At 37.1% G+C, this 144,179-nt stretch overlaps 7 protein-coding genes across 7 annotated transcripts in view; 3 read left to right on the top strand and 4 right to left on the bottom strand.

The window, feature by feature from the left end:
* The window catches only part of LOC149830602 (ATP sulfurylase 1, chloroplastic-like), a 4,880-nt gene extending 4,669 nt beyond the window's left edge, over positions 1 to 211 (bottom strand). The window contains exon 1 of the mRNA XM_090016627.1: positions 1 to 211. This exon is cut by the window's left edge and continues 318 nt beyond it. Coding sequence (XP_089872753.1) covers positions 1 to 206 — 206 coding nt within the window. The 5' untranslated portion in view covers positions 207 to 211.
* Positions 212 to 11,741: 11,530 nt separating this feature from the next.
* On the bottom strand, positions 11,742 to 12,173 carry LOC149830601 (uncharacterized). The gene has a single exon (XM_090015493.1). The coding sequence runs from the start codon at positions 12,171 to 12,173 to the stop codon at positions 11,742 to 11,744; it is 432 nt and encodes a 143-aa protein (XP_089871619.1).
* Positions 12,174 to 17,225: 5,052 nt separating this feature from the next.
* LOC149830600 (putative indole-3-pyruvate monooxygenase YUCCA4) lies at positions 17,226 to 23,308 on the top strand. The gene is made up of 6 exons (XM_090015491.1): positions 17,226 to 17,339; positions 19,106 to 19,142; positions 20,674 to 21,272; positions 22,229 to 22,477; positions 22,834 to 22,956; positions 23,093 to 23,308. The coding sequence occupies exons 1-6, from the start codon at positions 17,226 to 17,228 to the stop codon at positions 23,306 to 23,308; spliced, it is 1,338 nt and encodes a 445-aa protein (XP_089871617.1).
* Positions 23,309 to 37,222: 13,914 nt separating this feature from the next.
* LOC149830599 (calmodulin-1-like) lies at positions 37,223 to 43,474 on the bottom strand. Its single transcript, XM_090015876.1, has 4 exons — positions 43,324 to 43,474; positions 39,494 to 39,630; positions 37,624 to 37,704; positions 37,223 to 37,511 (listed from the first exon to the last, which is right to left on the bottom strand). The coding sequence occupies exons 1-4, from the start codon at positions 43,394 to 43,396 to the stop codon at positions 37,377 to 37,379; spliced, it is 426 nt and encodes a 141-aa protein (XP_089872002.1). The 5' UTR covers positions 43,397 to 43,474; the 3' UTR covers positions 37,223 to 37,376.
* A 6,647-nt stretch (positions 43,475 to 50,121) lies between these two features.
* LPXB (lipid-A-disaccharide synthase B) lies at positions 50,122 to 56,419 on the top strand. The gene is made up of 8 exons (XM_090015490.1): positions 50,122 to 50,360; positions 51,078 to 51,177; positions 51,261 to 51,366; positions 51,491 to 51,714; positions 53,255 to 53,330; positions 53,486 to 53,721; positions 53,896 to 54,122; positions 56,061 to 56,419. The coding sequence occupies exons 1-8, from the start codon at positions 50,122 to 50,124 to the stop codon at positions 56,242 to 56,244; spliced, it is 1,392 nt and encodes a 463-aa protein (XP_089871616.1). The 3' UTR covers positions 56,245 to 56,419.
* Positions 56,420 to 67,253: 10,834 nt separating this feature from the next.
* On the top strand, positions 67,254 to 94,170 carry LOC149830597 (uncharacterized). The gene is made up of 14 exons (XM_090016626.1): positions 67,254 to 67,452; positions 86,557 to 86,678; positions 86,800 to 86,854; positions 87,031 to 87,119; positions 87,249 to 87,273; positions 89,270 to 89,308; positions 89,381 to 89,498; positions 89,716 to 89,876; positions 89,949 to 90,315; positions 90,435 to 90,556; positions 91,514 to 91,742; positions 91,880 to 92,257; positions 92,333 to 92,413; positions 93,587 to 94,170. The coding sequence occupies exons 2-14, from the start codon at positions 86,601 to 86,603 to the stop codon at positions 93,969 to 93,971; spliced, it is 2,127 nt and encodes a 708-aa protein (XP_089872752.1). The 5' UTR covers positions 67,254 to 67,452; positions 86,557 to 86,600; the 3' UTR covers positions 93,972 to 94,170.
* A 4,376-nt stretch (positions 94,171 to 98,546) lies between these two features.
* On the bottom strand, positions 98,547 to 103,114 carry LOC149830596 (protein LIKE EARLY STARVATION, chloroplastic-like). The gene is made up of 4 exons (XM_090015875.1): positions 102,343 to 103,114; positions 100,907 to 101,586; positions 99,854 to 100,050; positions 98,547 to 99,141 (listed from the first exon to the last, which is right to left on the bottom strand). The coding sequence occupies exons 1-4, from the start codon at positions 102,875 to 102,877 to the stop codon at positions 98,763 to 98,765; spliced, it is 1,791 nt and encodes a 596-aa protein (XP_089872001.1). The 5' UTR covers positions 102,878 to 103,114; the 3' UTR covers positions 98,547 to 98,762.
* Between the last annotated feature and the right edge of the window lie 41,065 nt (positions 103,115 to 144,179).

Below are 144,179 nucleotides of genomic sequence, written 5' to 3'. Positions count from 1 at the left end.
ATGAGGTCGACGAGGCGCCCGCCGTCCGGCTCGATCAATCCGCACCGAACCGGACGGAATTTCCGCAGTTTTCGGCCGGAGTTGGGGGAGAAATCGATTCCCAGATCGAAATTGATCGATCTGGGGAACTTGGCGACAGTTTTTCGGTTTTGGGTAGTCGCATTCCGGTGGGAAATGGCCGGGGATCCGGCAAGGATGGCCGCCATGGACGCCGAAGTTGGGGAGAAGGAAGCAGAGCAGAGGTATTTATAGGTGAAGTGACGGCGGATTTTGCCCCTAGAATTCATAAAATGACGAAAATTTCCCCATAATTTTTTAATGACGATTGTGTCCTTGACGGCTGGGAACAGTATTTTCATGAAGGGTATCCGATTGTGGAAAAAGGGGTTGATCTCGACTCGGGAATCGGAACAGTACCATTCGGATCGTGGCATAGTGACTCGGAAAGAGTAGGTGGGCTAAGATTGGTTTGGACCTGGTTCAGATCGAGCCAAGGTTGGCCTAGTTGAGTAAGACTTGGTTGCTCGAGACTTTTTGACTCGGTGAGTTGGCTAAGAAATGGCAATTGGTTTTTAAGGGTTATAATGGATCGGACATGGTCCAAGCCACCGCCAACCCGAATTTAAAATTTAAGCAGTAAGTTCAGATCCGAACCTGAAATGGATCTGAAGAAGTAGATTTAAATCCAGATCCGATATGAAATAATGGATCAGATTCGGATCAGAGCTCAAACCTATGTGTTTCCATTTGCAGTACCCCTATTTGTAGCCAGACAATGACACAAATCAGACCAAGATCCCAATTTTCGTGGAAGTAAAACGTTATTTAACGTGTCATTGTCAAGTGTCAATGATGGGCCTAGCTGATAAATAGAAACTTCAATTCAATTGTTTACGATATATTGTTAAATATTTTAAAAGACGTTAAAATGTGGTAAAACAAGCTTATATTAAATCTTGAGTGCTTTCCTCTTCATCTCTATTTATCTCTCTCTTTTCTTTGAGAAGTTATATATTTCACGTTAATTTTAATTGTTTCTAACTCAGGAAAACAATTTTTCTTAATTTCAACTTGTTTTTCTAGAACACTGAATTGAAACTAGTTGAATTGTCACAATCATTAAAAATAAAAACTAGTTTGGCCAACTTTCCCTAGTATAACTCCAACAACTTGCAAGATTACTAGAAAATGTGAACTTGGTTGACAATAACTTTATATTAATATAAACCAAATTGGTCGAGACTAGACAATATCACCATAAAATCACAATAATATCCTGATATGTCCAAAATATGTGAACTTGGTTGACAAGAAACTGCATATTAGCATAAACCATGTTGGTGTACATGTTATCCAAACATAAAATCACGATAATATTAACATATAAAATATAAAATAGGTGAGATTTTGAAAAATCTTTCGATATTGTGGAGATTTTTCCTTTGTTTTTTTTTTTAAAGAAGGGAAAAACTCCGTTGTGAAAACCCTCAAGTCTTCCGTGGCCACCAGGCAGTACACTCAGCTTGGACTGGGAATGTCAATGAATCAGATTTTATCCAATTGGATTATGTTTAGTTGCATTTGATAAGCCAAAACAATATTATATTATAATCAGATTCCAATATAGTTTTGATTTTTTGCTACCAAATTGGAGAAATATCTCAATCTGTTTACACTTAAAAAAGCAGATTTGGTATGAGCTTGTCACTGTCTGAATTTGAATCCATTCAACCAACATTCAATTAGTCGAAGATAGTGTTTGCAGCTTCCGATCCGAACCCGAACCATTTACATTCCTTGCTTCGGCCTCACAAGAAAGGACGTTTCACCATCGCTGTCAAGCTCGTGCTGTCCTGTCAACTTGGTATAGTTCACAAGTTGCCCTTGATGTGAACAGCCTTAATTCAGGTGAATCGGCCGATACCCTTACAAGCGAATCATTCTGAATCAGCCAAAAAACAATTAAAAAATATTAAGTCTCAATCAGAACGTGACACATGTTAAAGTTATTAAAATAATATTGAAAATAATTTAAGTATTTTTTTTATTTATTAAAAATAATTGATTCAGTGGTGAAGCTTATCGATTTTCTGCCAGATTGGTTTTGTTTCAGAATTTAATGGTATGATTTTGTAGTCCATCTGTAATCTGGATAGGGTCTGCTTAACCCCATCTTGCCAATCCAAAAAAACAAAAAAATCTTGCCAGTATTTGTCATTATCTTTTCTGACTCAGACCGAGTCTTCAGTGATTCGGCGAGTCAGAAACGCCAAAGATATGAATGTGAAAAGAGAGTTGTTTTTCTCCAAAATAACAGATACGCCCTTAGGTTAGGTAAAAAATGTACTTGATGATACGGCAGTTATATTCTGAAAGGTTAAGGGCATGCATGACATTTTCTTCTTTCCTGTACCTAGATGGTAGGAGCAATGAATCTGGTCATGTTTTGTTTCGAGGAGTCCAATGTCAGGATCTACCTTTGGCTTTTAGGTCAAGGACAAAAATATATACGTTGACTCAGAATTTAGGGTCTTCTAAACACAAAAGGAATAAATAGCACAACGCAAAAAAAAAAAAAAAACTGGTTTTGAAATAAAGGAGCCAATGGGTTGGGTTGGACATAGATGGGTACTAACTTGGATCGAAACCTGTTGGTCCAATCAAACTTAGCTTAGGCAAGACTAACTTCAGGGTGTTTGGCCCCAACACCAAAAAATTAGAGACTTTTTTTTTTAAAGGCAATCTGGGGTTAAGCGGACCCCTACCAGTTATACAATGACACCGTTGGGATTCGAACTTGCAATGTCCCAATGGTGGCGTGCCTCAGTTGGTAAAAAACAAAAATCAGGTTTTAGTAGGCCTAACCCTAAAGCTCTCAAGTTGCACGGTGAGCACTAAGCAAAGCAAATTGCTCAAGAAAAGAGAGGAAAAGGAAAAGAAGAAAACGATATCAACTAATTTTATCTGAAGGAGAAAAAGCAGATGAATGTTGCAAGGAGGCAGCGCTTAGTGTTGGACCTCCGGATGCCTTTGATATCAAGATGAACTACATCAAAAACATGTACGAATGATATGCCCCTCACTTGGATGGGTTTCACTTTTTTTTTTCTCTCGACGTTGTTCACAATGAGCTTGTTCATTTGTTTGATGGGTGTTGTTCATTTTTAGGATGGACGACGTCCAAGGCAGCTTTGATGGCATTACCGTCGTTGCTTCTAACTTGACCTATGACGAAAAAAACATGGCCACCAACCAATGAAAAAAAGGACATGAACTCTCTCTCTCTCTCTCTTTATATATATCCAGTTACTAAAAATATGGGTATTTTTAACAATTTATTTTTTGCAAATCGAACCATGTAGATGTGTTCGGCATGATAAATTTGCTAGAAATCAATTAGTGCATCGTGTATTTTAATAAAAATATATAATTTTTAAATGCTTGAATATTTATAAAGATTATAAGTCATTGATATTAAAACCTTAAAAAAAATCTTATTTATGCATCGTATTCAGATGATTCAACAACTGGTCCTTATAAAACTAAGCATACAGTTAGATTTAATAGAAAAGAATAAAAAAATCATGAAAATTGCAGTTCACACAATAGTTCTCGTACTTTTAGTTCTCATGCTCTTTTGACTATATATATAAGCAGTGCCCTAGCTAGGATTCATGGGAGGGGGGGGGGGGCAAACAGGGGTGTAGCAAAAAAAAATGGTGTGATAGTAGGAGGTTCGGGGGCAGTGCCCCCGAAAAAAATTTTTTGAGATAAAATAAAAAATGGCTACAATTATTAATAAAAATCTATTTCATATGGACAAATCAAACTATTTGTTGCAGTCAGGACTGAGCTAGGACTGGGCTAAAAAAATGAATAAAAATCTATTTCATATGGAATCAGGGTTGGGCTAGGACTGGGCTTTTAAAAAAAAAAAAAATTAACTGTTTCGGGAGGCAGCCCCCCCACCACAGCTCCGCCTCTGTATATATAAGTAATGAATTTAGTGGTATCTGGTAATTACTATAATGACACTTTAATGCATCTTATTCCTTAAGTAACTCCACTTAATTGTTTATACTTTTTAAAAAAATCTTGCATTAAATATGTAAATATCGTGATCACTAAAAAATCATGATATTTACATTAATTAAAAATAACTCAATATTTTTGCAAAAATCATAATATTTTAATGTTTTGGTGAACTAAGATCTTCCTTTTCATGACATTTTTAAAACATCGCTGATATTTGTCACAATGGGGTTAACCCTTATGAGATTCGAACCCAAGACCCTGTGGTTAAGATAGCCTAACTATCCAATTATCTCATTTGACCCCCAACTCATAAAGAACTTTTGTGCAATTGACTTGTAAGAAAAGTTGAAAATATAAAAAATTCATTTTGTGCTTGACATTAATAAGCTATATGCCTATGGGCTGTTGATGCAAAGTGCAGGTGATAATGTTGGCTATGGATAAGTAAGGCAGGGTGGTAGTGGGCCCCACCTAGAGTTTTTTGTTATAAAACTCGATTTTTACTGTGAGATGGAGAAGGATAAAGACAGAGAGAGGAGGGGAGGCAAGCGGGAGATCGTGATCCAGCAACCAAAAGTCACATCTCGTTTTGTCCTTTACAGTCATTCTTTCTTCATTATTTAAAAAAAAATAGCAAGACAAGGAGTCGATCTCCCTGTCTCAACCACCATGCCGACACTTGACCAACTCAGTCTTATTTAGCCTAGACCGAGTTAGGCCAAGGAGTGGAGGTGTGTCTCAACCAAATTCGGGTCTAACTCGGTCTAAACAGGCCTAGACTAAGCTCGGCCAAGGCAGGGGTGAGACAAAGCGGCAGTCCTCTCTGACTGAGCATACTGGAAGTAGGCCAGGCAGGTCACCCTGACCAAACCCAGTCTGGTGATGTTGGGACAGAGAGTCGAGATGGCCAACACCCAACCGACTCAGTCTGGATAAACCTTGATCGAGCATGGCTAGGTTTGAGTTAAAGAGAGACATAGAGTTGCACTCTCTGTCTCAATATGGCTTGGTGCCAGACTGACTCGATCTGGGCTCGCCCAGACCGATCCAGATCACTGGCACTAGAAGAGACAGAGAGGTCGACGCTTTGTCTCACTGGCCGACTTGGTCTGGTTAAAACAAGATCGAGTCTGGTCATTTTGGGAGTGAAACAGAGAGTGAAAGCTCTTTGTCTCAACTTATTGGCAAACCAACTCGATCTAGTTAAAACCAAACCGAGTCTGGTCATTTCGAGGGAGCGAGACAGTGCACTGTCTCAGTCTATCGAAAGATCGACTTTGGTCTAGGTAAAACCAGACCGAGTCTGGTCATTTTGGGGGTGACTCTCTGTCTCAACCGTATCGTAGACCAAGTTTGGTCAGTTCAGAGGTGAGACAGAGAGTGAAGGCTCTTTGTCTCAGTCCATACACATACCGACTTGGTCTAAAGGGAACCAGACTGAGTCTGGTCCAATGAGAGAATGATTTTTCTCTCTATCTCGGTATGATATAAAACTCAAATGACTTGGTCTGGGTCTGGACCAAACCGAGTCAGTCGGATACCCCTGTCTAAGAGCAACCTAGACGAGGGCAGGTGGGTCCCCACCTAGACTGGTTCGGTCTGGGTGAGACCTGGACAATGCGTTGGTTAAATATAAATAATAAGAATAAGAATATGCAATATATATATATATATATATATATATATATATATATATATATATATATATATATATATATATATATATTTGTAAGAATATATATAAGAGAAAATTGAGACATTGGTTGTCTCGATTTCTAATACTGAACCAGATCTGGGTTTGGGTCCAGTTGGACTAAACCCAAAATGAATCTAATTGGATCCAAATCCAAAAATTAGATTAGATTTGGATCTGTTTGGTATCAAACCCAGAATGAACTAGGTTTGGATCTATTGTATCAGATATGGACCCAGTATGAGAAATAGAGACTGGATCTCTATCTGATTTGCATCCACATTAGAGTAGATTTGGATTTGGATTCGAGTTGAAAAATCTGAAACTGAAGTAGGAAAGTCTAGTTTGGATTAAACCTAGACCAGGTTAAGTCTAAGTTAGGTTCAGTTTAGGGACTAAGCCCAGATCAGGCTGAGTCTGAGTTAGGTTCAATGAATTAAAAATTTTGTCAAAAAAAAATTAGAGCATGAAAGGGTAGGGTTAGAGTTTGAACCCCTTAACCTCTCATGAGAAGCAAACTACTCCTTACGAGTGGGCAAACTTTGGCTAGTTGATCAAATAGTGCAAACAAAATACATATATACTTGATTTGGGTTGGATATATAGGATTTAGATCCGGGTCAGATCTGATTCAAAATTTGATAATCAGAACAAGAGGGTCGTTTGGATCTCTCGAGAATGTTGTTATATGGATCTCAACTCATTTGAGATATAAAAAGACTGTTTTGCCCTTGTTATGCCCATTTAGTAAATCGAGCATAACTTTTCACTCTGATATTGGATTCGATGATTTTTGGACCCCTGAACTCTCTTCGAGAATGATCCATTAGCATAGGGCAAGATGGCAAGCTATGACAGTTTGAGATAAGAGTTTGGCAAGGAGGCTTAGGGATATTTTTATAATTTTGCACAAATAGGGACTTTAATGAGGTTTTTAGTAATTGCTTGGGATTTCTGCTCATTTCATATCAAGATTTATAGAAAGACTAAGGTCGATCTTTAGTTTGAGATTTGAGTGATCCAAGGTAAGTGAACATTTGCATAGATAAATAAGATACAATCTTGTTCGTAAATATATCTTATTATGTGATTCTATATGTTTTGTAAGTATGTGAATTATTTCATGCATATGAATAGATCAACTGAATTGCATGCTTAGGAATCTATATGGTTGATGTTTCAATAAGATGCATGAGGATTATGGTATTGTGGTACACATTACATACTTATTTTCAGTACTTGATCATGTCATGTGAATGTCAGCGGATGATATAACTCGTATCGTTAATATACTTATTATGGAAATAAGAATAATATTTTAACACATATAATATGTTATGGAAAATGAAATGCTAAGATTTGATAATGGAAAGTAAAGTTCTAGGGTTCTAAGAATACAATTTATTCTAATGATGTCATGCATATACCTTGGGAGGGTTATTATAAGTGTCGTGACATGATGAATTGATATTATGCCTCTGTGATGGATTGTTATCTCTAAAACTAATGCATGCATTTATGATTACATGTTGAACATTAGTTAATGAACATACAATTGATATTGTACAATACATTAACGTTGTAAAAAAAAAATGAACAATGCACCTAGGGTAATAATACAGAGAATGATAAAGAACTCTGCTATGAAGGACATGGTCTAGGGCTTTGTTTGAGGTGTGTACTGATGCAACTTTTTCAATAAAGCATTTTAAAACAATATTTTTAAAAAAATTGTTTGTGCAAACTATGCATCAAATAATAAAAACCAATTTACACTTGTGGTGAAGTCCGAGTCGATCTCAGGGAACGAGAAGATACTTTGTATTCAAGCACACAACTAACTACTCTTTATTGCCAAAAAAAAAAATTAATTAATTGAGTAAATAAGGAGAGAGTGCATCCCTCTACGGAGGACTTTAAACAAATGAATAAGCAGCCTTATTATAAACCCAATTAAATGAATAAAACAAAACCTAATCTAAAAATAAAAGAAAAGGTCTTCAGTGTTTCAGGTCTTTAGTTCTTCCCTTGAGCTTTGGTTTTCTTATTTCTTTACTTGTTTAAGTTCTTAGAGGAGCTCTGAGGGGCCTTTTGAGGGGACCTTTTAGGGACTCAGAGGGCTCTTTGGGGGTACAAAAAGGGGCTCAACGCACGTCTAAATGCTCTCCGGTAAAAATTAAAACACAGGATACAAAAATGAGAAAGAAAACTATGAGAAAATCAAAGGTTAGTATGAAGAAAAATCACAAAAACATGAATATAACTATTAGTAACAAACTAACTAAACATGTAACTAACATGAACAAACTAAACACTAAATGGAAAAATAGTAAAACTAACTAACTAACAAGAAGGCAACTAACTCATAACATCTAAGAATTATTTTAACTAGAAAAAAAACACAAGAAACTAGACTAATCAAAAATCAAGAATTAACTAAACTATCTATTAACAAATAATTAATTAACAAGATTACGAAATGAGCTAACAAATTAACTATATTAAAATAAGAAGAAACTAACTACAAGAATATTGATTAACAAATAACCTATACTAACTCAGTTGTACGGTATTGACAAAATGAAACAAGAATAATAGCTAACCTAACATAATGTCTAACCTAAAAAATAAATGACATATTATACTAACATAAGCTACACCACACCCAACGTTAACTTAACTAAAACACACAACATCAAAACTTAATTTTTAAAATCAATGCACAACGTGAATACCTAGTATATAAAATAAATTAACGTTACTACCTACAACTAATTTATGCGAACCTAAGCTACACACCTTAACGAAAACCCATTTTTTGAAGTAACACTCCATTCGGTTACCACAATAATTCTAATCTAAACAATAAGTTACCAGCTACAAAATAAAATCAAATACTATTTAATTAAGAAGGGATGACAAAAATCAGCAAGCTACATTATTTGGCTGAACAAACTAACTAACCTAATAAAAAAATGCCACTCTTATGTTACCGATTTTCCTAATCTAGTAAGTGATTTGACCAAAAAAATAATCTAATATTCTGATGAAAGCTTAATGTCAGCTATGGAATCAGTAAATAACTTACTCAAAATTGAACGTAAACCTAAAAATTCAGATCTACTTGACGTAAAAAAATATTTCTACAAAACGTGGCAAGAATCTAAATCGGCTGATAAAGAAAAGATTATTTAAGTGATCTAAAAGAAACACCGAATGTAAAAATGTGATGCAGACTAACTCTAACCTAAGACTTGTCAAAAATCAAGAAAAGATACGAAAACCCTATGTTAGAGCTATCAATCTACCAAGATTAATATTATTCTATGCATAAATCAAGAAAACGGTTAAATGACTAGATTAAGCAAAATTTTTCTTTTCTTTTTATTATTTTTTTCTTTTTATTATTTTTCAGATGCTGAATCTAAAACTAATCTCACTAAATATGCAAATGATGCAATGACATGATTTATGAGATGCAAAAACTAAAACTACGATGAAACGAGAAAAAAAAAAGTAAACTGTACGATATGCTTTTGACGAAAGGATTGAGAAGAAGATGGTCTTTTCTGCTGCAATCAAATGAACTTCACTCTCTCTCTGACAGAGGGGATGCGAGGAACCGGCGACGATGAGGTTTAGAAGAAAGATTGAAAGCATAAGAAGCAAGAATAATGAGGTATGCAACCGGTCGATCAAAAACGGGAAAGAAAAGAAGAAAGGGAGGCAGAGAGGAGAGAGAGAGAGGGGGGCACAAACTACAGAGCTAGAAAAACAGCTTCTCTTGGCTGGAAAGGAAGTATTTATAATAAAAATTAGGTCAAAACATGATTTCTATAGGAGTCCAAAAAAACTCAAAAATTTCAAAATAAGTCTTCCTCAAAAAAGTGTTTTTCAAAAGAGTTTTTTCCTAAACTAATTAAAATTAGTAACTACTCTCCTAATCTAATTAAGCTACAAATTAAAAACTCCTAAATTATATAAAATACTGAAAAATGCAGGGCAAATTTTGAATTTGGCAATTTTTTGATATTTTTAATTTCAATGCGGTTTCTCAAAACTAATGATAAAAATAGATTTTTAATATGATTTTATCATGGATCATGCATAAATAGAGATGAATAAAATGTGAATATTATGTATGATCAAATTCTCCCATGCTTATCATTTGTTAGTCCTCGAGCAAACTGAAGCAAAAAGAAAAAATACTAAACTACTCAAAATAAAAGCTTAACTCACTTTTGTAGGAATCACAGTTGCATTTAGCACATGCAACAAGCCCTTTAAACCCATGAGCTACCTCAGTGGATGAGTAAGGTCTCGTGAGGGTTTGCATTGATGCTACCCACAAACATCTCTGACATGTATGCATAAAAATTTTAAGTCACAAAGCATTAGGCAAATGAGGAGTTTGTTTTCACAAATATTTCATGTCATTACATTTTTAAACATGATTAGAGTCTTTTACAGGCCACCACAGAATAAAATATTTTCTTTTACTTTTCTAAATATTATAATTATTTATGCTTTATTCTCAAAAAATTAAATATGTACATATTATTTACTAATCCTCACTCATATGTTTTCTACACAGGTTTTCTCAATATTTGCTTCAAAGCAATGAACTTTTTTTTATGCTCTTTTCTTTTTCTTTTTCTTTTTCTTTTTCTTTTTCTTTTTCTTTTTCTTTTTCTTTTTCTTTTAATTTTCACATTTTTTCTTTCTTTTTGTTGAGTACTATATCGAATTTCTAGTTTTTGTGACTCGTGTAATGAGCTTTGGGTCAGTGAATCCAAGGCCAGACGACCTTAGGGCACCAGATATAAAGTATCCCTCAGTCTTACTTGCTCAAGTCACTAGACCTTCAATTTTATAGTTTTACGTATAGTCTGCTTCTTTGTCATGTTCAATGTCAACATCCATTAGGCTCTCTATAAAGTCTATGTAACGGGCTTTCAAACCAGTGGCTCCCAAATCAGATGGCTTTAGGGCACCAGGTGAAAACACCCCTCAGGCTTTACTTGCTCGAACAAAATAAGCCACCAATATCAACTTAGACAAAAAAGTGATTTCCTTTGTTATCCTTTTTGACATAGAACTCAAACACTTCAACTTGTGTCTCACCCCAGCTACTGAAGAATACGAAGACATCAAACAACTAAACATATGCTCTTTTTCACTTTTGAGTTCTTATTCTCAATGTTGTTCATTTGCTTAGTTTTCAAAAATAAAATTGTGCATATTCATACTTATGATTCAAAATAAACTCTAACATTTATATATCATTTCTTTGAAATCCACATAAAAATAATATTTTTCTAGATCAATGTCAGAAAAAAAAATTTATGGCTTAAAAATTCTCTAAAAATATTAGATTTTGTAAAGCATTCATATAAGTTTAAACTTATTCCTTAAAAGCTTAATTTTTATGAGTTGACATCAAGTGCAGGTACAAAGACAAAAAAATTTAGGTGTGCAAACTACACCCTCCCCCATGCTTGAATGACATTGTCCTCAGTGGCACTCTCTCATGCTTGCGTGAAACTGAGTGAATGCATATGGCATATGAATGGCGCTGCAGAGGTTTCATTTGTCTCATAGTTTGCAACTTATAAATATATACCAAAAATACAATGCATACATGCTCTATAATTTGCGCTCATGAAAGAAGAAAACTACCTAAAAACAGAAAATGACTAAGACTACTAATAGTACATTACAAATATGGGTTGCCTCCCATAAAGGGCTAAGTTTTACGTCCTCAGCCAGACGGATCTCTGGTGACCCTTCATCGTCCATGAGATTAATGGATGTGAAGTCATGCTCAATCAGGGGTTCTAAGGAAAATAGTGTCATCTGTGACACTGCGCACTATGTTTCCTTCAACTCTATCCCTCTGGACCCTATGATGACTCTTGAGACTAGCAGGACGAACGAGATTAGTCTTCATATGGAGGCTATTCTCAAAGGATAGAGAGTCATAAACTGAACAACTAGCAAGATACGCATTCAACTATGGATTGAATTGCTTCCTTATGGCGTCTATCACTTTGAAGCAGTCATCATGTCTTATCGATATATTGGTAGGATCAAAGATGTGTAAGCGCAAATGCTTGTTGCCAAAAGAAACCTCTATCTCTCTAGTTCGATAATCTATACGAGCATGGGCAGTTGCCAAGAATGGTCTACCTAGAATGATGAAGATCTGGCAAGCGACATCGGTGCCTTTCATGTCCAGAACAAGAAAATCGACAGGGAAGTAGAAGTCCTCGACCTTAACTAATACATCTTCCAAGAGTCCTCGTGAATGCTTGGTAGACCTGTCAGCCAACTGCAAAACAGTCGTCGTAGGCTTCAACTCCCTAATTTCAAAAGTATCATAAAGAGAACCCGATAATATGTTCACGCTTGCCCCAAGATCGAGCAATACACACTCGATATTCATGTTCCCTATGACACACGAGATGATCGGTGCCCCAGAATTCTTGAGCTTGGGTGGAGCTTGGTGCCGAAACACGAACTCACCTACTCAGTCAAGAAGATCGTCTTGGGCAACGACCTCAATTTTTTCTTCTACGTGCAAAGTTCTTTGAGGAACTTTACATAGGCAGGCACCTGTTAGATGGCATCAAATAGGAGAATGTTTATGTGAACCTACTTGAACATGTCAAGCATCTCGTACATGTGCACCTTCTGCTTGCCAAAATCATGTAGTTTAGAAAACGCCTCAGAAAAAGGGGCTTTAGGGATATACGAAAAAGAAAGTATAGGCCGTGGGCCCTGTCTACTTTCTTTGGGCCTGGTGGAGGAGATCTACTGGTTAGTAGGTGTGGCAGTGGGCTCGTTAGTCGACTCCTGAGTAGGGTGAAATGCCTTCCCACTTCGAAGGGTCATAACAAAGTTGGCTTGCTCTTGGTGGGATTTTGTAAGGTGCAAATTGTGATACATGGGTTCCTTACCCTTCGGGTTGAAGACTGACTGATTCGAGAGGCTTCCCTCACTTCGCCTATTCAAGGTCCCAGCCAACTGTCACATCTGAGTCTCTAGCTTCGCTATCGACTGCATGTGAGAATTAAGGTTGGCCTTAATGTCAAAAAAGGCCTTGAGCAGCTTCTCTTGAAAAGATGGGCTCTTGAGGAGAAGGCAAGCTAAGCTCGAGAGGGGCCTGAGAGAATGTGGGTCGCGGGTAACCTTGTGGGAGGTTACCTTGTCTATGTTGTGTTTGGGGAGGCATGTGAGGTGGCTCTTATGGATTTCTCCACGTAAAGTTGGGGTGATTTTGTCATCCTAGGTTATAGGTGGATGCATAAGGATCGTGCACCGGTCTGGCGAAACCTTGGACAACATTCACTTGCTTCTGAATGAATTGAGGATATAGTGGTGTTGTTAGACACTCAAAAACCAAGTGTGCAGGGCAAGCGCATAGCTCACACACTTTTCCAACTTGATTTAGTGAAGCTGGGTTGGCCAGTAATTGATCTATTTTCCTGATCAACTGGTCTACTTTGATTTGCAAATCAAGTCCTTACCCAACTTTGAAAATCCCTCCCTTCTTAGGACCACTAGGAACAGGTGTGGTCCTATTAAGTCGCGAGGATAGGGCATGGTGCATGGCATTTTCGCTTAATGTATCAAATAAGGTCCATGATTCATCCTCACTCTTGAGCATGAACGTGCCCCCACACGAAGAGTCAATCATTTGCCTGTCCTTCTCGGCCAGGCCATCGTAAAAGTATTGTATCAGTTGCCAACAGGGCACCTGGTGGTGGGGGCACTTTCGAATAAGATCTTTCATCCTCTCGCAGGTCTCATAGAACTGTTCTCTCTCAATATGAGAGAAATTGGTAATGGCTTTATGAAACTGGTTTGTCATACCAATTGAAAAATACTTCTTGAGGAACTCATGATGCATGTGTTACTAAGTGATAATCTTAACTGTATTGAGAGCCTTCAGCCAGTACTTGGCTTTGTCTTTAAGGAAGAATGGGAACAACGTCAACCTCAACGCATCATCCTCAAAATTATTGATTGCACCGTAGAGCAGATGTCGAGGAACTCGTTGAGATGACGGTAGGGGTCTTCGTTGTTTAGGCTATATAAAGATGGTAGCATTTATATAATGTTGACCTTTATCTTAAATTGGGGCACTCCTACAACGGGTCTGGCAATGTAGGAGGCAAGAGTGTATTCATTAAGAATGAAATACTCTCTCAGAGAACGGGTCAACTGTTGATCCTGAACCATGAGGCCGAATCAATGGATTTTTCTAATGAGGGACTCGGGGTCCTCGACTATCTTAGCAAGCTCGGGGTCAAGCGAGTGTCGCCCTTGCAAGCATCTGAGGGTAGACCAGTGCAACAATCATCCTAAGTAAAAGGCTTTCTACCTACCTAATGTGCAGTGTGGTCAAACCACAAAGCAGGTAAAAGAAAAATAACTAGAAAGCAGGAAATAAACAAGCACCACACACTTGCACCTACAGATATTTTACGAAAAGTAAGCTATGAGCACGGTACCAATCATGCGCAATCACCACTAAGGGTATCCTAATAGGTGGGTCATGCAAGAAAGGTAAGTTGATATCTACGGTGTGCAAACACGTGGTTTTAAACCTAAATACTAAAAAAAATAAAACATCCTAAATAATAAGCAGGGAAAGAAAACTAAACAGTCCTAAGTAAAGAACAGAAAGAAAACTAGTAACCTAACAAAACACGAACAATGGTAAATTTTCAATATAAAAATGATAAAAATAGTATTTTACCGAGTATGGGCTATGTCTGGTTCATGTAGTTCTTATCGAGTCCAGGTATGGTTTCTCTTATGGTGGGTCTGATTAGACTCAGGTTTGGACCCGATACAATACCCAAAAATCGGGGACAGGTCTGGTTCCACCTGGGTCCGAACCAAATCCTACCCGTTGACACCCCTAAGCTTAACCCAGCAGAGTTAAGTACTTACATTATCCCTGCTTTAATGAATAACTTCTTGTTTTTTTTCTAGGTTTGAAAGATATTCAAAAAAAAGATCCCACACGTCATGATTCTAGAGCTCTATCTTAAGTATTAGTTGAGAGACTACAACTTTAAATGATTAATAGCCCATTTGCTTATGGGAAAATGACACATTTTTCATGTGAAAAGAGATTATTTTCATGTAGGAGTTAGGGTGAAAACTTACTATGGCCTACGTTATACTTTCTTGTATCAAAAAATGATCGTATTGTACAAAAAATATGTATTTTTTGAAATGCTCTGTATTTTTTGCTATTCTTTCCATGTTCGAAATCGTAAATACCCAACTTCACTATGACCTTTTTAACCCTTGCATGTGCAAAACTGGCGAAGTTCGGGCAATATATCACTCTGCTCCTCGGATAACACAAACTTTGACTTAAGAGGAGTTATGCACATTTTTTCTTGCAAACATCACGAAGGTCGCATAAAATTATGTGTGAACTTTGTGTTAATCTTGAACTTCAAAACATTGCACATATGTCATAAAGTTCGTATATAATTTTATATGAACCTTGTTTTACTCTCAAACTTAGGAATATCTCACAAACCTAACGAAGTTTGCACATATGTCATGAAGTTTGCATAAAATTATGTGTGAACTCCGTGAGTATAAAAATTGAATCACCGCAACCCAAAAAACTTTCACATAAATTTTTAGGGTTATTTGTGGTCTCTAACCAGGGGTCCCCAACCAGTGGTCTCCAACTTGCTTTCTGGTAATGACTTTTTCGGTGACTATTCCGGTGGGATTTCATCCTTCAGTATTCTGGAATCATCGATGGTGATTTTTTTTTATAAGCACATATTTAACTACTAAACTAGTTATTTTTTTTAAACACTATTTAACAGCTGAAACATGATTTGTATGATTATATTTCATGTTGTGGATGTTTATATGTATATATTTATTTGTGTTTGGTTTTTGTTGTGGTCTTTTTTGTGTGTTTCCTTCTGTTTACCATTTAAGGTTTACTATGTTTATAGTTTATATATATTGTGTATATGGATGTTTTTTTCTCACATGCTAGTTTCTGAAGATAAATGATATATGTTGTGTGGTTGTTATAATCACCTAATGATGGCCTATGAAAATGTTAAATTATACTACTGTAGCATTGATCACCCTACTTAGAGATCTATATTGGTCTTTAAAAATAGTAACTTTAAGGAATCTGTAGCTTTGATATCTCTTAAAATCAGATGTGCAGAAGAGTCAATTAGCCTCCGACATAAGCGAGATGTCAAATTAGATGGCTAACATTTATGGATAGACGTCTCGGACGATGATGACGTAGAATTCATGTTATTTAGTTAGGATATTTACTTAGTTGCTCGCAAAATAGAAGAAAAAGTTGTTGATGTAGGGGTTGAACAAGAAGCAGTTGATGAATGGAATTATGAAAATCCTTTAGAGAACATGCATCTATCTATCGAGCTCAATCCTTTGGAGAACGTGCATCTTCGACGTGTAGGCAATGAAGAACAAACAATTGATATTATGCACAATCAAAGAATCATTGCAGAGGATGGAGAACCACGTCAGCAAGCCATTGTCAGTGATAAAGGTAGGTACAAGTTTTAATTTATGCTTGAGATACATGCATACTTATTGTCATTTTGCATATATGGTTAGTCTTAAATATTGGAAATGCAAAAATGTTGAATGTGTGGATGGGTTGAAAATGATAGATACAATGAATCTTGACTTAGTTTGTGCAATCGAAAAGTCAATTAGTGGTAGCAATGAAGAATCAGATGATATTAATGATGATGACTATATCATATCGATGAGAGAGGACGAAGATAGTGATGACATGGGACAAATAATGGCGGGTGAAAGCGATGCATGAATGACATTTATGAAGTTGAAGCCTTGGTATGCCATAACAGTTATATGCACATTTGTTGGGCATAAGAACTCTTATGTTTTTAGACTAATGATATGTTGAATAGGTTCTCGTTCAATGAATTCTCATACAATGAAAAGTAATTAAAAATTATTGAAATAGATATATCTCATTTATATGAGCAATTGTGTAACAAACCACTTAATGATTGTGAACAATTATAGTGGCTAACAACAAGCTCAAACAATCAAAAAACTGCTATAAACAAAAGGTTTAATTATCTTCAACATTGACACGAGTTTCTAAAAAATCATGTGAAAAAAAATAACTATAAAATAAAATTTTTGAAGAGCTGCGATAACCGATTGTCGTATGCACAAAACTGAACCCGCAGAATACAATTGTTTTCCCTTGGAAGATTCATTACACAAAGGTGCGTAGAATAATATTCTTTTAAGTGAAGAAGTGTCAAAGTGTGCATACTAAGTGCACAGAACAGGATCACTGGGTAACCTTGTAGTGAAAAAAGTATCTTCTAAGTATATTTCAGATATTATTCACAAACGCATGCATGATAACCTAAAGATAACTCTAAGAGAAATCATGAATGATATCAGTCACATGGAAGGAGTGATGGTTACTTATAAACAAGCATGGTGGGGAAGAAAACAGATTAATGGGGCACTTTATGGTTTATTTGAAGAGTTCTTCAAGTTGATTCTCGTCTATTTGGATCATTTGATGAAGGTTAACCTATGATCACTAGGGTACATTCAGACTTATCGAAAAGATCAAATTCAGTATATGATCTTATCCTCTCATTGAGGCATCGATGGGTTTTTGAAAAGATGCCTTCTAGTTCTTATGATAGATGAAACTTTTCTAAAAGGAAGATACACCGATATATTGTTGTCAGACCATAGTGTTAATCATTGTGGTGAGTTATTTTTGGTAGCATTTACAGTTGTTAATAAGGATTCGAAGGATTTTTTAGAGTGGTTTTTGAAGCATCTAAAGGAAGAACTCATATGCTACGGCGAATATAAAGAGAGATTAGAGCTTACAGTTATCTCTATTAGGCATGAGAGTCTAAAGCATATTGTCCCCCATACAAGACCTATATGTCATGTTGGATATTGTATGAAGCATTTGAAAGAGAATTTTTCTAAGAAATTTAGTTTACCACTTAGTGCACTTTGGTGGAATGCAGCTAAAGCATCCATGAGACAATAGTGCACTTATGTTCTTCAAAAACTTTGAAAGCAAGATGAAGTCACATACAAATATATTGCCACTGGCGTGGAATCGAAACATTAGGCTAACAGCTACTTTCCAGCTAAAAGATATGAGTATTTAACATTTAATATAACAGAGAGCTTCAATGCATGGATTCTTACCCTACGTGACAAGCCCCTATTTCTTCTTATTAAAAAGCTTTGTCTCATGTTGGTGAAACTTTAAAAAAAAAAAAGAATGTCAAACAACATATGATAGTTGTTGTGGTGCTGAAGGTAAAAGAAATGCTACAAGAATTCTCGAAGGCACAACAAGTACATGTGCAAGTAATTCATTACCACTGAAAGCAGTACGAAGCACACAACCGATCTCATAGTTACAGTGTTGATCTTTAAAAGCACTTGTACTCTTATAAAGAGTAGCATGTTAGAGGGATTTCATGTGAACATGTGATTACATGAATTTTGTATGAGAGAAACCTACCAAAGGATTGTTGTGATACGTTTTTCACAATTGAATCGTATCGAGCTGTGTATAATACATTTTTATTCTTTCTATAATACATTTTTATTCTTTCTGATGAAGAATGCCCTACACATCAGTCCATCAACTCTTATACTTGTCCATCCCCCAAAAAATGGTTCATAAAGCAAGGCGACGTAAGGTGAAGAAATAAAGAACAAAACACAAGGATGTTATGCATACAAGTGTAGTGTATGTAGTGAGATTAACCATAACATGTGAAAGCACAAATAAAAATATATGATTTGTTAAGAGTTGTTTAATGAATTGCTTCTTTGTATTCGAGTTGAATTGCTTACAAAGAAAATTTGTTGTTTAGAGCTAAAAGAAATAGGATTACAAAAAAAATACATATAAAATAGATTTAAAATACATTTCTTGCTACCTAACCAGCGTACCTGAGTTGAGTACCTATTATTCATATTCAGCTTATTGAGCCTATTTTACGAGTTCGAAAGAACTATTTATAAGCTTATATGAGTTGAGCCATGAGCAACTCAACTTGTTTCCTAGCCTTACATCTTGGTGAGGCCCTTCAGTTTGATGATTTCATGGGTGTCATTTATCTTAGTGATTAACAACATTTAGGGCTTCTTGAATGTTTTTTTAGTATACCATGCCTTGGACCTCGTTTTGGATCAAATAATATATCTTAAATGCTTACATGATCCACTGTCATCTCAGAGAGAGAGAGAGAGAGAGAGATGTGTTCTTTTTATGTGTGGGTTTGATAGGAGAGACACTGGCATGTTTAGAAGTGGCAAAGATGTAGGAAAAGTGAAGGTACGAAGAAAATTTGTACGGATCTTCTGACCATTCCAAATTGGAGATTTATTTATTTTTTTTGAGAAACTTTTCTAAAAAGTACAAATTTTGGTAAAAATATTTTTGTACCTAATAGGAAGGGTGGAGGAATGTTTCCTACCAAAGAAAAATTTGCATTCTCTCTCTCTCATGGCTTCTACGCAGCTCAATCTGTGGGGTACACTTCATCCAAAGTTTTTGCCAAAGGGTCATAATCCTATCAAAACCCCATTTCCATTGAGATCATCATTGGTGGAAAGGTCGCCTCCCCATTTGGTCTTGAGAGCTCATAGGAAGGATGAAGATGCATTCATTATTTCCAATGCCAACAAATAGCAGAAGGAAACAAAGGAAGTGCTTGAAGAGAAAGAAGTAGAGGAAGTTGAGGACCTTTAGTGGATATAGGAGAAAGTAGCAAACCTTGAGGAGTTCACTAGAACAATGACTCAGGTTATTTTGGGCCCGAGAATGAAGTCGAGCTTGCTCTCGTGGTTGTTGGCCATGCCCTTGGCCTATCAGTGTCTCCTTCATCATCGTCGTCATGAAGACAATGAAGAGATTCACTTCTCCCAAGGGGCATAAGCGTAGGCACCCCCCTTCCCCCATCGCCATTGTGGTTGTTGGTCATGCACTTGGTGTTTTTTGTCATTTTTCGGTGATCCGGTGCTACGGCCGCGATGCGTCCTTCGTCGAAGGTCCCAACAACCATGGTGGAGAAGCTACTCCACCCTACCATACCCTACCCTACCCTCCCTCTCATTTTTTTGACATTTTTTCATTTTATTTTTAGCATGCTATACAAACAAAACAAATTCATTTAAAAATTATCATATCAAAACTTCTTAATCTTATGAAAAAATTTCTTGCTTTCAAACTTGATCTAATCTTTTGCTTTTAATTTCAAATATAGACCACAAGTTTCTAAAATTCTAAATATTGGCCAATTTCTTTTTCTAAAATTCTAAATATGGGCCAATTAGAAAAAGTAAGGTGTGTAAACTTTTAATGAGGAAGGCCACTGTTATAATTTGACTTATGATTTAATTTGAGTTAAAAGACAATAATAAATGCAGACTCTTGTTTGACAGTTTTTAGAAAAGTTTGACTAGTATTTGAAATTACGGGTAAAAGGTTGGACGCTAAATGGAATTTTTCTAATTTTAAGTGGGAGATGGGAGATGTTCTTAGGCTGTCCTTATGGTTTGAGAGTGAGAGAGAGAGAGAGAGAGAGAGAGAGACTTTTTGTTTGAGAGTGAGAAAGACGGACTGTCCTTTTGTTTAATAAGAAAGGAGAGCGAGAGAGAGAGAGAGAAAGAGACTTTGTGTGCTTTCAAAGTGTGAGAAAGACGTGGACTGTATTTGTTGGTTGAGAGAGAGATGGAATGCACGGAATGCCTACGCAGGGAAGAGCTCCCAAAGGAAGACGACCCACCGCCAGAGAACCACCGCTACTCCCAGCAAAGCCCACCACTTTTCTCCAAATTACCAACCTACCATCACCACCATCACCGGCTGTGCGTCTACGTAAACGGCCCCATAATCGTTGGCTCCGGCCCCTCCGGCCTCGCCACGGCCGCCTGCCTCCGGCTCCTCAGCCTCCCCTTCCTCCTCCTTGAGCAGGAATCTTCCATCTGCTCCCTTTGGCGCCACCGCACCTACGACCGCATGAAGCTCCACCTCCCCAAGCCTTTCTGCAGCCTTCCCTTCATGTCCTTTCCTGCCGACTTTCCGACGTACCCCACCAGAGACCAGTTCCTGGCCTACTTGGAGGCCTACGCCGCCCGGTTCCGCATCCGTCCTCGCTTCCGGAAACGCGTCGAGTCGGCTGCCTTCGATGCCGCCACCGGCCTCTGGAAGGTGGTCATCAAGGGTGGCGAATTGGAGTATGTTTGCAGGTGTCTGGTGGTGGCCACTGGCGAGAATGCCGAGCCCGTCATGCCGGAGCTCGCCGGTCTGGAGGCCTTCGAGGGGAGGGTTGTACACTCTAGCTGCTACAAGAATGGGGAGGGGTTGCAGGGGAAGAGCGTTCTGGTTGTGGGTTGTGGCAATTCTGGGATGGAGGTCTGCCTGGACCTGTGTGAGCATGGAGCCAAGCCTTACATGGTGGTCAGGAGTGGTGTAAGTGCTTATCAAACAATGAGAATTTATCAATTTTTATGTGTTCATGTGGTTCTTTACTTATTATTATATGAGGAAACCGACTCCAAGTCAGAAGACCTGCTACACTGGAAAGTCCTGCCGAGCTATGGTCACCACACCTGACAGCACCAGAGAGCCTATTGCCTCGACCTTACGACAAGGGACGTGTTCTCGAGGGATTTTAATGTGCTGCTGCACCTTTATCACCCTTCGTCTTTGAGATACAGCATGTCAGCTGTGAAGCCCAAGCAACGATGGAGGGCGATCAGGTGCAGCAGCACACTAAAAGCTTGCAGTTATATTGTACATGGTCCTCCCTTTGTGTTCCCTATCGAACTCTCGACATTCTTCAGCTTGAAGGCTTTGAATCCTACCCACCTAAAGACAAAGTTGGTTATCTTTGTTTCTTTGCCGGCGTTTTTTAGTCGGTACTAGACGAGGGAGTGGAAGGTGAGGAGGGTTGGTTTTTGGGTTTGTTGGGAGAAAACTTTGAAGTACTTCATAATTGTTTTTGTTGGTTTTATTGGTATTCTAAGTTGGATTTAGTTCTTATGGAAGAAAACGAGCTTTTCAAATGATTTTTCATTATTTGTTTGATTTTTAAGTAAAAGGGGGGATGAAAGGTTTTTTTTTTGTGTGAGTATTAGACTGATGTTGATGTTGGGATTTATTTAGAGTTTTTTAGGAAAAAGTTTAAAAAGGTTGCTTTTGTTTGTTATTATTACTTCCACCGCTACTACTTTTGATGTTTTACTGTTGTCGGTGTTTTCTGTTTTCTTTTTTTCTTTTCCTTTTTTTATTTCTCTTTGCAAAAGTTAGTTTTTCCTCTAAATTGGAATTTCAATGAAAGGGGCTCAAAAAATATTTTTGTTTTGATTATTGCCATTGAATGGACTAATTTAATTTGTTTTTTTTTCTCTTTTCTTGGTATTTAGGTGCATGTGTTGCCAAGAGACATGTTTGGAATTTCAACATTTAGGGTTGCAATGGGATTCTTGAGATGTCTGCCATTGAGAATAGTGGACAAGATTTTGGTGTTCTTAGCAGAAAGGATGGTGGGTGACACTCAAAAATATGGGTTGAGAAGGCCAGAAATAGGGCCTATGGAATTGAAAAGCAAAACAGGAAAGACTCCTGTCTTGGATCCAGGAGCAATATCCAAGATCAAGAGTGGCAAGATCAAGGTCTCTCTCTCCCTCTCTCTCTCATCAAAACAAACCCTGCTGCTAGTGGGGGCTGCTTTTCTTTAATTACCAATATGTTGTTCTTTTAGTTCTATATCAATTTTTTGGGGTGGTTTTAGTTGTTTTCTACCTATGCATCCACTAGAAACTGTCTTCTTGTTTGCTTCTGCATAGTGGGTTGATACTAGCAAGTGTTTCAACTTTTCATGCCATTTCAACTGCTTTTGAACTTAAAAGGGTATTATTATTAGGTAACTATCATAATCTATCATTAATTAGCGAGCATCGTGTCTTTTTTTAGCTTTTTCTTTTAAATTCTTTTAAAGGTGATGATTTTTCATGTCTTTTCATGACAGATCATGTCTGAAATTGATACATTGACTTGCAATGGAGCTAAATTTGTTGATGGTAGGGAACTTGAATTCCACTCAATCATTCTAGCAACTGGCTACAAGACTAACCTTTCATCATGGCTAAAGGTTAATGCTACTCTTGCCTCTTCTCAAAAGTTCAAGATACGAACAATAATTACATATGATTCCTAGTATTACTTTTTCTTAATTACTCACAAACACCCATTTCTCTATAATATTTTGGTTTACATTTTTTGGACAGGACTATAATTCTTTCTCAGAAACTGGCAAGTTTAGAACACCATTTCCTTGTAGTTGGAAAGGAGAGAATGGGTTATACTTTGTGGGGTTTGCTGGAAAAGGCCTGCAGGGTGCTGGACTAGATGCTGAGAGGACAGCAGAAGACATAAAAAGACAATGGAAGAACTTGCCAGAAAACAAGCATTTCATAGTGTATGCTAAATCCCAACAAGCATGAATCACAAGCATATATATGACAGTTTTTTCCTTTCAAAGTTGCCCCCTTTTGTGGTTACATGATTCATCAGAATATCAAGAAAAAACAAGATCTCAACCTTTCCTTATTAATGTCTAAAGATTAATACAACCATTTGATACAAATGTTTCAGTTCCACAGAAGGAATGATATTAATAACAGTCCCTACTGTTTCTTGTTGTGTTGTGCATTGAATTGGAATAGATTTGAGTCATGTTGTTGGGTACAACTAACATGGTTCATTTACTATTTTCTGATAGCTCAAATTGGTCATAGTACAAAGCACTGTTCTTTTCTTATCAATTGCATGTATGACCGTGTCAGTGGGTTTTGGGCCATCTATGTTGTCACTCATGTAAAAGGGTTCTGTTTTTTTTCTAGTTTTTAACTTTATATTAGTCTCTAAAGGGTGAATACTGAACAGTTAAAGTAAGTCTTTGGTACATTTACTGTGCAAAGGTGCAATGTGATTTGGACCTTCTAAGATCGTCTATGGTCCACTCTGACCATCAACCTTTTTGTTGTTGGTTAAGGTGAAACAATTTTGCACCATCTAGGTCTGTTTCCAAGATCAACTAAATTTGGTTGTTTTTCTTTGGATATGGATCCAGGCCCTAGTGAGTGATAGCCTTATTGTTACTGGTTGGTTGCTCATGCTAAGTCATCATTCTGACTGTGACTCTTAATGATGCACACACAAGCTCATCCATGAGAAGTACGTTTCCCATCATCAAAACCGTCAATCTTGATAGATTCAATATTTGGTACGATATTTAGCCATACTTGTTACTGTGGGTAAACGAGCCGAACAAGCTGATCTTGAGGTGCCGAGTGGAGTTTGAGCTTATGACAAGCCTGAGCTAAACGAGTCGAAGTCGAGCTAACTTGTTTATAAAAAAAAAATACATTGCTTCAAAGCTGAAAATAATAGGATTGAACTTTATACTTACTGAGAAAAGTCCAAGCTAACTTGTGTAAAAAAAAAGGAAAAAAAACATTGTTTTGGAGCAGAAACCTTTACTTTTTAGGCTCTAATTAAGCCTATTTCTTGCAAATTAAACACTTCAACAATTTGTTGGATACTGCACTATATAATGTAAAATATATTTAAAACATATTTATTACTGCTTAATGAGACTATAAAAGTTGAGCCAAGCCAAACACCTGTTGTTCATGTTTGGCTAGTCGAGCCTAATTTCCGAGTTCAAACGATCTACTTACAAGCTGAACCATTAACATCTTCTCTCATTCTCCAATCCTCCTTGAGAAACCACAGTTCTTCAAAGAATGGTAAAATCGCCAACATTGAATTTGAGAATTTAATGGTTCATATGGCATACTCTTAATCTAGTCTAGTGTTATCTTGATACACTAACTTTTTTTTCTTTAGTTACTTCATTATATAGTTTACAAATAGCATGTATATTTTTGTGAAAAGAAAAACTGAAGTCAGTTAAAGTGACCAACATGCTCTAACGTTCCTCGAAGGGTTATTTTGGACCTTTGCTCATCTGATATAGTAATTTCATGCAAAGCCAAAACCATGGCTAGGTCGATGATGTATACACTAGAGAACAGGGGGTCCCACAATGGAAATCAAGCCGTTGGCTTTTAAATTGTCTAAAAAGCTCTTATAAAATGGCAAGAATGGCACTTCAATGTTTAGTCGTCTAGTACTGGTAAGGACTGTTTGATCATTATACCTTCAAAATTGAGGGAAATCCCATGTATCTCTTCCTTCAAAGTCAAGCAGATTGCATGCCCAAAGTCCTAGAGCGTTGAGATGAATTAATTGAGAATCAATGGCAGCTGGCCCATGCATACACTGGTCAATCATTATCTTGACTTTCTTTAATCTAATTTAATAAAAAATATTATAAAAGTCGAAGTAGGACAATAGGTTTGAAAATTTACATGCTTCAATATTTTCCTCAAATGACATTCTTGCCATGTGTTGTGACTATGTAATTAAAAATTGATTTCACATTAAGCAAGGTGGCGACCTGCCTGGCAACCATCCATCTTGAGGTTTCTCGAGATGGGTGCATTGTCCATCTTTTTGAAATGTTGAGATAGACGGTCGGCAGTATTAGAGCTGCATGAAAAATGGCCTCTTAAAAATATGTTTGTCCATCTCTAGCTATTAAGATTTCTAAAAAAATAGTGTTACATGGTATGTTGTAATTTTTTTCTAAACCTCATGAGTTACAGATTATAACTCCCTTTCTCTCTCTCTTTCTTTTAATTTTTTTTGAAAGGCAACCCTCTTTCTTTTAATTGTCATAATAAAAGCATCAACCACTTAACCGCCTCTCTCTCTCTCTCTCAAAATATCTCAAAAAATCTCTTTATCCAAAAAATATCACTCTCTCTAAGAAACAGATGAGCTTCTCTCTCTCTCTCTCTCAAAATATCTCCACAAATCACCCCTTTTTCTTTTTCATTGGCCAAAAAAAAAATGTATGCATGGAATTGGCTAACCCATGCATAACGTCCTTTTCATGAAATTATGATGCAAAATGAAAAGGAAATCAAACATTGCACTCATCATTTCTCACTGAATAACATTCATTTGCAAATTTTACCCTTCTTATCTTCATCTAAGCTTGTGTATTTCATCTTCATATATTATTTCACACTCTTCACCTTCGAGGTTTCACAGTGATTTCTCATTTCATGTGCTCGAGGTTCAATTTTTCACACATCACTTTCCAATCAAAATAAAAAAATATAGTATTGCAAAAGATATGTCTTGTTTCTTATGCATGATTTTGATGCAGTGAACAGGAGGATTAATCATGAAGCCTACAAGAATAGGCACCCTAACGCAGTTAATAAGCTAATTTATCTCAGATAGTATAAGAAAACAAGAAATAACAAGAAAATAGAAAAAAATGGAAATAAACTCATAATTAATTCGATTCTGAACTGCTTTGACTCCTACTCTTTTCTTTTTATATGTGAAGAATTGCAATGGTAACTGCTAAAATCTATTTTATTTAATAAACCCTGACTATGATAAGTTTTCTTTCTTGATAAACATTCTAAATGAATATAGGACTAATAAAGATTTTGTATCCAAATACAAGCTAGGGCCCAAAACTAAAAAAATTATCCACAAAACAAGATTGAATCAAATTGGATCTTGTGGACCCTGTTCATATCTAGTTCACGTTTTGCATCATTCGTCGCGAGTTGAACAAGATTTCCCTCAAGTCTAGATCTTGCTTGTGTTTTCCCCGGTTCTGCTCTACTGTGTAGGTTATATATTTACAATATGCAAAGTGAACATGATCATGCTCCTCAAGTTAAATATGTTGAGCTCGACCCCAAAACGCCAAGGATGATTTTGCCAAACCATCCTCCGTGCCTTTATACTGATCTCGATCAAATGAATCAAACAGAGCAACATATCCAATACGATTATACTCCAATCTAGGTGTCAGAAACTAGATGCTTAATTTTTCTTTTAATTGACATTCTAGTCGTGTTTTTTTTTGTGATAGGCAAGCTGGGGTTAGGCAGACCCCCACCAGTTATACAGCCATATCATTGGGATTTGAACTTGCAACGTCCCAACACAAGGTGACGTGCACTCACTGTTCCTACCAGACAACTAAAGCCTCCCCAGTTGGTCATTCTAGTCAAGTGTTGAGAGACCATGTAATTAAAATTTATTTTTCCATCTCTATATAGGTTTCCAAAACAAATGTGTTACACGGCATATTATAGTTTTTTTCTAAACCTCACGACTTACACGTAACTCCCTCTTTCTCTAAATTGTTACAATAAACAGAAATTAACCACTGTACACTAAATATAATGTGTTTTTCGATGCCCTACAAGTTTTGCTATTCTCCTCGTCTAAAATTGTAAATATCTGGTTTTAAAAAAACCTTTTTACCTTTTGCATATGTGATTTCTTAAATATATGTGAATTTTTTCTCAAATATGTGATTATTTTTTGCATAATAGTCTTTATTCTAATATATGCATATTTCTGATAAAAACTTATGTTTTTATAGTCGTTGAAAAGCTTAGATAGGCCTTTGACATTTCTGTTTTGAGTCAAAACCGAAAACCCTTTTTAGAGTTCTCATTTTTGCATTCTAAAATCGGAATAGAAGTATGTTCAGCAGACTGAACATGTGTGGTTGCGCCTTTTCTATCTATTTTATGCTATTTTTCAATCATATGTGCTAAAATTTGAGAAAAAAATAATAATAGAGATAGATTAAGACGTTATTTTTTCAACACCACCAAAATCATCTTGATCTAATGAATGGTTGAAGAGAAATATCTTATAAAAGATAGACTGCTTCATTGTTCTAGTCTGTAAAGCATACTTCTATTTTGGTTTTGAAACTAAAAAATGGGAACCTCATAGCGGTTTTCAGCTTTGGCTCAAAACAGAAAAGTTATAGGCATATGTCTCAGTTTTTCAATGACTGTAAAAATATAGGTTTTTGATGTTAGAACAGAGAGATACAGACCTGAGAATAAAGACTATTTTGCAAAAAATATATATATATAATTTTTGCATATATTTTCTATGATTTTCTCATAAATACATGTAAAGTTCTTATATGTGTGATTTTCTCCTAAATATATGTAATTTTCTCCTATATATATGATTTTTTATAATATATATAATTTTTTTGTTTTATATGTGATTTTCTCCTAAATATGTATTTTTCTCCAAAATATCTGTGATTTCCTCTTATATATGTGAAACATGCACTTTTTTCCTAAATATATGTGATTTTTCTCCTATATATGATTTTTCTCCTAAATATATATAATTTTTTTCTTTTATATGTAATTTTCTTCCAAATATGTGATTTTTCTTCTAAATATATATGATTTTTATGAATAAAAAATTGAATATACAGGAGGAAATTTGCATATATTTAGAAAAACATCATGTATATTTAGGAGAAAACTGTATATATATGAGAAACTCTACATATATTTAACAGAAAATCACATAAAATATATGCAAAAATCACGTGTTTAGGAGAAAATTTGCATATATAGAAGGAACTCTATATGTATTTAAGAGAAAATTGGAGGAAATATATGTGAAAATTGCATATATATTTTCTACAAAACAGTATCTATTCTCAGGTTTGTATCTCTCCGATTTGACATTGAAAACCTAAATTCTTACAGTCATTAAAAAGTTGAGACATAGGCCTATAACTTTTATGTTTTGAGTCAGAGTCGAAAACCCCACCAGAGTTTCCATTTTTAAGCTCCAAAATCAGAATAAAAGCATGCTCTGTAGACTGGAACAACCGAAAAGTTTATCTTTCAAAGGATGAATCTTCTCAATTGCTCATCAAATCAAGATAATCTTGGTGGCGTTGAAAAGCTAACTTCTTGATTTATTTCTCTTGTTTTTTAGTTTTCTCAATTTTCAATGCATATAGCTGAAAAATAGCATAAAATATATAAAAAAGGCACAATCGCGCCTGTTTCAGTCTACAATGCATGTTTCTATTCCAATTTTGGAATGCAAAAATATGAACCTTAGAAGATTTTTTGGTTCTGACTCAAAACAAGAAAGTTATGAGCCTATATCTCAGCTTTTTAATGCTATAAAAATAAAAGTTTTGACATTAGATAAGAAAGATACAGATCGGTGAACATAGATTATTATGCAAAAAATAGTCACATATTTGAGAGAATTTGTATATATTTAGGAAATCGCATGTGCAAAGGATAAAGAGGTCTTTTTAAAATTAGATATTTACAATTTTGAACATGAAGAGAATAAAATAAATTATAGAACATTTTAAAAAATACATAATATTTGTTGTACAATACGATCATTTTTTGTACAATAAAACTAACCACCTCTCTCTCTCAAAACATCTTAACAAATCTCTTTATCCAAAAACAACATCTCTCACTCTCACTCTAGGAAAGAGATAATACTCTCTCTCCCCAGCTCAAATATCTCCACAAATCACTCCTCTCTCTTTTTCCACTGGCCAAAAAGAAAAAAACTTATGTATGGGGTTGGCTAGCCCTATGCATAATTAGGGGTGTCAATAGGTCGAGTTTATCCAAACCAAACTCTATAGGGTCCGGGTATGGTGATAAATAAAAAGACCTGATTAACACCTAGGTTAGAACCTGAAGGTTCAATTAATACATGGACTCGGGTATAGTTTGTAAAATTTTATACCAGACCCAACCATAGTTCTGATTAAGACCCATAATTTTCAATGTAAAAATGATAAAAAATGGTTTTATCGGGTATGGTCCGGGTTTGGTTCGTGTAGTTATTATCGGGTCCAGGTATGGTTTTTTATAGTGGACCCAATTAGATCGGATCTAGACCCGATATCATACCCAAAAATAGGGTCCAAGTCTGGTTCCACTTGGGTCCAAACCAAACCCGACCGGTTGACACCCTTAAGCATGATATCATTTTCATGAAATTATGAAGCAAACTGGAAAGGAAATCAAATGTTGCACTATTCATTTCTCATTGAATAAGTTAATATTCATTTGTAAATGCTACTATTCTCCTCAAAGCTTGTGTTCTTCATCTTCATATCTCACTCCTATTTACGTGCTTTACTTTTTAATGGATCACTATGTGGGTTATACATTTATAATATGCAAAGTAAACATGATCATGCTCCTCGGATTGAAGATGCTGAGCTCGAGCCATTCAAAAGAATGTCAAAACACTAAGGATACTTTTGCCAAACAAACCATAATTATCCTTCATGATCTAGATGAATTGAATCAATAAGACCACACATGTATAACCCAAGTTTTTCTTTGGCAATTAAAATGAATAAATGATGAACTTCATTTGCATCTACGACATTAATGCAATTTCTTGGTTTTGAAATTCTTGATTTTTTTTTATTTTTTTTATTTTTTTATTTCAAATTATTAATAAATTAAGTCTCAAGTTATGAAGAATATTGCAAGAATAATTATAAATTTTAAAATATGTGGACTAAACAAGAAAGAAAATGATTGATATATATTTAGATTATGGATATTGGACTTGGTTCTAAATATTAACATTCGGGTCTAATATGGATTTGGATCTTAAATTAGGTAGTGGATTTAACTCATGATATTTGGATCTAATCCAATTAAGTTAGATATAATTCATGACATTTGGATTTTATTAGGGATGAATTGGGTCGGATATAACTCAGGATTTTTAGATCCAATCTCATTGGATTGGACCCATTGGGTGAGACATTCACAACAACGTTATTATTATTTTGATAAAAAAAATTGCTGATTTGTGAATTACCTATTAAATCAGAATCGATCTTGATATTTTTCATTTTGAGGGCATTAAAATCGACTATCTATATGCCCAAATTGGTGTCGATTTGAGCATTTTATCATTGATCAAAGTTTATGCCTAATTGTAGGTCAAAAATCAACATTTTTCAGCATCAATTAAATTTTCATGTTGATTTGTGTGTATATGATTAAATCTAAGACCACACAACGATCTATGTTTTTAGGAAAATCAAATCAACTATTTAAACGTCAAATTTTTTTGAGTCTTTTGGGTCTGTAGGCCTCCTGAATGATTACCATGTCACTAGAACCCAAGCTAGGGTAAAAAGACCCTACCTTTCTTATCTAACTTAATCAATTTTGAAATTTAATAAGTTATAACTCAATTTATTTACTTATTTTATTAATAAAAAAATTAATACATATTAATTTTTTATATTAGAGATGAGACTCTTACCTAGGCTCATCTATAAATGGAAACCCTTATGATAGGGATGTACATCTCTCATTTCCTTTTTCTTACATCTCATTCTTCCTCCAAGCCATTAAAAAAATTCAAACCTCCATTAGAGACTTGTAACCACCTTGGTGAAGGTCTAATTAGGGATGGCAGTGGGGCGGGGAGGGCAGAGGACAAGGTCTCCACCTCCGCCCCGCCTCAAGATTTTATCCTCCACCCCCGCCCCGCCTCCCTGGCGGGGATGGATTTTATCCTCCACCCCCGCCTTCATCCCCGTTTCATGTCTTTCATCCCCGGTTCAAACGGGGATGAGGCGGGGCGGGGCGGGGACAGGGCGAGGTGGGGAAAAGTGCACGTCCATCCCCGCCTCCACCCCCAGACGGGGATGGATTTTAACCTTCATCCCCGCCTCCATCCTTGTTTCATACCCTTTATCCCCGGTCCAAACGGGGCGAGGCGGGGCGGAGCCCCACTTTCCTCTGGTCCACTGCCATCCCTAGGTCTAATCCAGCTCAGATTGAGGTACGAGTAAAGGAAAAAGCAACAGTATCATTGCGAAAAGCTTATTTTTGGTAGAAAATATGTACTTTTATAATATTTAGTTTTGGGATGCATTAGCATACTCTCTTTTTGATCCAGAGCTTGGATCTTCATGTAATCTATACCTAAAACATCTATGGCTATTAGATCTACATAAAAAAGATTTTTAAAAACCCAAAACGATATTTTGGAATATCAATTTTGAGAAAATGATTTAGAAAAGACTAGTTTTGAAACATTAAAAAGCAAAAATCATGTGAATAGATATATCTATATTTTATTTTATTATTCAGCATGAATAATGAATATAGAAGCAAGTTTTTGAGTATTTTTCTATAGATTTTGATGCTATAAATATGTCTCTTTTATAGATCTTCGTTAAAAATATGCAAAAATCATTTTAAAATATATTTTGCCAAAAATGTTTTAGGATTTTGATATTTTATGATAAAAAAAAGTTAATATAATTATATATGGTAGATTATGAATTGTATAGCATGATTAAACAACATGTTATTTAATAAATAATCCATGATTTTATGTTATTTTTATGTCTTTTGTGATTCTTGCATAGATGAAATTATATTTGAATTATTTTATGAAGGTTTTTATGATTTTTGGATTATGTTTATTAATATTTTAGTAATATTAGCCTAAATATGCTCAAAGATGTGTTGTATGATATTTTAAATGTGTTTAGAGCATCTAAAAATCATGATTGCATGAGTTTCACCATGTTTCTTGTTCTTGCTTAATAGATCTTGCATGAGTTTAAATTTTGGTTATTCTGTCTTCATTTTTTTATTTCAATTGATCTTAGAAAAAAATTGATATCTCTATAAAAATGAGGTCAATAAATAAAAATAAAAATATTGAAGTATTCTACACATTCAGAGCTTGAATTTAGAATTTTTAATCCCATTTGGTTTAGTTTGGAGGCCAAAACATCCATTACAACAAAGCATATATTTTCTACCCTATCAGCAGGATTGTTCTAACCAAAGATTTTGAAAACTCTAAAACCCTAATCAAAACTAATCAAAATAAATTATAAAAAATGTGGGTAAACAGTAATATGTATAAAAAGATTCTGTAAAAAGAATTTTGGCAAAAATTTTTTTTGTAAATCTTGAAAAAATCCTCAAACCAGATTAAAACTCTTTAGTTAACGGGATCTATCTGATATATTTTATGAATATGGTTCAATCTCAGAATTTTCTTGATTTTATTATAATGAATTTTATAATTTTGTTTCATGGATTGTGTTTCTAGGGTGATGAAGAAATCTTAGTAAAATTTTGAGAATTAAATTTGGTACCTATGATTTTTGGTAGGTTTTCCAAAATTAGGTTAACAGGGATTCGAACTGCACAGTATGACATGTGTGAATGTCGAGATGTATTTTACTTTTTGCAGCATATTTGTTGATGGTTAAATAAAATATTAGACTGATATGCATGTTAAATAAATGCATTTCATTATTGATTGAATTAAACATGCATAAATATTAATGAATAGTCTACCTTAATTGTATAAATATATAATGATTATATTATTTTATTGATTTTATGGTAGAGGCTAATCGAATGCATGTATTTAGTGCCATGAATATTGTTGCATATGAACCCTGAATGTGGTTGCATGTTTGCATTGGCACTATTAACAAAAGTGTTAATTAAGAAATCAAAATAAAATTAATTCTCTTGGGGCTTATTGAGAGAGTAAGCATGGTACTAACAGTTATGTGAGATATTTAGCTTAGCAGAGAAGGTTGTTTTTGTCCTCTATCCACAGGACCAATAACCAGGAATAACTACCATGATTTGTCTGCGATGTGGTAGGTAAGACTCATGAAGAAAATATGATATATCGAGATTACAAAAGTTGAAAACTCTCTTTATAAAATTATATCCCCCTCTTTAGAGTATGCACATTTGGGGCATCACGCAGGTTAATAAGACACAATTATTTGAAAATACAAACTTGAGTTGTACCTCCATCTGGGAGAGTTTGTATTGTACCCACAAACAGATATTGGTATGTAAAACAAGACTTTGAATTCCATATAGATAGAACATGGCATACATCATTTAAGAAAAAAAATAATAAGTGAAGATAAGAAGTTATTCATGCATAAAGGATTCACAACATTGAAATGGTAAGTCCATGCATATTGTTTATGTTCATACATTTTGTAAATATCCATGTATATGCATAATTTATTGTATGGATGCAAAACTTAGCATGAATGGATATGCATATAACTCATCTGTTATTTTAATTGTTAGCATGATTTTTATGTTATAGTCTGCTAAGATGTATATGACATGATTGATATATCTGAGGTTGTGTTTTAATGTATTATGATATCGTATATTATTCAAGTATGTTATTTTCTACCAGGCTTTCATGAGTCTGACCCGTTTTATGGGGTTTTAGGTAGGTTATGATGTGCAACTGCGGAATAGATGCGGAATGCTTGGGTGGCATCAAGACACAGTCTTTTCTTTTTTTGGGGATAGTTTTGAAAAAATAATTATTGTTATCAAAATACTCTAATATGTATTTTAAATTATTGAAATTGAATTAAATCTTAATGTTCACATTTTAATTTAGTTATGATGATTGATTGTACTGTAGCTCGCCTAAAATGTTTAACCCAAATAAAAAGGTTGTTTCTGTTGTTAAAGAAAAAGTTTTTTCTGAAATTTAAGGGTTAAAATTTTGGGGCATTATAATACATATCCAATACAACTATACTCCAATCTGACATCTTGGATATGAATTGGATCTATTGTACTGAAATATTGATCACTTTATTCTCCACATGTTGTTGAAGGTTCATAATCAAATCTAACACTTGAACTAGGTCTAATTAAGTTAGAAAAAATGGATATGATGAGCTTTTGGATCAGAACACAAGGTTTGGTTTGAGAGGATTCACTAGGAGTTGTATCCAATGAGTTTGAGGTATTAGGTAAGACATGAGAAGGTTTACTTTGGTTATAAAACTAACTAGGGTTTAGGTCCGAATTTGGTTTATGTACGAATTGGGTAACATATTCGAAATGGGTTTTGGGAGATCCAATAGAATGGATTTGGATTCATCATGCGGTTTTGAATCCAAATCATCTTTAGTTGGATCGGGGTGCTTAGGAAAGTCTTGGATGGGTTCTAAAAGAATCTTATTTGGATTGCATTTTAATTGGATTCTACCTACTTGGGTTTGGGTAATTTTAGGAATAAACTTAGCTTTCATCAAGTGCCACATCTCATTCCATGTATGAATCATTTCTAAGCTTCAATTTGCTCTATTTCTCTACAATTCATCGTGCTAGACTTCGAAGTCATGTTTTTGCCACTAGAATCCTATGATGTTCTTTTACATAATGATAATTGAGGAATAATTGCATTGCATCAGCCCAGTCATAAAATATTTCTTCATCTAATGGAGAGGGTGTTGTGTGTGCACCCCGAAGACGCATTCTAGCTACAGTGCGTGTTTCGGGATCCCCACTGCGCGCCGCGTGGTGCTCAGTGGGGTGTATGGGGGCGTTGTACACCATCGTACATCCTGCATGCTGATGTACGACAGTATACAGTGCCCCCTACACCCCACTGAGTGCCATGTGACACTCAGTGGGGACCCTGAAACACGCACTGTAGCTAGAATGTGTGCTTTTGGGGGGAACATATAACCTGCCCGGCATCCAATGGGCCATGAAACTCTAGCAGCTCCACTTCGATCCTATAGGTGTTAGCATGCTAGGTTTCTAGTTCTTTATGGCACTCAATTGGAGGATGCTTTGACTGCAAGCAGTAATTAGTCTGAATATGTGCACGATCTTTGAACTATTGTCTCCCTTTCTTGATAAAGGAGGTGGTTGGTGGTGGCTTGGGCACTACCACCATCTGCTCCCTCTCTATTTTCCAGTCTGGTCTCAACCTAGCATGGCCAATGGACAGTTGCTGGCAGTGCCCCGACTAGGGTGAACTCTTTGGCTCGGTTGAAGGTATGTTTGAGAGATGGCTACTACTAGGGTTTGAACAAAGCCTTTGATGGTTTCTTAAATCAGATTCACTTTTATCACACTTGGGGCCGATAGGGTTGTCCATTAGAACATCTCCTAACCTAGCTCGACCTATTGTTGATCACAAGAATTGCAAGGATCAAAGTTGGTTTGTAAAAGTGATGATCCATTCACGACCATTGTTGCAAAAACCAGCAGTTACAACGACCAGCAAAATTGACATGGAACCATGTGGTATTGTTCTAAAATTAACTAGTTAACAATTGTGGTTGTTGCCTATCTGCATAATATGTTGGGAAGCCATAGACCAATAATGCTTATGATCGATGTGTTATGCTGACAAATCGAGAGGAACCGTCCCTTTGCTCTAACAAGATCATCCGTCGAACTTTGAATTAGGTCGATAATCGAGGAGAGCGCAACCAATGCTTTGATATTATTTTAATGTATTTAATAGGAAGATCACTCCTAAATCCTGCAAGAATCGACACCCTAGCACAGTATCTAAGGTAATCTAAGGAAACAAGAAATAATGAGAAAAAATACAAGAAATAATAAGAAAATAGAGGGAACATAAAATAAACTCCTAATTAATCTCAATTTTGAACTACTTTGACTCTTACCCCTCATATTTTTAATAAAATCTACTTAATTTGACAAAACCTAACTATGATAAGTATCCTATCTTGATAAACATTTTAAATAAATATATATCCAAATACAAGTTATGATCCAAAACTAGAAAATATCCAAACAACAAGATTGGATCATGCCTTAATCAAATTGAATTGAATAATTTTGAATTGATTGATTTATACAATTTGATTTTTTTAAAAATAAAATTAATAAAGTTATTTAAAATATATATAAATGAAATAAAATGATAAATTAGTGGTTCAATGAAATTCTAAAATATTCATTTAATACTTAAAAACTATAACATTAAATAAATATCATAATTATCACAAAATATTAAAATAGAAAATAAAAAATTGATTCAAATCAATTTCTAATAAATTGATGAATTGCTTATTCAATTCGATTTTAAAAACATTGCTTATGACATTAATTTTTTTTTCTAACATTGTGGATACTGATTTTTTAAAAGATTTTGAAATAGCGATGATGACAATGGTGATGATGTGGTAGTCGTGGTGATAATGTTGAAGTGGTGGTAGTGATGATCGTGATGATATAGAAGTGATGGTGGTGATGAGGATGATGGGAGTGAAGTGTAGTTGTAAAAAAAAAAAGGTAAGTCTCACGATTAAGATTCGTTAGTTCTGTGGCAATTAGGTTTCACTATTTCGATGTACAGGTGAATCATAATTTCACTGGCAAAAGTCGAGTTTCACTGAAATTGTGAGTTTTGCAGATGAAAAATAGAGTTTCGCTGAAACTATGAGTCAAATTTTGTTGAAACTATGAGTTTCGCTCTTTCACGCTTTAACATAATGATAAGATCATCAGAAATGTTTCCAAATTTGGCAGAAATTGGGTGGGTGGGTATGCAAGAAATATCGCAATATCTTCTGACTACTATGTGAAATACCATTATTCTGAAAAATAGCAAGATCATTTTCCGAGTCTTTTTGCACTATGCTTCATTAATCAATAGTTTGTTTACAAATAGCTAGCTGCTAATGTCAAAAAAGCCTGACCATAAGAAGGATACAGTTAACATCTTACTGAATAAATGAATCTGTATTCTCTAGGATATATCCTAGACATGTTATACAGCCATCATTATCCTAGCAAACTCATCAAAATTTACAAGGCCATCTCCATCTGTGTCAGCCTCATTTATCATCTGCTTTGCTTCCTCATCGGTTAACTTCTCCCCCAGATTGATCATCACATTCCTCAACTGCCAAAGGTAATTATTCCATCAATAATTCATGCAAGAGTTGAGATAAAATACTAAAGAGAAAAAAAAGGAAAATGACTAAATCACAAAAAAAGGAAAATGACTAAATCACCTCATCAGCAGAGATGAAGCCATTTTGATCCTTATCAAAAACTTTGAAAGCTTCTTTAAGTTCTTCTTCTGCATCGGTCTCCTGCATTAATGGAAACACATTATTTGTTTCACTTTTCCTTGTGCAACCTGTCTTTTTTTTTGTTATCTTATTTGTATTTTATTTTTCAGTAGAAACAAAAAAAAATTGACATTTTCTTAATATATTTCGGTTTAAGTAGGCTATTAAGAATTCAGAAAAACATCCAAAATGCACTTCTTTTTCTTTTTTGGCTAGGCCAAGGAAAATTCCTCCATCACCAACCGCACATTGGCTGGCCTCCAGTTGGTAAAACCATTGAGGTCTCACCTAAGACTCTGATGTAAACCTGAGATCGGATTTATAAGGAAAACTGTCAAACTGTCGCCTACCACTACAATTTATCTAAAAATATCTATGATTATCTAAAAAAGCAGGAAATACAGTAAATAAAGAGAAATTGAAAGGACTTATAGAGGGGCACATAATTTGTAGGTTGGAGTAATGTTATCAGTACGGTGTGTATCAACTTGTATCAGCCGATACTCATCGTATCGGTAGAAAATCGATACGCTGCAAGCCTGAATCTGTTATTTTTATTAAATGTAAACAAATACAAAAATTATTTTTTATTATTATTTTAAAATTATTGTAATAATTTTAACGCGTGTCACGTTATGCTTGACAAGTAATATTTTTTTATTATTTTTGGGCCAATACAGAACGATTCACTTGGGTATCGGTATCGGCTGATACAGCTTAATCAGTGGCCAAACGATTCAGGGTTGATACTGATACTGACAATATTGGGTCGGACCAATCTTGCTAGTTTCAAGTCCCAATCCAAATCTAGATCTGGGACAGGGCCGACGAGGGGAAGTTTAATCTGAATCCAAAAAATACAGTAACACTGGATCCAGTAAAAACAAGTAAAAAAAGAAAGCTCAATCCTTTTCACAATATTGATTTGGCCGTTAATGACACGTCTATAATAGCGACATACAAGTATAGAGTAAAACCGTATAACGATGATGTCATAATGTCAGCGTTATTGATCAATAATGGTGATATTTAATGGTCGTTAAATAATACCATCAAAAGTGATTTAACAGCAAGATTTAATGGCTATATATATCATCATTAAAGACAATCTATAATTGTGGTATTTATTAATCGCCATTAGAGACATATCTTTAATGGTGATATATAAAGTCATCATTATAGATATATCTATAATGAAGGTATATAGTCATCGTTATTGCGGCAATTCAACTCCAGCAATAGCGGTGAGTTTTTGTGTCACCATTAATGAGTTTTGCTACTGACCCTCATCCTTGTAGTGACAGATCCAAATATGAAATAAATGCACGATTGTTCAAAGCATTTTATGAAACAAATCATTTCTCAAAACAATTGAAAAAAAAAACAAATTGACTTTTTAAATATTCATAAAATAAAAAAAATCAGGAAAATATTTAAATATATATATATAGAAATGAAATAAATGATAACTTAGAGGCCCAGTCATATTCTAAAATATACATTAACACTTAAAAACTATAACAATAAACAAATATCAAATTTATCATGAAGTATTAAAAAAGAAAATAAAAAATCGATTCCGACAATTTTGAAACCCAAACTATAACTTTATCTTTATTTATAGATTTTTTTGTTTTTTTATGACGAGAAACCCTCACCAAAGCGAGAGAAAACCCCGGGTGGGGCCCCATGATCATTTTTTTCAAAAAGAAAATTCTTTAAAAAAAAAAAAAGACCACCCTGCCTTACATGGCTCACTTCTGAAAGAGATATTATTATTATTATTATTATTATTATTATTATTATTTACCTTCATTTTCCTCACCATTAAATACAAAAACTCGCCGAACTCAATGGTGCCATTGTCGTTGATGTCCACCTCGCTGATCATCTCCCTCAATTCCTCGTCCGTAGGGTTCAGACCAAACGACTGACTGGTAATGCATCCTGAAATTACCATTAAATTAATTAATTAACTACTAATTATCAATTCTTTGAAGCACCCTTTTATTTTCATTAATGAAAAAAAAACTTGATTGTTTTGGAAATGACTAACATGTCCCAACTTCTTAGGAGTGCAAACATATCGGATATCCGATCTGAATCTGGTATAATATTTCCCGGTTCAGGTCCTTTGGGTAGATCCGAATGTGCATTTGCATCGGACTTTAATCAGGTTATTTTCTGATTGGGATATGCATTTTAGTTCTGATGTAATTAGGATTCTAATCAAAATCCAATCACGTTGCATTTTTTTACATGTTAGAAGCATGTATTTTTTTCGAAGAAAAAAAGCTGGGGTTAGGCAGATCCCCACCAGTTATACAACTCATACCATTGGGTTTTGAACTTGCAATGTCCCAACACAAGAAGACGTGCACTAACTGCTCCTAGTATATATCACTTATAGTTTGGATCTGGATTCAATCTTAGATCATCATATCTTTTGCAGATCCGGACTCTGATTTGGATCGTGTAAAAAAAATTGGATTTGTATTGAAATGGGGCAAAATCTAGCCCTAATCTGACCAGTTTGCAGCCCTACACTTCAGCTCTCAAAAATGGCCATTGTAGCCCTTTTGGTAGTAAGCATGTAGGATATGGATCAGTAACCTCTTCAGAATCCAAACGGTATCCGTTTAGTGGTTCAAGCACATTATTTGACATTCTTATAAGTAGGATGGCAGTGGGGCGGGGCAGGGCAGGGGACAAGGTCTCCACCCCCGCCCCGCCTCAAGATGAGAACCTTCATCCCCGCCTCCATCCCCGGCGGGGATGGATTTTAACCTCCACCCCTGCCTTCATCCCCGTTTCATGTCCTCCATCCCCGGTTCAAACAGGGATGAGGCGGGGTGGGGATATTGCGGGGAAAAGTGACAGGGATGGGTTGGGGCGGGGATGAGGCAGGGAAAAGTGTACGTCCATCCCCGAACGGGGATGGATTTTAACCTTCGTCCCTGCCTCCATCCCCCATTTCATACACTTCATCCCCAGTCCAAACGGGGCGGGGCCCGCTTTCCCCGATCCACTGCCATCCCTACTGATAAGAGCCCAAAGCCCTTTCATGAGAAAGTGCATGCAGTTCCAAAAAGCGTGATGCGTCACCTTTCCATAGGAAAAGGCTTCCCTAGCCTCCCCTAGCCATGCTTACTTGAGTGTTCAGAGTGCTCACTTTATATTGTGGTTCAATTCTCCCTTCTCCATCATTTCAAAATATAAGACTTAATTTAGGGCTAGTAAACGAGCTGAATGAGCAGAGATTGGGCTGTTAAGGCTTGGCTTGTAAAGGGTACTTCTCTGATCGAGCTTGGCTTGTGAACTCATCAAGAGCTAAGCCGATCACGAGCTAGCTCATTTTCTTAAAAAAAAAAATAATGTTTTTAAGCTTGATAATATATCAAATATGTATATAATATATGCAAAATACATATAATATAAGTATATTATATAATAATATATATCACATATGTATAAATTATATAATATATACATATATAAGATGTAAAACGAGCGTATACAAGGCGAGCTTGTCATTTTCGTGCTCAGCTCATTTACCTAAATGAGCTGGCCCATAGCTCAGCTCGCCGAACTCAATTACCGAACAGTGAGCTGCTCGTCTCGTTTTCCAACCCTATCTCAAGTAGGTAGCAACCTATTTTCTGAAGGGTGCATCCTTTGCCGCAAGGCCAATTTTACATTATGGACATCAAAACAGTGCACAGCCAGCATCACACCTCCCAGCCCATAACAGAGCGTCTAAAACATAGCAATGGCTTCTCCTGATTATCGAAAAAAAAGAACCCATTTTCCCATTGTTGTCAGTATCGGTGTGTTTCGGGCTGAATCGCCCTATACATATATCGTATCGCCAGAAAATCAATATTCAGCCCTGCCATTTTCGCATTGTTGTCAGTATCGGTGTGTTCGGGGATGAATCGCCCAATACGTATAGTATCGTATCGCCAGAAAATCAATATTCAGCCTTGAATCGGTATCGCCCGAGTCACCTTAATCGTTTGAAAAACAATTCATGGCTGCTAAACTTAAAAAACAAGTAAAGCTATGTGTTGGAAAAAAACATGCATATTTTAGTTATTAAAAAAGTAAGAAATAGTTTTATTAGTTAAACGAGATAACTAGCGGATTAGAGCCATACTGTCACAACCTAGAGGCCTTGAAGTTCCAATTTAACCGAGATTGACCGAGAGAGAGATATCCTGAACCGGTTTGTTTTATAAAAAAAAAGTTTGTTTTTTGAAACAATTTAAATTTGATTATATATATAAGGTAATACATCCGTGCTAAATGAAATATGCTAAATAGGTTTTTCTGCTTTTTAGGTATTTTTTTTAGCGGTTTTAACCCCATAAATGTGTTGGGCATGGTCAATTTACTAGGAATTTACTCCTACATTATGTGTTTTCCATTAAAAAAATGATTTGAAGCCTCTAAATTTTACAAAGATTTTAGGTCAATGAATTTTTTAACCTTGTAAAAACCCACCCATGTGTCGGAATAGAAGATTCTAAGAGCTGATACCTATAAAATCAAGTTCATAGATCACATCTGTACGATTAAAATTTAAAAATAAAATAAATAAAAAAACCTGAAAACCCCATTTAGCATATTTTATTGAGCAGGATGATATTTATAACGAGCGTATGAGTTGAATTGAACTGAGCTTCCCTGTTTACACTTGGTTTAAATATTTAAACAAGTTGACTCATAGCTCAACTCACCTAACCCAGTTTTCGAGCCGAACAACAAGCTGCCCGTCTCGTTTCCCAGCAGCCCCCCAATATCCAAAATCACAGTTATCAGGATCAGTGGGTGCATCTTGCAAACACCCCAAAATGGCAATTTACATCCTTGTCCGTTGTCACTTGAATGTAACCAAGGTCAGGTCAGGTCAGGTCAGGCCAGGCCAGGTCAGGAACAATCTGGTTATTTTCAAAGTAACCAAGGACACATCAACCTTTTGCCAATAATAAAATAAACCACCAATGAGGGCTCCCCTTGTTGGAGTCCAGATCGGGTGCAATCACATGGCACAAAATTTGTGCATTAAGCACCTGATCGCCCTCCATCAATCGCCCTTAATCCCCCTACAACTGACATGCCTTGTATGATCGGGTGCTTAATGCACAAATATTTGTACAATCATATTGCACCTGATCTTTTCAGGCTTGTCAGGTAAGAGCAGCTAGTGCATGTCACCTTGTGCTGGGAAGTTGTAGGTTCAAAACTCAATGGTATAATTGTATAACTGGTAGGGGTCGACCTAACCCCAGCTTGCCTTTCAAAAAAAAATAAACAACAAAAAACACTAAATTCGCGTACATCACTTCCCAAAAACTACTTTGCCAAAAGCCTATTAATAGAAAAAACAAAAATCATCAAATACCCCTTATTCTTTTACATAATATTTCATAAACACCCAAAAAAGAATTAAGGTAAAAAAGAGAAAAAGAAAATAGTATACACGGCTGACCACTAATCTCTCCAAAGTCCAAATCTGAGAGAAAGTGAGAAATCCGAAAATGTAAAATGGCAATATCAGCTACCTAAGTCCAGCTGAGGCCAAAAATCGATTGGAAAACCCAAAAATTTCAGCTACCTACAAGAAGAAATTGCAATTACCGTCACCATTGTTGTCGAATAAGCAGAAAGCTTCCTGGAATTCCGAAATCTCCTCACTGGTCCAGTCCGCCATTATCGATCTTCCTTTTTGTCAATTTCGAAAATGAAACCCAAAAGAAGAAAAAGAAAGGGAGGAAATGGAAGAGAAGGAGAAAGGGTTTGACACTTCTGATGTGAAGAAGAAGAAGAAGAAGAAGAGGGAAGGGAGCGAAGAAGAATAAGACGTGGTTTGGTGGTGATTGGCGAGTTGGCCATTTTATAGGCTTTTCGTGCCTCTTAATCACTGTGATTAACACTAATTAACCCTGTTTGTCTCACAAACTACTGAAATGCCACTGCTTTTTATATTACTTTGAAACATTTTCGTTTGTCATGTCAAATGACTGAAATACCCTTCTTCTTTCTTGACAGTGTCGTGTCTTTTTTTTTTTTTTAAGGCAAGCTGCGGTTCATACCAGATATATCTTGAGCCTCATGTGGCAGAGGGATTCGAACTTGGGTCTTCAGCTTGGCACAGGACCCTGTTTAGTATATGGGCTACATGTCTTTTTTACTATATAGTACAAGTATAATAGTTTTGGTTTTTTTTTTCTCGATGAAGAACCTACCAAAGAACGGACTTCCCCTAGGTACTAAACCCCAGATGAGTGCCCTACATACTAAGGACATCCAAAGGCAATTTTTTTCCGTTTTTTTACAGAGAAGGCTGCGGTTAGGCAGACCCCTACCCGTTATACAATCATACCATTTCGGGTTCGAACTTGCAACGTCCCAACACTATTAACTTTTTTTTATGATAGAAGAAAATCCTCACTGAGAACAGGTTACTTAATGAGCCCGCTCTCTTCCCAGCCTTACGGTGCCCCAACTTTCCATGCACCAATGTGATTTGATCCTAGGCCTTCAACTTGATACAAGACCTTGCTAACCACGATGGTACTACAATTGACTTAGCAGAGCCTAAATTTTTTGTTGTTTTAATTTTGATATTTATTATTTTTTTTGCTACATCATAGTTGTGATCTACATGTTCTTTAAGTGAGAACCGGCTTTTAAATAACCATAATCAAATAAATGTTGGTAATTCAAAAATCAATGATTATGAATGCATTAATTCTTTCTAACTCAAAAAAATATATATATAAGAAATATAATCCGAGGCTTAACTCCCACTAAATCAATATTGTTGAATGCATTTAGAGTCAAAACTCGTGAAAGTCCAGCTATGCTGTAAATAAATAAATATAAATATAAATATATATATATAATGAAATTGTACATGAGTTGCAATGGAGGTCTCTCTCTCTTGCTTGGTGAAGTAATTAAGTAGGGGTGCCAACAGGTGGGTTTAACCCCAACCCAACCAGGACCAAACCCTATAGGTCCAGGTATGGTGACAAATAAGAAGACCTGATTAAGACCCAGGTCCAGATCCAAAGGTCCAATTAATACATAAACTGGGGTATAGTTTGTAAAAATTTATAACCGACCCAGGCCTGACCCGTGTTTCGATTAAGACCCACAATTTTTTAGTGTAAATGATAAAAAATATTATTTCATCAGGTCTGGTTCATATAGTTTTTATCGGGTTGGGGTATGGTTTATCTTATAGTAGACTCAATTAGACCCAAGTCCAGACCTGATACTATACCCGAAAATCTGGTCCAAGTTTGGTTTCACCTCGGTCCGAACCAAACCCAACCCGACAGCCCTATAATTATGTCATTTGCAAAAAAAACTGCTCCTTTTTATATGAGAAGAACACCTTCGAAAATTTGTTTAAAATAGAGGGATAGTTTGGTCTTAACGTAAAATGGTGTCCATTGAGGTCAAGCAAAGACAAACTCGTTTCTCAATATTAGAATTCAGAAATTTGTACGTGTAAGTCAGAGGAGCCACGCGGTTTGCCCTACATTTTCTGAAGCGATCCGCTATTTTGCTTCCACGTTATGACGAAAAAGTCCTATGCCCAATTAGATATTACGGTCATATTCCTAAGTTGATTATTACATTGTTAATTTATGTTTCTTAAGAGTAATTATTAATTATTTTCAGTTAATCCCAGCACTGTTTTCTGATGTTTTGAATGACTATATTACCCCCCAATTCACTATAAGGTCGGAGCCATATACCTCCTCTAAATAGGGGTGTCAACGGGTCGGATCTGGTTCGGACCAGGTGGGTTCAAACCCGGATCTAACTAAAAGTGCGGGTACCGGGTCTTATCGAGTATGCCATATAGAAAATCACACCTGGACCCTATAAGAATTATATAAAGCAGACCCTGTTCATACCTTGTAAAATAATATTTTTTTACCTTTTTACATTGAAAAATCATGGATCTTAATGGAAACTCGAGTCAGGCAGGGTCTGGTATGAAATCTCCCAAACCATACCCAGCTTCATATATTAATCGGGCCCTTTAGGTCCGACCCAGATTCTAATCGAACCACATTTTTCATCACCAAACCCTGACCTTATAAGGTTTGGTACGGGTCGAGTTCGGGTCAAACCCGACGGAATGGCAGCCCTACCTCGAAAAAACAAAAATAGAAAGGTGATTTTATCAACATGAAATATTCTAATATTGTTTCTTTTGAAAACCCGAAATTTTATTTAACACATTTTTACCAAAACACCGTTAACGTTTATGTGCAAATGATCAATTGAAGGTAGGGACGCAAACAGTCCGGATAGAGATTGGATGTGTCGAATGTGGCCTAAACCGATTAGAATGTGGATTTGGATTCAGATGGTGAAAAGCTCATATCAGATCTACTTTTTTACAAGTAAACAGATTCCGATATCCATCAAATTCTGATATTTGTTGAAATTTGTAGCAAAAAATCAAAACCATATCCGCATCTAATTACAATTGGATATGATTTTCTCTTACCAAATGTAACTAAACCGGATAGAATTCGATTGGAAATCCAATAAGATCCGATTGATTTACATCCTCTAGGTTTTTAGTGAATGGCGAAAGCACCCCTGTTTGCCTGCAATGCGATTGTGGTCTATTATTATAACGCCAAGGGCTTTCTTGTAATTGTGTTACTAACTAAACTATTACTTATTACTTATTGAGTGAAAATAAAAAAAAAAAGTCTTATTTTAGAGCATGACCATAATGGCGTTTGACCTTTTAATGACAAAAATACTCTTTGATTTCAAAGGGCAAATTTGTACTTTACGATATAAATACTGGAAGGCAGTAGATAGGAACCAAGATTTCAAGTCCTTTTTCGTCTCCAATTTTCGATGGTCATGGTCAGCAGGGTTACGTGTCATTATAACATGACACGGTTTACTCATTATATCAACACATCTTCACCTTACGCGGTTGGACCGGGGATGGAGGTTAAAATTAAAACCCATCCAAAGATGAAAGCGAGGATGGGGGGTAAAATTTTGATAGTGCATTTCAGTTCTCTAGATACTTAAGTTTTTTTTCTGCCCACTTATTAAGAAATTGGTGAAGTTGGGGATCATAGTTGGGGTGTCAATGGGTTGGGTTTGACCCGAACCCGACCCGTACCAAACCTTATAGAGTCAGGGTAAATAAGAAGGTCCGATTAGAATCTGGGTCGGACCGTATTAATATATGAAGCCGGGTATGGTTTGTGAAATTTCAAACCATACCCAGGCCCGACCCGAGTTCCGATGAAGATCTGCAAATTTTCAATGTAAAAATGATTAAAAAAAATATTGTTTTTACCAGGTATGGTCCGAGTCTGGTTCATGTAATCTTTATAAGATCTGGGTATAGTTTCCCTTATGATGGGTCCAATTCAACCCGGGTCTGAACTTGGTACCACATCTCAAGTTAGGTTTGGGTATGGTTCCACACGGCCCAGAACCAAACTCAACCGGTTGACACCCCCTAACCGTAGTGACTAGTCACGTGTAAAAACTACATTGAAATTATCACATGAAAGTGTTTTATTAACAATTTTTACAAAAAAAAAATATCTTAGCAATTTTGATCATAGTGACAAATATGGTGAGATTTATGAAAATCTTGCAAGAAATTGCCTAAAAGTTTAAAACGGCAATTTCTCGCAAGATTTTCAAAATATCACAAGATTTATGAAAAAACGTAAATACCATGATTTAAACATGATATTTATGTTTTAAACGGTTGTAAAAACCATGTATTTTTCTTTTTAAATAACTTTTATTAATATTTTGATATAAAAATAATTTTTATTTATATTTTCTTATAAAAACAATTTTTATTTATATTTTCTTATAAAAAGTACTTTTTATATTTTAAAATTTATTTTTTTGTTGCTGAGATTTTGCCAAAAAAATGCAAGATTTATAAAAAAAAATCAAATTCTCCTGAGTTTTTGAAAAACGTGATTTTGCCATTTTTAATGTTTGTCGCTATGATTTTGATCTTGTTTAATTAGATTTAATTAGACAAGATTTTTGTACAAAGTCACTAAATTTGAAAATTTTCAAAATATCCAGATAAACAATGGCTCATAAATTACTCTCTTATACGTTTATCACTATGGTTAGGATATTGTAATATGGTCTAAAAATGGTTTCCGATAATTTGTGCATTTAGTGATTCTACCTTTATCCGGATAGGTTGTAGTTTTTACTGTGATAACTTATCAGCGATATCTAAGTAAGCCTGCAAAGGGTCTGCTCATCTAGTAGGGGCCACTTGTGAATATCATCAAGTTGACTGGACGTCACAAGTTCGAAACCTACAGGTGGCATCCTTTTCTGGCAAGATCGAAGTTGTGTCGTACCCGGTGCGCAAGGATGACATCAAGAGTTTTATCAACCGGAGGCCAACCAATGTGTGGTCGGTGCGGAGCTGTGGGGAGGTTACCATTGGACTATAAAAAAAAATAATATCTAAGGAAAACCTCCAAATAGATTTTTCCCCTATTATTGTTAAAATTTATTCGTTTTTTATACTTAGAATTTGCCTAATTTCTTTTGGTTTGTTAGATTATCTCATAAAATGCAAAAAAAAAAAAACGCTAATAATGTGCCATTTTTAACTGTCTGAGAAGAGGTGATTTTTATGAGAGCAGATCAGGTGATCCGTGAGGTGGTAGGGTCCTATGCCAAGATGAAGGCCCAGATTCGAATCCCCTCTGCCACATGGGGCTTAAGAGATATCTAGTAGGTGTCGGACTAACCCTAGCTTGCCTTTAAAAAAAAGATCAGGTAATCTGTCAAATCAGTTTAAGAAAGTGATTTGACATTTTCACCGTCCATTGAGTCATCCCATCAGGACCCCACGGTCTTTATGCAATTTGTGGATGGTGAGGATGATCACCTGATCTGCTCTCGATTTTCACTCTAGGTTCTGAGTCATGCTCCAGGTTGGTCTAGACTCTAGTCTACATGGTAAAATCGTTGACCCTAAGCACTACTAGGACTCGAATGAACAAGGCATCTACATGACTCAGATGGGTCACATTACACATACATTACTATGAGTTCTTAGAAGAGAAGCCACAAGGTTAAAACAAGTGGGTCTGGTTCGAATTAATCGAGAAGGCGTCCAATGTGGTCAATTGTTGGTGCAGCTGGGTTTGGCTAGAGAGCAACACCATTTACTTCTTGAGTTGGGTTTGAATGACTTGACTCGTGCCATTGAGTAGACCAGGTGACCCGGTCAGCCCAGTCTACATGTAGCCTGTTGACCCTGTGATATGGACTCTGAAGATTAAAATTTGTTGGGAGACCCAACCCAAGTTTTAACGTAAAGAAAGGGTCCTTAAAATTCAAAGTGGTGACTTGTAGCATCAAGCCTTTACCTTTTCTATACATCGTGTTTGCTATTGTACCCATTCCAAAGAAAGTGTCTGTGTCTCTGTGTGTTCCTGTGCTCTTAATTTCCGATCGGATACAGGCTGGATCATGCCATATCTGAATCCGAAATTAAAATAAAAGTAGCAAGTCTAAATCAAAGATCTAAAAAATGTCCGATGAGGAAGGATTGAATTTGGATCCGAAATATGCATAGTAATATTGAAACCGGTGGAAGAAGAGTGAGTACACACAAGTAGGGCTGGTAAACCAGCGAGCCTGGCCTGTTCGGGCCCGGATCCTTGCGGGTACACTTCTCCTCGGGCTTGGCTCGATTGACATCTCTTCAATCAGACCCATCTCCATCTTGGTTGCTCCCTATCGCATCCCGGCTAAAATATTGGCAGCTAGGTTGCAGATAGTCATCTCAAATCGCAGGGGGGCTTCATTAGAGGTCGTTTAGAGCATGATTGTGTCGTGCTCGGTGTCTACATTGATATGTGCCTACCCTTATCTACAGGGTTTTTGAAGGGTTATTTTTCAAAACTTTCTTTAAATCTGTACGTTTATGATTTTATAAGAATGATTTCTTGCATTATTTGATTACGACTCTGAGGCAGTTTTTTATAAGGTTTGAAAACAGATGGTGTAAGTTTCTAAAAATATCATAAATATTCAAAGCTTAAAAATCATATTTTTATAAAAAAAGCACTATCCAAACCCTTGTTTGCTAGCAAATCGACCACGCCGAGTGCATATGTGGGTCAGATTTGGGAAAAACAATCCCAACCAAACCCACCCACCCGAGTGTTCAGTCTGCGTCGTGTCTTTCGTCGAAGACACGAGACCATACGCCGTGTCCGTGTGACGTGTGGAGGTACTGAACCGGCGGAAAGTGGCGCAGCCCTCTGTTAAGATGCCGGAGGACCATTGCTCGCCATGGCTGCAGCCCTCTTCTTGTGGAGGATGGCGACGAGGGTGGTGTAGCAGAGGAATGCACCACTGCTGGCGGAGAAGATGAGGGGCATCGCCATCTTCTTGAAGAAGCCGTTGTTGGTGGCGGCGAGCAACCATTGCATACGATCACTGAGCAGCAACAGCAGCAGCAAGAGGGTGGTGGACATGGCCTCGGAAGACAAGGAGTTGAGGGTCTTCGTGGTCGCAGGGGAGCCCTCCGGAGACGCCATTGCCGCCCGTCTCATGTCCTCCCTCCGCCGACTCTCTCCTTCTCCTCTACGCTTCGCTGGAGTTGGAGGGTATAAACACAAAGAAACCCTCTCTCTCTCTCTCTCTAGAATAAAAGACGAGAAGTTTTGAGTTTGCTTTTGCTGCTGATGGCTTGAGAGAAAGTTAAATGTAGGGAGTTTTTGATGTTTGATTAAAGTATTAGGATGTGGATTCTTAGTGTATTAGATTGGTATTTGTTTGTTGGAAACTTAGCTATAGGTTGTTTTGGTTGTCCTTTTTTTTCCTCCCCGTTGTTCTGTATCACTAACTATATGCATCAAGAGATTTTTCATTGAAATTCTTTCTCATTGTCTTGGATACTTGTTTGGCAATATTTGGTCATATCATGTTATGTACTTGCATAAAATGGTAGTTTTTAAAGCATGAGTCCCTTGTACATGGAAGCCTTTAGACTGTCTTTATGAAAACATATGATGGAAAACTTTAGGTCATAACACTGTATTTACATGATGTGGGAACAGAATATAAACATCATGAAACACATAAATAAAATAAATTAATCCATATGTGTAAGAAGAAATAGGTACAACGACATATAATGATCAATATGGGACAAAATCTTTGCAAACACAAAAATTCAAATTGACATAAATTATGTTTGTATTGTTAGGTAAATCATTCTGTTCTTTCTGTATTCCCTTAGTAAATATTTTTTGAAATATTTTAAGAAATAAATGATGAGATGTTTATGCAATTAATTTTGTTTGCCTGTTTTTTCTCTTCAGTCACATGATGTGGAAGGAAGGATTAACTTCTCTATTTCCTATGGAAGATCTTGCAGTGATGGGCATCTTGGAATTGTTGCCTCATCTGAGCAAGATTAAGGTGAGCATTGATTATGTGGCTACTTGTGATTTGTCCTCTCTTGCTGCTGCCAACTCCTATTCTTGGAATTTGGTGAATGTTAGATGAGGTTGCAGCAAACCATTGAAGCAGCTGTCCGGTTTCAGCCTCACGCTGTGGTCACAGTTGATGCCAAGGGTTTCTCTTTCCGCTTCTTGAAGCTGTTAAAGGGTAATGAGGAACCATTTCTGACCACTCATGCTCGTTATCTAGTCGATCTGCTGCAATGGTTGTACTTTAGATGCTTAGGCTATCATCTAACTGAAGTCATGTTGGAGTTGGGTACACTTTGCAGCTAAATGTAGTTTGGAGCCATTTCAATCGCCCGTAAATATCCATTATGTTGCGCCATCATTCTGGGCATGGAAAGGGGGTGAATCTAGGCTTAAAGCACTATCTGCATATGTTGATCATTTGCTGTGTATTCTTCCATTTGAGGAAGATGTTTTGAGAGCAAATGGGCTGGATGCGACATTTGTTGGTCATCCAATTCTTGAAGATGCTCTGAACTTCCATCAGGTAAGAATTTGCTGCAGTTGTTCCTTCAGTCATCTCTTTTACACTATTTATGGTTCTTCAGAATCCCAATAGCTTATTTTTAAGACTCACCATCCGATAAATACATTTAGGTTTAAAATTTGCTCAAGTATGCTGGAAATGATTGTATGTTATTTTTGCTATACTTATTTCCTTGGGATTTTACATAAATTAAGCTATACAAGTTTTTTTTGTCTTTTTTCCACATTCTTTTGTGGAAGTATGACTAGTATCTTTGACAGTGTTTGGCATGGTTATTGATTAGTGTATGGTCCACAGAGGTCTTGATGTTCAAGGTCTCATTTGATAGGACTCTCAATTAAACTCAGAAGCATTTTCCAATGTATCATACTATTTCTAAATGTGAAATGCAATTGCCACATGATTTTAGAATTGAAGAAGCTTGAACTAAGGTGAAGATTTTATCCTATGCTAGAATTAAGGGAACACACTGTTGCTTGTATTGAATGCTGGATGATCGGCTTAAGGAGTTAGCTACAATAAGTGATGTGTTTCTGCATGACATGAGAACTACTAATTAAGTGGTTGCATTTTCGATTGTATTTGATATCCCAAATTTCACTTCTAATGAGTGCCACCGGCTGATATTCATTATTTGGTCATTTTAACCTGAGATCAAATGTAAGGCCATGCTTGTGCTTGTTCAGATGTTTATTGAAGCATGTGGTGATGTGTTGTACTTTGTGTATGGTTGTACATATGCATGTTTATCCACATAGTTCCAGCTTGCACATGTATGTGCTGATGATCTGCATGAGCAGTTATTAACCGCTTAGGAACCTTCATTGAAGAAGTGTCATAGTTATCTTCTTTGCAACTTAAGGATTATACCTTTACAGTAAGAGGTCATCTCTGTTCAACAAAGAAGACATCTGGGATCTACTGATCTTGGACATTATTATTGGATACTAAATCACAAAAATGAACAAAGAAATATTATGTCTGCTAGCCATAAACATTAGTGCATACCCAGAATCACAAACTGCAGATTAAAATGTTTGTGGTTAAATACTTTTCTGTAAATGGATACTTGATTGAAAGCATGAATATAGTACTGGAATAGACGATGATCATAAAATGCCAGCCAATTACATGTTCGCGATAGATGATATTTAAAAGTATAGGAGTGGGTGGCACTCGTGCTCGATACTATTGCGTTGATTTTATATCTGCTTGTTCTTTGAAATTCTGCTTCAGTAGGTTGCATTGTAAATTTTGGAAGAATTTGTTTGAACTTTTGTAGCAGAAAGTGCATAGCTAAGAAGAATATCTTGACAAAATTTCAGTGCACAAAGAATATATAGTTTTCTCCATGCGATATCTGCTGTTTATGATTTTCAAACGTGCTTGTTCTGTCTTCTCTAATCTATATTCTATCACCTGACTGTCCTGTGAAGTGTTTCCATTGCTTAGGTTTTATCTGTTCCAGATGTAAACTACAACCCTGTAATTGATGAAGCTAACATACTTTGTAACTAATGTATATGCACATGATATACAGATAGAAGCACAATCAAGTCAACTGAAAGTATTTGGGAATGGTGCAAAATTCCGACAAAAACATGGAATATCTCCAGGTACTGCTACTAAAATTTCAGAATATTGTTCTCAACTTTCTTGCACTCATTACACTCAATATATAAGTCTTTGGAAGATAATTGTCTTTTGGGATGTCAACGTCAAGGTCTGTACATGTCCTTAATATGCAATTCTCTTTGTTAATGTCTGGCAGGGGCAACGGTTATTACTGTTCTTCCTGGAAGCAGAGTACAAGAGGTCACCCGCATGCTGCCTATTTATTTGAATACTCTGGAGCTATTGAAGGACTCTCTTCCTGCATTGACAGTGGTTATTCCTGTAGCTCCTAATCAGCATGTACAAGATTATGTCTATAGAACTGTGCCATCATGCACCCTGTCCCCCATTTTGATATCTGGGGTGTCCCGTGAAAAATATGATGCTTTCCATGTATGCACAAATACTTAGATATTGATTTCTGATGGATGCTTACTGATTCTTTTGGGGCCACTATAGTGGAATCTTTCTTCAATATAATTGAATATCCGGCTATTCCGAATTCACTAAAGATTATACCTCTTCATAAATCTCAATGTTAACTCAATGCTAATCACTTATATGCAGGCAAGTTCTGCTGCTTTATGCACTTCAGGAACTGCTGTTCTGGAACTGCAGCTTGCCAGACTACCATGTATTGTTGCATATCGAGCACATTTCTTGACTGAATGGGTAATCAGAATTAGGACGAAGCAGTGTTTTATTTCCCTACCAAACATACTCATGGATTCACCAATTATTCCAGAAGCTCTTTTCTCTGTTTGTAAACCCATGGAACTATCTATGTTGTTAAGGTATGATCTGCCTGCGCTTTATTTGGCACTTTCATTTTCTTCCAGACAGTGGTTATGATAAATCTATTAGGTCTGGCTTGGACTTTGATTAATGTGGTGTTCACTTATAACCATATAATGCAATAGCCTCTTCTTGCATGTGGTCCAGGGCATTATTTCATTTTTGGTGGTACTTCGTCAAAATCTAAATGAGGGAAACGGGTCCTTTTCCCATCTTTTGTCATTTCTGCCTCTTCCTCCAAGAGCACACAACCACACTCTTTCTCTCTTATATATCGAACTTTATTTGCATTATGTTGCATTGACCAATTCATGACAGTTTGGTAACTTATTTTGCTAATAAATAACAGAAAGATATGATATTCAATATGTTGTAATCTTTGCTAGTGAATAGCTTTAGTTTTCTGTCTTGTAACCTCTGCTAGTAAATAGCTTTATTATTTCTGCTTTTTTTAGACTTCGTGTATTTTTTGTTTTATGCTTAAACCGACGATCAAATAATGGAAAGTCATCAGAAGATGCTGACATGTATTATTTATGATCAAATAATGGAAAGTCATCAGAAGATGCTGACATGTATTATTTATGACTATCTTGGATTATGCCATGCTACGATGTTACATCTTGAATTTATGCCATGCTTCAAGGTTGCAGTTCATCCATTTCTTGCAGCATTCTGCTATTGTGAGACTGCAAAATAAAATTTTGTCAGAACACGTAGGTCTAGCGATTGATCACTGTTTGGATGGCACATAAAAAAAAAAATTTGAGGAAGTCGTGAAAGTTGAGGTTAATGGAAGTTACACCAGCTACCAAATGAGTTGTTCGGAGAGCAGCAATTGCAAAGACAATGTTGGGCCCGGTTTTAGGGTATAATAAAAAGCATCTGGTTTACATTGATATTCACTTGGCTAAGCGAGAAAGCATAAACTTTAGTGACACACTTGTCTACTTGTGCAGGTGTAATTTTGCTTCATGAGATAAAGATTTTAGACAAGCTTGTCTTTGCTATGATCTGCTCTGTTGTAACAGAAGCAGGTCTTTTATCTAGAAAGTTCAAAGTGGCTGGTCGATCACAGTAATAAGAGTCAACGATTGGTCAAACGTAGTATGATCAGCACATGCCACAAATGTGATATCTCCATGATCTGCTTCTTCTGATGAACTACTTTAAAAGCCCTGACTTGCTGAAAATGAGTTGTGAACTACTTTAAAAGCCCAAATAATCTGCTTGACTTCTCACTACATTTATAAATGATCATGTCTAGCTTTTGATGCTTGTTTAAGTATGTAAATTTTGTTAACCTGCTGATGTTCTTCAAAGGAAGTCAATTTGATAGCTTGGCAATCTTCCGTGTAAACTTCTCTTTGGCTGTAAATTTTTTTAACCTGCAGATGTTCTTCAAAGGAAATCAAATTGATAACTCAGCACTTCAATATAAACTCTCAGTTAACTGTTGTAACTTGTAACACAAGGCAGGTTGGTCGTGGGGCCCGACCCGGGGTTTTCCTTGCTTCGGTGAGTGTTCCTCGTCATAAAAAAAACTGTTGTAACACATTTTAATCATCAAATTGTAAAGCCAGTTTCCTATAAAAGGGGGGGGGGGGGTGTTACAAGTTTTCTTATGGATGATTTTATGTTCTTGGTTATATTCACTAACTAGTTTGTTATACTGCTTAATGATGCCAACTGCTTTCTTTTTTGATTTAGTAGATCTACTTGTGCATTTTTTGCTTATTGCATATTCAATATTTACTAGTGAATGATACATTGGACCTTTTTTCGATAAATTTACCGAACACAATAATTTTACAGGGAAAGTTCCTGCTTTCTTTGAACTCCAAGATTCAATTTGTAATATTTAACATGTTAGCCAAATTGTCTTCTGCTTGTTAGTCATGGTAGCCTGCCTCACTGTTAAAACTTTTCACTTGCAGCCAAGTCATTCATGATGATGTCCTTCGCCAGCAACAGATTATCTCTGCTGACAAAGTCTTGAAACTTCTCTGTCCTTCCAGAGGAAATCCAAACTTATCCCGTTATAATCAGTTCTTGACGGCATGTTCTGATTTTTGTCCAAGTACCATTGCGGCTTCTGCTGTATTATGCTCGAAAGGATAATAGGGCTAGTAAAGCATGAACTTGATCAGGTGGTAACTGGCCTAGCCAGTCTTAAAAGTGTGATTCTTTTCATTTGCAAACATGTAAATCCAGTTGAATTGGAAAAAAAAAAAAGAATGAATGAAAATGTACTGAAATGCAGATCCATAAAGAAAAGGTGTGTTCTAGGATGTATTTATTTGTTCATTTTCAACTTTTTGAATAATTGGATGAAATCCAGCTTGCAAATTAGTCCATTAATGTAGCAATTTGAATGGAGGACGGCCGCTGGGTTCAGGGGGCAGTTGCCAAGGTCTTGGAACTGCTGTACTCGTTAGAGAGAGAGAGAGAGAGAGAGAGAGAGAGACCCACTAAAAACTTTGGATTTTGAGGGGTCTAACTGGCATGGGCGTTTGTTGCAAACACTGCATTTTAATCATGGATGCACGTAGACATGACAGTACTGTCCACGGACCGGACAGGATGCGCTGCCCCACCCTGTCCAGCACCCTCAAAAAAAAAAATCACGTGTGTCCGGGTGTGTCTGTCCTTTCCCCGGGGTGTGTGGAACAGCAGCAGATGCTGTTTTGGCATCTGTGGGGCGCACCAAACGGGCATCCACGTCTCCTACGTTTGCGTGGGTGAGCGGACGGCGCATCAAACGCCCCCTAAATTTACTTGTGAGTGGATGGAATGGGTCCCAATGATGAGTCCAAAGTGTGCTGGTTTAAGGGCATACCTTGTATGGTAATCAAGTATTGGTTAACCACAAGCCTAGAAAAATAGCATGGTGTGCAAGTCGAATGTGCCATGTTGGAAGCGCCGAAATAAGTCCTTCAAAGTTAAAACTCCATCTAGGTGTGACTGACTTGGATAGAGTTTAATTTTACTAAAAAAAATTGGCTGAACTAATGGTCACAAATATTTTAGGGGTGTCAATGGGTCGGATCTGGTTCGGACCCAGGTGGGTCTGAACCCGGTTCTGTTTTGAGGTGCGGGTACCAAGTTCGGACCTGAACCTTGTCGGGTCTGCTATAAGAATAATCATACCTGAACCCCATAAGGATTACATGAACTACACCCGATAAAATAATATATATATTTTTTATCTTTTTGTAGTGAAAAATCACATATCTTAAGCAGAACTCTAGTGGGACCTGGCATGAAATTTCACAAACCATACCCGGTTCCATATATTAATCGTACCCTTTGGGCCTGACCCAGTTTTTAATTGGACCTCTTTTTATCACCAGACACTCACCCTATAGGATTTGGTATGGGTTGGGTCAGGGTCAAACTCAACCCATTGACACCCTTACAAATATTGCAGATATTGCCCACAAGGGCTCTGCTCATCTGGTAGGGGCGACTTGTCAATATTACCAAGTTGATGGGATGTTACAAGTTCGAAACCCATGGGTGGCATCCCTTGTCACAAGGTCGAAGCTGGGTGTACTCCCTGGCGGGCATGGGAGACCTCAAGGGTTTTACCGACTGGAGGCCAGCCAAGCCAATATGATACCGGAGAAAATGTAATATTTTCAAAATATCACTTGAAAATATCGCTTTTTTGTTGCATTATTTACACGATAAACACAGTTTTTTGGTATTTATATCGTTTTATATTTTTATTCATATATTTATATATTTTATACTTTCATATTTAGCATCATTTTCCCCAAAAAAAATCGACATTTTTATCATGATGTTTTCAAAGGCCAATACGATACCAAAGAAAATATAATATTTTCTAAATATCACTTACTTGAAAATATCACATTTTTATTTCAATATTTACACGATAAACATAGTTTTCTGGTATTTTATATTGCTTTGTATTTTTATTCATATATTTTATATATACCAACATTTCCCAAAAAAATAAAATTTCATGAGATATTCTCGAGAACGAGATTTGTGACTATAGTTTAAGTGATGCAAGCAATCAAAAGTGGCTGCAGTGCATTTTCACCAATTTTATTCAGTTTGGTTGTTTTGATTCCAGGGTAATCCAGCTTCGGACTCCCTACATTTGACTCCCTTACATCCTAACACTTCAAGGCCTGACCTAATCTGACTTAGATACTAACACTCAAACCTTTATGACACAATTACATATAAACCGGTGTAAGCATTGAGCCAAGGATGCATGCAGCTGGGGGGTCAACGGGTCGGGTTTGGTTGGGACCCAGGTGGAACCAGACCTAGCTTCGATTTTTGGGTATGATGACGGGTTGGGACCTGAGTCTAATGGGACTCACCATAAGAGAAATCATACTCGGACCCGATCAGAACTACATGAACCAGACCCAGGCCATACCCAGTAAAATAATATTTTTTATAATTTTTACATTGAAAATTTGTGGGTCTTAATCGGAATTCGGGTCGGGCCCGAGTCTGGTATAAAAATTCTATATCTGGTTCTATGTATTAATCGGACCTTTGGGTCCGAACTCGGGTCTTAACCGGGTCTTCCTATTTATCACCATACCCGGATCCTATAGGGTTTTGTACAGGTCGGGTCTGCGTAAACCAGACCGGTTGACACCCCTACATACAGCCCTAACATAGGCCTTAGAATTTGATATTTTTTTTATATTTACACAGAGTAACCACCCAAAAAAACAGAGACCTAACCGTGCTGGCTCTGCCTGACTTACAGTCACTGTCCTGACAACGTAGTGAGCTTACTCCTTATTCTTAGGTCATTGCCACGCTTCGGCTTGGGCAAGGAATGATGCCCATGAGATTTGAACTTAGAACTTGACCTGAAAATGTTTTTTTCATAGTTAAAAAAAACCTCAAAATTGCTTGACATTTAAGGCAGTATGCAGGCTCTTATTGAAAAGCAAATACAGATGAAGACAAATTACACATAAACATTGCTTAACCAAAAATATAAGTAAAACTATGAAAAGTAACACTGATGATTCGCTCTCCTTTTGTCATTTGTGAATCAATTTCTTGTCTTCAGATGTCCCATGCGTCCAAATGTGGAACTCTTTTCATGTAAAAATCCGTTTAGTACTCTGAGGGCAAGGGGTACGTTCACTAAGTTTTACACGCTACCTCTGATTCCGGGGTGATTTCTCCGTGTAAATATAAAAGGAAATTAACAAGAAAGCAATCATACAAGTGAGAAGCCAAAAAGAACAACGCACAGGATAGCAAAATCACATAAATATCAAAAAGCCAAAGAGAACTTCCATTGCAAACCACTTTGAAATGCTCAGCGGATCACTGATGTGCAACATATGCAGTTGCTGAAGATAGATCTTGTCTTCTGCTTTTCTCTCTCTAGGTGATGGCAGAATGACTTTCTTTGCACTAGAACTGCATGATTCACCAGTCTTGCTAGTCCCCAAGCTTTCTTCTTTGATGGGGGGAGACGCCATGCATGTTTCAGTCTTGAAGAAACTCCCAAGTGGAGATCTTTGCAAAAAAGACGTAAATGAAAAGTTTCTCTCTCACTTTTTATTATCAACATTACAACCTGTTTATATAGATTTTACATAAGTCAGTAAAAGAAAAAGTGAACTACATAAGATAGCATTAAACGGTTACAACATATAAATCCTCCTTAATCAAAGGAGATAACCATTACAATTTTCTTAAGCAAAAAAAAAATAATCGAAGAGGATAGATCTTATCCTAATCTCAACACTCGCCCTCAAATGGGACAGTGCAGATCCAAAACTCTTAGTTTGTTTATGAGAAACAAAATTTATTCTTTTCCCAGGGCTTTGGTAAAAAGATCTGCACATATTTTGTTTGGATGACACCTTTGATGAGTTTTTTCTCGAATAAGATGGCAGTCAGTTTCTACATGCTTAGTTCTTTCATGAAAAATAGGGTTGGCAGCAATGTGAATAGTTGTCTGACTATCTCACACAGGGCCGTACCTGTGTTTTATGGGGCTTGAGGCGGAGGGAAAAAATAGGCCCCTATTAATAGCAGGAGTTATGGGGCAGGGCTTCGAAATTTTTTGAGCCCCTATTAAAAATAGGCTCCCTAAAAATAGGCCTCCTATTAATAATAGGAGTTTGGGGGCAACGCCTCAAATTTTTTGAGCCCCTTATTAATAGTAGGAGTTTGAGGGCAGCGCCTCCAATTTTTTTGGGGCGCCTAAATTTTTTTTTGCTGTTTTTGGTCCCCATTAAAAATGGAATCCCTATTAAAAATGGGCCCCTAATTTTTTTTTGGCCCAGGGGCCCTGAGGCCCAAGTCTCATTGGCCTCTTGACAGGTCAGGCTCTGATCTCACATAAGATCGGCAAGCCACGTTAGCTTCACATGAAGGTCTTTAAAGAGAAACATCAGTCATGTTATTTTACAAGTTGCATTTGCCATGGCATGATCCTCAGCTTCTACAGATGATCGAGAAACTGTACTTTGCTTCTTGGTTTTCTACAAAATTAATTTTTTTTTTAAATAATACAATACCCAGTTACTGATTTTCTAGACTCTAAACATCCAGCCCAATCAGAGTTACAATATGCTCTGACATGAAAATCGGATGCGGTTGACAGCAAAATTCCTTGGCTTGTACCCTTTTTCAAATAACATATCACACAAAGTGCAGCCTCTAGATAAGGTTTTCTTGGTGCCCGAATAAACCTACTTAGAATGTTAATTGCATACATGATATCGGGATGCGTCAACTCTTGGAGAGAAGGAGTCAAGTCTTAATGAAATCAATAGACAAGTATTACACACAAGAGTCGAGTCTTGAGGTAACATAACATAAACTAGGCAGATAGGAGTCGACTCTAAAGGTTGACAAAATAGAATATAACAGACCGTCGCAACAACAAAACAATGGTGTCCTAACAAGAGTCGACTCTTGCAAAGTAGAAGTAGAAACTTGAAAAAACAAAATAGACCCCAAATAAATAGGAGTCGACCCTTGATGTTTCCAAATAGAAACCAACCACAAGCACTGACTCTTATATTGCAGGAGTCGACCCCTGAGACGTCCAAACATAGTTTCTAGCTTTGGAATACCGAACACAGGGGTCAAAACTGAAACAAAATAGAAGAGCCATTCTTCTTTAAAACAACATGCAGATTTAACAAAGCAAAACCTCATTTCCAAATTCTTTGAAAATTACAATCTTTGATCACATAGTTCAGGAACTACTTTTTTTTTAATGCATTCAAATAGACAAAGAGAAAATATGCATAACTCTGATTTAGTTGAACATAATTTAAGACTTATAGAAATGCATATATGTATTCCATCTATATACGTAAAATTTTGAACATGATCTATCTTTCAAAAATGCAGACCATAACATCTTTATACCATGTGAAAGATACAACTCAAAATTGCACATCCAAACTCACCAAAAGCCATTAGTCAAATAATTTCATAATCATAGAATGTTGAGTATGAATTTTTCAAAGCCTTTGCACTAAAAAATTCTTGGAAGAAACTAACAAACTTGGTTATGCACATAGAATTTTTTGCAAGACCACATATTTAGTACATACATGGTAGCTTTCTAAGAAACTCATTTTTCATAATCATATTTTAAAAATCTTTCAAACATGAAAACTAACCCACACACATGGTACTACCTAAGGATGTGGAGTTTAAGAACCTACCTCTAGTATACGGCCAAAAATGCGAAGAGAAACACCACAAAGATGTTGCAACCCTACGAAAATCCCAAAAGCCTTACACGCAAGGCCGCTTCACGGTAAAAACGACCCCCTCTTGGCCTACACCCTCCTCCAATCGCTTCACAGGTAAAGAAGAAGAGAAAAGGGGTATAAGAGGCGGTAATAAGGTTGGGGAAGGAGAGAACATGAGAGAGAGAATGGAAGAAAGAAAGGAAAAGATAGAGTGAATGTGCTAAATTAGAAAGAGAGAGCTTAGGGGTTAATCCTTGGGCTTAAAAAGGCTTAAGTGACTTTAAGTCACTGGTCAAAGACAAATGCAACATGGGCTGAGCTGGAGGCAAAAATGACAGGTGCCTTAGCAAAAAAAAAATATTGATGCCCTCACAACCAAAAAGATTCCCTAAAGAACCCTTCTCATACCCATTTTACCCTTGATGGCCTCAAAAATAACATATTTGTCCCAAGTCCTAAAAACCAAACTCTTTCTATAAAATGCTATTCATATCCCCAAGACAAAAATGTCCTTATCTTTTTTCAAAAAATACCCAGCAAATCCTTTGCCCAAATTATCCATGATAATAATGATTATGTCCCTAAAACATAATGGATCGGTGGAAAACTCAATTTGGGTTGAAAGAAGAATCCAAACTTCATAACGAACCTATAAAACATTCAATCAGCACGATAATATGCAAAAGAGAATCATATGCATTGATAAATTATAATATTACAGGGTTTACAAAATCAAGGGTGTTACAATAAGTCTATTGGAGTTCATTGACTTTTGTCGAGAGCCAAACATGCCAATGTGCTTCAAGTTAAACATGGGCTCTATAAAACCTGGGCTGAGTTGAACTGCAGCTCAAAACTCTAATAGATATGTTGCATTGAACTCTTATGCTAAGTCACTAAACAGTCATATTACTGATTGTCAATTATATACAATCCCCACCACACGTCTCACTTGGCACGAATATACATCAAGTGAGATGTGCAATGGGGATTGAATATAACTATATCGCTTACATACAATATGACCTAATCCGCTCTCAATGGGGAACCATAGTTTCCAAGGACTCCATTATTAATTTTGAAAATTACTCCTTACTATGTGAGTTCAAGTTATGCTATTGAGTTTTGAGTATGCTTCTAATGATCTAATCCATTATTAGCAATATTATTATTTCTTAACAATATGCAAAAGACTTTTTCACCAACTCATTTCATATCTTGAAGTCCTATTGCAAGCTTGAAATGAAAATTTGACTTGTTTGGCATTTTTCACATTTTCTTTAGTGTCTTTCATTCACTATTTTTATGTGTTTTTTTGTGTTTCTTAACTGCCATTGTTGACATTATCAATATATTTAAAGCAAGAGCTTTATTTTAACCATAGTTAGTAGAAAATGAAATGAACATGAGAAGTGATATGCATGAAGCAGACATGAGGAATCATGTGTTAAAAAGTCGTATGAAGGTTGTGAAGCTTTTATGCAAGCATATGAAAAATGAAAATGAAGCACGTAGAAAGCAATATGAAGCATCAACACAAGCAAATAAGGAATGAAGTAAGTACAAATATAAATAGATATAAATCTAATTAATACAAAAGATTGTTATAAAAAATCTTAATTTTCTAATATAAAAAACATAAGAATTGAGAAGAAAACAAGTGGAAAGTGACAAGAAGCGAAAGAAAAACATTAAGGAAGCAAAATAGGATTGATTGAGAAAATGAGGTGGAAGCAGCTTCCAACAAAAGGGAACCGAGTTTTTCATATTTCAGAAGCAGATTTCTTAAAGCTTTCATTCCTTTTGGGGAAGTGAATACTTTCTCGCTTCCACAGCGAGCTTTCTGAGAAGGGAGTTTCCCCATGTAACAAGAAGCTTCCGCTAACTATAATTTTAACTATGCTATTAACAATATCTGGTGACTATGTGAGACTCAGTATTGTGTACTTACGTGCAAAGTCATGCTTCATTGCTTGCATGATTACTAGTATGAGAGAAAATTTAAGGCAAATAGCAAATATTTTTTTTTTGTTTAAATCTAACATACTTTATTTAGTAGAAAATAAGTTTTAGGATCATGTGTTTGCAACATATAAGTAGATCAGCCTGCCATACCTACTAGGGTTGTCATGCCGGCAGCATAAAACTCCACGTTAGGACCAGAAAGTATACCCTGCTTTAACCTCATGCAAAGGATGCACCCTCATGGGTTTTGAACTCGTGACACGGTCAACTTTGTGATGTTTTCGAGAGGCAAACTTGAACTTGAAACAATTAAACAAGTGAATAAACCAGCAAAGATATGTATTCAGCCACTTGAACTTAAGCTGTGTTTGGATTCACGGAATTGAGAGGAACTGGAATCCAAATCCTCCCAATTCTCTTTTCTTTTGTTTGGTTTCACAGTTATACATGTAGAATGGGATTTCCGTTCCACAATATTCTCGATGATTTAATTCTTGGTTTATACAAGGGGATTCAATTAGGGATGTAAACAGAACGTGTTTGAGTCCGGTACCCATCCGAACAGAACCCGTTTACTCGGGTATGGTAGGAAACTTAGGAACAGATTAATAATCAGATCATGCAGGTTTGGTTTTAAGTTTTGCATTCAAACCCGAAAGCCGACTAAAACCTGACATTTACAGTTAATCGGGTCGGGTTTTAAGCTAGTCGGTTCAGAGTTTGGTTTTATCTAATTTCATCCGAAACCGATTAGGTCATACCCGATTGAGTCGGACTTGGTAATGCCTAAACCTGACCTGAGTCCAACCCGTTTACATCCATAAATTCAATTCTCGATAATTGAATTCTTACTATGCCATGAACCTAAAACACCAAGGCCAGACTCCTCCCAGACCCCCCCCCCTCTCTCTCTCTCTTCCCATCCACTGCTCTCTGGATCTCATACACTGCCCTCTGATATTCTTGCTTTCCTCTTTCTTCTTCAATTCCTTGCTATTAAATCCCTACAGTTTTTGGTAGTATCATGAGGGAACATTTGAAAGTTTCTCTTCTTTATTCCTCTGAAAATTAGGATTAGAGCTTGTAGTGAACAAGTCTTGTGATCGACCTGAGCATTGATCCTGCTCCTCCTCCCCACCTTCTTTCTCACTGCAATTTATGGCTAAGATTTTAGTAAATAACGTTTTTTTTTTCTTAACTGTTGCCTACATAAACCTTTTTTTATGCAGAAATTCACTGTTTTTTTCTTCAGCTGAGAAGATTGTAAGAACAGTTTTTTTTTCTTTTGCTACTCGCTCTGTTTTTGCTTTGTTATGATGTTTGATTGCTTGCTTTTTTGCTGTTTCATTTAAGCTATAAACTGGTATAGAAGGTGACTCCTCGTTGTTTTTGTTCAAGGCAATGAATTGGTCAGAGTTGGGCTGGATACATATCACATACGAGAACTGAATTTGGAATTCCACTTTCATAATTTCATACAAACAGAGGAAAGGGAATCTTGTTCCAAGTTCATGAAGTAATCCAAGCAAGAGAATTGGAAACCTTGAGGTTTCAATTCCAGGAGTTGGATTCTTAAAAATTGGATTCCCCTAAATTCTAGAAATCCAACACCACCTACTGCAAAGGGGTTTGGGCACAGTGGGATTGTGCTTAGGCCGCTGGGCAGGCGGTCTAAGTTCAAATCCCATGGGCGTTGCCCCTTGCACAAGCCGAAGCGTGGCCACTCCATGAGGGGCAAGGGGTAAGCCGGAGGAGTTTTAGGCTGCCAGGACAGTGATAGTAAGTATAACAGGCAGGTCTTTGAAATTGGGGGCAGTTTCTCCGTGTAAATATAAAAAAACAATACCTCATTTGGTGAAATAAAACAAGTCTTCAATCAATTTCTCTCTCAACCAAGTCAAATCCATTGAAAACACTCAAGTTTGAGTCTTTAGAGGGCGGATCAGGTGCAATCACATTGCACACTTTGAGTGTGCTGCTGCACCTGATTGTCCTTCATCTCTGATATACAACCTGTCAGTTGTGGGGCCCAACAGATGATGGAGGCCAGATCAGGTACAACGGCACCTGAACATGGGTGCCAAGCATAATCACAAATATTGATATTAGTTATATTTAGGCAAGGCTATTTCTCATGATATTATAGATTTGGTGATAATTATCAAAAAAATCTTGAAGCTTAAAAAATATAAAAATAACAAAAACAAGGAAGGAAATATCATGTTTAGACAAGAAATACATAAATAATAAAAGAACCCAAACCCAACTCACTGGTTGGGCTCAGGTTAGCATTTTTATGCCCTCAGACAGATATCTAGGTTCGGGCCAGGTCAGGTGATTGAGATAAACCCAACCCATTGAGTGCTTTTCCTAGTACGTGCAAGTCTCTAAAACGATAGGGGTGAAACTGGGTCGGGTATACTAGACCTGACCCAAATTTAATAGATCCATGGGTTCAGATCGAATCCAAAATATAGACCTGTAACAAAAATGGGTCGGGTCTTGGGTATTATAAATGAAGGCCTGAACCTGCTTAGGTTCAACCCATGTTTTATACCTGACTCAAATGGTTCTGCATAACGTAAAACCTGTTTTATAATTGAACCAAACCGAACCCAAACCCACTTCGTATTCGAACTGACCTGAACCCAGACCGATTATGTACCCAAACACCCGTACCCAACCCGTTGAAACCCAATCCACTGTTGTTTAGAATAGTTAATAAGCTTCTATTTGTTAACACATAATCTTCTTAACAAATAGCTGATTCCATTAATTAATGTGTTTTGAATGGAGAGTAATCAGGTATAGACTACCAATCATATCAAGTCCCGAGATGAAATTTGAGCCCACTAAAACCCAAACCCGTTAACTCACATGGATCTACATTTTTCAGCCATACCTAGACCCGAACCCAGACGGAGATCAAAATGGGTTGGGTTTGAGTCTAATTCTTATGTCCAATTAAAAAAGGGTCTATTGAAGACCCGACCAGATACATAACCGAACCCAATTATTCCATATGGATCCACAATTTCTACCCATACCTGAACCTGAATTAGATTAGGTCATTTTTGGGTCTAAGCTTTGAACCCGATTAAGAATCGGGTCTATAAGGGTGTAATAAGATCCAACCTCAACCTGACCGGAACCGACCCAGTTACACCCTTATTAACGATGAGAAACCATTGTGTGACTTGCGTCACAAGGTAAAAGATCCGGTGTAATCTCAGGGTCCGCTCCTAAGTTTTTTCTACGTGGTAAAGCAGCATTGGTGGAATTGACTCTTGAGTATGATTAGTCTGAATTTATTTGACAACAAAGTAGGGCACCCGCACCAGCTCCTACGGTACATGCTCATGCATCACATTAACCTACTCATTTTCGACGGGGAAGTATAAATACCAGCCTCCGTATTTTGCAATGTAATTTTTTTTGTTTGGTTCCCTTTTTTCGGGTTCGAGATGAGAGAGTTCGAGAGTTGGGGCTTTTGTTAGGTTTTGCTCCTCTCCTTCTCTCCCGCAAGAGAGAGAGAGAGAGAGAGAGAGAGAGAGAGAGAGAGAGACGTCCGTTTCGAAACCCTAATTTCTCGATCTGCTTCTTCCTTCATCCGCACCATCTAACCCTAGTAAGTATGATGATCGGAGAAAACCCGACCTCTTTTATTTGCTTCTTTTGTTTTTGTTTTTCTCCAAGAAATTTGAGTTTTCGTCTCTCCCGGTCGTTTTAGAGGTCCGTCTCCAAGTTCCTTCCTTTCGGATTCGGTTTTAGTCGTTCTGTTTCTTCAATTTCGATTTTCACATGGGTATTTTTCGATTATAGACGAAAGATTTGCTCTTTTTTCTTTGTGGATTTTGTGCTTGTGAGAATTATGTTTTGCTTTTCTTGCCTTTTTAGGGGTATAGTGATCTCCATTATGTTTCATTGTTGTTTGCGGATGAGTATACATGGGTTACGCTATTGATTGGTTGTTTGGAATATCTTTTTTTGTGCGAATGAAAATTTGAAGATTACTAACTGGAGTTGTTCCTTTGTGGGGGGTCATGTATGGATGAATTATATGTTTTGGTACTGGTGAGTTGTCTGCTTCTTGATTTCGTTCTATGCACTTTTTTTTTGTTCTGAATAGTAGGATGGATGTTAAGGTTGAGCGGGAATATGGTTGGATTGCATCCGTTAAAATTTAATGGAGAAAACTTGTTTACTTTTGTATTTTGCAGTTCTCTTTTGTCTTTGCTATGTTATGCATGATTGGAAGATTATGCCAAGCACAGGGAGAGTTAGGATTGGTAAACAACTAGTTTCCCAGTAGCTGATTTTGTGATAACTGATAAAATATGTTCAAGAGCACAGTGTATTTATGGTGGTTGTGTGGTATGCTTGTGAATACTCTCTAGCTGGTGATTCAATCTCCTTTTTATTCTTCCTTCATCCTTTTGTGTTATTTGCATCATGCATCATACTACTTTTATCTTGCATAATCTCCAACTTCTTGAATATATGGGAGAAAAAAAGGTCTAGGAGTTTCAAAGAAATGGTTTCAATCCATGTAGTCAAAAGTGCTGACTAGGTAGACGGCTAGGTGTAAGTAAAACCAGAGTTGCCAGTCAAGGAAGCGGGAGCGGGAAGCGGGAAGCGGGAAGCGAGGCACTTTAAAAAAATTTAGGAAGCGGGAAGTGTGGGACGACTTAGAAGCGAACCAGGAATCGTCTCAGAAGCGAACCAGAAGCGAGAGGGAAGCTAGAAAATAAAAATAAAAATAAAAATAAAAATAAAAATAAAAATAAAAATAAAAATAAAAATAAAAATAAAAATAAAAATAAAAATAAAAATAAAAATAAAAAAATGAAAAAAGGGAGGAAGTGCTCTTACCTTTCCATTTTTTGTGCTTTCCAGCACATTTTGGAAGCGCGATGTTCCGTGCTTTCGAAACACGCTTCGAGGAAGCACGCTTCCCCACTCCCTATGGTGCTTCTGGTAACTTTGAGTAAAATGCCTAGGCTTTGTAATTCCTAGGTGGTACCTTAAAAGGTACCAAATTTGGTGACTAGGCACACCCTAGTCAGCTACTAAGCTGCCCTTTCTTAGCAACTAGGGCAGTATTCTGTTATTTTTGTATATATATTATGTAATTATATATGTGCATGTGTTTTTGTGATTTATTATGTGAAATGATGAAAACATGTTTTGTTAATTATATACTGTCACATGGGTGCGGGTGAAGCTGCGGCGATGCGACACTTTAAAAAAACTTGGGTGCGGGGGTGCAAGAGGGCAAAAATATAAAAAATTATATATATATATATATATACTTTAAGTTTTAACAGTTAACAAATGTAACACTAATGAAATAAAAAATAATTATCATAATATCATCAAATCAATTCATCGTCATGCATGCAATAAATCAAATTAACAATCTACAATTTTATTCTACATCATAAAAACTAACACCACAATTAAATCAACCTAAATATATTATAGAAACAATCAAATAAGTAAAAAATAGAAAAGAAGTAAATTATACATTATACTAACAAAAGAATCAAACAATGCATAATTACATACCAAAAGTATATCCTACATAATGTATATGATAATGAAGTAATGAATCATAATAATTTTCTGCTTCATCATCAAATGCATCATAAGAAGGAAGACTGGGCTCAGATAAATCCATGTTTGTAATGTTGAAATCACGTTCTCCCTCTAAGTCACACTCTTCTGGGTTTACATCCCAAAATTTGGATGATCCTTGTCTGCATTACTAACCCAATTTGATAATGTTAAATACAAGTATATTTAAATAAAAAATTAAGAAATTGTCAAATAACTAAGAGAGCAATTAGTACATGTATTCATCATTGGTTCACGAAAGTAGTCGAAAATTAGATTTAACATATACTAAATCTTCTGCACGCTTGCTGGTGAGTTTGTTTATCTTCATGTTGTGGATTTAAGAATATGTGCTCTAATTTCTTTCACAACAGGATGCATTAGCAGGTTGAGATAGCAATCTCAATGCAAGACGTTTTAGAAGAGGTGTTTCTGATCCAAATGATGACTACCATGTGATAAGTTCTATATTCTCCTCCTCTCTCGCTAGTAATGTCTGTCTATATAATCTCGAAGATGCAAAATTTTTAAACTCTTATGTGACTTCATTTAGAATATGTGATTCTTGATAAAGTCTTGTCATGCATATATTTATATGCCTTGATAGATCTGGATCTAAATTTTGAGGAGCACCACCAATATTACCTTCTTGCACCTTTTTTTGCATAATATTTTGGATTAAGAGAATGTGTCATGCAATGCAAAGGAGTATTGCTCTTATCCCATCTTCTGACTAAAATTGAATGAATATGGTTAAAAAATTATGAATCATCCAATGCCAGATTTTTTCCTCATGCTTGAAAACTACAACTTGTATTTTTTCCTTCTCACTAAACTTTGTGAAGCATGAGCTCATCCTTATCAACTCCTCTCAATATTTCTCAAATAGGTTGCGTAAATTGAACGAATTATATAACTCTGTCCCAAAACTCATTATCAACATTGAATTTCTTAATTTCTTGAGCCTTGACATCATCATCAACACGATAGAATGTTCAATTCTCATTAGTTATCATGCTAACCAAAGCATTCTTCACTTTCTTGATCATCTTCACCATCATAATGATAAACACAAAATGTGTTTCAACGACCTTCAACAATTTCAGGTCAGAATGCTTATTAAATATAAGCATTAGCATGATGGCGGTTGATAACAAAATTTTTAATGCTTTTGACATTTTTTCTAATTCCTCAATCCATAAACATAGGGCATATGTTGGTGAATTTTCTTCTTCTTTGGGGTTGCAGATGCTCTTGAGGGCCAGATTCAAGCCCTGTGCTACACAGGAAGTCCAAAAAATATGAGGATGCTCACTCTCCAAAATCAATGTTGCACTTTTACAAACTAGAGCGTTGTCTGTGATGATTTGTATTATTTTCTGATTACCCACTTTTTTTATTATTTCTATAAACAACCCTTTCAAATACTCAACATTTTTATATTCTCTAGATGCATCAATTGCTTTCAAGAATACTAAGCCACTAAGCGAAGAAGCAATGTAATTAATTAGTGGACGCCTTTGAATATCTGTCTACCCATCAAAAATAATGGAAACTCTATTTTGTTCTTATGAATATTTTTTAATTTTTAGCAATCTCTCAATATTTGCCCTCTTCTGTAAGAAGTGTGGTTCGTAGTTTTTCTAAACTTTAAGGTATATAGCCACTCAAATTACAATTTGTCAAAGAAGTAACTAAATCCTTCCAATAAGGATTTTTAGCTGCATTAAATAGTAGTGAACTAGAATAAAAATACCTCCTTACTTTTTTATCCATCTTCGCCCTTCCATATGTATTGAATGCTGATTGTATCGTTCATCTTCCTCTACCTCCTACAACCACTTTTTTTTTTTATTATCTTCTTGGTGACTTAAAAATGGTATACTAATTGCAGAAGCATCATTCATTGTCTTCCTCTTATCATATTTATCTTGTGTTTTTTGTATTGTCTTCGCATTGCCTCATCAACTTTTCTGCATCCTGAAATGTCATATCCTAGTATCTTCAACAAATGAGCCTTAACTCTTGTGTAAGACCCAACAAAATCTTTTTTACAAAGCTTGCATCGAAATCTCTTGTTTCCACCACCTCCTTCAGTTTTTGCAAGCTTATCTACTGTTAAAATGTATTTTCTATATATATTTATATATAGAGATAGATAGATACATATACATATATATTTCATATGGATCTATCTATATAAAATATATATGTATATGTATCTATCTATCTCTATATAAATATATATTAATACCCGATAAGGGTAAATCCGTCTTTTCCTTCTATTTTACACATATTCTTATTCTTGAATATGTATGTAATTTTTCCTTTTTCTTTTCTTTATTTTCCTTTATTTTTTCTTTTTTTAGTTCTTTTGGCTTTTAGCCATGGAGGGGCCCACCTCATGTAAACGTTGGGCCCCTTAAGATGATCGTTGGAGGGGCTCCAACTTTCACATGTGGGAGCCCCTCCAATGGCTTTTGTAAAGCTCTCCTTTGTGGTTCAATAAAGTGATTCTATTTTTATTTTGTGCATTTGTATCTTTGCCTTTATGCACTTGTGTGAAGTGTTCATTTGTGCCTTTCTGCACACATATCACATCAAGGATATTGTGCTTTTGTTCACATAGTCTTATTGTAGACATTTTCACATGGTATCAAAGCGAGGTCGATGAAATAATAGCTCGTGTTTTGCCATACTTTTGCGGTTGCCTTGAAAAGCGTGCACTTTTCTCAATCTTTCCTTTTTTGGCGTAGAAAGCTCTTGCAATCCACTTCTAAGTGCAATACATCTCTTCAAGTGAGCTTAAAAGACCCTTTGTGGTAAGAGTCTCTAGTCATGAAGTTTTATTTCTCTCTCGTAAACTTCTTCATGGGGAAAAAAGATTTTCACTTTTCGCTTGGCTTTAAGCTTAATGGGTCAAACTATCATGTTTGGGCCGAAAATATGGAAGCTCATATTAAACGGAAAGGCCTTTGGAGCTATGTCAAAGGTACTATCCCCGAATCCGAACCTAAAATCACCAATATTGAAAAAGGTGAGATTAAGGTTCTTGATGGGGAAGAAAGAGAAAAAGCTTTTGAAGAGTACAACAAGAAACATGAAGAATAGGAAATGAAGAATTATAAAATCCTTTCATGGATTTTCTCTTCGGTTGAAACTCAAATCAATGCAAATATTTTTAAGTTTAAGAAGGCATCTCAAGTATCGGAATATCTTGAAAGGATGTACACTTCATGGGATTTTTCCCACAAATATTATCTTCAAAAAAGGGCTTTGACCCTTCAACAAGGCGAATTGACTATTAGGATTTTGCCGAATTATCTTCTATTTGGGATGAACTTGCTATGCTTGAACCAAAATGGAGTGGAGAAGCCATTGAGCTTCGACACAAGCAACTAGAAGAATATTGGTTTTTCAATTTTTTAAATGGGCTTAGACCCGAGTTTGAACAAATACAATCCTCTCTTCTATCCTCCTTCATTTCTCCACCACTTGAAGATGTTATTACTAAATTAAGTGGAGAATAAACTCGTTTGAGCATGAGCAAGACCAATCCAAGTGTTCTTGTCATACCTTCGAACCAAGAAGAAAATGAAGGAGCTTATGTTGTTTCTAGACCGGGGAACAACGTGAAAGCATATAAAACTCCTCATTTTAAAAATCAAAATCAATGAGTTAGAGAAAATGGTGGTTAAAATGGAAGATATCAAGGAAAAGACTATAGTAAAATTATGTCATTTTTGTAAAGAACCTAAACATATCAAACCGGTATGTCCAAAATGGAAGAAGATGGTGTCTATGTCCACCACATTTCAACCACATAAGGAAGATGATCCATCCACCTCCGGAAACGAAGTTATTTCTCTAAATCAAATCGTGGAAGCTTTACAACCTCTTTCAAAGGATCTACCTCCGAGGCCGCCATGTCAACATTCTCTCCTCCTGATAAGACTACTTGGCTTTTAGATTCAGGTGCCTCATTTTATGTCTCCAAATATTTTTTCTCTTTCCGAATATTAAAAAAATATATCTCTATCTTTTGTTTCAACTGCGGATGACCTCTTGAAATTAAAGGAATTGGAAACTTTGAAAAAACAGTCTTTTTATTCTCAAAATTAGATTTATTCAAAATTAAATTTAAATTTGCTTTTCGTCTCTCAACTTTCGGACGATGGATGTGACATAAAATTCTCATCTAATAAATGTTGGATACAGGATTGCTTGTTCAGAAAGTTGATTGGGGAAGACTCTAAGAAGGGAGATCTATATTACGTGGACTCTCTTCAAATACCAAAGAACTATTTTTGTAATGTTGCCCAACACAAGGATATAAATGTTTGACACAAAAAACTTTGCTTCCCAATGCCACCAAACTTTTTTATTTACATTTTGTAAAAGCAATCTCACTTGTAATGATTGTATACTTGAAAAAATGAGAAGTTTGCCTTTTGAACAAAGATCTATGTTTACAACCAAATTTTTTGAACTTGTTCATTCAGACGTATGGGGATCGGCACCTGTTGTATCAAAAGAAGGGTTTGCATATTATGTTATTTTTGTTGATGATTACTCTAGATATTGTTAGATATACTTTCTTAAACACAAACATGAGGTTTTTGCATCATTTAAAACTCATCACCTGATGATTAAAAATCAATTTAATGGGAACTTAAAGATTCTTAGGACCGATTCTAGAGGTGAATATTTTTCAAATGAATTCAAAAGTTATCTTGAAAATTATAGAATTGTTCATCAAAAATCTTGTCCTAAAACACCTTAACAAAATGGGTTAGTTGAAAGAAAACATAGGCATATTATTGAAACCACTAGAACATTACTTATCTCTCAAAATATTTCAAAAAGATTTTGGGCCGAGGTGGCTCTTGCATCTGTTTATCTCATAATTCGATTTTCATCCAAAAATTTAAATAAAATTTCACCTTTTGAAATGTTATATCAAAGGGAACCTGACTATAATAGGTTGAGAATTTTTGGATGTAAATGTTTTGTTCTAATGGATAAAAATGACAAACTTTCACCAAAAGTCATTCTTTGTGCATTTCTTGGATATTTTGAAACCCCAAAAGGGTTTTGATGCTATGATATTAAAAATGATAAATTATATGTTTCTAGGAATGTGACTTTCTTGGAAAATGTTAGTGGTTTCGAAAAATGTGAATCTCACGAAGAAAATGTGGACTACTCTTTCTTGTTTGACTTATTGTCTATGAATGATGATATTTCTAGTGATGATGAAATTGTGTACTATGTCACACGGACTCGGCTAAAGGGTTGCCGCACCCGCGTCGACACGCACGGACTCGGGTGCGGACTCGGGTGCGGCTTAGGACTCGGCCCGGACTCGGTCAACGTCGAGTCGGACTCGGTCAACGAGTCCGGGCTGAGTCCGTCCTCATTTTGGACTCGGTCAACATTGATCGAGTCCAAAATTGTCCATTTCAAGTTTTAAATTATGTTTTGGATCCGGGTCGGGTCTGGTCCAAACCCGACCCAGATCCAAAATTTTTTGGCAGCCGGACCCGAAAAGGGGTTTATCGACAGGGAGAGGGGCTTACCCTCTCGATTTTGCCTCTCCCCCTCAGCCCCTGCAGCTTTCTCCTGCACCCACGCCGGCGATCCGAACTCCGGCGACAGGCAGCCACCGTCTCCCCCTCCGTCAGGTATGTCGACCCTCCTGCACCCTCTGCTCGTAGCCTCCCTCCTTGCACCCTTTGCACGCAGAAGAGGGGCTCGGCCCCCCTCCCTGCACCCTCTGCTCGCAGGGGAGGGGCTCGGCCCCCCTCCCTGCACCCTCTGCTCGCAGGGGAGGGGCTCACCCCCCTCCCTGCACCCTCTGCTTGCAGAGGAGGGGCTCGGCCCCCCTCCCTGCACCCTTTGCACGCAGAAGAGGGGCTCGGCCCCCCTCCCTGCACCCTCTGCTCGTAGGGGAGGGGCTCGGACCCCCTCCCTGCACCCTCTGCTCGCAGGGGAGGGGCTCGGCCCCTCCCTGCACCCTCTGCTCGCAGAGGAGGGGCTCGGCCCCCTCCCTGCACCCTCTGCTCGCAGAAGAGGGGCTCGGCCCCCTCCCTGCACCCTCTGCTCGCAGAAGAGGGGCTCGGCCCCCCTCCCTGCACCCTCTACTCGCAGGGGAGGGGCTCGGCCCGCCTCCCTGCACCCTCGGCTATATATATAATATTTAAAATATATATATATATATATAGCCGAGTCCTCGTGTCCAATTTTTTTGGAATTGCGCTGCACCCGTGTCGCACCCGCACCCGCACCCGCACCCATGTGACACAGATTGTGTATAATAGTGATAATGAACTAGAAGAAAATGACAACTCTTCTCATCCATCAACCAATCATCATATTGAAGAAAGGACATCTAGTGATCCTATCACTTATACTCATAGAGCTTGTCTTAGTGGTATTCACTCATATGTGAAACTTAAATTTTTTGAAGAAGCCAAGAAGAGCGTCCAATGGAAAGAAGCTATGGATAATAAACTTAGAGCTCTTTAGAAAGCTAAAACATGGAAACTTCAAAATATTCCTAGCGGTAATAAAACTATAGGATTTAGATGGGTTTTCAAGGTCAAGACTAAGAGTGATGGATCTCTTGAAAGGTATAAAGCCCGTCTAGTTGCCAAATGATATAGTCAAGAATATGGAATCGATTATGATGAGATACTTGCCCCCTTGCACGTATGGTTACTGTTAGATGTCTGATTACCATTGCCTCAATTAAGAAATGAAACATTTATCAAATGGATGTTAAAAATGCCTTTTTAAATGGTGATCTTAATGAAGAAGTCTATATGGATGCTCCCTCGGGTATGGAGATTCCTAAGGATAAAATACTTTGTCTACGTAAAGCTTTTTATGGTTTGAAACAAGCCCCCAAGACTTGGTACGATAGATTTAATAATGTAATGTTGAAAAATGGTTTTTCATCATGTTTCAATAACACAACTTTGTTTGTCGAAAAATCCAATGCAGGAATAGTAATTTTATTGTTATATGTTGATGATATGCTAATAACCAGTGATGATACTAAAGGAATTAAGAGCATAAAATCTATATTAAAAGATAAATTTGAAATGTCCGACATGGGATTCCTAACGTATTTTTTAGGCATCGAAGTTGCCTATTCTCATAGAGGTTATTTTTTAGCTCAAACTAAACTTGCATTTGAGATTATTGACATGTCAGGAATTACAAATGATAAAATTTGTGAAACTCCTAAGGTAGTTAGTACAAAAATGAAAATCGATGATGAGATTCTTCTAAAAGATCTCACCCCTTACAGGCAACTTGTTGGATCTATAATGTATCTTAGTATTACTAGACCTGATATTTCACATGCTATTCATATTGCAAGCCAATTTCAACATGTGCCTATATCTGTTCATATGAGTGCAATTCTCCGGATCATCAAATATATAAAAGGATCATTGAATCATGAAGTATTTCTATCTTCTTCTTCCGAATTAAATTTATTAGCTTATACTGACTCTGATTGGGGAGGTGACTCAAATAACCGTCACTCTACCGCTGACTTTTGTATGTTTTTAGGAGACTCATTAATCTCTTGGAGATGCAAGAAGCAACAGAAGGTATCATTATCATCTACTGAATCAGAATATCGAGTCATGACAACTGCTAACATGAAAATTGTTTGGATTCGGCAATTGTTGGAAGATATGGGAGTACATATTTAAGGGCCACCGAAGTTGTGTTGTGATAATAAAAGTGCAATCTATATTGTAAAAAATCACACGTTTCATGAGCGCACAAAGCATATTGAGATGGACTGCCTATGTTAGAGAAGAATATCTGAAAAGAGTTATAGATCTTCCCTATGTAACATCCGAATATCAATTGACGGACTTCTACACCAAGGCACTATCTATGTCACATGGGTGCGGGTGCGGGTGCGACACGGGTGCGGCGCAATTTCAAAATTTTTGGACACGGGGACTCGGCTATATATATATTAAAATATATATATATATATATAAGACTCGGTCAAAGTTGTGCCCATTAGGGGACATGTGATGAGTTGTGAAGGCATTCTGTACACTTTCTTCATACAGGAATAATTCACTTTTGGGCACTTTCTTCATACACTGTAATAATTCACTTTCTTCATACAGGAAAAAACCACAAAAACTTGAGTTGTGCCCATTCTGTACTTAAAACTTGAAAGTGTACAGGTTTTTTAGTTGTGATGGGTTTTTTTCCTTACAGCTGTAGCCCAGAAAATTTAAAAAAAAATCAAAAAAAAAAAAATTCCGAAAATGGACCAAAATGACCCTGAGTGCGTTGACCACACCCAGGGTCGGGTTGACCGAGTCCGAGCCGCACCCGTGTCCGCACTCGTGTCGACACGGGTGCGGTGACCTTGGAGCCGAGTCCGTGTGACATAGGGCACTATGTTGTCCCAGTTCAACTTTCTCCTTGGCAAACTTTCGGTCATTACACCCTAAGTTTGAGGGGGGGGTGTTAAAATGTATTTTCTATATATATTTATATATATATATATAAAGAGATACATATACATATATATATATATATATGTATCTATCTACTCATATATATATATATTAATACTTGATAAGGGTAAATCTGTCTTTTTCTTCTTCTATTTTACGCATATTCTTATGCTTGAATATGTATGTAACTTTTCCTTTTTCTTTTCTTTATTTTCCTTTTTTTTATTTTTTAGTTCTTTTGGCTTTTAGCCATGGAGGGGCCCACCTCATGTGAACGTTGGCCCCCTCCAATGGTCAATAAGATGACCGTCGGAGGGGCTCCAACATTCATATGTGGGAGCCCCTCCAATGGCTCTCTCTCTAGTATCTATAAATAGGGGACTTTTGCTTCATTATGAAGTAAGCTTTTGTAAAGCTCTCCTTTGTGGTTCAATAAAGAGATTCTATTTTTATTTTGTGCATTTGTATCCGTGCACTTGTGTGAAGTGTTCAGTTGTGCCTTTGTGCACATGTATCACATCAAGGATATTGTGCCTTTGTGCACGTAGTCTTACTGTAGACATTTTCACAATCTACGTGTGCCCATAGTGGCCCTCCATCATCCCATGTTGCTAAAGAACTTGAATCAACATTCCCACTACAACAACGAGCAACACTAGCATCAGAACTCACATGTGGGGTTGAGGATGACGCAAGTCTTTTTCCTTTATCCGTCATTTTTGTTTTGAAAACAAAAAATATGTTATATTAAAATCAATTATGCACTCAATCAAGATTGATAATATTGAGTGCAAGGTTAATAACATATATAATAAGTTCTAAAAAATATAGTAGTACGTATAAATAAATACTGAAAGATATGAGAAAAATATATAATAATAACATTAATGCAAAGTGGACACTCCTAAGCATGGGATTATAAAAAATATATATAAGTGCAGACATATTTTTTCACTTAACTTGAACTACAAATATATTCTTCATAGTCTATTTAGTGGAAAACATGCATTAAATTAGGTATCTTTAGTTTTATGTTTAAATGAGTTTCTAAAGAGATCCAATTAAAATTAACAGTCTATATTGCTGCAAAACTTTGTGATAAAAATAAAAATTTTTGGTTGAATTAATTCGATATCAAAACATATTTTCTAGTAACAAGCCATGATAAACACTTCTACAATACATGCATGTTCGGATTTAGGAAAAACACCAACAACTATGCTTTCTTTTTTAATTGATGTGTGTGCATGTCACAAATATCATCCACATTTTGAAAATCTTGCGATAAACTAGTGATATTTTCAAATGACAATATTATAACAAAAAATACTATTTATTATTTTTAAAATATTATCTATTTCTTGTTAAATTTATTCAGTCCAAAGCATGTTGCTTAGTGAGTAAGCAATTATAAACATATCTACAGGTTTGGATTAAGCATTAAACACATGTAAATAAGAGTTTTAAAGAAATCCGATATATATATATATATATATATATGAGAATTGAACATATTAGGTCTCATTTCTCGTTTTGCCCCATTCTGCCCCATAGTTTTGAAGTGTTCTTATGATAGATCTGAACCATTAGATGTGTTAGTGAGAATCGACTCTTGGATCATGATTTTTTGATGAAAAAATATGTTTTTATGAGCAAAAAAAAACTGATACCTTCATACTTCATAGCCATTGATTTTGATTCTTAAATCACTGGAAAAACCTGTATACAGGTCAGATTCCGGTAATCCGAAAGCTGGTTCCCACTAAACAGAACCTATATATCACATCTGTGGTGCTGAATGTGAGAAAAACACCAAAAAACTGTGATTTTGAGCTGAGAACAAGTGGGCAGAACCAGCGTATTACGGGGGGAGAGAGATTGAGAGACGAGGGGAGAGAGAGATTGAGAGACGAGGGGAGATTAAAGGAGAGAATGAGAGATAGAATACGTATCAGACTTTGGTGGTAGCTTGAGGTCATGGTCGGGAGACGGGTCGCAGCGTCGGGGTCGGGAGGATTAGGGCAAATTTTTTTTGTAAAGTCCAAAAGTTGGACATATATGACCCTGGGTGCATTGACCGCACCCGCACGGGCACCTGGTTGGCCGAATCCCTGTGACATATATTATATATGTGTGTGTGTTACTTTGCTTTTGGAATTTTTTTCTGTGAAACGTTAAAACCATGCACAGTTAATTTTAATTGACTATGTTTTTTATATGTGTATGCTACTTTGTTTTTAATGAATTTTTCTATTAAAGGCTCAAAGTGAGATATATATGTAATTTTTATTTGTATATACATGTGAAATTCTGTGATTTTTTCTATAAAAGCCTAGAAGCATGTTTAGTATTAGTGTATTACTGATTATGTAATATGTTGTTTACATATGTGTGTGTTACTGTGTTTCTGTGATTTTTTATGCAAAAGGCTAAAAGTATGATTTTTTTTTGTGTATATATATATATATGTTTATGCTATGAATATAGCTGTTTATGCTATGTGAATGGCTGAAGGCACATTTTGTTGATTATTCTGAATATGTAATGAATAGTTGAATATATATATATATATATATGTGTGTGTGTGTGTGTGTGTGTGTGTGTGTACAGTTTTATATACATATACTGGTTATATATATTTTGTGAAATCACGTGTAATTTTGTACTTGCGGGATGAAAATATCTTATTACAAATAAACATATTTTTATGTATATTTTGTATACTTTTTTATTTTTTAATTGGGGTATCGACTAGTCTTTTTAGGGGTCTACCGACCATGCACCACCTAGCACTTTTGACTACATAGGTTTCATTTGTAGTTGGCAGAACTGAATAACTTCATTTTTTTTATTTAGAAGAAGGTTTCCTTTTAACTTCTTTGTTGACACCGTTAATTTTCTGTACCCTCCTGTTTGAGGTTTAAAAAGGAATGTTTTTCCTGACAATAAGTTGAGTGGAAAACAACAGTTTTTAAAGGCACGAGGCATAAGAGGTATTTTTCACCAATATGAATGAGGCGTTAAGCCTCAATATTTTTTAAGATACTAAATTAAAGCGTATAAAAAATGTGCAACCACTAAAATGGTTAATGCATTTAATTACAAATTGTAAATAAATAACAATTGAAATTTCTTCACCACACTCCATGTTGATCTTTCCTATTTTTATCATTAGAATTCTCTTTGCTTCTTTTCATTTTTTACCACGATTGCTTGAGAGGCCCACACCTCATATAGGGGCTTAGGCCTCCTTAGGGCAGAGGTGTAAAACTCACTCCCTTGCAAGAGCCCTAAGCTTCAAGGCTTACGATGTGTGGAGGCTTGTGCACATCTTTAATGCCTCTACAAACACGTTTAAAAATAGTGGACAATGATGATAAGGCCAGAGATAATTGGAGAATAGAGAAGAGAAAATTGCTATGCAATTACTTTCTCAAAAGTACGGCCTAGTGGAAGCTATGTCACCTGGGTACGGGTGCGGGTACGGGCATGGAGGGTACGACATGGCAATTCCAAAAAATGTGGTTATGGGGACACGGCTAAATATATACTGAAAAATATATATTATAAATCTAAAATATATACTGAAAATATATATTATATATCTAAAATATATATTATATATTGAAAATATATAATATAATGTATTGTCCAGGTACCAGTACCCATGTTGACACGGGTACGGCACCCAAAGTGACCTGTCGTGGAATCATAGTGTGGAAGTTTATTATGCTGTATAATGTTGGATTCATCAACTCATGTAAACTTTTTAGGATTTATTTACTGGTCTCTACAATTGAACACAGATGTCTGCTCCTTGTAGAAGATACAGTGCACTTTTTTCTTTTTTCTTTTTTTCTGTTGAGCCAAACTATCCACCACATGGAAATCTCCCACCATATTATGATATATGTTTATTGTCGTTATAGTTTTTGAGTTTCTAAGAAGACTAAGATTGATGATTTCTTGTATGATTGCTAAGAAGCCTTAAATAAGGGAACCATTTGGCTTTGACAATTTAGCTGTGATGTGCATTTGATCAGCTCATTCAGCTTTTCTCTCGATGTATGCAGCTGTTGGGAACCAAAAGGGCCATTGAGAATGTTAGCAGCTTCTCAATTTTCTATTCCTTTGAGAATGAGACCCTTACCTGGATACTGCCATTCTTTGATTTTTGATGAGTGTATTGTTACAATTTTAGTTCTAACTAACCAAATTGATATATCTAGCTATGGCCACCCTGTGTTTGTCTTCTATTTTTTTTCTGTTTTCCCTTCTTTTTTCTTTTGGCCTGTTGTGAACAAAAGCACCATGTGTTCTATAAATGTTTTTGGATGATGGCATGTCTGATGCTTGCCTGGGCTTGCTGGCCAGCTTGAGTAGCATATTTGTTGCCTGGGCTAGATCTATGGTTGGTGTGCATATGATTAGTAGGTATAAGTAGCATGAATCATTATGTAAGTGATTACCACAAATTGTATATTTCTTTCTGAAACATGACCCTTCTACTATACTCTTGTTGCTAATGGTTTTTTCTTGGTGCACACAGACACGTGCAGACACTTGAAATCTGCCCAAAAAAATATTTAATAAAATTGCTAGAATCTGCTAAAATATCTATGCAGTATTTTGTGGGCATAGCCTATGAAGTTCTGTATAGTGTTTTCTCTAGCTATGTCACTAGGATACTCTGACTCACTGTAACTGTATTGATGATTTTTGTGCCAAATTGCCTACAAATAACGATACTGCTTACACTACAGAAGATTTGGAGACTATGATTTTCTTTGAAAATCATTGAGTTGTGATAAAAGTAGCAAGTGAAGGGAAACGTTACATCTTTCCACTACAGGACAAAGGGTTGTGGGCGTGTGTAGGGTGGGATCTATGTCACATGGGTGCGGGTGTGGCGCAATTTCAAAAATTTTGGACACGGGGACTCGGCTATATATATATATACATATATATATATACATATATATATATATATATATATATATATATATATATAAAGACTCGATCAAAGTTGTGCCCATTAGGGGACAGGTGATGAGTTGTGAAGCCTGATTCAGGGTTTTTTTCCTTAAATTCTGTAGCCCAGAAATTTTTTAAAAAAAATCAAAAAATGGGCGACATTGGAGCCGAGTCCGTGTGACAAAGGGTGGGATGTGTTAGGAGAGTTTAAAATTTTATTATATATAACAAAATAAACAGATATGACATTATATATATAAACATACAAGTGACAATTTTTTATATATACCCAATTATATTAATTTAGCTAGTTAAATAATAATGTAAAAACTAACCAATTCTGTTAGAATAAGGTTGACCATCTTTTTGCATTGGATTTCATTAGCATCTTTGCTATCATAGGTTCTACGAATTGATTTTATTGTTCTTAATTGATATATAGTAGTTTTGGCATAATTTATTGTATAATTAAGATATACCACCATTTTTAAGAATACAATTAGATAAGTTTTATTTATTTATATTTTATAATTTAACGGTTCATAATTTTAAATATGATATTTATGATTTTGTCAATTAATCACTATCTATTATTTTGTTGATTATTCATGATTTGCCGAGGAGTTTGCATACTGGTGTTGACCTTTTCTTCCCCAATTAAACACGATTTGCCAAGAATGGCAATCCCGAGATATCACCAAGGATGAGTTCCTCTACTATGCCCCAACTTACCCCTGGGTCATATCTCCTTTTATGCTATTAATGGAAAATTACACAAGGTGTCTGCATCCTTTTTACTGTGTCCATGTAACATAGTTTGTGAGGCTGTGGACTGGAAGGCCTAAATACAGCTTAGAATGGTTCTAGGTTCAATGGCTTCCAATTTTGTAAAGTCAATCTGGGCTAGAGCACCAGGGAATCTTGATGGATCTGTCTGGGTAGCTTGAGCAGGGTTATAGGTGGTCAACAAGGCTACAACAAGCTTGGCCATGTTAATCAGTTGACTGTTCAACCTGTTGTGGCTTCATTCTTCAAGGGCCAGACCTACCCATTGTATGTCTGGCCCTCCCTTATTTTTGTATAACCCTTGATTTATTAGCTGTTTGCAGACAAGTGCAAGAATGCAAAAATAAAATCTGGTCTGCTATTTCTATAATTTATTAAAGGTGCTTACTGATGGACTAGGTATGAGTTGATGTGTATATTAATATAATAAAACAATAAATGAACCAATGTCCATTGATTTTTCAAATTCTAGGCTGTGTTTTCTTAGCAGTTGGCACTCACTCAAGCAAGCAACTTAGTTGTCAAAAGCGCTAGGCGGAGCCTAGGTGAAAGATTCCTAAAAGGCCTAGTCGGGGCCTAGGCAGGACCAAAAGAAAAAATTGAAAAAAGTAGAAATATTATAATAAAATGTTAAATTTAAGTTAGAAACATACTTAATGAAGTGTAAGTGTGAATTTCGATGAAATATGTCACAAACTTCCTACAGTTGCATAACAATGAACATAAACAGAACAATTATGAATAAAGCAAATGTTATAAAGCAAATATAACACAAAAAACAATTATGAATGAAGCAAATGTAATGTAAAAACAAACTAGGGATGAAGCAAATGTAACATAAAACCAGTCAATTATGAATGAAGGAAATATAACATAAAAACAATTTATGAATGAAATAAATATAATATAATATGAAAAAGACAATTAGGAATGACACAAATATATCATAAAATCAGACAACTATAATGAAACAAATATAACATAAAAAATCAATTAATCAACCAAATATAATATAAAAATGAGACAATTAGGAATGAAGCAACTATAACATAAAAAGAGACAATTCCGAATGAATCAAAGATACTACTGCAATGCATGTGTGTGTGTGTGTGTTTGTATGTGAAAAAGCTGACTCATCCTTTACAGATTTATATAATTAATCTGTATATATAAGTGAGCATAAACTAGTGTGTGTATGAAAAAAGATACAGAGAATATATATAGCTGTGAAACAAATACACAGTATGACAGGCTTGACAACAAAATATAGCATCCTAATGTGTATGTATATCTGTTTTCCACACAAATGCACATATTTATATAATTAATTAAATATATAACATATATATAACTGATGGGCAGATTATATAACTGAGAAGCTAATTCTATAACTCACAAACAGATTATATATTATAGAATTATATATATGTATGTATGTATATATAATATATACACCTGTCCAAATACAGAACACACACACACACACACACACACACACACACACACACGAAAAACTGAATCTGAAAAATGGATAAAAGGAAGGAAAAAAAAGAAGAAAAGAAAACGAAGAGAGTGGAGGCGAGAGCTTAGAGGAGGAAGAATAAGAGGAGGAGGAGAAAAAATAACAGTAAAAAAAAGAAAAGGGAAGGGGTAGGAAAAAGGTGGAAAAAAGAGAAGAGACGGTGGAGAAAAAGGAAAAGAGAAAAAGAGATGGTGGAGAAAATGAAGAGGAATGGATAAAAATAATGCAGAAAAGGAAAAAAGTTGCGTACCTCGGGGTGACAGGGCGCTTCTTCTTCTCGCCGACAGAGGGAGAGAGAGAGAGGCATGTAGCCTTCCCCCTTTATATTTGCCCTAAAGGGAAACAACTTGATTATGTTGACCAGGTTTGGACAAGCCCAAACCTGATCAATGCAGTCACATAATTAAAAAAAGGAACACAAATATCACTGGCGCCTAGGCGAGCATAAAGTGCCTCACTGCTCAGACCCCATAAGCCCATGTGTTGGGGCTGCACCTAGGTCACCTAGCCTGCCTATGCTGCGTCTAGGCACCTCCTTTGACAACTAAGGCAAACAATGAGGGGATAAGTGGATCCATGTAAGTGGAGCAGGCAGCTGTTTGATGGACTCCTTAGTGTTTACTGTAATAAAATGAAAATTTAAAAGAAATATGGATTTTCTTGTAGGAGATGGGATCCTTTACACCTATGTCACATAGGTAGGGTGCGGGTGCGGGTGCGAGGGTGAGGGTACGGAAAATGGTCCTGTGAGCACAATGAGGAATGGCCTGACCTTGCCTATTTTTTTTCCTTTAAAATAAATGGGTGACCCATGGTATCACCTGTTCTTTCCTTTCGATAGGATGGGTTGATGGTTGTTTGGCCCATCTGAAAAAGAATCCAGCTAGGCTGGTCCATCATGTTGCACTCCATCAATTGAACCGATGACTATTTGTGTTTAATTCATTATTGAATCAATCCTGTACCAATACCTGCTGTTTAGTAAAAAACGATCAATTATTATTTACTTGTTACTGACAAAGTCTAGACTTGATTCTTCCTTAACCCCTTGTTTCTCCCTAATAGTATCAGAGATCGGGGTCAGTCGATGGGGGAATGAATGCATTCCCTACAAGTAAGCTAAATAACTTATAGTGGATTTTAAAGAATGTAATCTTGATCTAAGTGATTGTTGTACTTGTCATGTGTTCTGGCTGGTTTTTCATAATTTTAAAATATGCAATATAGTTGAAATGCTTGACTGTTCTCTTTGTTGCATGTCATTTTGATTATTGTTGTTGCCATTGATATTTGTTGTTAGTTACTAACTATTCCCTTCAATTTCTTTGCCTAGTTCCTATTGTGGATCAAGTTGCATAACCCAGAAATCTATAAAACATGGCTAAGAAAAAGAATCCTCTTGTATTTCTTGATATATCTGTCAGTGGAGACCCTGCTGAAAAGATGGTATTTGAGGTATGTCTGTAAATGAATATGAATGTTTGACATGTTCAAGCTTTCTTCCTCAAATTTTCTTTTAAACTCTTTAACATTTTTGTTAATACCAATTGCAATGATTTTATTCTGCTATGTGCAGCTCTTTTCAGATGTTGTTCCAAAGACTGCAGAAAACTTTCGAGCACTTTGTACTGGTATATATCAGCATGTTAAAATATTTTTCTCGTTGTTTGGTTTCTTTTGTGGTCTGCTTTCTGCTTATTTCATAGCTATAGAGCTGGCACTTTTTGATAATTCTATTTTGTTGATATTTGCTCTTCTACAAAGACAGTCCATTTCATGAGGTGGTTGAATGTTCATGCTTTAACAGGTGAAAGGGGAATTGGAGCTTCCACTGGAAAAACCTTACATTATAAAGGATCTATTTTTCATCGCATCATTAAAGGGTTTATGGCTCAGGTGAGTCCTTGAACTTATCTGTCCTTGGGTTTTGTGTAAGTTATCTTTGCAATTATTATAGTTTGCATTGGTGGTTCCATATTTTTGTTTCTGATTTTTTTTGACATGTAAACTGTCATCTTTTTGCAGGGTGGTGATTTCTCGAAGCGTGATGGTGCGTCTTTTTTGCTGAAGCAATATAATTTCATTAATTCACATGCTCTTTGTTCTGAAAGTTGCCCTCTGATTCATCAGTTTTCATTTCAGACTTATATCTGTTAGATCCTTCTATAAGCTTGTTAATGTTATTTTCTCTTACAACAAATTTTTGTAAAAGAAGAAATATTATTTTGAATGTGCCAGTTGTGGTCACTAAGTTTGTGTAGTTAAGTCATAAATAATGCAGTGAGAGTATCCACAAACACAAGGTTATTATGCCTTATGCTGAAACATCGTTATAGGTTGCTTGAAATTATATCTTCTTAAAACTTGATCTCTATGATAATGCCAATATTACAATTACATTTCATCCATTGTTTGTATCTCGTTTGATCAGTGTGGAATTGGTAATTTCCTTGTGCCGTCTGTTGTAATATGTTGTCCTCGATACTTTCGTGAAGGCATATCTGCATAGTTGTTTTTGTATATTTCTATCAATATTGATCCTTTTTACTTGTATGTAGAATCATCCTTTTTATTTGATTAGTTGACTGGTTTGCTTTGCTGTTATAAATCTTTAATTGTTGAGTTGTTATATTTTTTAATTTTTTTGTATTTGTGAATTTTACACATTGGGATAGTATGGTATATTAGAATATGTTTGATTCCTTTTCTTGTTTAATATTTTTCAGTCAGTATCACTTACTGCGTACGATAGAGGGACGTGGGTATGGGACATGATGGGCACATGCTTGGTACATGAGGATTGTGTAAAATTAGGATATTGGACATTCTCATGTTTTATTGTTATATACATATGTTACCTATAAACATAAATGCAATATATACATGTTGCAAACTGTTAATATATTAGTAATAAAGTGTGAATGCTAAGTTGAAGCTCTTGAACAACATTTAGAAGGCATTATTAGGTCAAAGGCAAAACTTGTAATATACAACAAAGAGTTGATCTACCGTTGAGGTGCAATGAGCATTTTTTAAGTCAAAATTCTGTGTGTTTGCAATCAAGTCATAGCTTTAATTGAAAGTGAAAAAGATTGAGCATGCAACTTGTGAAGTCCCATGTTGGGACAAAATTTGATGATGATGATGCAACTTGTAAAGTATTCATCTTGTAAACTAACTAATAACTTACCATAGAAACAAAGAAGGCTATGAAGGATATAATAGTCTCTGATGTCATAAAGGCAAAAAAACACAAACCAATGTCTCACTACTCAGCTTTGGAAGAAGGGGGAAAAAAGAAAAATTACTTCCATAAATACAGTGTTCATCACAGTTATCTCACAAATGATGACTCTGCATCTAATTCATGTGAATTGGTTATGCAAATGTCTTGCTGTCCATAAGAGTACTGTAGCTAAATATTTGAAGCTTCTGCTGAAGGTTGTATGTGCATGCATGCGAGTTGTGCATCCTCTGTCTAGGTTGATGGTTTCCTGCTATTTATTTTATTTTTTCCCCGTTGGATAGACATTGCACTACATAATTATGACTTTTGTTGCATTCCTTGGAAATTGGAATGTGGCTGAAATTGTTTGTTTGTGCCTATGTCATCTGGGTACGGGTACAGATACGGAGGGTACGACACGGCAATTCCAAAAATGTGTGTACGGGTACACAGCTATATATATATGTCACATAAATACAAAATAAACTGAATATAATCTAAATATATATGCTGTATCTAAAATATATATTATATACTGAAAATATAAAGTTATAAACTGAAAATCTAATTATAAATTATAAAGTAAATACAAACTTGTGTGTACGGTGGGTAAAATGGCGTGTCCGGATGTCGACACGGGTACAGAGGGCAAAATGGTGTCTGGGTACCATCGGTTTGTGCTCATCTCTTTTCCTTTTTTCTTACTGTCAGACTCTGATGTATTTAACCCATTGATTCATTCAGTATTTTTACTGTATCTCTACGATAATTGTATTAAGTTATGGGCAAAGTTGTATAAGTTTATTTATATGTGCTGCAGGAACTGGTGGGGAGAGTATCTATGGTGGAAAATTTGCTGGTGTGTGCATCTTTTGCTTTTAATTTTTGAACACTTAATCCGGGTATTTGCATTGATCCAGTTTTTCTGCAGATGAGAACTTCAAACTGCATCATGATGGACCTGGTCTCTTGTCTATGGCAAATGCTGGTCGCGACACAAATGGATCTCAATTTTTTATCACCTTTAAGTCTGCACATCATCTTGATGGGTACTTTTTCTTCTCCAATCTATCTATTGGTTTATTATTCAACTTGTTTCATATGTTTTGGTAAAAACTTTTCATATTTAGCTGCTATCTGGAGTGCCTTTTTCTACATCTTATTAGAGTAATATCAAGCCTGGATTATCTCTTCCATTGATTATTATTATTTTGCTTCTAGGATTAACTTAATTTTCTGATTTCATATGGTGTTGATATCTTGTAGTAAACATGTTGTGTTTGGAAAGCTTTTACAAGGCATGGATGTTTTGAAAAAAATTGAACGTGTCGCTACAGATCAAGGGAGGCCAACTATGCCTGTAAAGATCGTTAATTGTGGTGAATACTTGGAAAATAAGACCCAAGGTGCTGCTGCAACAGAGAAAGGTATTAATTTGACATTCTCCTTGAGCCTATGTTTGCATTATCATGGTCCACATTTGTTTATGTTTCGTGCAGATAAGAAAAAATCCAAAAAATCAAAAGCTACAAAAGATTCCTCTTCTGAAGATGATAGTTATGAAGAAAAAGGAAGGGGGAAACGTAGGAGGTCTTACAGAGAGAAACGAAAGAAGAGGAGGAGGAGACACTACTCTTCTGATTCATATAGTTCTGATGATAGTGATTCTGACTCATATTCTTCAGATACTGAATCTGATTCATACACATCTTCATCAGATAATAGCTCTTCCAGTGATGACAGGCATAGGAGGAGAAAGAGATCTTCAAAAAGAGACAGACATAGGCGAGGGAAAAGAAAGAGGGACAGGCGCCGTGAGAAACGCCGAAGGCGGCGTGATAGAAGGTCCAAGCGCAAGTCCAAATGGTCTGTTCTATTTTATATAGCAAATGTCTTTCTACTTTGCAACTAATTTTTCTGACACATTTGTTGCCCGCTATGCTTCTTGATTAATGGAGATTTATTCATCTGTAATGCTGCTTTAGTGATAGTGACTCCGACAGTGAGAGTGCTAGTGGAAGCAGCACAGACAATGAAGCAGATGCTCGAGGTCCTGCTAGAAAAGCCAAGGCGTTATCACAGGCAGCAGATTCACCTCGTGTTCATGGTATGTTCATGTCCTATATAATTCAAACTGTTTCTATATTTGTCCACATAGGTAGTCAACATGCTGGATTAGACAATTATCTGCTATTCTTGGTGGATGCAAAAAGCATTCAGTGCCTGTTTGAGTTGCAATTTTATAACCATAATTTGGACAATCATTGCCTGGGAATTCTGGGATTCTTCAGTGTCATCTGCTTGGTGATCCTGGGCACTCAATTCTGAAGAATCTAAGATTTTGGGAACCACATTTTTTACATGTGGGAGGGGAAATCTTAAAATCCCTCCTGACCCTTCCCATGAAAGATCTGAAGAATCACACACGGAGTTACATTTCAATAAACTTGTGCATGACTTATGATGCTAATCTTTTGAAAAATGCTTAGGACCCATTTGGTTTTAGGATTTTGAATCTGTTGTTATTTTAGATTCTCTGATTGATTCTGTATTCTTGTAATCCTCTTCTTGGAGAATTACCTTGCTCTCAGTTGACTGACTTTTTAACCATGTGCGAAATTCTAGTATAATCAATCAGAGGGTTAGCATAATGGTTTGAATGTTTCTGTTTGCCTATTTGGTGGTGCCACTCTAGTGCCTTCTTCCCTCCCCCCATGTTGCATTTGGTATAACGTGTGGTGCTGTACTATGGGTTGGGTATTTAAATCAACTAGTTGGGTTGGGTATTCAAATCAGCTAATTCTAAATATCCTTTCCACTCATGAGAAAAAATCATTCTAGTTCCAATGATTTGATTCCTAGAATTATCATTTGGTAGTTTGGATTGGTTATGCATGTCACTCCATATGCTTGCAATAGCCCAAGAATCTATTACTGGTTCAAATTGTTATTTTTATCTGAATTCCATATGACTAGCAACTAAGTACTTGCGATAAAAACCCTTGATAGATCATGACAGATTCCATGGTGAATAACTCTGATCGGCATGGCTTCTTTTTGGTAGGAAAGGAGTCTCAATCACCTGTACGAGATAGAGAAATGGAGGTTGACCATCAAAAGAAAGAGGAAGGGAAGGTTACACACGAGAATGTTTCACAAGAGGAGGGGGAATTTTCCCGAGAGAATGGTGAACTAGCAGATAATGGGAATGCTGCGGAAGACAAATTGGAAGTTGAATCTGACAAAGTTGTTGACAGGCGGTCTAATTCAGATGATAACTCAAGCAAATCAAGGTTTTCATCCTTCATTGGATAGTGAAATTTTTAATAGTAGTACTCCTTGTGCGTCTGTATTAGACCATGCTTGTGCATGTTTATGTGCACACATATGCATGCTGTAGAATGTTGATCACCATGTTCTGTCAATACAGGAGCCTAATGCCAAGTCCAAAAAGGAGCATAAGCAAGAGCCCTAGTCACAGCTTGAGTCCCCAAAGAAGTCCCAGGAAGAGTCCACAATCACGAAGTGCGAGTAGGAGTCCAGTGAGACCTGCTAGCCGGGGGAATCGCAGGAGTTATTCAAGAAGTCCAGTGAGGAGCAGGAGCCCTGTGAGAAAAGCTCCTACACCTGCTTCAAACCATGGCAGGAGCTTGTCAAGAAGTGCTTCCCCAGATGGGTCTCCAAAACGCATTAGGAGAGGCCGTGGCTTTAGTGAGCGCTACTCTTATGCACGTAGGTACCGGACTCCTTCACCAGATCGTTCTCCTGTACGTTACCGATACAGAGCTCAAGAGAGGGAGAGGAATAGGTATGCAAGCAATTAACCTCTGTTAGATATGTATGTCATGACATCCCCTCTTGATGTGGAGTTGTTTGTTTACAGGTACTCTAGCTACAGGAGTTATTCTGAGCGTTCACCCCCAAGACGGTATCGAAGCCCACCAAGAGGCAAAACACCTCCCAGGTCCTGTGTGTGTGTGTGTGTGTGGTTCTTTCACCGACACTTTCTTCCCCTCAAGAGTTGTTGAAATAGTAATGATATGGTGCTCTCGGAGCACCTACTCCCACCTAATAGATGCTTCAGATTTTCAATTTTCTTTAACTTTTTTTGTTGATCAGACCCTATAGATATGATCTACAAGCATTATTTAGTAGAAACCAAGCTTTGGATCATGTGATTATAGCATACATGTAGGTTTTTTAAGACCTTTAAAAAATCAACGGCTTACAATGTAGCAAAATTTCATGACTTAAAAAAGCCTATTTTTTTGTCCAAAAAACATGATCTTAAGACTGATTTCTATCAAATAAACTATGTTGAATACATCTATAAGGTGTGATTTAGAAGATGCAACCTACAATTATGATTTCTAGTATGTCATAAGTCATAACTCTTGTTGAATTTGCATGGAGTGTGCACTAGGGTTCTTTCAATAGTTTTATGAATGCCATCATCGTTTAAGAATTAGGGGCAAAGAACTTGGTGAATGTGCTAATATATCCCTCAAAATCCATTGACATTAATATTAGACACATGAGCATGTGTGGGGTTTGTGTGATGCTGGAAATTGGTGGTGTTGGTGTTGGCATCTACCTTACAGGTTTCCAGCCTCACCATTGCTGAAAATTGTTTGATTCCCTCAACTTGTCTAGAGTTTTTATGTCTAAGAATCCTCTTTGTCACAGTTTGCATACAGAATGTGCTTGCCACTCTTTGCAAACTAAATTTTTTGGTTATGAACATTTAGATTTAAACAGAGAACCCACACCACAGGCATACTCCACTTGGCTAGGGTTCATATACAATTGTCCGTGGCTTGCATCAACATGAGCTTTGTGTGAAAGGAGGAGAACTTTGGTAGTTTCCTTTCATTGCAAGGTTGGACGCTGGAAAAGCAGGTGCCAACTTCTGGCAGTCACCAATCAACCTTATTTCTGCCATTGCTGCTGAGATGTCATGGTCCAATCATCTTATTGTTTTATATGAGCAACATACAACAGTTTGCTGCTTGCTTGCACCGATCTTTTTGAAACCACTCTTTTTGTGCCATGTACTGCACTACTTGTAGCAGTATATAGATTGTGTGGCTATTGGTTGTGATGTTTCATCTCCTGCATGTTTATTTTCCTCGTGCAGATACAGGAGCAGGAGGAGCCGAAGCCGGAGTAGGAGTCCTGTGGGTTATCGCGGTCGTGCCAAGGACCACAGCCGGAGTCCTGTTCGGTGCCGCAGTCCAATAGATGAACGGCCTGCCTTGAGTGATAGGCTGCGATCCCGTCTTGGTGCTAGAGGTGGGAGCCATCCTTCAGACAAGGGGAGATCGGTTTCAAGGAGCAGGAGCATGTCTGCATCAGGATCATCTCCGGATGCAAGGCCACACAGCCGTGATAGCAAGGGGAAGTCTAGGTCTCCACCATCCAGAAATATCCGATCTCCCAGCCGTTCTAGATCAAGCTCTCCTGCCAGAAACAAGGGCTTGGTTTCTTATGGCGATGGAAGTCCGGATAATGGGGCCAGGTAGTTTTAGTGAGTTTGAGAAGCTATTTGGTGACAATTTCAGATACCTTTAGCTTTTTCTCCGGCTTTATTTTGCGAGTAGTTCTGTAGAGTAGGTAGCTTGTATTGCCTTCCCCTTTTCTCCTACTCTCTTCTTTCTGAACTCTCGTTAGAATGTAGATAGACCCATATTAAGAAAACCTTTTGTGGGTTTTACTTTTCCAGTGAGTACTTTGGTCTTCCTCTTTTAGGGGGCGCTGTTTGTAGCATTTCCTCCCTGAAGTAGAGAAATTGATCAGTGAATGCTACATTGTCTGTTGTCCTGACTCCCTTCCTTCTGAAGGGAGACGGAGAAAAGTTTGCAGGGTTTCTTTTTCGTTTCAAATATCGAAATATGAAGTTCTACAAGAGTTTGGATTGTTGGGACAAAGACATCTTACAGAACGACTTAAATCGAAAAAGTCTGTCTAAAACGTGAATAGTTCAATCATATGTTTGGCCTCCGCAAAGTAATATAAACAAAAATGATGCATGGATATGATGAGGGTGAAATGAAACCCTCTCGAGGGAGACTACGATTTTGGGAAAATATTAGAGAAAAGTACCTCTAGGCTCTGCCTTGGAGCCTTGAATCGAAGATGTGTGCGGTTTCCCCAGTGATCTCATGCTCAGGTTTTGGGTGCAGTGGTGTTGCTAAAACACTGCATTTGTAATGGTCACCACATTTTGGTAAAGCTATGTTTTGTCTACACATTGAAATGGTGTTTTCATCTCAATTCAATGCTCCCCAACTGAGCCTTGAAGTGATAGGAAACTCTCTTCTGAGGAATACAAATAAATAACAAGCTTTATGAGGATCTTACTAGTATTATGTATTGCGATCATTTGAATACTGTCCTTTGATTTTCCCGTTCTCTGTCTGGGTGACATCCGATACGTGCATACTTGATAAGCTAAGCTGGTCCTTTAGGATAGATGCTTCAACTTGCCTACACGCGTGTATTTATGCAATAGCGGCACACAATGTCTCAAATTTTGTAATTGGAGAAATCACATGCTTCAACTTGCCTACACGCGTGTATTTATGCAATAGCATCACACAATGTACAATTGTTAATAAATAAACCACGCTGAACATATTCGTGGGATGAAATTGTTCTGACATAGACAAAGCATGCATGCTACGACTTTCTGTCAACGCGTATGAGATAATCATGTCCTTGCTAAATATGACACGGTGCTAAATGAATCATTTTGTTGGATTTTCTGTGTTTTTTTTAAATTTTGACTTTAAGATCTGTTCAACGTGGTTGATTTACTAGAAATCAACACTTGGATCATGCATTCTAGAGTGAAAAATGGTATTTGGAGCTTCAAACATTTATGAAAATATAGGCCCTTAATTTTTGAAACCTTATAAAACCTATCCAAGCCTGTGTTGTGAGAGGCGTACGCCTCATAGGCGAAGCGCACGCTCAAGGTATTGAGGCATTGCATTGAGGCGTTTCAGGCTTGAAACACACGCTTCACTCATGTGAAGCGCACGCCTCAAGTGCGTACGCATCTGTGTAGTCCCTACAAACCGACCCTTTCCTGCCAAAATCCGCCGCCGGGGACATTGACGAGCAAGTTGGCACCGCGAAGCCGATGGCGAAGAGGGCAAGGATCCCGACGACGACAAGGATCGCGATGAGAACCGTCGGGGAAACCTCCCTTGCACTTGCGCCGTCGGAGGAGCACCGCCGGAGTGTTCGGGTTAGGGAAGGGTCGGACACGCAGAGTTGGGGGTTCTGGAGGAAGCTTTGATCGAACGCCGCGGTGTCGAAGGCCCTGGGGATCTTTCAGGTGAGGGCGTTGCTGGAGAAGTTGCGGAAGGTCGGCTTCAGTCTGCCGAGCTCCGGCGGTATCTCGCCGGAGAGGTTGTTCTCAGAGAGGTCCAGACTGTTTAGGGACGACAGGGAGGCGAGCGACGTGGGGATGCCGCTGTTGAGTTCGTTGTGGCTCAGATCCAGGATAGATAGCCCCTGCAACGAGCCGATCTCCGAGGGTATCTGGCCGGAGAATCGGTTGTGGTCCTTCTGGGAGCCGGTGAGGCATAACTGGGCGAGGGAGCGGACGGTGCCGAAGGCCTCGAGAGAGAGAGAGGATGCCCTAGGGGTCCAGGTCTCGGGGGGTGAAAATGGATCGGGTTCGATTGGACCCGGTTGATCATGAAGCGTACGCTCCAACGCCTCGAGGCTTACGCCTCGCTTCGTAACATGCTCAACGCCTCGCTTCGCCTCAGTGCATTTAACAACCTTGATCTAAGCATCGTAATCAAATTCTCTAAGAACTGATTCCTATAAAAATAAGCATATAGATTACATCTACACGATCAGAATTTAGGAAAAAATCCAAAATTTTAATAGTATGTTTCATTTAGCACCATGCCCATTTATTACGGATGTATTACTCTCTCTCTCTCTCTCTCTCTCTCTCTCTCTCTCTCTCTCTATATATATATATATATATATATATATATATATATATATATATATATATATATATATATATATAGTACCCTTATTTTCATTGGTTCACAGTTACGACCCTCCAAAAAACATGGTTTTAAGTGTTTTGGGCTTGATCTGAACCATTAGATGTGTTTTTATCATTGTTTACTCAATAGAGAATGCATATTTTATTAAACATCTTTATGCTTATATGTGTATTTTAAAGAGGTAAAAAAATCAAAGTTTGATATTGTACTAAAATTTCATAATAAAAATGTTCATATTTTTACGTCAATCAATTTAAAACAAAACTTGTTTTCAATAAATAGGTAATGATAAACACATCTAATGATTCAGATTAAGCATAAAACACCTAAAAATATGATTTTTGGAGGGTCCTAGCAGTGACCTAACAGGCAGGATGATCTTTGTTCTCATATATATATATATATATATATATATATATATATATATATATATATATATATATATATATATATATATATATATACGTCGAATGTTAATTTGGGAAAATTAGTGGCGGTCACAATCACTGCCAATTGTCTGGCTGAAAAATGAACTTTAGCGCTGTCATGACCGCCGCTAAAGGTTGTTTTTCACAAATCCAGTGGCGGACGTTTGTCTGATAACAGTGGATGAAATGTTCGTCCACTGTTATATATATATATATATATATATATATATATATATATATATATATATATATATATATATATATAGAGAGAGAGAGAGAGAGAGAGAGAGAGAGAGAGAGAGAGAGAGAGAGAGAGAGAGGCAATTAACAGGTGTACACTAATTATCAACTAGGTCAACAACCTCCTTCCTATTCAATCTAACACTGTGGATTACATCTTGCAACATGTTCTTTTGAAATAAAATCACAATTATTTGAGTTGTTAACGATGAGCAGATTGATTTTTAATATTTTATTACCTTTAACAATCCTTCTTATAAGTCGTAATGGCATAACTTAAAAATTACTATATAAACTATGCAGATCATATCTATTCGGTTTTCTTTAATCATCTAAGCATTTGATTAGACGGTCCACGTTAGATGCAAATGGAGGGAAGTTATTCGAAATTTATTCTTGTTGACTGCCAATATTCTCAAGAATTCTTTAGATTTGATATTCCACTAAAAAACCAAACGGTGCAACCTTAGGTTAGGTGTGTTTGGCTTGTTTACACCATTACGTTTTGCACATTTATCAGTGTCAGCATATCACTGCACAATTAGCCCACATAAGTTATGCACACACCAACATCAAACAGTCCAACTTGGTTCCAAGACCAAGTTGTTTGGTTTTTGACACAAATGATAGTCCATACCACATGCCTGACCATGAATTTTGAGTGGCAGCATCTAAGCAGGAAGTCTTATAAGATCAAGTCAGTATCTACACACTATAATGCTGCAGAGCTACATGGAAATGAGTGCGGATCAGGTCAGGGGTAGGGTCCCTTGGTGCCAAACGGCACCAACCACCATGGGTGGAGCTTTTGCTCTGAGTCGTCCATTAGAGATGCTCTAGTTGTTCATCTAGTGCATCAACAGCTCTGAATAATTTTGTGTGTGTGTGGGAGGGGGGAGCATTTGAGGCATGAGGAATCTAGTAATGGTGGTTTGACACCGTTCATTACCATGGATGAAACAGTTGGGGACTCAGGTAGCTCCGACGTGATCTGCGCTCGATCAAAATAGCCCAGTTGATACAGATCTATCTATGTAGAATGACAACCGTATTGGCAGTAGAGCAAAATCTGGGTTGACATATGCCATGTCTGTTAACAAACAGGCTAATAGTTTGCCGTGCCAGATGTAGACTAAACAGGCTGGTTCTGTTAGGCCCATGGAGATGAATCAAGCTGGAGAAGGCCTTAAGCCTGACAATCTACGCTTCCACAGGCCTGATAGTAGTAAATGAGGCTAGCCACTGGGTCTAGGATAGCGCAGCCTTTCTGGCCTAATTCTTAGGGCCAAATTGGCAAAAACAAACACAGCCTGCTAGGCCGTATGGCTAGATTCAATGACCAACGCCATTACAAAGAAGTACATTTGACAAGGCTATTCCTGGATTCATCATAGACATTCAATTTGGCATATTGATATTCTTTTGAATCTTGGCATATTTGAAAATCACAGAATTGTAGACCTATTTGATGGTCTTGTATGCATGTTATAATACCAAATAACGATCTTTGCATGCTACACATAGCTACAAAAATCTAAAATGATCAGAACATATCAGAAACAAAAACCAAGATGTGGGGAAATTTAATAGAGGCATATTTTTCTGCAGCTTAGAGATTAGTCCTCTTTGGCCTTTGCACTTCCCTCAACTGCTTGGAATTCTCATAGCAATGGTGAAACCCATAATGGGGGTGCCTCTCATACCAGGTGTCTTGCTGCACATGAGTGTCCCAGTGCTCGCCGCTGCTGCTCTTTCCATACTTGTGCACCCAACCAGAGCCATTGTGCCTTTCACCCCATGTGCGGTTCCAGAGTTCTCCATGCGCTCCTTGCCACCATGTCTCTCCTTGCTTCACCCCATGTCCGTTCTCATCAAATGACTCATCCCACTTGTCACCCCATTTTGTCCATGCATCACCCTCTGATCTTTCAGCCCATTTGTCTGTGTATTTCATGTTGCTTCCCTTACCATTGTACTTCTCTCCCCACCTGCTCAAGGATAAACAAAAAGGGAAAGGAAAAATCATGCATGTCTTCAGACATCTGTAGGCAAGTATTTGTTCTTCAATCATTACAATAAAGCAATCTTATAAATGAACATTGGCCTATAATCATTAGAAAGTCATCTTCTAAAATGACACCGGCATGCAAACACTCTTAAGCATTTTAGAATTATAACTGTTAAGAACCTTTCAGGCATTTTGCTGCCATCACAGGAGTAGGAGTTCCTTCAAGCACCTACAGAGCTCAGCAATTTTTTTTCAACAAGTCATATACTAGTAAATCACAAATATCTCTTAACCCATATTTCAGCCTCTTTCACCCAGTTAACCAAATCACCCGTTTTTCATATATAACATTCTGCAAGTGTTGTAGACTGGAGAGTTACTTTTTCTTTCCTAATCTGAATGACATGAAAGAGGGGCATTGTGATAGGCTTCCATCTATCTTGTTTAGATGAACTAAGCAGCTCCAAAGATGGTGCAGCCCACTACTGGAAGTGATAACGTCATTACACTCTTCAGAAAATTAAGCAATAAGACAACGTTGAAAACTTTTTTTAGTTTTCTATGTGCTTGAACATTGAGAGATTAATCATGAGGAAACATGAAAGAAATAAGGGAAGAAAATAGGGAAACAAGAAATGCATGCAGAAAGGAATTGTTCCTTGAGACAGACCCACTGATCACAAATATAATACCTCTCATGCCAAACATGAGCATGACCAGCCTCCAAGGGTGTAGTTGGGTCTATGCAGCACCACTTATGAGCCCACTTCTCAGAATAACCTGAAGCATCATAGTGATCCCACCATTTCTCCTGCCAGTCTTCATTTTTGCCATTCTTACCCCATTTATCTGCAGTCTTCTCAATATTCAGAAGCCCGGTGTTGAGATCCTGCCAATGTTTATGCTCACCAACATTAGAATGTGAACTTTCCATGCTTCACTTATTTTCCATGGTGCTATTGTTTATTCCCATTAAAGTCTTAAGCATAGGACCAAAATAGTATCTTAAGAACAATACCAGCATTTTGGATATGAACTGCAACTAATGGAAACCAACGGATGGGATTCGGGGGGGGGGGGGGGGGTTGACCTCGGTGGATGCTGCATAGGACAGATAGAAAGGTGCATGGCGCAACATGGAAGAGGCAAGGCAACTCACTGCTTACAAACTTAGGCAAGATCAGAACAGAAGCCATCAACTTCTAATATGGTGAAATTCTGACGTTGAAAAAAATTGCTCATAAGCAGGCTAGATTGCAATGTGTCCAGTATCCAACTTGCTTGAGGTTTTTTATGTTTTCAAAGAACTATAGAGTATAGACTGATACAAAATCACTTATGCGATATGTGAACACAACAAAAAATATACAGGAATCTCAAACATAACAAAAATTTCACAAGAATCTCACTTATGTACATTTCTACAGCTTTAAATTAACTGGTCATATTTTGCTCCAAGATCAATAAACGAGTGCAGGCTGGATATCATTTTTTAGGCTCTAAATCTGGCTTGTTTTATAACAGGTATTGAACTTTCATCGTGAACCAGATATAAATCATGTTCAGTCCCAAACCAAGTCAGGATCTAACCTTTTGGCAACTCTGTTCTTTACAAAATCTTGGATACTGCTGGATAAAATTTATCATGTCCTACATTGGGTCTTTGAGTCCAGACGCTCCCCATAACAGTAAATTGTTTTACCAGATATCAAAACACCTCTAAAAGCTATTAAAAAGGAACTCACCTGCCACATTGATTCCCTCCAGTAATCACGCCACACATTTCCTGCAGCATCACGCCCTGACTTCTCACAACCAAGCTCTTTATAATCAAATTGATCTGAAGCCTCCCAGTACTTCTCTTCCCACTCTACATCTTCACTAGCACTGATTCCCCTTAGTAAAGTCCACCTGCAAACCACTCCATCAGCTCTCTGCTCGACTCCAATCTCTCTCCACCACCTCGAGCCATCCTCATTCACTTCATAGGATGCTTCTCCATGATCACCAAGGACAGAAGCTGCTACAGCAGAATTTGTCGCAAATACTGCATCAACGTTATCTTCTTTATGAGAAGGCAACTCAAAGCTTGATTCTGAGGCATTAACTCTATCAACTTCCACTATTGATTGAAGGGGTGGAAGAGGTGGATCATGCTTGCTCTGGAATGGATCCATTACTTTACGTTCAAAGGAAATGGACAATGAGTCCATTGGTCTCTCCTTCTCCACCAAAGATGTTACAGGATTTACAGCAGAGCGCTGCTCTCTTGCAGTTTGTGAACTAGGTGAGTCCTTAGAAACTGCCTCAATATCGATAGGAGGAGACCAAGACCAAAAATCTGGACCAGGAACTCTATTTTTTGAGGCTTCTGATTGAGGAACAGGATTAGAGACAAAACCAGATGAATTCCCACCAAGTATTCCTATCAAATAAAAGTAGTAGACTTAACTTCTGTGAGCAAAGCAGACTAATACTGAGTCCAAGAACTAACAATGATGAAGATTGTGGGTGGGGGAAGAGTGAGCATTCATTAGCAAAGGGTAATTAGCAGTATGTCTACTTGACATTCTTTGACAAGGAATGACAATGTTCATGCTTTAAAAATTCAAAAATGGAGAGAAAAGAAATGCAACAATTTACGTTTGCAACAAAACCAAGCCAAGTCACTTGAAAAAAAAAAGAAACAACCAGAAAATGGAACAGGAATGATCATTAACATACATGAGCAAGATAAAACCAGTAAACCCATCAGTAAATATCGAAATGACATACCAAGTCAACAAAACCACAAGGTAGTATTTGGGAAGAAACTGCACAAACGCTCAACTAATAAATTTCCATTATTTTGTCAACCAAATATTCAATTCAAAATCCCATAATAAAGATAAAAGGCATATGAGTACCATTTCTAACCAATCAGAGGAGCTACCAAACTCAAAAAATGAAGAAAAAACATAAAGAAATTGATAACTTGTAATTGTCATTATCAATTATAGGCAGCCAACATCAATACCAAGTTGAAATTGTCATTCAAAAAACAAGTAGCAATTATGAACAAAGAGAACCATATCTCACCAACAAAAATAGAAGGAAAATAACCATGTAGCATATATGAGCAAAAAAACCTGCATCCAGTTCAAAACTTGAACAAACAAATACACCCAAGAAAGAAATGTACCTTCTTCACCATTGGAGCCTGTCCCAGAATTCGACCCTGTCTTCCTCAAACTCGAATCCGTCCCCAGACGCCTCGAGCCCGAATTCTCTGAACTCGAGAAACCATCGGACGCCGGCTTCTCCGAGAGATTCGCCCTCGCCGCCGCAATGGCTGCTGCCGCCCGGTTGATCACCTGGGGCTTCTGAACCTTATCCCTCTCCTCAGTCGGAACTTCCAGAATCTTCCTGAATTGCACGCTCTTCTTCTCGAGACTGTCTCCGGATTCTTCGGCGACTAAGCTACGACGATTCTCCTCGCCCGTCTCCATCTCCGACCTTGAGACGGCCCTCTTCCACATGTGAAGGTAAAAGCTCCCATCGTCTCTTTCCTGCAAATCCCTGAGACCAAATTCTTGGGATCTCTTAGGCCTTAGCACGGAGAAGCCGATGAGGGTCTTTGAGAGGAAGGCCTGAGACGGGTTTCTGATGGGTTTGGAGGGTGAATGAGAAGGGACGGAGAGATAGAGGTGAATGGAGAGTTGGGTGCTCTTGGCCATGGTGGGGAATGTGGGCTGAGAGAGAGATGGTCGGTTGGTCCTTTAAAGGGAGAGATGAGTGATGGGTTTTCTTGCATTTGCAGGAAGGAATCGGAAGTCCAATTTTTTCTCTTTTGGAAAAGAGAGAAGAATCGTGTGATTTGCCGCCACTTTTGCCGGAGGGAGTGAGAGAGAACGTCGAGCTGCAACAGTAAGTTCCGTACGACCAAATCTCAGCAACGTAACTGTCTCGGACCGAGTTTTCGAAACTGGTGCGGAGTTTTATTGAACGGAAAGTGTGAGAACGCACGGTGTGCGTTAGCTTGATAACATGACACCGATAGGCAACACTATCATTAAACTTTAAGCGGTTAAGCAATGTCAGCCAAGACCTCTCGACTTGCAAGATATTATACGCGTAGCAGTTAAACACACGAGAACGTATGGGTAAGGGCTAATTTTTTTAAGAATCACATTAAGTGATTTCAATCGAGGAGGATGACTCGGAGCTATAGGATGCCTAAGCGTCGGCGAATGAGTATGGATGGTGCTTTTCGCTATGGTGTTCAATCATCAATTGATTTTTTGATTGAGGGCCGCAAGGTCTTGTTCTTTCTGTGAAAAAGTTCTGTTGTGTCATACGCATAGAGTCGCAATACACTACATGACACATAAGACTAAGGTAAAATTTGTACCTCTTTCAAAAGTAACAACTGATATAGGACGACTATGCACCAAGTGACATTGACTACATAGAATACACATTTGAAAATGTGTTTGATCAGCTTCCGTTAGGCAGCTACGCACTGAGTGGTGTGCAATGCCAATGAAAATGATTCAGCACATAAAAAAATATTGGTGTGCGGCCTTTGTCTGTTAGACTGGTCAAACTAGGTAGCTTGGCACATTGCGGGTTTGCGAAGCATTCTATGTCTATAATAGGGCAATAAAAAAAGGCTTGTGGCGATAAGGAAGGACAGTCGCGTTACAATGACTTATTAAAAAAATAAGCTTATGACAAATTGGTATCAAAGAAAAATGATTCATGGAGACCTTGTTGTTTATTGTGTGCGATACTGAAAAGGACAATGATAGTTTATCTTGGTTACACAAATTTTTGCAGTTGAAGTATTGTTGACCGAGCACAGAAGAAAAATGTTGGCAGGATGATATGTGACATCTTAATCATGGTAAACAGAAGTGTAAGGTTGTTGTTCAGTTAACTAAAAGAATATAGATAAGTCAAAAGATTTCTACCAGTTGTGCGTTAGACTCACATGTGGAGCGTGATGTTTGCCTTATATATATAGAGAATACACGTTGGATTCAGCTGGATAGATTTGTATATTTGAGTACGAGAAACTTAATTAAACTTGTAGATTCTCTCCCAAGGTTGTGGGTTAGCGGAGTGTTCATACTGAACAGAATGGTCACTGTTTTGGTCCCTTGAAGTTGACAGATCCTCTATGTATTGTGTGTGCAAAAAAAGTTGTTGTTCGTGGCTCATCGATTCCTACAAAAACATTTTGTTGATTCTGAGAGAGAGTTACAGCGTGCTGACTCCATGAGGAGAGTTGCAACATTGGGCTAATGTGCTCTTGTGAGGACAAGTGCTCAGAAAGACACTTTAAGTTACTACTTTGGGGTGATACGCAAGAATGCATCCCCCACATGAGAACTACTTTGGACAATTGAAAAACTGCAAGTTGGTGCTTAAGGAAGTTGATGTCTCTGCAACACACATTGGTGGTTGTTTTTCTCTACGAGAACCACGAAGGACTTAGAATTGCCCTGGTTGGGGTTGGAAGGCACCCCAGTCATGAACATGAAGATGACATACTTGTCGTGCACGCGAGAATGACCTGCTTGTGTATGAGACTGCATTGGGGTCTCACGAGCTAAGAATGCTCGATGTTGATAAAGTAGAAGATCATTGTCTAAGTGATCAGAAATGCGTTAAGGAATACAACTTGGTGATGGTGAATAAAAACTAGAACAAGTTGAGTAGGCTGAATAAAAAAGTAAACCAAAGATAAGTACAAAGGAAAACTGACATATCAGTGAAGACTATATTCTTATTTGCACTGACATTGTCGATGACGACAATGATTTTGGGTGTGGAAGAATGTCCTGGATCGAGCTTTCGGAATAGAGCTTGTGTATTGCGGGGCTCTACTGAGTGAAAAATACGTCGAGTGTAAGAACATGCGCTGTGCGTTAGCTTGATCGGTGATGTGTGGTGATAGCATGGCATGCAATAGGCAATTGTATCATCGTTAGTGTATCACTGTATAACGACACAAACATTGAGCATTGTTTAGTTAAGCAGTGGCAGCAGATGAGAGAATGTTGTCTTTGAAGATTTGGTTAAAGACCTCTCGGCTTGCAGGATGTCCCATATGTAGCGGTTGGACTCACGGGGTGTGTGTAGGTTAGGGTTAATTTATTTAGGAATCACATTAGGTGATTTCAACCGAGTATGGTGACTTGGGGCTAGGCGAGTAAATGCCTAGACGCCGATGAATGAGTCTGGGTGGTGTTCTTTGCTATGATGTTCAATCATCAATTGGTCTTCAGACTGGGGGCTGTAAGGTCTTATTCTTTCGGTGGCGAGGTTTTGTTGTGTCATGCACATAGAGTTGCAATACACTGTATGATACGTAAAGCTAAGGTAAAGTTTGTGCCTCTTTTGAAAGTGATAGCTGGTATGAGACAACTATGCACTAAGCGACATGGACTACATAGAATATAAATTTGAAAATGCGCTTGATCAGCTTTTGTTAGGCAACTGCGCAGGGCCAATGAAATGATTCAACACATAAAAAAGTGTTGGTACACGGCCTTTGGCCGTTAGGCTGGCTAGACTGGGTAACTTGGCGTGTTGCGCGTTTGCGAAACATTTTATGCCCGTGATAGAGCGATAGGAAAGGCTTACGACGGTAAGGAAGAACCGCCACACTGCATTGACTTATTTAAAAAAATAAGCTCATGACAGTAATGATGCTTCAAAATAATCCAGTGATAATCAGAAATTTTTTTATAGGCAAGCTGGGGTTGGGCATACCAATATACAAGTATACCATTGGGTTTTGAACCTGCAACGTCCCAACACAAGGTGACATGAAGTCGCTGCTCCTACCAAACAAGCCACAAGCGAGGCCCCATTGGTGATAATCAGAAATTTAGTTTTCCATTGCAAATGGATGGCTCTATTTACTATTCAAATTTGGATTTGGATAATTTTTTTTTTAATCGTGTAATCGAGTAGTCACACTCATTTTGTTGGCTTTTATGTTCTTGGTTCTAAGACATGATTGGAAGCTAAATAACGCACATCAATACAAATGGAAAATTTGTATGACCAACTTATGACATGTTTACCAAGGGGGGAGGGGGTGGGGGCTCCGCTTGTGTGGCAGGAGCAGTTAGTGCAAGTCACCTTGCAAGTTCTAATTACTATGGTATAGTTGTATAACTGGTAACTGGTAGGGGTACGCCTAACCCCAGTTTTCTGTCAAAAAAAAGCTTATGACATGTTCTCTTTGGTTTAAGATGAAACCCCATTCCTTGGAACATTTACATATAAAATGCAAGTCTTCTTCGGGTGCTCCAGCCACCTTTTCTTTTAACAGAAAAACAGAAAGCAATTGACAGGGAATTCTAAAAGCGAGCGTGTTTGCTGAAACAAGCAAGAAAACCCAGCATTCCACCAAAGGAACCAAGTTCAACAACCAGAGAGAGATGGTCTTAGGGGGCATTTTCATGTCACCGAATAAGGTGCTGCGGCACATTCTTCTGCAGAATACAAATCAGACCACCCTCTACAGGAACTGAATCCGTGGAAAGGGGCTCCAGCGTGTAAAATGGAAGCTGTTTATTTAGCTCCCACTTTTCTATTGCATTGTGGGACTCACAGAAATGGCAGGGGTGCCTATTCCTTTTCGCAAAAAACCCTTCTTTTTCTGTGACATGCAAACATGCTCTTAGATTTGCTAAAAGGAATCTGGTTTCCTTATGGCAGTGCACTCTTTTGGAGAAGAGCATGTTTGGTGGACATGATAGCGTTCATCTGGAAAATGAATGACACCCATAAGATGCAGTGGTGTGTGACCCATTTCCTTTTTTATGACTAGGAACTCTCTCCGAAAACCATGTCACTTGACGGGCCTACCCCCTGCGAGGTAAACCTTGGGTGAATTGACTGGCACCCAAGTTCTCGCTGAGCTCAGCGGTTAAAAAGCACCCATACACCAGGTGAGAGCCCAACTTGGGACAAAGGGGTCAACACCTTCTCTATGCCCCCCGGTACAACTTGGGCAACCTCAGTGTATGTGTGTGAGAGAGCCATCTGTTTTAAACCCTCCAATCCATTCATCCGAAGCTTGAACAACATTGAAAAAAATGGTAGGGTCCATCCAAGATATGGACATCCCACCATGATGATTTGTATGCCATTCATCTTAAGATTAATGACATCCAAAGGATTCCTGATGATAACTCCCCTGAATTGATTATGTATCAGGAGTAAGACAACTCCAAAGATGACTTGGAGTCCCAATGCCCCTTTTCATGTTTTCTTGCACATGAGATATTGGGGCAAATTCAGGTGAGAGCAAAACAACTGTACCTTAGTTTTATGACATACGAGAGAGAGAGAGAGAGAGACGAATCAAAGATATCAACATTACGTTCAACAGACGTTGAAACCGGCAAACCCAGACCGACAAAGAACACATAAGCCAAAAAAACACAAAATACAAATCAGAAACAAGGCGATCAGTCCGGATCCGAAGGAGGCCTTAACGGCAATTAGCACTGAAGATCAGGAAGAGAGAGAGAGAGAAGATCAACATTACCAGACATGAAGATCAACAAAATCTTGAAACCATGAACCAAACAATATAGAAAAAAAAAAACTAAAATATAGAAAAATAAAAGGCTAAAAGAAAGGGAACTACAAACAGTTAGCAGCAGACAACAAAGCCAAGCTCAACCAGGATCCATTGGATTAGAAGAAACCACGCACACAGAGAGAGATGATTGAAGAGAGAGAGATGATTGATTGGGTCTTCTTGCATTTGAGGAAGGAATGTGGTTTACTTTTTGCAGTGCATCTACTTTTGGAAAAGCAAAGAGTAATATTGTGATTTTGCAGACATTTGCTTGCATATCATCTGATTCAAAATCGCTAATTTCATCTCATGTTATTAGAGATCATATGATTTGAAATGTGGACAGTGTATTTGGGAATCACATGAGAATAAGCAAAATAACCTCAAATGTGATTGAAATCTCACCACGCCATTTTCTCACATTTGCTTTCACATGAGAAATGGGGCAAACGAAAATCATTCTAGCTAGTGTGAGAGAATGATTGTCATTTGGGGCTAAGCAAATGTCCGTAGTTTTCACATACCAATACACCGCACACACATATACACACAGGGCTGGGTGGCCCATGGCTCGGCCTGAATGGGTTGAGCTTAGACCTAGTTTTCAAAAGAAGACCTGAACTGAGCTTAAACTCAACTCGACCAAATCTTGGATCGAGCCGGGGGCCCACAGGCTAGCCCGCAGGCCTTATATATATACCGTCCAACCAAAGGAAGATTCGAAATTTACAACCAAAGACGATGAGACGGCTCCCCTTTTTCAATGGTTGAGCATCTCATTCTATCTAATTGAAGAGGTTAAGCAAGCCGAGCCGAGCCGAGCCAAGCCAAGCCAAACACTCACCGTTGACTGTTAGTGTTCCATTTGAGTCCATTTCACGAATTTGAATGAACTCTTTAGAGCTGAGCACGTGCCAAGCCCCAAACGATTCATCTCGTTTTCCAGTCCTATGTTCTTCTCCCTTTCCCTAGGTCTGTCAAGGGTCGGACCTGGTTTGGCTCTGGGTTAGGTCCAAATCTGAATCCGACTTTAAGGTACTGATATTGGTCCAGGCTCAAGTATGATCTGACCCACTATAAGAAAGACCATACCTGGGTCCTACAGATATACATGAATTAGACCTGATTCATACTCGATAAAATAATATATTTTTTAATCTTATTTACGATGAAAAATTATGAATCTTAATCGGAACTCCGGTCGGACTTGGGTCTGGTACGAAGTGTCATAAACCATACCCGGATCCGTATACTAATTGAACCCTTTCAGTTCCACCAGGATTTTAATCGGACCTCCTTTATCATCGAACTTTGGTATGGGTCAGGTCCGGACCAAACTCGATCCATTGACACCTTAGTTTTCCCACACGCCGCCTTCTCCCACTCGCCCTCTTCTCTCAAAATCCTGGACGAGCCTTCCTCTGGCGATCCTCCCTCCGGCAACCGCACTCTCTAGCGACTACTCTCCGGCAACCAGAGGTACTCTCTCTCTCTCTCTTACCTTTCCCTAAGGCACGACTGTGTCTTCGATTGTACAGAAAATCCATTCCTTTCGTACGATTCGATTTTCAAAGAAACTCCCTTTTCTCCTTCGATATCTGGAAATTCTGGCTTTTGATGCCTCATTTTGGTTCTTCTAGGCTTTTCTTGTTTTGTTTTTTTCAATTCTTCGTAGATCGGTTCTAGTGGTAGCTGCAGAATCACCAACGAGATTTTGTTAAGGTTATGATTTTTTTTTGAGAGGTTGTGTCGTTGCCTTGATAAAGATTATCGATAAAAATCGGCTGTATTTGGTTCCTGTTCGTCCATGATGAGATTCGGTTATGCCTGCCAAATGTTTGAGTAAATGCCTAAAAGCTTAATTTTAGTTGATCTTTCGTCCTCTTTCTATGTTGTTTGGATCCTTGGTTATTAGCGGAAATAGGAAAAACTCAGGTTTTGGTTTTTCTTGGACACGGAGATTCATCGTTGCATTTGGTTTCAGTCAAATTGTTTGTGAAATTTGGATTCCTGACGGTGGAGAAAAATCAGTAGTCAGAGATAGCTTCAGCAGAAATTTTTGGTACTGACTGATTTTTTTGGGTTTTTTCGGGGAGGTTGCATCTCCTGCTGACTGTGACCTATTTTCATGGGATATGCTCTCTCTCTGTGTATATATTAGTTGTTTTAGATAATTCGATAACGAGAGGATATTAGTTGGCAAATCGTTACATTTTGATAACGATATACCTACATACGTGGATAATGGTTAGGCTTTTTCCTACTTTGGTGTTATCCGTTATCCATTGATACGGTAGTTGAGACTTTTCCTATTTTCTTGTAACTCGTTATCAATGGATAACAAGTTATCAATTCTGGTCACCAGTCCAATAAATAACGTTGCCTACATCCAAGGGATGAGAGTCGATCTGGCCGATGACCTATGTATATAAGTTACCTTGGAACCTGCAGATGTTAATATAAGAAAAAAGGAATTCCAATAAAGTCATCGTTTTCTTTTCTTGGTTTCCTGCTACACTTCGTTCTTTTAGGGACTTTGATCCTGCACCCTTCATTGTGCCGGTCTAGAAGTTCGGTCATTACACGTTTCCAAGCCACTGCCGATGATTCTCATTCCTCCATCGTGCATCTTCGTTTTTTTATACAACACTCAAGAATCGAGGGTCAATCCCTTTTTTCTTCATCACTCGAATAACCTGGGGATATCCTTAGTGTCGCAACAACTCGTTGGAGATAACTACTCGATGTGGAGTAGAGCTATGGTTATGACACTAAGTGCCAAGAATAAATTGGGTTTCGTCGATGGATCGATCATGAAACCTGAATCATAATCACCAAATATTGCCATATGGGAGCAATGCAACAATATGGTGTTATTCTGATTGCTCAACTCCATTCATAAAGATTTAGCAGCCAAACCGCAACTGAGGTTTGGGCAGAGCTCTATGAAAGGTTTTTCCGATCGAACGCTCCCAAAATATATCAAATCCAACACGAGATAATCAATCTCAAGCAAGGACAATCTCCAATAACGGTGTATTTTACCAAGTTGAAGGGATTATGGGACGAAATGTCCACTTATATTGAGATTCCACCTTGCTCGTGTGGGTCCATGAAGGTCATTCAAGAATTCCAACAATGAGAAAGGCTCATTCAATTTCTGATAGGCCTTAATAACAGATTTAGTGTCATCCAAAGTCAATTACTTCTCATGACACCCTTACCAAATATATTCAAGGCCTATTCATTGATCATTCAAGAAGAACGACAACACGACCTTCGCCTCACGCCATCTTATGAACCATCTGTCGCGGCAATCGATCAAGGCAATCTACCTGTCAAGGCCGACACATCAAAGATAGGCCAGATGCGTCCAAGACCAAAATGTGAACATTGTGGGCGTCTTGGTCACATCAAGCCAAAATGCTATTATCTTCATGGTTTTCCTAACCGATCAAGGGGTTCTTCTAATGCTCGCTTCACCAACCAGGCTAATGCATGTTCCTCCACCACCGAACCCGAAAAACCAACTTCCAGTTCTCCTCCTCCTAAACTTACCCAAGAACAATATGATAAGATTATGGCCATTGTCAATATAGGTAACCAAAACACTCCATCTATGGCCAACCTTGCAAGTAATATACCCAAATGATCTGTTTGTCTATTTGCATCTTAGTGTTGGATTATAGATTCAAGGGCCACAAATCACATCACAAATTCCATATCCAACCTTTCTTCCTCAGTGCCAATTTCCTTCCCACCCATCGGCCTCCCTGATGGGACATTCTCCCCTGTCACTCATACTGGCAGTGTCATATTGACCTCCGCAATTACTTTAAATAATGTCTTATATGTTCCTTATTTCAAATTCAATCTCATTTCCATTAGTAAATTAATTCATATGATGCAAAGCAGGCGGTACCAGTACCATGTGACCCAGGCACGACCAGGGAACCCGACCCACCATTTGGAATGGACGATCGGATCGAGCAGTAGGATCCGACCCCAGGTGAGTTGACTCAATGCAGGAAGATAACACACACCTACTCCAGAAAATGGAAGACCCGACTCAACACCGATCCAGTCCCGAATTGAAGCCTTCTCGGGTCCGGGTCTGGGTCCGAGTTCGGACCCGAGACCCGAATCTAGTGGCCATCTTTAAAAGCACTGCTTAGGGTTGTGTGAGGGCAGTTTTTGGAAGAATAACTACAGTTTTGTTTTTTTCAGCAGCCTTGTTTTTTTTCCCTGTCATTCTTTTCTCCTTTTTCCATTATTGTTCGTTGTTTGCCTTTTCCTTCAATTTTTATCAACAACCTGTTCAAAACAATCCCTTCAAATACTCTGCATTTTTATATTCCCCAGATGCATCAACTGCTTTCAAGAATATTGGGCCACTAAGCGAACAAGCAATGAAATTGATTAATGGACGCCTTTGAATATCTGTCCATCCATCAGACACAATGGAAACTCCATTTTGCTCCCATGAATATTTTTTAATTTCTAGCAACCTCTCCACGTTTGCCCTCTCTTCTGCAAGAAGTGTGGTTCGTATTTTTTCTGAACTTGGAGGCACATAACCACTCAAATTACAATTTGCCAAGGATGTTACTAAATCCTTCCAATAAGGATTTCTAGCCGCATTAAATGGGAGTGAACCAGAATAAAAGTACCTCCCAACTTTTCTATCCAATTCTTCTCTTCCATATGTATTGAATGCTGCTTGTATCGTTCCTCTACCTCCTAGATTGACTTTTCTTTTTTTTTCAGCATCTTCTTGGTGGCTTGCAAATGGCACACTGAGTGCAGAAGAATCGGCCATTGCCTTTCTCTTCTCATATTCTTCTTGTATTTTCTTGTATTGCCTTCGCATTGCCTCATCAACTTTTCTGCAAGCTGAAATGCCATGTCCTGGTATCTTCAACAAATGAGCCTTCACTCTTGTGTAAGACCCAACAAAATTTTTTTCGCAGAGCTTGCATCGAAATCTTTTGTTTCCACCACCTCCTTCTCCAGTTTTTGCAAGTTTATCTACATGTACCCATAGTGGCCCCACATCATCAATCCCACTGCAACTATCAGCAAAACTAGCAGCAGAACTCACATGTTGGGATGAGGATGACGCAAATCCTTTCCCTTTATCCGTCATTTTTATCCTGAAAACACAAAAAAAAATACATTACAATTTTCAAATCAATTCAAAAATACAGGGAGAAGGGGGGGCTCAGCCCCTCCCCTGCCAACCCAACAAGAGAGCGAGAGCGAGGGGGGCTCGGCCCCTCCCCTGTCGACCCAAATAAAAAAACAAACAGATGGGGGAGGGGCTCGGCCCCTCCCCTGTCGACCCAAAGAAAAAAACAGATGGGGGAGGGGCTCGGCCCCTCCCCTGTCGACCCAAAGAAAAAAACAGATGGGGGAGGGGCTCGGCCCCTCCCCTGTCGACCCAAAGAAAAAAACATATGGGGGAGGGGCTCGGCCCCTCCCCTGTCGACCCAAAAAAAAAAAAAAAGATGGGGGAGGGGCTCGGCCCCTCCCCTGTCGACCCAAAAAAAAAAAAAAAGATGGGGGAGGGGCTCGGCCCCTCCCCTGTCGACCCCCCAAAAAAAAAACAGATGGGGGAGGGGCTCGACCCCTCCCCTGTCGACCCCCCCAAAAAAAAACTGATGGGGGAGGGGCTCGGCCCCTCCCCTGTCGACCCAAAAAAAAAAGATGGGGGAGGGGCTCGACCCCTCCCCTGTCGACCCAAAAAAAAAAAAAAACAGATGGGGGAGGGGCTCGGCCCCTCCCCTGTCGACCCCAAAAAAAAAAAACTGATGGGGGAGGGGCTCGGCCCCTCCCCTGTCGACCCAAAAAAGAAAAACATATATTTGAGGGGCTCGGCCCCTCCCCTGTCGACCCAAAAAAAAGAGGTAGATGGGGGAGGGGCTTGGCCCCTCCTGTGCCGAAAAATGAGGGAGCAGGGGAGGCTCAGCCCCTCCCCTGCCGACCCAACAAGAGACCGAGAGAGGGGGGGGGGGGTGCTCGGCCCCTCCCCAGCCGACCCAAGAAGACAGTGAGAGACATACCTGCGAGCCGAGAGGAGGAGTCTGGGAGGCGGAGCTGGGGGCGGCGGAGCTGGGGGCGGCGGCGCTGGGGGCGGCGACGACGCTGGGGGCGGCGGAGCTGGGGCGGCGATGGGAGAGCTCGAGCTCAGGGGGAGAGAGAGGAGAGATTAGGGCAAAAAATTTTTTTTGCCCTAATCCTCCTCCTTTTCATCGGGGGGGGGGGGATTTTTTTTCGCCCACAAATTTGGACAAAAATGACCCTGGGTGCGTTGACCGCACCTAGGGTCGTGTTGACCGCACCCGGTGCTGCACCCGCACGCGATCCCGCGTCGCGTCGCGTCGACGCGGGTGCGGCACCTGTTTTGCCGAGTCCCTGTGACATAGTCGCCCCTTTATCATCTTTCTCTTCTCGCTTAACGAATTCTAGCGGGACTGGAGTGGTTCCATCCAGGTGACCTAAGAGACCTTGGCTCCTTATAAAATGAATGATTTGTCTCTTCCAAATCTAAAAGTTTGAGGTGTTCAACTTTTCGGAAACGAGTTGGTTGAGAAAGCTTGAAGAAAGACTTGATTGAGAAGAATGAGAATCCATGGAGAAAGTAAAATTAACAAGGGTGATAAAAAAAAGTGCTCAGTCTTTTTCCAGGGAAGTTTGCTCAGTTTTTTTTTTTTGCGGCTGTGTAACCCTTAAAACTGGCAATCAGAGGTTGTCAGATTTAAGGGGGAATCAGACCTAAGTTTTCCCTTGCACTTTTATAAGATTTAAATTGACGTAAATTTTACACGTTGAATTAGAGTGATAATCTAAAGGTCTTTTCAGCTGTGGCAACGCAAGTGGGATGAGGATCAGATTTAAAAACGTTGTCACACAGCAAATACCTACAGCAAGAGGGCTTAGTATCTCAGATCTGACACAACTTTGCTGTCAGATTTGGATACGCAGGGTAGATGCGAAGAGGGGAATGTGCAAAAATAAAAGTATGGCCGGTGCACAAGATCTGGAAATACCAGGCGAAAGGGGGAAGGAGGAATCAGGTTTTACGTGAAGGGAATCGGGGTTTCACGTGGATGGGTGAATCGATTTCAGCGATCCACGTGAAAAGGAATTTCTTTTTCCCTTTTTTTGATGCACAGGGTTTCCGTGAATACTGATTCACGTTATGAGACCCTCAGACCCACGTGGGTATGAGTTCACCAGAGGAGAATCAGGAAGAAGATGAGGAAACGAGAGGTAGAAAGAATTAAAGGAATCTGAGAAAGAATTAAAAGAATCCGAGAAAGAGAAGAATACAAGAGAAAGACCTCAAACCTCTGATCGGTCGATCGCACCTTTCGGAAGCCTCTTCAACCCTAGACGGATCTTCGCTTTGATACCATGTGAGAATCTGCTCTGGGACCTGTGGAGAAAAGAGAAAGAGAATAGAGGAAGAAAGGGACTGCGGCTGTCACGATTTCTATCTTAGAAATCGTGACCTAAACATCATATTAATATGCAAGTGTACAATATGGGTCTGGATCTGTTATAATGTCCGGACCCGAGAGAAAGAAATAAAAAAAACTGTACATACAATGGATGGGTGCGAGTCGGGTCTCGAGTCTTGATATCCAGACCCGAGACCCGTACATCTAAAACACCTTTTTCAAAGGGCACGGTAGACCCTCAATAGAAACAAGTTTGGCACAAGCAACATCTCCCCCGTGATGCTATCACCCTACACTTTGCAAAGGAAGGGAAGCTTTTAATGATTGATAGGTTGAAGCGATTAGGGATGTCTGTCCTGAACATATGCAGTATATGCAAGGGAGCGGAGGAAAGCCTATGCACTTTTTCCTGGCCTGTCCTCCAGTCAGAAAGGCCTGGATAACGGTGACCAATATATTTGGTTGCAGATAGAAGTCTAGAAGATTAGTCAAGGGGGCTCTGAATAGATGGGCGTCAGCGGGATTTCAGGATAAAGGAGTTCACTGGAGTTGGTTTTTAGCCTTCCAAACAATTATTTGGTGCATATCGAAAATGAGAAATGAAGTGATTTTTGAAGATATCTGTCAGGTAGATTCAATGGAAAAAGGATATCTTATTAGCAATTAGGGATCAGGTCATGGGGATCCTCAGGAACTCATCACATGAAGTCGCCAGGAACTAGAGAAGGTTGGATTCAAGGTCCTCCCCCACCGGAAGGATGGATCAAGGTTAATATCCATGGTAGTTTTGATCAAGGATGGCACTGTGGGTTTATGATAAGAGATGAGAAGGGAATTTTCTGGAGGCAGGATGCTTATCGATAGTGGGCACACAAGAAGAAAAGGAATGTAAGTGCTGGAAGTAGTGATGAGGAAGATCGGCCCTGATGCGCAGATTATAGTGGAGAATGGAAGTGTCAATTTGATCAGTCGAACTTGTAGGATTTTGGAAGGGAGAAGAAGCATGATTCGTGAAGATATTCAATTGCTGGATATTTTTACAGGTATATAGGGCCCAGTGTAAAGATAATTTTTTGGCTAAGGTACTCGCTAAGATGGCTAGATCTGGGTTGAGGAAACCTTGGAAGGATCACCCCCCGGACTGGGTTCCCCAAGCATAGGGGCATTTTTTGTATATCTCTGATTTGAAATAAATCTGGTAGGGTCTGCCTAACCCCAGCTTGCCTTTGGAAATGAAAAAAAAGGAAACACGAAAGCAGGGCAGAACATTGAAAAAAAAGGTCAGCTAGCAACATGATTATTAAAGCTTAAACGTGAGCCAACATAATTGGAACTTCTCTTTAACAAAGTGGCAGCCTAGATTGTGTAGGGATACTCAGATTACTATATATCATGTTTACCTTGTATACTATTTTTAATGAAAAATCAGAAAAAAATAGTATATCTCGTGTCCTGTTAGCTGTATCCATTTGACATTATTGTGCTCAGTGTGCAATGTGCATGAAAAGTATGATAGTTGGTGTAAGTAGTGTAGTACACCGTGCATCCTTGGCCTTAAAATGAAAAAGATACATAACTATGTCCTTTTGCATTGCTATTATACAAGGGTCATCTAGAAAGCACAAAAGGCAGAATGCACTATTAAAAGCATTTTGCTGAACGATCTACCTCTTTCTTTGCATTTGCTGAAACTAAGAAAATGTTGAAGACTGCCATGTGGGTGGTCTTCAGAGGCTTTTTGAAAAGCATACATATAAAATGGTTGTTACGTTACCGAGCTTAACTAGAACTCAACTCGTTTAGGTTGTCCTTATCATGAGCTTGAATTTGTCTTCCAGCTCATCATGAACTTGAATTCGTCTTGACTCATCAAAAAAACTGGCTGAGCTTGAACACCTCATATTCGATTTGTTTGGTTTGTTTACCAGCCCTAGTTGCACAGGTTTCCAAAAAACTGGGCTACATGTATCATCTGCAGGTTTCTCTTTTAAGTATTGGAAAATGCAGTCACACATTTATTATTTCCAGTGTCAGTTTCATTGCTAATATGGAAGGCAGATCAGGTGCCATCTGCCGCTGCACCTGAGCGCCCTCCATCTGCTGTTGGGCCCCACAGCTGATGGACGCTGCTCAGGTGTAGTGGCACATTGCATTTGTGCAATGTGATTGCATCTGATCCCGATTCATTAATATGGCAGTAAGCATGGAGCATTTTTTTGACAGCGGAACCTAGCTTGAAGGCATCAAAATAGGTTATATATTCCAGCCTAAGGATGTGCATTAGCTTTTTTCTGTTGTCACATTCAGACAGTGGTGTTTTCTTTTCTTTTCTTTTTTTAACTGGAGAAAAAGTGCCTCACTCATCAAGTTCATTGATGTAAACCCTAAGTCCTTGTCCACCAAGTACACCCACTTCAACTTCACGGCAAAAAACACGTATCTATGGGTTTTAAATTCATGACATCCCGTCAGTTTGGTGGACATTCACGAGTCTTGCCCCTACCAGATGACAGCCCAATTCCACTGATCCCCTATGTCATCCCTATTGCATACCCCATCTTAAGATCTTGTCATTACAAGCTCCTTTAATCAAATCTGACCTCATTTCGCCGAAAAACAATCTGATCCCATATAAGATCATGGTCCATTTAGAAATATCGACATTTGAATTGCCAAAATCTGATTTGTGTAGGTTTTTTTGTTTTTTTATTAAAAAATCATCTGTTATAAAAAAAAGCATGATTCAAAGGTTGATTCCTATTAAATTGATCATGCTGAATCCATCTACGATGTCAGATTTGATCAAAACAACTTTCAACAATAATATCCCAGAAGAGGTATGACGATAGAGATGGCATAGGGTATGGGTGGAACCAAATTGACTAGATGAGGGGAGCCTTTGTGATCGATTTTGGTTGTTTTGTCATATTCAGACTTGTTGATCACACATGGTATCATAGCAGATCCATACGAAGTACTCGGGCCACACAAAATACAAAAAATCTCTGCACGTTGAGCAATTTTCTGTGTTTTGTGTTTTACACAAAATCGCTGCATGCAGTAGCAATTTTTTGTGTTTTGTGTGGCCTCGGGCCCGATCACCGAGCCACGCCTCCATGTTGATTAGTTGATCACACAGTCCTATGGGCTACCACAGCTGTGCTAAAGACCACAGCCGGAGTCCTGTTCAGAGCCAAAGTCTGATAGATGAACGGCCTGCCATGAGTGATAAGCTGCGATCTCGTCTTGGTGTTAGAGGTGGCAGCCATCCCTCAAACAGAGGGAGATCAGTTTCAAGGAGCAAGAGTATAGCATTTCCTCCTTTTTTAGGGGGTGCTATTTATAGCATTTCCTCCGTGAAGTAGAAATTTGATAAGGCATTGTCTGTTGTCCTGACTTCTTCCCTTAGAAGGGAGACAGAGAAAAGTTGACAGGGTTTGCTTGGCTTGATGATTATTATCTGTTCAATATATGTGGGTTGTCACCTTTGTACTATTGTTGGCACCAGCAATTGTCATTCATGCACATGAGCTTGAGGTAGCCTTTTGAAACAAAAGAAAATGTAGAGAGCTTATAGATCTAACCCCATAGGCTTTAATCTTGTTTCTTTGGTTTCACTTCTCAACACATATTCTATGAGGTAGAATTTGGATTCTTGACAAGGTACACCAAAAAAGCTAAGATATCCAGGAAGGGTCATGTCTTAAACATGAATAGTCATGTGTTATGTGTTGAGCTTGTGCAAAGCATAGTTACTAGGATAAGAAATGGATATAGGAAGCGATGCATGCAGCAGAAGCGAAATAGCGAGTGTTTAAAAGTAGTATGAAGCATGAAGTGTGATTCATTTTGGAAGCACTCGTGGAAGCATCTAAGATGCATAAAAAGAAATGTAGGAAAGGAAGGGGAAATGAGGGGGAAGCGAGGAGAAAGCAAGAAGGAAATTATTTGAAAAGCCAATTTTCCTACACTTCCCCCTCTTTGGGGAAGAATGGTGCTTCCCACTTCAGAAGCATGCTTCTCCCCTTAGGAAGGCGCTTCTGGAAACTATGGTGCAAAGTAAAAATTGAGAAGCCAACAAAGAAAATAGGAACAAAAATAATAAAATGATGCATGGGTATGACAAGACGGTGAAATGAAACCCTCTTTTGTGGTATGTGACGATTTTAGAAAAATATCAAATGCACCCTTCCTTTGAGGGATACAGATATTTTAGAAAAATAAGACAGAACAACCTGTATGAGGATAGTATAATTTAACTGCTGATTTGAAAAACAAATGTTGAAACGTTGAGTTGCAAAGTTGACAGTTTACACATGCTTGCGGGTGCGGTGCCCTTTGTTTTCAAGTTACAATGCCACACTGTATTACTGTCAAGTTGTAAGTATGCAATCTTCAATGAACAACGCCATTTGACAACAGTATATCTGACTAGGTTATTCCTTTATTCATCATAGACATTCAATTTGGCATATTGATATTCTTTTGAATCTTGGCAAATGTTTGCCAAATGGCATATTTGAAAATAACAGCATTGCAGACCTATTTGCTGTTCTTGTGTGCATGTTTATAACACCAAATAATGAGCTTTGAGTGCTATCTAAAATAATCCAAACATATCATAAACAAAAACCAATGTGTGGGGAAGTTGAACAAAAGCATATTTTCTGCAGCTTAGTGCTCAGTTCTCTTTGGCTTTTGCACTTCCCTCAACTGCTTGGAATTTTCATAGCAATGGTGAAACCCATAATGGGGCTGCCTCTCATACCAGGTCTCTTGCCGCACATGAGTGTCCCAGTGCTCGCCGCTGCTGCTCTTTCCATACTTGTGCACCCAACCAGAGCGATTATGCCTTTCACCCCACGTGCGGTTCCAGTGCTCCCCATGCGCTCCTTGCCACCATGTCTCCCCTTGCTTCACCCCATGGCCGTTTTCATCAAATGCCTCATCCCACTTGTCAACCCATTTTGTCCGTGAACCACCCTCTGATCGTTCAGCCCATTTGTCTGTGTATTTCATGCTGCTGCCCTTACTGTCGTACTTCTCTCCCCACCTGCTCAAGGATAAAAAGGAAGAGGAAGAAAAAAACATGCATGTCTTCAAACATCTGTAACATTTCTTGAAAGTATTTGTTCTTCAATCATTATAATAAATACAGAAACAAATGCGCATCAGCCTATAATAGTTATAACAGTAAAGTGATCTAATTCCAAACACTTCATCTTAGAATTGAAACTGTTAAGAAACCTTTCAGGCATTTTGCTGCCATCACAGGAGTACGTGCTCCTTCAAGTGCTTACAAAGCTCAATAATTTTGTTTCAACAAGTAAATTCACGTACTCTTAGATCACAAGTATATCTTAAAAACACATTTCACCCTCTTTTGCTAAGTTAACCGAATATCCTACTTTTCTACGTAACACCTGCAAGTTCCTTAGACTGGCAAGTTACTTTTTTTCTTTCCTAATCTGAATGACCTAAAAGAAGGGCATCAAGATAGGCTTCCATCCACCTTGTTTAGATGAACTAAGCAAAGCTCGAAAGATGCTGCAGCCCACTATTGGATATGAGAAGGTCATTACACTTCTTCAGGAAATTAAGCAATGAGACATAATTGAAAACCTCATCTAATTTGTGTGCTTAAAGATTGTGAAATCAAAGCATGAGGAAACAGGACAGAAATAAGGGAAGAAAATAAGAAAACAAGCAACATATGTAGAAAGGAACTGTCCCTTGAGACAGACCATGGTCACTAAGATTATACCTCTCATGCCAAACATGAGCATGACCAACCTCCAAGGGTGTAGATGGGTCTCTTCTGCACCACTTATAAGCCCACTTCTCAGCATAACCTGAAGCATCATAGTGCTCCCACCATTTCTCCTGCCACTCTTCATTTTTGCCATTCTTACCCCATTTGTCTGCAGTCTTCTCAATATGCAAAAGCCCAGTTTTGGGATCCTGCAAAAGAGTATTCACCAACATTAGAATATAAATTTATCACTCTTCACTTATTTTCCATGGTGCTCTTGTTTATTCCCATCGAAGTCTTGAGCATAGATCCAATTCTAAACTAGTATCTTAAAACGACCAATACCGACATTTTAGATACCGAAAAACCCAAAACCATCATAATATGCTATGCCTACAAAAGTTTTATAATGGAAAATTCATGATACCAATAAATCCATCAACAGAGAAGGCAATATTAGATTGCAGGGTATAAATATCTTTGAGATCCACAACATCGTTTCAAGACATAACAGGCTTCCAGATAACAGCCATTTAATAAAGTCTAATCTTCCCAGCATATTATCAAGTTTCACACTTAGGGCTCTTATATGATTGCATGCAATAACACAAGCTCGTACCCTTAAATTCAAGATTTGATCTCTAGAATGGAACTTGTCCAGTTCTTCAATAGGCATATCATACTACAGAAAATTTGGCTTTTGAAGGCCATGAAGTGGGCTAAGGTAAACTATGTTCAACAATGTACCCAATTAATTGAAGGTACTGCAAGACAAACATCAAGGTTAATAATTTCCTGACATGCATCAACTATTATTTTTATCAGTCACTGGCCAGATCAATGGAAAGACCATATGTAGGATAAACATTTTCTCTACATGATCTATCTTCTTTCTCTTAAATAAAGCAACCATTTTAACTTGATGCATTTCAACATATTTAAGATTAACGTATATATTTCAATCTAGGAATGTCTGTCAAGCCTATCAAAAGACATTCTTTTGATGATATTTATAAGCTGGTGCCTTTCCTTTTACCTAGCGGTTTTTCTGTTTAAGATTATTTATGGTTCAATCAATATCTCCGCTTCAACGACCATCCCAGCTACTCTTATCTGGTACTTTTGTTGTCCTACTCATGGATCTGATGTTCAACCATCCATTTATAATTACATAAAAATAATCTGTAGAGAATGGGAAAATTGGAGTTGTATGCAAAATGGAAGAATCTGGTCCTTCTGTCATCCGAAATATATAGGTGCATCATGGCTATATATGCAATCATACAACATAATGATCAAATCAAAAGAAGTGGAAGGGAACAACTAAGGACTCTGATGACAGCCAACAAAGTTCATGTTGGACATGGGCGAGTTACACTAAATTCATTACCAACTGAAATTAATGGACACCAAGGGATCAAGCTCAGAAGCCATCAATTTCCAATGTGGTGAAACTTGATAAATTTGGTCATAAGCAGGTTAGATGAAATGCAGCCAATATCAACCTGCTTGTGGTTTTTTATGTTTTCCAAGAAGAATTATACAATCTAAGGATTCCCTACCTCAATATAATTAAAGATGGTGCACAGAGGAAATAGGTTTGGTTTAAAATCGTGTCTCATGTGAACATAACAAAAAATACACAAGAATCCCACCTGATGTATTAATTCTAACACTTCTAAATCTTCCTGACCTACTCGGGTGTGGATACAGTCCAGTCCAATCACATGGTGCTGAATGAAAATGGATGAGATGCACCTAAAATCTTTCTCTTGAATTGGAAAAGAAAGGTTAATTCAGGTTAGATCCAGATCAAACAGGTCATATTCTTGTCCAAGATCAATATCTGAATCCAGGTTGGATCCCATTCTAGGTTTTAATCTGGCTTGTTTTATAATAGGGATGCAATTTTTGTGGTGTATTCCCAGATATAAATCCTGATCAGGCCTGAACCAAGTCAGGATCTATTCTTTACAATAAATCAGACACTGCTAGTTAAGGATCTATTCTTTACAATAAATCATACACTACTAGATAACATTCCGCATGCCCACATTTGAGTCTTTGAGTCCACATACTCCCTATAATAGTAAATTATTTTACCAAATACCAAACAACACATCTAAGCTGTTAGAAAAAGAACTCACCTGCCACATTGATTCCCTCCAATATTCACGCCAAACGTTCCCTGCAGCATCACGTCCTGACTTCTCAGAACCAAGCTCTTTATAACCAAATTGATCTGAAGCCTCCCAGTACTTCTCTTCCCACTCTACATCTTCACTAGCACTGACTCCCCTTAGTAGAGTCCACCTGCAAACCACCCCATCAGCTCTCTGCTCCACCCCTGTCTCTCTCCACCACCTCGAGCCATCCTCATTCTTTCCAGAGGTTGATGGTTCTCCATGATCACCAAGGACAGAAACTGCTACAGCAGAATTCGTCACAAAAATGGCATCAACATTGTCTTCTTTAGGCAACTCAATGCTTGGTACTGAGGCATTAACACTATCAACTTCCACTGTTGATTGAAGGGGTGGAAGAGGTGGATCAGGCTTGCCCTGTAATCGCTCCATTACTTTACTTTCAAAGGGAATGGATAATGAGTCCAATGATCTCCCCTCCACCAAAGATGTATTGAGATTTTCAGCAGAAGGCTGCCGTCTTGAAGCTTGTAAGTGACGTGAGTCATCAGAAACTGCCCCAATATCGCTAGGAGACCAAGACCAAAAATCTCGACCAGGACCTCTATTTTCTGAGGCTTCTGATCGAGGGACATCATTAGAGGCAAAACCAGATGACTTCCCATCAAGTGGTCCTTTCAAAATCAAAGTAGTACACTTAGCTTCTGTGAGCAAACCAGACAAATACTGAGTCTAGGAACTAAAAATGATGAAGATTGTGGGTTGGGGTATAGTGATCCTTCGTTAGCAAGATGATAATCAACATTGACTCTACTTGGCATTCTTTAAAAAGCAAAGACATAAAAAACCATTGGAACCTATCCAAAAATACATCCAAGAAAGAAATGTACCTTCTCCATTAGACTCTGTCCTAGAATTTGACCCTGACAAGTTCGAGGTGGCCGGTTTTAAATTCTAGGATAGACACCAACCGGGGCGAAGGTATATTTCTTTCTTGGCTCTTTTTTGGGTAGGTTCCAATGGGGGAGGAGATACCTTTCTATTTTGGGTGTTTATGTTCAATTTTTGAACTCGGTAGAGGTTCTTTAGCTCATATGGTTTTTCATGGTTGTTTTTCTTCTTCTGTTGTTGAGATGTGGTTCTCTTTGTTCATAGTTGTTGATGCACCGGATGGTTTTTCGGGTTCAAAAGATTTCTGAACTGCACAAACCATCTGATGCAGGATTCTCTGATTAAGAAGAAACAACCTCTATGAACAAAGAGAATTACATTTCAATAACAAAAGCAGAAGAAAAATAACCACACAGAACTATACGAGAAAAAGATCGTGCACCCAGTTCAAAAATTTAAAAAAACACCGAAGAAATAAATGTACATTCTTCTTTTTTAAAACCTATCCGAAAAACTCACTTGAAAGAAATGTACCTTCTACCCTATTGGAGTCTACTGCAGAAATAGACTCCGACGGCGTCAAACCTGAATCTTTAGAACCTGATGAACCATCTAGTGGAGCCTTCTCCATGGTAGAAGAAGAATCTACAACTATAAACAAAGATAATCACATCTTAACAACAAAATAAAAAGGAAACTAACCATATTGAACCATATGAGCAAAAAAAAAACCATACCCAGTTCAAAAGTCAAATAAAAAAATACACAAGCACGATAGTACATTCTTCCCCAAGGGAACCTAACCTAAATAGTGCCTTGGAAAGAAATGTACCTTTTCCCCTTTTGGAGTCTGTCCCAAAAATCGATTCCAGTGGCTTTGAGCCTGAATCCTTTGAGCCCAACAAGCCATTCGAGGTTGGCTTCCCTAAAGAAGAAGAAAAAACAACCATGAACATGGAGAATTATATCTCAAGAATAAAAGCAGAAGGAAAATTACCATGTACAACCTTATGAGCAAAAGGAACCAGACCTAGTTAAAAAATTGCACAAAGACACCCAATAAAGAATTGTACATTACACCTACTATAACCTATAAAAAGCCCAAGAAAGAAATACACCTTCGCCAGGCTTGGTGTCTATCATAGAATTCCAAACCGACTGCCTGACACATATATATTTCAAACTGGACAAACCATCATGTGCAAGCTTCTCTGCTGAAGAAGAAACACCAACTATGAAAAAAGAGAATCATATCTCAACAACAAACGTAGAAAGAAAATAACCATATAGAACCATATGAGTAAAAGAAACTATACTCTTCAAAAAATGATAAAAACCCTACCCAATTAAAAAATTAGAAAGAAAAACACTTCGAAAATAAATCTATATTTCCCGCCTTTGGAACCTCTTAGAAAAACACCAACGAAAAAAATGTGCCTTCTATCCTATTAAGGTAACTTTAAACCTGAATCTTTAGAACCCAATAAACCATCCAGTGTAGGCTTCTCCATGGAAGAATAATAATATGTAACTATGAACAAAGAGAATCACATCTTAACAACAAAATCAGACAGAGAGTTACTGTGTAGAACCGTATGAGCAAAAGAACTCATACCCATTTCAAAAATAGAAAAAAATACACAAGAATGAAATATACATTCTCCCCTATGGAACCTGTAACTATAAACAAAGATAATCATATCTTAGGTACAAAATAAGAAGAAAAAAAACCCACTTTTAACCGTATGAGCAAGATAACCCATACCAAGTTCAAAAGTTGAAAAAAAAAATACACAAGAACGATAATACATTCTCCTCCAATGAAACCTAACCTAAATAATGCCTTAGAAATGAATCTACCTTCTCCCCTTTTGGTGTCTGCCTTGAAAATCGACTCTACCGGCTTTGAGCCTGAATCCTTTGAGCCCAACAAACCATCTGATGTTGGCTTCCCTAAAAAAGAAGAAGAAGAAGCAACCATGAACATGGAGAATTATATCTCAAAAAGAAAAGCAAAAGGAAAATGACCATGTAAAACCTTATGAGCAAAAGAAATCATACCTAATTCAAAAATTACATAAAGACTTAAAAAAGAATTGCACTTTCCCCCCACTAAAACCTATAAATATCTCAAGAAAGAAATATACCTTCGCTAGGCTTGGTGTCTATCCCAGAATTTGAAACAGACTGTGTCGAACCTATATCTTCCAAACTGGACAAACCATCAGGTGCGGGCTTCTCTGATAAAGAAGAAACAACAACTATGAAAAAAGAGAATCATATCTCAACAACAAATGTAGAAGGAAAATAACCATACAGAACCATATGAGAAAAATAACCTATACTCTCTTCAAAAAATTATAAAAAACCCAAACCAATTAAAAATTTAGAAAGAAAAACACTCGGGAAATAAATCTATATTTCCCCCCTTAGGAACCTCTTAGAAAAACACCAAAGAAAAAAATGTGCCTTCTATCCTATTAAGGTAGCTTTAAACCTGAATCTTTAGAACCCAATAAACCATCCAGTGTAGGCTTCTCCATGGAAGAAGAATAATATGTAACTATGAACAAAGAGAATCACATCTTAACAACAAAATCAGATAGAGAGATACTGTGTAGAACTGTATGAGCAAAAGAACTCATACCTATTTCAAAAGTAAAAAAAAAAATACACAAGAATGAAATATACATTCTCCCCTATGGAACCTGTAACTATAAACAAAGATAATCATATCGTAGGTACAAAATAAGAAGAAAAAAAACCCACTTTTAACCGTATGAGCAAGATAACCCATACCAAGTTCAAAAGTTGAAAAAAAATATACAAGAACGATAGTACATTCTCCTCCAATGAAACCTAACCTAAATAATGCTTTAGAAATGAATCTACCTTCTCCCCTTTTGGTGTCTGTCTTGAAAATCGACTCTACTGGTTTTGAGCCTGAATCCTTTGAGCCCAACAAACCATATGATGTTGGCTTCCCTAAAGAAGAAGAAGAAGAAGAAGAAGAAGAAGAAGAAGAAGAAGAAGAAGAAGAAGAAGAAGAAGCAACCATGAACATGGAGAATTATATCTCAAAAATAAAAGCAAAAGGAAAATGACCATGTAAAACCTTATGAGCAAAAGAAATCATACCTAATTCAAAAATTGCATAAAGACTTAAAAAAGAATTGCACTTTCCCCCCACCAAAACCTATAAATATCTCATGAAAGAAATATACCTTCGCTAGGCTTGGTGTCTATCCCAGAATTTGAAACAGACTGTGTCGAACCTATATCTTCCAAACTGGACAAACCATCAGGTGCAGGCTTCTCTGATGAAGAAGAAACAACAATTATGAAAAAAGAGAATCATATTTCAACAACAAATGTAGAAGGAAAATAACCATACAGAACCATATGAGCAAAATAACCTATACTCTCTTTAAAAAATGATAAAAAACCCTACCCAATTAACAAATTAGAAAGAAAAACACTCGGGAAATAAATCTATATTTCCCCCCTTTGGAACCTCTTAGAAAAATACCAAAGAAAAAAATGTGCCTTCTATTCTATTAAAGTAGCTTTAAACCTGAATCTTTAGAACCCAATAAACCATCCAGTGTAGTCTTCTCCATGGAAGAATAATAATATGTAACTATGAACAAAGAGAATCACATCTTAACAACAAAATCAGATAGAGAGTTACTGTGTAGAACCGTATGAGCAAAAGAACTCATACCCATTTCAAAAGTAGAAAAAAAATACACAAGAATGAAATATACATTCTCCCCTATGGAACCTGTAACTATAAACAAAGATAATCATATCGTAGGTACAAAATAAGAAGAAAAAAAACCCACTTTTAACCGTATGAGCAAGGTAACCCATACCAAGTTCAAAAGTTGAAAAAAATACACAAGAACGATAATACATTCTCATCCAATGAAACCTAACCTAAATAATGCCTTAGAAATGAGTCTACCTTTTCCCCTTTTGGTGTCTGTCTTGAAAATCGACTCCACTGGCTTTGAGCCTGAATCCTTTGAGCCCAACAAACCATCTGATGTTGGCTTCCCTAAAGAAGAAGAAGAAGAAGAAGAAGAAGCAACCATGAACATGGAGAATTATATCTCAAAAATAAAAGCAAAAGGAAAATGACCATGTAAAACCTTATGAGCAAAAGAAATCATACCTAATTCAAAAATTGCATAAAGACTTAAAAAAGAATTGCACTTTCCCCCCACTAAAAACTATAAATATCGCAAGAAAGAAATATACCTTCGCTAGGCTTGGTGTCTATCCCAGAATTTGAAACAGACTGTGTCGAACCTATATCTTCCAAACTGGACAAACCATCAGGTAAAAGCTTCTCTGATGAAGAAGAAACAACAACTATGAAAAAAGAGAATCATATCTCAACAGCAAATGTAGAAGGAAAATAACCAAACAGAACCATATGAGCAAAATAACCTATACTCTCTTCAAAAAATGATAAAAAACCCTACCCAATTAACAAATTAGAAAGAAAAACACTCGGGAAATAAATCTATATTTCCCCCCTTTGGAACCTCTTAGAAAAACACCAAAGAAAAAAATGTGCCTTCTATCCAATTAAGGTAGCTTTAAACGTGAATCTTTAGAACCCAATAAACCATCCAGTGTAGGCTTCTCTATGGAAGAATAATAATATGTAACTATGAACAAAGAGAATCACATCTTAACAACAAAATCAGATAGAGAGTTACTGTGTAGAACCGTATGAGCAAAAGAACTCATACCCATTTCAAAAGTAGAAAAAAAATACACAAGAATGAAATATACATTCTCCCCTATGGAACCTGTAACTATAAACAAAGATAATCATATCTTAGGTACAAAATAAGAAGAAAAAAAACCCACTTTTAACTGTATGAGCAAGATAACCCATACCAAGTTCAAAAGTTGAAATAAAATACACAAGAACGGTAGTACATTCTCCTCCAATGAAACCTAACCTAAATAATGCCTAAGAAATGAATCTACCTTCTCCCCTTTTGGTGTTTGTCTTAAAAATCGACTCTACTGGCTTTGAGTCTGAATCCTTTGAGCCCAACAAACCATCTGATGTTCGCGTCCCTAAAGAAGAAGAAGAAGAAGAAGCAACCATGAACATGGAGAATTATATCTAAAAATAAAAGCAAAAGGAAAATGACCATGTAAAACCTTATGAGCAAAAGAAATCATACCTAATTCAAAAATTGCATAAAGACTTAAAAAAGAATTGCACTTTCCCCCCACTAAAACCTATAAATATCTCAAGAAAGAAATATACCTTCACTAGGCTTGGTGTCTATCCTAGAATTTGAAACAGACTGTGTCGAACCTATATCTTCCAAACTGGACAAACCATCAGGTAAAAGCTTCTCTGATGAAGAAGAAACAACAACTATAAAAAAAGAGAATCATATCTCAACAACAAATGTAGAAGGAAAATAACCATACAGAACCATATGAGCAAAATAACCTATACTCTTTTCAAAAAATGATAAAAAACCCTACCCAATTAACAAATTAGAAAGAAAAACACTCAGAAAATAAATCTATATTTCCTCCCTTTGGAACCTCTTAGAAAAACACCAAAGAAAAAAATGTGCCTTCTATTCTATTAAAGTAGCTTTGAACCTGAATCTTTAGAACCCAATAGACCATCCAGTGTAGGCTTCTCCATGGAAGAATAATAATATGTAACTATGAACAAAGAGAATCACATCTTAACAACAAAATCAGATAGAGAGTTACTGTGTAGAACCGTATGAGCAAAAGAACTCATACCCATTTCAGAAGTAGAAAAAAAATACACAAGAATGAAATATACATTCTCCCCTATGGAACCTGTAACTATAAACAAAGATAATCATATCGTAGGTACAAAATAAGAAGAAAAAAAACACACTTTTAACCGTATGAGCAAGATAACCCATACCAAGTTCAAAAGTTGAAAAAAACACACAAGAACGATAGTACATTCTCATCCAATGAAACCTAACCTAAATAATGCCTTAGAAATGAATCTACCTTCTCCCCTTTTGGTGTCTGTCTTGAAAATCGACTCCACTGGCTTTGAGCCTGAATCCTTTGATCCCAACAAACCATCTGATGTTGGCTTCCCTAAAGAAGAAGAAGAAGAAGCAACCATGAACATGGAGAATTATATCTCAAAAATAAAAGCAAAAGGAAAATGACCATCTAACCTTATGAGCAAAAGAAATCATACCTAATTCAAAAATTGCATAAAGACTTAAAAAAGAATTGCACTTTCCCCCCACTAAAACCTATAAATATCTCAAGAAAGAAATATACCTTCGCTAGGCTTGGTGTCTATCCCAGAATTTGAAACAGACTGTGTCGAACCTATATCTTCCAAACTGGACAAACCATAAGGTAAAAGCTTCTCTGATGAAGAAGAAACAACAACTATAAAAAAAGAGAATCACATCTCAACAACAAATGTAGAAGGAAAATAACCATACAGAACCATATGAGCAAAATAACCTATACTCTCTTCAAAAAATGATAAAAAACCCTACCCAATTAACAAATTAGAAAGAAAAACACTCAGGAAATAAATCTATAATTCCCCCCTTTGGAACCTCTTAGAAAAACAACAAAGAAAAAAATGTGCCTTCTATCCTATTAAGGTAGCTTTAAACGTGAATCTTTAGAACCCAATAAACCATCCAGTGTAGGCTTCTCTATGGAAGAATAATAATATGTAACTATGAACAAAGAGAATCACATCTTAACAACAAAATCAGATAGAGAGTTACTGTGTAGAACCGTATGAGCAAAAGAACTCATACCCATTTCAAAAGTAGAAAAAAAATACACAAGAATGAAATATACATTCTCCCCTATGGAACCTGTAACTATAAACAAAGATAATCATATCGTAGGTACAAAATAAGAAGAAAAAAAACACACTTTTAACCGTATGAGCAAGATAACCCATACCAAGTTCAAAAGTTGAAAAAAATACACAAGAACGATAGTACATTCTCATCCAATGAAACCTAACCTAAATAATGCCTTAGAAATGAATCTACCTTCTCCCCTTTTGGTGTCTGTCTTGAAAATCGACTCCACTGGCTTTGAGCCTGAATCCTTTGATCCCAACAAGCCATCTGATGTTGGCTTCCCTAAAGAAGAAGAAGAAGAGGCAACCATGAACATGGAGAATTATATCTCAAAAATAAAAGCAAAAGGAAAATGACCATCTAACCTTATGAGCAAAAGAAATCATACCTAATTCAAAAATTGCATAAAGACTTAAAAAAGAATTGCACTTTCCCCCCACTAAAACCTATAAATATCTCAAGAAAGAAATATACCTTCGCTAGGCTTGGTGTCTATCCCAGAATTTGAAACAGACTGTGTCGAACCTATATCTTCCAAACTGGACAAACCATAAGGTAAAAGCTTCTCTGATGAAGAAGAAACAACAACTATAAAAAAAGAGAATCACATCTCAACAACAAATGTAGAAGGAAAATAACCATACAGAACCATATGAGCAAAATAACCTATACTCTCTTCAAAAAATGATAAAAAACCCTACCCAATTAACAAATTAGAAAGAAAAACACTCAGGAAATAAATCTATAATTCCCCCCTTTGGAACCTCTTAGAAAAACAACAAAGAAAAAAATGTGCCTTCATTCCTATTAAGGTAGCTTTAAACCTGAATCTTTAGAACCCAATAAACCATCCAGTGTAGGCTTCTCCATGGAAGAATAATAATATGTAACTATGAACAAAGAGAATCACATCTTAACAACAAAATCAGATAGAGAGTTACTGTGTCGAACCAGATGAGCAAAAGAATTCATACCCATTTCAAAAGTAGAAAAAAAATACACAAGAATGAAATATACATTCTCCCCTATGGAACCTGTAACTATAAACAAAGATAATCATATCTTAGGTACAAAATAAGAAGAAAAAAAACCCACTTTTAACCATATGAGCAAGATAACCCATACCAAGTTCAAAAGTTGAAAAAAAAAATACACAAGAACGATAGTACATTCTCCTCCAATGAAACCTAACCTAAATAATCCCTCAGTAATGAATCTACCTTCTCCCCTTTTGTTGTATGTCTTGAAAATCGACTCTACTGGCTTTGAGCCCGAATCCTTTGATCCCAACAAACCATCTGAAGTTGGCTTCCCTAAAGAAGAAGAAGAAGAAGCAACCACGAACATGGAGAATTATATCTCAAAAAGAAAAGCCAAAGGAAAATGACCATGTAAAACCTTATGAGCAAAAGAAACCATACCTAATTCAAAAATTACATAAAGACTTAAAAAAGAATTGCACTTTCCCCCCACTAAAACCTATAAATATCTCAAGAAAGAAATATACCTTCGCTAGGCTTGGTGTCTATCCCAGAATTTGAAACAGACTGTGTCGAACCTATATCTTCCAAACTGGACAAACCATCAGGTGCGGGCTTCTCTGATAAAGAAGAAACAAAACTATGAAAAAAGAGAATCATATCTCAACAACAAATGTAGAAGGAAAATAACCATACAAAACCATATGAGAAAAATAACCTATACTCTCTTCAAAAAATTATAAAAAAACCAAACCAATTAAAAATTTAGAAAGAAAAACACTCGGGAAATAAATCTATATTTCCCCCCTTAGGAACCTCTTAGAAAAACACCAAAGAAAAAAATGTGCCTTCTATCCTATTAAGGTAGCTTTAAACCTGAATCTTTAGAACCCAATAAACCATCCAGTGTAGGCTTCTCCATGGAAGAAGAATAATATGTAACTATGAACAAAGAGAATCACATCTTAACAACAAAATCAGATATAGAGTTACTGTGTAGAATTGTATGAGCAAAAGAACTCATACCTATTTCAAAAGTAAAAAAAAAAAAATACACAAGAATGAAATATACATTCTCCCCTATGGAACCTGTAACTATAAACAAAGATAATCATATCGTAGGTACAAAATAAGAAGAAAAAAAACCCACTTTTAACCGTATGAGCAAGATAACCCATAGCAAGTTCAAAAGTTGAAAAAAATAGACAAGAACGATAGTACATTCTCATCCAATGAAACCTAACCTAAATAATGCCTTAGAAATGAATCTACCTTCTCCCCTTTTGGTGTCTGTCTTGAAAATCGACTCCACTGGCTTTGAGCCTGAATCCTTTGAGCCCAACAAACCATCTGATGTTGGCTTCCCTAAAGAAGAAGAAGAAGAAGAAGCAACCATGAACATGGAGAATTATATCTCAAAAATAAAAGCAAAAGGAAAATGACCATCTAACCTTATGAGCAAAAGAAATCATACCTAATTCAAAAATTGCATGAAGACTTAAAAAGAAATTGCACTTCCCCCCCCACTAAAACCTATAAATATCTCAAGAAAGAAATATACCTTCGCTAGGCTTGGTGTCTATCCCATAATTTGAAACAGACTGTGTCGAACCCATATCTTCCAAACTGGACAAACCATCAGGTGCAGGCTTCTCTGATGAAGAAGAAACAACAACTATGAAAAAAGAGAATCACATCTCAACAACAAATGTAGAAGGAAAATAACCATACATAGCCATATGAGCAAAATAACCTATACTCTCTTCAAAAAATGATAAAAAACCCTACCCAATTAAAAATTTGAAAGAAAAACACTCGGAAAATAAATCTATATTTCCCCCCTTTGGAACCTATTAGAAAAACACCAAAGAAAAAAATGTGCCTTCTATCCTATTAAGGTAGCTTTAAACCTGAATCTTTAGAACCCAATAAACCATCCAGTGTAGGCTTCTCCATGGAAAAATAATAATATGTAACTATGAACAAAGAGAATCACATCTTAACAACAAAATCAGATAGAGAGTTACTCTGTAGAACCGTATGAGCAAAAGAACTCATACCCATTTCAAAAGTAGAAAAAAAATACACAAGAATGAAATATACATTCTCCCCTATGGAACCTGTAACTATAAACAAAGATAATCATATCTTAGGTACAAAATAAGAAGAAAAAAAAACCCACTTTTAACTGTATGAGCAAGATAACCCATACCAAGTTCAAAAGTTGAAATAAAATACACAAGAACGGTAGTAAATTCTCCTCCAATGAAACCTAACCTAAATAATGCCTAAGAAATGAATCTACCTTCTCCCCTTTTGGTGTCTGTCTTAAAAATCGACTCTACTGGCTTTGAGTCTGAATCCTATGAGCCCAACAAACCATCTGATTTTGGCGTCCCTAAAGAAGAAGAAGAAGAAGCAACCATGAACATGGAGAATTATATCTGAAAAATAAAAGCAAAAGGAAAATGACCATGTAAAACCTTATGAGCAAAAGAAATCATACCTAATTCAAAAATTGCATAAAGACTTAAAAAAGAATTGCACTTTCCCCCCACTAAAACCTATAAATATCTCAAGAAAGAAATATACCTTCTTTAGGCTTGGTGTCTATCCAAGAATTTGAAACAGACTGTGTCGAACCTATATCTTCCAAACTGGACAAACCATCAGGCGCAGGCTTCTCTGATGAAGAAGAAACAACAACTATGAAAAAAGAGAATCATTTCTCAACAACAAATGTAGAAGGAAAATAACCATACAGAACAATATGAGCAGAATAACCTATACTCTCTTCAAAAAATGATAAAAAACCATACCCAATTAAAAAATTAGAAAGAAAAACACTCGGAAAATAAATCTATATTCCCCCCCTTTGGAACCTCTTAGAAAAACACCAAAGAAAAAAATGTGCCTTCTATCCTATTAAAATAGCTTTAAACCTGAATCTTTAGAACCCAATAAACCATCCAGTGTAGGCTTCTCCATGGAAGAATAATAATATGTAACTATGAACAAAGAGAATCACATCTTAACAACAAAATCAGATAGAGAGTTACTGTGTAGAACCGTATGAGCAAAAGAACTCATACCCATTTCAAAAGTAGAAAAAAAATACACAAGAATGAAATATACATTCTCCCCTATGGAACCTGTAACTATAAACAAAGATAATCATATCTTCGGTACAAAATAAGAAGAAAAAAAACCCACTTTTAACCGTATGAGCAAGATAACCCATACCAAGTTCAAAAGTTGAAAAAAAATACACAAGAACGGTAGTACATTCTCCTCCAATGAAACCTAACCTAAATAATGCCTTAGAAATGAATATACCTTCTCCCTTTTTGGTGTCTGTCTTGAAAATCGACTCTACTGGCTTTGAGCCTGAATCCTTTAAGCCCAACAAACCATCAGATGTTGGCTTCCCTAAAGAAGAAGAAGAAGAAGAAGAAGCAACCATGAACATGGAGAATTATATCTCAAAAATAAAAGCAAAAGGAAAATGACCATGTAAAACCTTATGAGCAAAAGAAATCATACCTAATTCAAAAATTGCATAAAGACTTAAAAAAGAATTGCACTTTCCCCCCACTAAAACCTATAAATATCTCAAGAAAGAAATATACCTTCGCTAGGCTTGGTGTCTATCCCAAAATTTGAAACAGACTGTGTCGAACCTATGTCTTCCAAACTGGACAAACCATCAAGTGCAGGTGCAGGCTTCTCTGATGAAGAAGAAACAACAACTATGAAAAAAGAGAATCATATCTCAACAACAAATGTAGAAGGAAAATAACCATAAAGAACCATATGAGCAAAATAACCTATACTCTCTTCAAAGAATGATAAAAAACTCTACCCAATTAAAAAATTGGAAAGAAAAACACTCAAAAAATAAATCTATATTCCCCCCCTTTGGAACTTCTTAGAAAAAGACCAAAGAAAAAAATGTGCCTTCTATCCTATTAAGGTAGCTTTAAACCTGAATCTTTAGAACCCAATAAACCATCCAGTGTAGGCTTCTCCATGGAAGAATAATAATATGTAACTATGAACAAAGAGAATCACATCTTAACAACAAAATCTGATAGAGAGTTACTGTGTAGAACCGTATGAGCAAAAGAACTCATACCCATTTCAAAAGTAGAAAAAAAATACACAAGAATGAAATATACATTCTCCTCTATGGAACCTGTAACTATAAATAAAATAATCATATCTTAGGTACAAAATAAGAAGAAAAAAAACCCACGTTTAACCGTATGAGCAAGATAACCCATACTGAGTTCAAAAGTTGAAAAAAAATACACAAGAACGACAGTACATTCTCCTCCAATGAAACCTAACCTAAATAATGCCTTAAAAATGAATCTACCTTCTCCCCTTTTGGTGTCTGTCTTGAAAATCGACTCTACAGGCTTTGAGCCTGAATCCTTTGAGCCCAACAAACCATCTGATGTTGGCTTCCCTAAAGAAGAAGAAGAAGAAGAAGAAGCAACCAGGAACATGGAGAATTATATCTCAAAAATAAAAGCAAACGGAAAATGACCATGTAAAACCTTATGAGCAAAAGAAATCATACCTAATTCAAAAATTGAATAAAGACTTAAAAAAGAATTGCACTTTCCCCCCACGAAAACCTATAAATATCTCAAGAAAGAAATATACCTTCGCTAGGCTTGGTGTCTATCACAGAATTTGAAACAGACAGTGTCGAACCTATATCTTCCAAACTGGACAAACCATCAGGTGCAGGCTTCTCTGATGAAGAAGAAACAACTTCTATGAAAAAAGAGAATCATATCTCAGCAACAAATGTAGAAGGAAAATAACCATACAGAACCATACGAGCAAAATAACCTATACTCTCTTCAAAAAACGATAAAAACCCTACCCAATTAAAAAATTAGAAAGAAAAACACTCGGAAAATAAATCTATATGTCCCCCCTTTGGAACCTCTTAGAAAAACACCAAAGAAAAAAATGTGCCTTCTATCCTATTAAGGTAGCTTTAAACATGAATCTTTAGAATCCAATAAACCATCCAGTGTAGGCTTCTCCATGGAAGAATAATAATATGTAACTATGAACAAAGAGAATCACATCTTAACAACAAAATCAGATAGAGAGTTACTGTGTAGAACCGTATGAGCAAAAGAACTCATACCCATTTCAAAAGTAGAAAAAAAATACACAAGGAAGAAATATACATTCTCCCCTATGGAACAGGTAACTATAAACAAAGATAATCATATCTTAGGTACAAAATAAGAAGAAAAAAACCCCACTTTTAACCGTATGAGCAAGATAACCCATACCAAGTTCAAAAGTTGAAAAAAAATACACAAGAACGATAGTACATTCTCCTCTAATGAAACCTAACCTAAATAATGCCTTAGAAATGAATCTACCTTCTCCCCTTTTGGTGTCTGTCTTGAAAATCGACTCTACTGGCTTTGAGCCTGAATCCTTTGAGCCCAACAAACCATCTGATGTTGGCTTCCCTAAAGAAGAAGAAGAAGAAGCAACCATGAACATGGAGAATTATATCTCAAAAATAAAAGCAAAAGGAAAATGACCATGTAAAACCTTATGAGCAAAAGAAATCATACCTAATTCAAAAATTGCATAAAGACTTAAAAAAGAATTGCACTTTCCCCCCGCTAAAACCTATAAATATCTCAAGAAAGAAATATACCTTCGCTAGGCTTGGTGTCTATCCCAGAGTTTGAAACAGACTGTGTCGAACCTATATCTTCCAAACTGGACAAACCATCAGGTGCAGGCTTCTCTGATGAAGAAGAAACAACAACTATGAAAAAATAGAATCATGTCTCAACAACAAATGTAGAAGGAAAATAACCATACAGAACCATATGAGCAAAATAACCTACACTCTCTTCAAAAAATGATAAAAAACCCTACCTAATTAAAAAATTAGAAAGAAAAACACTCGGGAAATAAATCTATATTTCCCCCCTTTGGAACCTCTTAGAAAAACACCAAAGAAAAAAATGTGCCTTCTACCTTATTTTGGTAGCTTTAAACCTGAATCTTTAGAACCCAATAAACCATCCATTGTAGGCTTCTCCATGGAAGAATAATAATATGTAACTATGAACAAAGAGAATCACATCTTAGCAACAAAATCAGATAGAGAGTTACTGTGTAGAACCGTATGAGCAAAAGAACTCATACCCATTTCAAAAGTAGAAAAAAAATACACAAGAATGAAATATACATTCTCCCATATGGAACCTGTAACTATAAACAAAGATAATCATATCTTAGGTATAAAATAAGAAGAAAAAAAACCCACTTTTAACCGTATGAGCAAGATAACCCATACCAAGTTCAAAAGTTGAAAAAAAATACACAAGAACGGTAGTACATTCTCCTCCAATGAAACCTAACCTAAATAATGCCTAAGAAATGAATCTACCTTCTCCCCTTTTGGTGTCTGTCTTGAAAATCGACTCTACTGGCTTTGAGCCTGAATCCTTTGAGCCCAACAAATCATCTGATGTTGGCTTCCCTAAAGAAGAAGAAAAAGAAGCAACCATGAACATGGAGAATTATATCTCAAAAATAAAAGCAAAAGGAAAATGACCATGTAAAACCTTATGAGCAAAAGAAATCATACCTAATTCAAAAATTGCATAAAGGCTTAAAAAAGAATTGCACTTTCCCCCCACTAAAACCTATAAATATCTCAAGAAAGAAATATACCTTCGCTAGGCTTAGTGTCTATCCCAGAATTTGAAACAGACTGTGTCGAATCTATATCTTCCAAACTGGACAAACCATCAGGTGCAGGCTTCTCTAATGAAGAAGAAACAACAACTATGAAAAAAGAGAATCATATCTCAGCAACAAACGTACAAGGAAAATAACCATACAGAACCATATGAGCAAAATAACCTACACTCTCTTCAAAAAATGATAAAAAACCCTACCCAATTAAAAAACTAGAAAGAAAAACACTCGGGAAATAAATCTATATTTCCCCCCTTTGGAACCTCTTAGAAAAACACCAAAGAAAAAAATGTGCCTTCTATCTTATTTTGGTAGCTTTAAACCTGAATCTTTAGAACCCAATAAACCATCCAGTGTAGGATTCTCCATGGAAGAATAATAATATGTAACTATGAACAAAGAGAATCACATCTTAGCAACAAAATCAGATAGAGAGTTACTGTGTAGAACCGTATGAGCAAAAGAACTCATACCCATTTCAAAAGTAGAAAAAAAATACACAAGAATGAAATATACATTCTCCCCTATGGAACCTGTAACTATAAACAAAGATAATCATATCTTAGGTACAAAATAAGAAGAAAAAAAACCCACTTTTAACCGTATGAGCAAGATAACCCATACCAAGTTCAAAAGTTGAAAAAAAAATACACAAGAACGGTAGTACATTCTCCTCCAATGAAACCTAACCTAAATAATGCCTAAGAAATGAATCTACCTTCTCTCCTTTTGGTGTCTGTCTTGAAAATCGACTCTACTGGCTTTGAGTCTGAATCCTTTGAGCCCAACAAACCATCTGATGTTGGCGTCCCTAAAGAAGAAGAAGAAGAAGCAACCATAAACATGGAGAATTATATCTCAAAAATAAAAGCAAAAGGAAAATGACCATGTAAAACCTTATGAGCAAAAGAAATCATACCTAATTCAAAAATTGCATAAAGACTTAAAAAAGAATTGCACTTTCCCCCCACTAAAACCTATAAATATCTCAAGAAATAAATATACCTTCGCTAGGCTTGGTGTCTATCCCAGAATTTGAAACAGACTGTGTCAAACCTATATCTTCCAAACTGGACAAACCATCAGGTGCAGGCTTCTCTGATGAAGAAGAAACAACAACTATGAAAAAATAGAATCATGTCTCAACAACAAATGTAGAAGGAAAATAACCATACAGAACAATATGAGCAAAATAACCTATACTCTATTCAAAAAATGATAAAAAACCCTACCCAATTAAAAAATTAGAAAGAAAAACACTCAAGAAATAAATCTATATTTCCCCACTTTGAAACCTCTTAGAAAAACACCAAAGAAAAAAATGTGCCTTCTATCCTATTAAGGTAACTTTAAACCTGAATCTTTAGAACCCAATAAACCGTCCAGTGTAGGCTTCTCCATGGAAGAATAATAATATGTAACTATGAACAAAGAGAATCACATCTTAACAACAAAATCAGATAGAGAGTTACTGTGTCGAACCGTATGAGCAAAAGAATTCATACCCATTTCAAAAGTAGAAAAAAAATACACAAGAATGAAATATACATTCTCCCCTATGGAACGTGTAACTATAAACAAAGATAATCATATCTTAGGTACAAAATAAGAAGAAAAAAAACCCACTTTTAACTGTATGAGCAAGATAACCCATACCAAGTTCAAAAGTTGAAATAAAATACACAAGAACGGTAGTACATTCTCCTCCAATGAAACCTAACCTAAATAATGCCTAAGAAATGAATCTACCTTCTCCCCTTTTGGTGTCTGTCTTAAAAATCGACTCTACTGGCTTTGAGTCTGAATCCTTTGAGCCCAACAAACCATCTGATGTTGGCATCCCTAAAGAAGAAGAAGAAGCAACCATGAACATGGAGAATTATATCTCAAAAATAAAAGCAAAAGGAAAATGACCATGTAAAACCTTATGAGCAAAAGAAATCATACCTAATTCAAAAATTGCATAAAGACTTAAAAAAGAATTGCACTTTCCCCCCACTAAAACCTATAAATATCTCAAGAAAGAAATATACCTTCTTTAGGCTTGGTGTCTATCCCAGAATTTGAAACAGACTGTGTCGAACCTATATCTTCCAAACTGGACAAACCATCAGGCGCAGGCTTGTCTGATGAAGAAGAAACAACAACTATGAAAAAAGAGAATCATTTCTCAACAACAAATGTAGAAGGAAAATAACCATACAGAATAATATGAGCAAAATAACCTATACTTTCTTCAAAAAATGATAAAAAACCCTACCCAATTAAAAAATTAGAAAGAAAAACACTCGGGAAATAAATCTATATTTCCCCCCTTTGGAACCTCTTAGAAAAACACCAAAGAAAAAAATGTGCCTTCTATCCTATTAAGGTAGCTTTAAACCTGAATCTTTAGAACCCAATAAACCATCTAGTGTAGGCTTCTCCATGGAAGAATAATAATATGTAACTATGAACAAAGAGAATCACATCTTAACAACAAAATCAGATAGAGAGTTACTCTGTAGAACCATATGAGCAAAAGAACTCATACCCATTTCAAAAGTAGAAAAAAAATACACAAGAATGAAATATACATTCTCCCCTATGGAACCTGTAACTATAAACAAAGATAATCATATCTTAGGTACAAAATAAGAAGAAGAAAAAAACCCACTTTTAAATGTATGAGCAAGATAACCCATACCAAGTTCAAAAGTTGAAATAAAATACACAAGAACGGTAGTAAATTCTCCTCCAATGAAACCTAACCTAAATAATGCCTAAGAAATGAATCTACCTTCTCCCCTTTTGGTGTCTGTCTTAAAAATCGACTCTACTGGCTTTGAGTCTGAATCCTATGAGCCCAACAAACCATCTGATGTTGGCGTCCCTAAAGAAGAAGAAGAAGAAGAAGAAGAAGAAGAAGAAGAAGAAGCAACCATGAACATGGAGAATTATATCTGAAAAATAAAAGCAAAAGGAAAATGACCATGTAAAACCTTATGAGCAAAAGAAATCATACCTAATTCAAAAATTGCATAAAGACTTTAAAAAGAATTGCACTTTCCCCCCACTAAAACCTATAAATATCTCAAGAAAGAAATATACCTTCTTTAGGCTTGGTGTCTATCCCAGAATTTGAAACAGACTGTGTCGAACCTATATCTTCCAAACTGGACAAACCATCAGGCGCAGGCTTCTCTGATGAAGAAGAAACAACAACTATGAAAAAAGAGAATCATTTCTCAACAACAAATGTAGAAGGAAAATAATCATACAGAACCATATGAGCAAAATAACCTATACTCTCTTCAAAAAATGATAAAAAACCCTACCCAATTAAAAAATTAGAAAGAAAAACACTCAAGAAATAAATCTATATTTCCCCACTTTGAAACCTCTTAGAAAAACACCAAAGAAAAAAATGTGCCTTCTATCCTATTAAGGTAACTTTAAACCTGAATCTTTAGAACCCAATAAACCGTCCAGTGTAGGCTTCTCCATGGAAGAATAATAATATGTAACTATGAACAAAGAGAATCACATCTTAACAACAAAATCAGATAGAGAGTTACTGTGTCGAACCGTATGAGCAAAAGAATTCATACCCATTTCAAAAGTAGAAAAAAAATACACAAGAATGAAATATACATTCTCCCCTATGGAACCTGTAAATATAATCAAAGATAATCATATCTTATGTACAAAATAAGAAGAAAAAAAAACCACTTTTAACCGTATGAGCAAGATAACCCATACCAAGTTCAAAAGTTGAAAAAAAATACACAAGAACGATAGTACATTCTCCTCCAATGAAACCTAACCTAAATAATGCCTTAGAAATGAATCTACCTTCTCCCCTTTTGGTGTCTGTCTTGAAAATCGACTCTACTGGCTTTGAGCCTGAATCCTTTGAGCCCAACAAACCATCTGATGTTGGCTTCCCTAAAGAAGAAGAAGAAGAAGAAGAAGCAACCATGATCATGAAGAATTATATCTCAAAAATAAAAGCAAAAGGAAAATGACCATGTAAAACCTTATGAGCAAAAGAAATCATACATAATTCAAAAATTGCGTAAAGACTTAAAAAAGAATTGCACTTTCCCCCCACTAAAACCTATAAATATCTCAAGAAAGAAATATACCTTCGCTAGGCTTGGTGTCTATCCCAGAATTTGAAACAGACTGTGTCGAACCTATATCTTTCAAACTGGACAAACCATCAGGTGCAGGCTTCTCTGATGATGAAGAAACAACAACTATGAAAAAAGAGAATCATATCTCAACAACAAATGTAGAAGGAAAATAACCATACAGAACCATATGAGCAAAATAACCTATACTCTTTTCAAAAAATGATAAAAAACCCTAGCCAATTATAAAATTAGAAAGAAAAACACTCGGGAAATAAATCTATATTTCCCCCCTTTGGAACCTCTTAGAAAAACACCAAAGAAAAAAATGTGCCTTCTATCCTATTAAGGTAGCTTTAAACTTGAATCTTTAGAACCCAATAAACCATTCAGTGTAGGCTTCTCTATGGAAGAAGAATAATATGTAACTATGAACAAAGAGAATCACATCTTAACAACAAAATCAGATAGAGAGTTACTGTGTAGAACCGTATGAGCAAAAGAACTCATACCCATTTCAAAAGTAGAAAAAAATATACAAGAATGAAATATAAATTCTCCCCTATGGAACCTGTAACTAGAAAGAAAGATAATCATATCTTAGGTACAAAATAAGAAGAAAAAAAACCCACTTTTAACCGTATGAGCAAGATAACCCATACCAAGTTCAAAAGTTGAAAAAAAAATAGACAAGAACGATAGTACATTCTCCTCCAATGAAACCTAACCTAAACAATGCCTTAGAAATGAATCTACCTTCTCCCCTTTTGGTGTCTGTCTTGAAAATCGACTCTACTGGCTTTGAGCCTGAATCCTTTGAGCCCAACAAACCATCTGATGTTGGCTTCCCTAAAGAAGAAGAAGAGGAAGAAGAAGCAACCATGAACATGGAGAATTATATCTCAAAAATAAAAGCAAAAGGAAAATGACCATGTAAAACCTTATGAGCAAAAGAAATCATACCTAATTCAAAAATTGCATAAAGACTTAAAAAAGAATTGCACTTCCCCCCCCCACTAAAACCTATAAATATCTCAAGAAAGAAATATACCTTCGCTAGGCTTGGTGTCTATCCCAGAATTTGAAACAGACTTTGTCGAACCTATATCTTCCAAACTGGACAAACCATCAGGTGCAGGCTTCTTTAATGAAGAAGAAACAACAACTATGAAAAAAGAGAATCATATCTCAGCAACAAATGTACAAGGAAAATAACCATACAGAACCATATGAGCAAAATAACCTATACTCTCTTCAAAAAATGATAAAAAACCCTACCCAATTAAAAAATTAGAAAGAAAAACACTCGGGAAATAAATCTATATTTCCCCCCTTTGGAACCTCTTAGAAAAACACCAAAGAAAAAAATGTGCCTTCTATCTTATTTTGGTAGCTTTAAACCTGAATCTTTAGAACCCAATAAACCATCCAGTGTAGGATTCTCCATGG

Source organism: Nuphar pumila, chromosome 8, assembly GCF_984573655.1.
Source record: "Nuphar pumila chromosome 8, dmNupPumi1.hap1.1, whole genome shotgun sequence".
Classification (NCBI taxonomy): domain Eukaryota; kingdom Viridiplantae; phylum Streptophyta; class Magnoliopsida; order Nymphaeales; family Nymphaeaceae; genus Nuphar; species Nuphar pumila.
This window is presented reverse-complemented; position numbering and strand designations above follow the sequence as displayed.

What these genes read in the sequence shown, in the direction of transcription:
- LOC149830601 (XM_090015493.1), bottom strand. Translation starts at nt 12,173, where the DNA reads ATGAATATCGAGTGTGTATTGCTCGATCTTGGGGCAAGCGTGAACATA.
- LOC149830600 (XM_090015491.1), top strand. Translation starts at nt 17,226, where the DNA reads ATGGTTACTTATAAACAAGCATGGTGGGGAAGAAAACAGATTAATGGG. An exon ending in ACATGGTGGTCAGGAGTGGT is followed by an intron (nt 21,273 to 22,228) that starts GTAAGTGCTTAT and finishes CTTGGTATTTAG; the next exon opens with GTGCATGTGTTGCCAAGAGA. An exon ending in ACCTTTCATCATGGCTAAAG is followed by an intron (nt 22,957 to 23,092) that starts GTTAATGCTACT and finishes TTTTTTGGACAG; the next exon opens with GACTATAATTCTTTCTCAGA.
- LOC149830599 (XM_090015876.1), bottom strand. Translation starts at nt 43,396, where the DNA reads ATGGCGGACTGGACCAGTGAGGAGATTTCGGAATTCCAGGAAGCTTTC. An exon ending in TAATGGTGAGGAAAATGAAG is followed by an intron (nt 37,705 to 39,493) that starts GTAAATAATAAT and finishes CCATTAATGCAG; the next exon opens with GAGACCGATGCAGAAGAAGA. An exon ending in GCTTCATCTCTGCTGATGAG is followed by an intron (nt 37,512 to 37,623) that starts GTGATTTAGTCA and finishes TACCTTTGGCAG; the next exon opens with TTGAGGAATGTGATGATCAA.
- LPXB (XM_090015490.1), top strand. Translation starts at nt 50,122, where the DNA reads ATGAGGGGCATCGCCATCTTCTTGAAGAAGCCGTTGTTGGTGGCGGCG. An exon ending in CGCTTCGCTGGAGTTGGAGG is followed by an intron (nt 50,361 to 51,077) that starts GTATAAACACAA and finishes TTTTCTCTTCAG; the next exon opens with TCACATGATGTGGAAGGAAG. An exon ending in CTTCTTGAAGCTGTTAAAGG is followed by an intron (nt 51,367 to 51,490) that starts GTAATGAGGAAC and finishes TACACTTTGCAG; the next exon opens with CTAAATGTAGTTTGGAGCCA.
- LOC149830597 (XM_090016626.1), top strand. Translation starts at nt 86,601, where the DNA reads ATGGCTAAGAAAAAGAATCCTCTTGTATTTCTTGATATATCTGTCAGT. An exon ending in AGATTCACCTCGTGTTCATG is followed by an intron (nt 90,557 to 91,513) that starts GTATGTTCATGT and finishes TCTTTTTGGTAG; the next exon opens with GAAAGGAGTCTCAATCACCT. An exon ending in CAAGAGAGGGAGAGGAATAG is followed by an intron (nt 92,258 to 92,332) that starts GTATGCAAGCAA and finishes GTTTGTTTACAG; the next exon opens with GTACTCTAGCTACAGGAGTT.
- LOC149830596 (XM_090015875.1), bottom strand. Translation starts at nt 102,877, where the DNA reads ATGGCCAAGAGCACCCAACTCTCCATTCACCTCTATCTCTCCGTCCCT. An exon ending in AGGCTCCAATGGTGAAGAAG is followed by an intron (nt 101,587 to 102,342) that starts GTACATTTCTTT and finishes TTTATTTGATAG; the next exon opens with GAATACTTGGTGGGAATTCA. An exon ending in GGAGGGAATCAATGTGGCAG is followed by an intron (nt 100,051 to 100,906) that starts GTGAGTTCCTTT and finishes AAACATTGGCAG; the next exon opens with GATCTCAACACCGGGCTTCT.